A 110,397-nucleotide genomic window follows, 5' to 3' on the forward strand; every position below is an offset into this window, starting at 1 on the left:
AAATAAAAAAAGTGAACGTTTCCCTGCACAGGCAGTGAGTTGAGCTGGCTTACCAATCAGCCAGAGGAGACCTTCTTGCAAGGAGGCTGAGGGGTGGCTCCTAGCAGAGTAAGGGTTTTCCTTTAGTGACAATGCACCATTAGATTGCAGCCTTAAATTGCCACTGTTAAGCACACAAAAAGATGCTTGAAAGTAATTTCAGGATGATGGGACCCAGGCACCTTGTGGACATTTATCTGTTCAGATAGATAGCAAGTCATAACGGCACAAGAGACACTAAAAGGCAGACTGCATCTAACTTTCAAGAGATGTCATCTCTGATTTATAAAAAAGTCTAAATCCTGTTAAAGGTTAGTAGGAGTGATAACCTATTTTCTTTCCCGCTACAGTCAAATACCTACTTTTTTTTCACCTGAAACCATAGAAGCCGTTGCTCCAATCATTCACCAGAGTGACAAGCCTGGAGTGGAAGTTGAACAATCTGGTCTGAAGTCAGGAGGGCTGGGAGTTGTCTGGTAGGTAGCGCTGTGCATCTGAGAGGAAGACACAAAAAGCAGCAGGGAGGGAGACAGTTTATGGAAGTTCTTAAACAAAACATTTGGCTTGTGACAGCAGGGGCTATAGATGACAACAGGCCCTCCTGTCCATAAAAGCAACAAAAGCATATGCTAGTGTGTGTGTGTGAATGTTGTCTGTTGGGGGCCTGAAACTCTGAGCATGGAAACTCTCCTGTTTCCTGCTGTGTTCAGAAAAAAAAAAAAAAGGGGGGGGGGGAGGGCGCTATCTATAGTGCTTCAAAGAACCAGGATTTAAATGAGCAAGATTCCTTCAGAGAAGTTGTTGAAGCCATCACCTGGTTCTCCCAGTGGAAACAACCTGCAAAATCAGAAACATTGGCTAAAACTCTAGCATTAAAACAAATATTGTTGTCATTCAACTTACAGTCTACAGGAGCAATAAAGAGAAGAGAAGTGGGATCCTCTCTGGCAAACACAAGTAATTCATTAATAAAATGCTAAGTTGTAAAAGGTAGTAACATTTAAACCTTTCAGAGTTTAACTATTATTAGGAAACCAGGAACGCACTTGCATAGATTTTCATATTTTTCATAATAGCTTTTACTTATACATTTATTTGCTATAGTCTTTTACTTTGTATTTTCAATTTATACACTGCACTACAAAAAAACCACCTTATTCATTTATGCCTCAGGAAAGCAAAACACATAAGAAAAAAAAAGATTTCACTTTAGCAAAAGGTGTAACTACTGTTTTACAAATTGTAGTGTTAATTTCCACGCCATTTTCTAACCTGTATTAGGAAATGATAGAAGAGCCTAAAATACATGTGAACCAATAGAAAAAAAAAAAGGCAATGGTCAACATGATCCATTCATTGAGAAGAGAAAAATATATCTTGTTTATTATCTGCAACAGTCTGAACTATAAAAAGTTCATTTTATGAGAATATCCATGCAGAGTATGCTGTAGTGTACTAGCGGAGATGTGCTAATGTCTGTGTCTCGATATATAATTAGTATAGAGACTAATAGAGACACTATAGAGACACTGTATCTCTATATATAATTAGTAAATGTGATTGTTCAAATGGAGTATGCCATGTTTTAGCACCGGAAAAGGGAGAGAGAATAGATTCTGAGATCGATGTTTTTCTGTCTCCTCTGGGAACAGGCTGTAGCTCTGCTTCTCTGCCCCGTGCCCAGAGACGGGGTATGGTACATCCGCAGGGGTGTAAGAAAAAGAAGAAAACACCACATCATCGTAGCAATTAACCATTATGAGATCACCCACATTTTCCAAATGGATTAAGGCATTAAAGAACAACAGGTAACTTCTCATGCTCCCTCTGATGTCTGACCAGAGGGTAAAAGAGTGCAGGAGCAGCTTGCAGAAATGTAAAAACCTCAATTCGTGGTGGAGTTAGAGGTAAATTTCCCCGTGTTAAAAAGACAGATGCCCTACAGGGATGCTTTCTACGGTCTTATGAGACATTTTATGCCAGGGCAAAGCTGGCCCATGTCACACACCGTTGAAGAGATTCTGGCAGTACTTCTGGCAAGAGAAGCTTGGCTGCCGTAATTCAGACAGGCCATCAACAGACATTTCCTCTGAAATAACTCAGTGTATGGAGTTATTTAAAGTCTCCGTCATCCACAGACTGAGAATCCCGCTACTTGTAGGTACAGCAGAGAACTTCATTTCAAGGCAGCTGTTAGATGCTGAGGCCTGGTCCCACAGAAAAGTGCTCAGACGGATTTTTGTCAGTAACCTACTGGAAACAGGTTCTAAGGGTTTTTTGTATAAGAAATTTATAATTTGTCATCACTTGTCATTATAGCCTTTTGTGGAAAACTAAATACCTTGATCCATATTAGAAAAACATGAGTCATCCTGACAAACTGTTTATCAACTAAAGCAATCTTGACCATTTTCAGCATTAATTTTCTAGTGAAAAGTATGTTAATCCCTATGAGTTCCTAAACTGATCCTTCATAACACTGTTTTTGCATTATATTAGGTATATGGGAAAGTGTGGTAGCTTCATCTTGATCCTGAAGACATCTTACATAAAGAACTCTGCCTTCAAGGAGTCCCAGTAAGTCTGCGTTACGACGCTGGAGCTTTGAAGCTTAATCATGCCCTTATTATACAATGTAAAAATGAACTTTCAGTACATAGAGGTAGTACTTTAAATATTTTGGGACCTCTTTAATGGTCTATTTTAGTAGCCCCCAGAGCAACCTGACACTTACATATTTAGACACTGTATCTCTATATATAATTAGTAAATGTGATTGTTCAAAATTCATCTGTGTCCCACATGCTGCCCCCAGATTTTTGGTGCTGTGGAAAGAAGAGACACACGAAAGGGCTCTGTAACTTCAGTAATGATTTCCAGTTGAACTCTAATACTGGTAGTCATGTGGTGGTATCATCAAAACCTTTTCTTGTTTCTCTAATGCATTCCCTACCAACACAATTTGTATGTGTCAACTGTTAGGTAAATGGTGATACCTACAAATGAAAATAAAAGGTTCAGAAGACCTGTATTAAGACTGTAATTAATCTTCTGTATTACTGTACCTAAAGTATACTATTTAGGCATAAGACAAAATTAACTAAAACAATACAGCATTATTTGTCTTAACTATATTCCTCTGTGAACTAATCCAACCCTGGACATTCTTTACATACGTTAACGGGTACTACTGCATTAGGTGTAGACCAAGTCCTTTGTAGAGGACATTCCTCCTGTTACAACAGGCATTTTTCTGCAATGTGTTGCAATAATCCATACTGGTTTAAAATACATACTTAAACATATTTAACATACTTAAATCAAATAAAACATCATCTTTTATGATAAATGAAGCAAGTAGAGAATAAGTCTGTTTTCCCCTGATGAGCAATATGAATATGCGTTGCCTAAAACAGTGTCTTTAATAATGCCTTCCAAAAGATACTGCAGACTAAGATGTAGAACAAACAAACAAACACAACTTGTGTAGTAAATAACAGTAGATAGTTATGAAAATCTTCCCTCAGGAATTTCCTTCCTGACCCTCACTGGATCACACCCCAGCCTCAGAATCTTTGATCCATTTCAAATGTAGATTTTTGTCTAGAGCCTTGGATTCTTTCCTATTATTTTAATTCCCATTTGTCCTGTTATACATATCAGCCCCTAAACAGTTACTGTTTAAAATACCAGGAAAAAAAAGAATGAAATCACAAATTTAAGAAAAGTTTGGGTTTGAATCAGTAAGACTTGTCTATTGTAACTCTACTGGTAACTGCATATCATAGAAAAGTTAGATGATGGTTTGTCATCTGCTTGTTGGATGAAGTGCTAAATTAATATGATGGATTTCTCAAATCATGCTCTGTAGTTTATCTTTTGGTAATACAATGGCATGTGTTCTGCTTTACTTCGAGGCTTTTACTTAAAGGTTGTAGGTTGTAACCTACACATTTTCTTTGCTCTGCAGTCTGGTAGCTTCCCGTAATAGAAGCCTCTTCTACCATTAGTGCAGATGCATTTGCTCTTGGAAAGGAGAGGACTCAAAGTTGGTAGAAATGGCTCATGGAAGCAACCAGGAAAGATGTGTAATCTCAGTACAGCATTCCTTGAAGCTTTGGAAAATATTCTTTGTGTGTGCCAGGCAGATTTTTAGAATCATAGAATCATAGAATTGCTGAGGTTGGAAGGGACCTTTAAGATCATCAAGTCCAACCATTAATTTACCCTGACAAAAGCCACTTCTAAACCATGTCCCTAAGTGCCCCCTCTACCCTTTTTTTAAACACCTCCAGGGATGGTGAATCCACCACCTCCCTGGGCAGCCTATTCCAATGTTTAATAACCCTTTCAGTGAAAAAACGTTTCCTAATATCCAATCTAAACCTCCCCTGACATAACTTGAACCCGTTCCCTCTCGTCCTATCACTTGTCACCAGGGAGAAGAGGTCAGCCCCCATCTCTCTACAACCTCCTTTCAGGTAGTTGTAGAGGGTGATAAGGTCTCCCCTCAGCCTCATCTTCTCCAGGCTAAACAACCCCAGCTCCCTCAGTCGTTCTTCATAAGGTTTGTCCTCCAGACCCCTCACCAGCTTTGTAGCCCTTCTCTGGACACGCTCCAACACCTCAATGTCCCTCTTGTAGCGAGGGGCCCAAAACTGAACGCAGTACTCGAGGTGGGGCCTCACCAGTGCCGAGTAGAGGGGGATGATCACTTCCCTAGTCCGGCTCACCACACTATTCCTGATACAGGCTAGGATGCTGTTGGCCTTCTTGGCCACCTGGGCACACCGCTGGCTCATATTCAGCCGGCAGTCAACCAACACCCCCAGGTCCTTTTCTGCCGGGCAGATCTCCAGCCACTCTGCCCCAATCCTGTAGCGCTGCATGGGGTTGTTGTGACCCAAGTGCAGGACCCGGCATTTGGCCTTGTTGAACCTCATACCATTGGTCTCAGCCCATCGGTCCAGCCTGTCCAGATCCCTCTGCAGAGCCAACCTACCCTCAAGCAGATCAACACGCCCGCCCAGTTTAGTGTCATCTGCGAACTTACTGAGGGTGCATTCAATCCCTTCATCCAGATCATTGATAAAGATATTAAAGAGAACCGGCCCCAGCACCGAACCCTGGGGGACACCACTTGTGACTGGACACCAACTGGATTTAACTCCGTTTACCACCACTCTCTGGGCATGGCCATCCAGCCAGTTTTTTACCCAGCGAAGGGTACACCTGTCCAGGCCGTGAGCAGCCAGTTTCTCCAGGAGAATGCTGTGGGAAACAGTGTCAAAAGCTTTGCAAAAATCCAAGTAGATAACATCCACAGCTTTTCCCTCATCCACTAAGTGGGTCACCTTATCATAGAAGGATATTAGGTTTGATAGGCATGACCTGCCCTTCACAAACCCATGCTGACTGGGCCTGATCACCCTGTTCTCCTGCATGTGCCGTGTAATGGCACTGAGGAGGATCTGTTCCATGACCTTCCCAGGCACCGAGGTCAGACTGACTGGCCTGTAGTTCCCCGGATCCTCCTTCCGGCCCTTCTTGTGGATGGGTGTCACATTTGCTAACCTCCAGTCAGCTGGGACCTCCCCGGTTGTCCAGGACTGCTCATAAATGATGCAAAGAGGCCTGGCGAGCACCTCCGCCAGCTCTTTCAATACCCTTGGGTGGATCCCATCCGGCCCCATAGATTTGTGCACCTACAGGTGCTGAAGCAGGTCCCTCACCGTTTCCCTTTGGAAGCTTCCCTTTTAGCTACTGTAGATCTAGAAAAATACAGGTATAGGACAGGGACTCAAATGCTATTTAACCAGCGTAACCCTTACAAAGCCACTGAGCTATTAAACTGCACTGTAACTTCTCCAGCTTCTTAAGACTTATCTTACTCATAGACACAAAATCGGTTTAGAAGAGTTCACTGAGGTTATTTTGGTTTTCCTGTTCTGCGCAAAATTTGTCTTGCCGTAGGTAAATAAAACGGACTTTAATTTCTCACATAAGCTGTGCTCGCAAATACACAATTTGCAAATTATAGAAGGCTGCAATTAAACTGTAAATGGAACAAATAACACTGGTTCTGCAATTACGTATAGAAGCATGGAAATTCAGACCCGTGATACATCAAGTCACATATAACAGAGCTAAGTTACAAAGTTCTGTATACAAAATGCATCACAGCCATAGAAATATTTATGCATGATCACAAATTAAAAACATGTAGAGAAAATACAAATATCCTTTTGGGAGGGGAAAATATTACATTATAGTAGAATAGCATCTTACCAGCACGTATAGGTTATGTATTTCTATGTGTTATATTTCATGAAAGAAACAGATAATGACTATTCCAGTGGATAGCTAGTGAATGGATTCGGAATATAAGCTATCTTCTGTACCATCAGATTGCTACTGCAGTGGCAGCGCAGTAAAATCGTGGCTACTGTAACTGCCCGGAGTCAGCCCTCCCTAAATCGCAGCTGTGCTCCCATGGCCATTCTTTGCAGTACAGCAGGTTGCACGATCCCAAACATTTTTAGTCCTCTTGGGTTTTACAGCCTATGCTTACAAAAACAAAAGTAAAATGCTCTTTTCCCAAAAAACTTTCAGTCTCCCTTAGATGTTAGATATCTAGATACTAGATGTAGATATTAGATACATTAGAATGTAATAGAATTTCATATAATTCACCAGATACAAGTATTCATACTAAAAAATCTTCAAGTTTTTTCTTCAGGTTTCTTAAACTTCCTACCTAAGTTTTCCTAAAATCTGGACACATCTGAAAAAAAACAAAACACCGACATTCATTGATGGCTATTTCGACTTACTCTAATAAAGTTTCAATTAGAAGTTAAACTAATCTATTGTTAATAATAAACATTATTTACAGATATTACTGATAACACATTCTTTAATTTCTCAGGGATAGGTCATGACATTCCTGGGAAAAAAGCAAACACTAAGAACTTCCTGGCCAGTTGTTTGCAATTTCCATGGTCTGAGAGAAAGTCAGTGACAGAGGTGGGAATAGACCCTTCTCTGCCTAGACCACATTGTTACTAAGCCCTCAAATACTAAAATAGTTGCTGGCTTTCCACAAAACGAATATGTAAGTAACTTTCACAGAAGATATTTAAGTTAGTGATTTTAAACAATATTTTTTTAGCTAAAACTAAGAGGCATTTGTCTCAACAGGGTATCGCTATGGTTTGTGTTGACTTTTTTTTTCTTTTAATCTGCTTACAGTTTAAGACAGTTGCATACGCTTGGTTTTCACTTGTTACTTTCAAAGTAGATCTTTATATGTGCAACACAAACTTAGTCAGAAAAAGACATCAATTGATACAACATAAATATGAGGGTGGTGAGACACTGGAACTGTTCTGAGGGTGGTGAGGCGCTGGAACAGGTTGCCCAGAGACATTGTGGATGCCCCATCCCTGGAAGTGTTCAAGGCCGGGTTGGCTGCGGCTTTAAGCAGCCTGGTCTAGTGGGAGGTGTCCCTGCCCAGGGCAGGGGGGTTGGAACTAGATGATCTTCAAGGTCCCTTCCAACCCACACCATTCTATGATTCTATGAAATACGTCAAACACAACGTAAAGGAAAAAAACATTAGAGGAAGAACAGGATGCCCACAAACTTTTATCTATGGCCTAATTTCAAGTTAGTAATTGGCAGACTATTTAGGTTCAGGGAGGGGTCAGGAATTAAGAAAGAAAAAGATGATACCACATGCAGCCTTAGGTCACAAAGCCAATGGGTCTTATATTTGCTGTGTAAGAATGAAACTTCCTCAAAGCGGTGAAGTGCGATTATTATGCTCTTGTTCACATGCAGATGCATTAAGGTAATTTCCTATCTGCCACCAATGTTTCCAATTTTGGAGATAAATCAGAGCTTTACTAAGACTATATTATGCATCATACTGAGAATTGTCTTCAAAGATTTTTTGAGAAATCCATGTTAGGAGCAATAAGTAGAGCGATTCCATTTTTGTATGTTGCTTTTAGCATTGTGGATGGCAGTGTTGGAATAAATAAAATAGGAAGCAGTATACTTCAATATGCAGGTGGGAAGTGGGTCACTATCTTAAATTGAGGCTCCCAGTATGGAAGGATTGATTGAATTCCCTCTTCCCTGTTTTCACAGAAGCATACAGTCAGACATGAAAGAGATTTCAGCATGACGCGATTTAAATTGTAAAATTCCAAAATAACTGACAAAGCTAAATAAAATTCCCAAACACACTGAAACAGAACCCTGGTCACTTTAAAGCAGCTTCTTCAGAGAAACCGTTACCTATTAGGTAAAGAAGCATAGTCCTTCTTAGGGCATAATCAGCCCAGATCTGATCAGACCTAAGTTGAACAACTAAGTTACTTCACAGCCTTGGTCTATTGCAAGCCTTGGTCTTCACAGCTTTGGTCTATAGTTTGTCCAGTTTTCTGGAATAATCATAGATAAAAAAGTTCCGCTTTCCCTCCTTGTGCCCTTAATACACATTGTGCCCACAACAGACCTCATGATATAAAATATTGGATATAATTTAAGAAGCTTTGTCAGTATGCTTCATACAAATCAGACTAAGAATACATATTTCCAAGCTACACTCAGGTGGTGCTGCGATTCAGAAATCCTGGATTTCATGTTTTTCAGCTGTCAGAACATGCACTTTTATTTGCCAAGCAGAATGTAAGTAAAATTGCATATCATCAAACAACAAACACTGTAGAAAGCAGGGACTTCCATGTGCATCCCTTTTTTGCTACACTGGAAAGAAGGTGTCACCTTGGATAGGTGGGACACCCAATGTACTTCAGTCATCTCGGCCCCTTAGATCAGGTTTACTGATCATCCAGTCACATGATTTACCTCAGTCCCATCAGTACATGCTTTGGTCACCTCCCAAGACAATAGTAAAGTGCAGGGTAAATTCCATGGAACTGGTGGAAGTTGTACTAAACTTGCTGTTTACAAAGAAACGCTTTGGTCTTTGGACATCTTTATTTGTATTTGTGAGCGTAAATTAATCCTTTAAATTCAATCAACGCTTTTAAAACCAGAATCAGTACTCACTGAAATTTTTTGTAGATACTGATTTACGACAGACACAAATGCAAACAGGAGACAATATTATTTGATATACTATAAACCTAAATCAACTCACCATGTGGATGGGATGCCTCAAGCAAAAAAAAAATAAATAAACAGATTAAGTTTTATGGTATCAAAGCATCAAAAGAAAATGACTGTTCTCTTTGAGGGCACTTCTTCATGGGACGTCTCTGCTGGGTATGGAAAATCTTACTGGAGAATAGCAAATTATCTGGGCTTGCTCGGCAAGTTGAATAACAAGGACCCCAATGAACAGGTACAAAGGTCTAAAGTTACATCAATTTATATGTAGTTAATCCAGCAAAATGGTTGTGGTCACTGCATTTATCAATACGCAACTTGTATTTGTACAATGCTCTCTGTGACAATTTATCATCATAATACAGATCCTCTAGTACAGCTCACATAATTCTTACCTTTCGAGCGGATAAATGTTCTCGTTTTTTTCAGGCCCAAAGGGATGATGTTTGTCTTGGGTGATTCTGGTGTGCCAGCAAACCCAGCCCAGAATGAGTCACCTTTCTGTTCCACTCAGTTTCTTCTGATGGCCGGTTCACCTCCTCCTCCTTGGAGCGGGTACAGTCGTTTCCGTGACTGCTGGACTGAAACGATCTGGGTGCAAAGTGCAACCTCTCACAAACAAACCAGCCAAGCTGGCAGCAATACCAGTGCAAGGTATTCATACTCCTCCTATCATCTGCCTTTTGTTTTTCCTCCTGTGTTCCTGGCAGCTTTTTGTGGGACCAGTTAAACCATCAGTAACTGATATGGCTTAGAAAAACTATGGGACTTCTTTTCTTTATTAAATCAGACCAGCTATCTGGTGTTGTTTGCTCTGAAGAGTTCCTACACCTTTGCTCTGGCAACAGGGATGAACTGAAGCCAGGGTTACAGGAAAGAATGAAGGTGTAAGTACTCTCAACTAGTATTGCCACTGAGAAAAGAGCACAAGGGATTGAAGCCTATGGGTAAAAATGAAGTAAAAATGCACACATAATTGCTATAATTAATTAATTCCAGTACCAGGCTGTCTCGTTCTCAAATATGCTGGCTCCTACTGTGCATTTCCAAGTCAAAGTAACCTGCTAATTGAGATATAACAATCAGATAGGAAAATTAAGGAAGATGACGTCAGGATACCAAGCCACAGTCAATCAGGAGAATTTAAATGTAATGTCTTTGAAATCAATGTCATCTGACAAGGAGCTAGTGACCTGTCTGGGCTGGTGTGTGAGCCTGTAAACATGAGCCTGCTGCATTCTCCATAAACTTCATCCATGTAAGGACTTGACAAAAACTCCTTTAAATAAAGCACTGCAGCCACCTAGCCTTGAAAAGATGCAAGTGTTCAGTAACGCTCTGATCACAGCCTGGAATTAAGCAAAAGCCTTCCATGTATTCATAGATACTTCAGGAGCCAGTAAAAGGTGGATGAGTTGAAACCAAAAACACAGAAACAAACTGAATTAAGTAACTGAACAACCAGAAATCACTGAAAGGCAACAGTGATCTAAATGTCCATCTTTCTTGAGTTTGTCTTTACAAAGTTGCAGGACAGTCATTTTTGCTTGGCTCATAATCAATTCTTGCTAATGCTATGTTCTCTGGTTCTGCCTAACACTGATGAGATAAGGAACAAATGGATCAATGCTCTCATTGTATTTACTGGGAAACCAGTAATCAGGAGAGAGGACTCAATTCCCTGAATCCTAATTATACATAATTATACATTAATTTGCTAGAGTATTCCTTTAGAATGCCATAAATTATGAACAAACAGCCACAAAAATATGATAAAACAGTGTCAGTGGTACAAAACATAGACAGAATCAAACAAAAACCTATACAGCTGCTGCTGCATAAGGGCACTTCTAATTTTCCTCTGCTGTCATCCTCTGGGTTGTTCCCAGACCGTAAATCACGTAGCGAACCTCACCTGCCCCCTCTCAAAAATTCTCAAGTTGGGCACCCATTACTAAAAAAAGGCTCTTATTTCACTGAGATTACGTGCCCATCTGGACTAATACTCCGACTCCTGCTTTTCTGAATAGTAAAGACAGCTGAGAAACCTTAGTAGTACCTCACAGCAAAAGAAGTTAACGCCAGACATTCCTATTCTCCCTTGTCTAAAGGGAATTTTCAATAGGTCAATCAAACTTTTGATGCTAGCTAACTACCAAAATTGATTTTTGATTTTCCACTCAGCTACAGAAGCAGCTGAGAATGAAAAATGAAGAATGCACAACAGAAAATCAAAACTGGGATGAAAAACTGAAACAAATGATTCAAAGAATGGTCACAAACGTACTTTTTATTTTCCAGGTGCACAGTAGTTTTAGAAATTTCTCTTAGAGGTGTGAAAGGATTAAAAGGAGATCTAGTATGGCAGGCTATGGCACACGTAGATTGTGTGAGTTATAGTACTTTTCTCTGATGGGTTTAATGCTGTCCGCTGTTGAGAACAGGCTGCTGGTATGCATGAACTCTGTTGGATAGTTGGTGTTCTTCTCATGGGCTGTTTTGTTAAAGAGCTGCTTGAGAACCGATTATTTTTTTTTGTTAGTTTTAAATTCCCTGGAAAAATTCAGGCTCCTGGTTCAAGAAAAATGCACCCCATTTGTGACGCTGTAGAAGCTGAATACACACAGTTTTCACGCTTTGAGGAACTGCACATTCATTTTTTAATAATCACGCTTGCAGATACTTTATGTGGAAAAAATAAATCCAAGCTCTTGCTTTCTGGTATTTACATGGTCATATTGGTAAACTACTGACTTATCAAAAGAAATATTTTTTTTAATCTCAGTTCTTCTGCTTGCTACAGTCTAAGAAAGATTCTTCAGAATAAAAATCTTGTACCACTGATGCTTCCTTATACATAAAAAGAACAGCCTTTTGCCATCCTCAGTGACAGGAAGTGACAGGCAGAGCATGACATCACTCTTTATTTTTAACTGACTGACTTCTAGTGAATTTATTTTGCTGGCAGTAAATATTACAGCGGTGTTAAGTCACATTCAGGCTTTGTGGAGACAGAAGCCCTTTGCTGAGTTTTATCCCAGAAGCCAGCAGTTCTTAGCTTTTGAAGGGGGAATCTTTATATCCAAATTTGGCACAACGGCTTGCATCCACGGACAGATTTATAAGAATATGTCTCAGAGAAATGCTAAAATACACATCTACAACCACCAAAGGCATCCATCTGGATTTTACCATTACAGCTGCACCAGACAGGCTCACCACTTACAAAAAGACCAAATCCTGTACTCAAGAACATAGGTTGAGTCAGCAAATAATTGACTACTGACATTTAATTAAACTTGCCAACAGTCTGAGTTCGGCAGCTTTTAACAGCATCCATGTTCCTATTATCACTAATATCATTTATCTGTTTAGTATCACTACACATGCAATGCCTAAAATAAGAGAGGGTAGGTTAAGTTTATTACCAGAGAACATAAATTAAAGACATATTTCTATCCTTCTCCTATAGACAGTGAGAGTCTAAAATGAAGAAGTGGAGAAACTGCACCCTTGGCGTTCCCCAAGAGAGCAGAGCAGCAGCTACCTCGTCTGCGTTGCCTTCGTAAGTCTATTTGGCTTTTCTCATACACCAGCTCGTCTTTTGGCTTCGCTCTAAGAAAAACACTGTCATTCATTACGCAGTATTCGAGCACACAGTAGCCTGAATAACTATCACGTCATGATTGTTGTTACTAAATAATGCTACAAGTAGAAGACCAAGTTCTGAAAACCCAAGTTTTGCATGCCCACAGTAATAAACACTTCTAGATGGGTGCAAGGGCAGAAAATACGTGTTTTCCTCCTAAAAAAAAGAATACAGCAAGAAGTTGGGTCTTGCCTCTGACCTTCATTAACACTCCCGTTCCAAGACACTTCAGGCAACTAATGCTATGCATTAAGAGTCTGCAAACAGCATATACGCAACTTAAAAGCATAGAGCAATTACTTACTGGCTAATTCACACAACAACTGGAATTAATGAGACACTAATCCTTTGGTAAGACACGCTATGTACTCAGGCACTCCATGAGTCTTGGTTGACCCCACAATCAGGCAGAGGTCCATCAGGCTCTACTGCTTCTTGCGATAGAGTCCTTAGTGTTGCTTTTTCTGCCCTCGTTTCTTTAAGAGGAATTTGTATCTTTTCATGCTTATGTTTTTCTTCTTGAATCTTTGAACTGCTGATTCCACCTCAACAATTTTACCTCTGTCTACAATTTTACCTTTCTTACCTTGCGTGGCTCAAGTCTAAGTACTTTCTCACAACTCTTTCTCACAGCTTAGCAATTTTTGCAGAAGTCAGCAGGAAGGTTACTCAGTTGGGCTGACAGAGAGGGGCTGCACCCTGGTAACACTGTGTAGCCCCCAAATTCTGAGCAGTACTGGGGAACTGTCCACATTTCCATGTGAAAATGGAGCCAGCAGTGTGCCCAGGTGGCCAAGAAGGCCAACAGCATTCTGGCTTGTATCAGGAGTAGCGTGGCCAGCAGGAGCAGGGAAGTGATCGTGCCTCTGTACTCGGCACTGGTGAGGCCTCACCTCGACTACTGTGTTCAGTTCTGGGCCCCTCTGTACAAGAGGGACATTGAAGTGCTGGAGCGTGTCCAGAGGAGAGCTACCAGGCTGGTAAGGGGTCTGGAGACCAGGTCATATGAGGAGAGGCTGAGGGAGCTGGGCATGTTTAGTTTGGAGAAGAGGAGGCTGAGGAGAGACCTCATTGCCCTCTACAACTACCTGAAAGGAGGTTGGAGAGAGGTGGGTGTTGGCCTCTTCTCCCAGGTGAATAATGACAGGACCAGAGGAAATGGTATGAAGCTGCGGCAGGGGAGGTTTAGATTAGATATTAGGAAGAATTACTTTACTGAAAGAGTGGTCAGGCACTGGAACAGCCTGCCCAGGGAGGTGGTGGAGTCACCATCCCTAGAGGTATTTAGGAAACGTCTAAATGTGGCACTTCAGGGCATGCTCTAGTGGCAGATTGTAGGTTGTGTTGTGTTTTGGTTTGTTGGTTGGGTTTTTTTTGTGTGTATGGTTGGCCTCGATGATCTCAAATGTCCTTTCCAACCATGAAGATTCTATGATTCTATGGAGTGTGTCTTCTAGACGATGTCTACTTGTAAGATTAATTTTCCATCACTGAATAAACCAGGGAGGTGCTGTCCTGGTTTGAGGTAATACAGAGGACAGGTGCCTAGGAGGAAACGTTATAGACGTTAGTGAGAGACTAAGAGGCACAGCATCCCTAAATACTTCCACATTACCGTTATCCACGCAAAAACTCGGGAAGATTTCAGACAAGGGTGAGAGATGTCTCTCACCGCCCCCCCCCCCCCCTTCTTGATTTTTCGCTTGTTTGTGTTTTTTCGGTTGTTCGTTTTTTCCCGCTGCCGCCGCAGCGCAGGACGGAACCGTCCCGGCCCCTTTCCGCGCCGCCGCCCCTCTGCGCAGGCGCCGCCGCTCGGCGCAGGCGCGGCGCGGGTGGCGGCGGCGGCGGCAGCGGCGATGGGCGGGCGGCTGACCCGCGTGTTCCGGACTTTCAACTTGGAGAGCCGGGCCCGCCGCGAGATCAGCAAGGAGAAGCCCACGCCCGCCCCGCGCCACCCCACCTCCCGCCTGGACGAGCTGGCCGGTGCGTGCCGGGCCGCGGGGCGACGCCGGAGGGGCTTGCGGGGGGCGGCGGCGGCTGTGGGCCCGGCGGGGAGGCCGAGCCGCGGGAGGGGGAGAGCGGGTGCTGGAGACGGGCTGCGTGGACGAGGTGCCGGGGCGGCGGCGTCCCCCGGCGTGGCGGCGTCCCCCGGGGTGGCGTGGGGCCGGTGACATTGAGAGCGGGGCGGGCGGCCGCGCAGGGCATGCTGGGAGCCGTAGTCGGCGGCGGTTGCTAGGGGCGGTTGCTACCGGCGGCCTGAGGGCCAGCGGGGAGGCCGGGGCCGCGGCCGGCGGGCTCGGGCTCCTGGGGCCCGGCCGCAGTCGGCCCTCGCCCGGCGGCGGCAGTAGCCGGTCCGCTCCGTGGGCCGCAAGCGAGAGCTTCCCACCCTTGGCGCCGCCGTGTGAAGCGCGTTGTTAGCGCTAGAGCTGGCGGACAACTGAAAACTTGCCCGAGAAAGAAGCGCCGTGTGCGGTGGGAGTCGTGCTGTCCCCTCTGAGGAAGCAGTTAAGCTCTTAGAACTAACAAAAAGCAAACAATTTGACTCAGATCTGTCTTTTCTCCTTTTTTTTTTTTCCCTTCCCTTCTTCTCCCCACTGTCTTTAGACCACCCAGAGATACAGGAAGAGATTTACAGAAAGGACGATAGGCTCCTCACCTTGTTAAAAGATGTTTATGTCGAGTCCAGAGATCCACCTGCGCAGGTGAGCATGGCTCTCTGTAGAAGGCATAGCAGCATCAGCTTTGTGGTTTTCAAACTAAGTGCAAATTCTTTATGAAGAAGAACACTCTCATGGTGCCTAAAAGCGACTATTTTATATATAAAAGTGATAGTTTCATTACTCTTTTATATATCAGTATCACTGACTGTGTTTGACCCTGGGCCTTCAATATTTGACAGATTGTGGTTATACAACCTTTTAAATGCTTACACAGTCTTCCTTTTTAAGACCATGTTGATCTTATTTTGTTTTTCACCTAAATTCTCACTTCAGCTTCCTCAAAGGCAGAAGGACAGCTGTCCAGCCTTTTGCAAGGAGCAGGAGTTTGCCAGAGATCTCTTGTAGAGTGGTTAGAAGAAAAGAGATTGGGACTACTGTGGGAGCATGGATGTGGTAAAGGACAAAGGCATTAACATTTTAGTGGAGTCTTTAACTACTGATATGAATGCAGAGATTTTCCCTTATGTGGCTGAGGAAGGGCCTTAGTTTTTTTTTTCTGCATAACCTTCTGGATTGTCTGGTGATCGTTTCCTCATTGCCAATGGCTGTGGTCTTTCTTTGACTTGGAAAGGAAGGCGTACCACTTCCAGTAGTCTGCAGACTGGGGTTCCGTCTCCTCTTTTCTACCTTGTTGCATTATGGTTTGTGCTTTTTGCCTCTTGCATTATTGGCCCATTTTATTCTAGCTGTTTCGTTCAGTAATAAAAGTTCTATAATCAGTTAGCAATAAAATCCCTAATTCTCTCTGATTTGCCACTTTCATAGTACTTTCTATTCAAAATTAAAAGTATCTTCAAATGCAAACAGATTTCTGCAATCTCTCACTAAAGTTTCCAAGTAATCTTAATTTTCATAAGGGAGGTTAGGACTCTAATGTTGAAGTGCTGGAGGTCTAATTTAGATATCTTTAAACACTTCCATTTGTAATCCTGTCAAGATTGATTTCAGGAAAAGCCAAAAGTGGAACAGACCTTAATGCTCGATTCTGTGCCTACTCTGAGTCTGCTGCCACATTAAGACTTGCTTTTGTGGTGTGTCTACCTGCAGTTGTTAGGAAGAGCGTGATTAGTGTGTTAGCATGGAGGCTTGTGGGCAAAACTTCATCCAAAAGCTTCCTTCCTTTCCTGATGTTAGTCTGAATGCTGTGTGCACTGTGTATGTATACATACCTATACGTATATTTGGTATACCAAATACCACCTACCAGTCTGTGGTAGGTGGAAAAGCACCAACTCTAATTCTTGAAGTGGCAGATACCCAGAGACAGATTGTTTTATGAAGACTTGAAAATTTGTTCATTATCTAAGCACAATTATACCACAAAATAAAAGGAAGAAATGGAGAACTGGTTGCACCATCAGACGTTCTCTGTAGTTCAGAAGCAGTCACACAGTTACAGATGCTGTAGCATCCACATCGGTTTTCTCAGCTTATAAGTTAATATGGTGTCTGTGAGCTAATCGGTGGCTGTGGACTCTAATAACTTTAAAAGTACTTTTTCTTAAACTTAAGAAAGGTTTTCATTGTGTCTCTTTTGCAGTGTTATTCGCTGTTAAATCTTAATAAAAGGCAATATGGGGAAAGCAGAGCTGGTTTGGAAATGACTTGGAAATACGAAGGGACTTGGGAGAAGAGAATTCTGAGTGCTCAGAGTCTGAGCACTGCAGTAGTCATGGGAATTAAACTTCATATGATGCTGCAAAATAGTTTCTTTTTGTCCAGTGAAGCAGACAGAGCAAAAGGGAGATCTTCTAGTTGCAAAACTAAAATCTGAAAATGAAAAGGAGAGACACTATATGAAAAGGATTTCCAGTGGTATCAGAAGAAGGATGCCAATTTGTAGTGTGATTTTTGTTTTTCTTTTTTCCCACCATGACATGAATCAGTACCAAAGGCTAGGTTATCTCCATTTACATTTGGCTACCAAAATTTGTAGTTGGATTTGTATGAGTCGGTACAACACTTAGAGTTCAATGGATTTGGGCGGGGGCTGACATCATATGCAGAGTGGGTGTGGAACAACTGACAATTTTTGTGATATCAAGAAGCAAGGCTGGCTAAGCATTTTTTAAATTATTAATTTTTTTGCTGTGAAAATGGGGAAAGCTAACAGGAAATGCCATACTTAGGAAAACAAGTTGGCTGCTACAGTATGCATAGTAAACAGAACTGCTGTTAAGCTCTTTTTGTTTTCCTTCCCACAATTAGGTGAAAGTTGGAGGTGGTGAACATCTTCCATGTAAACAGGAGGAAAAGAGACTTACAAAACTAGGCAACTTGGGAGATCTAGATGTTAAGAAAGTTCCCAAAGGCAAAATTTCCATTGTGGAGGCTCTGACGCTTCTTAATAATCATAAACTTCATCCTCAAATATGGACTGCAGAGAAAATAGCAGTGGAATACAGTCTGGAACTGAAGGAGGTCAACTCTCTTCTGGAATTCTTCATTCCTTTTGCTGTGCAGGAATTTCCTAAAGAAACCAAAAAAGCTATAAAACCGACATAAAAATAATTACCAAAACCTTGTGTGATCTTACTCGTGTCTTAATTTTACTCTTGTGTATATTCAGTGTCTGAAAAGAGCTGGTAACGTGTCATCCAACAAGGCTGCTTCCTTATACCTGCAGGATGTATTCAAGCGATCACATTCTGTATCGGATGGCTTCAGTTAAAAGCAGCAATTACAGGATACAGCTTGTAAACCAGACTGTAACTACTAAGTTCAGCGTGTCACATGATTTTCATTATCCCACTCGTATGTTATGGGCTCAGTTAAAACATGTAAGTTCAGATTACCTTTCTTAGCAGAGACTTCCTGGCCTTCAGCTAAATCAGTGCTCTGTCTGTATTAGCTCTGCAGTTTCATGTCACAGTGTTCTTTCAAGGACTTGCTGTTGAGGTCTGTGTATATACAATCAGCTGTTTTTCTTTTGTATAAAAATGGAATAGTATTTATACTTTGTAAAGAAGGTTAACCACAAGAAGATTTGGGGAATTCAGCTGCATCAAAATAAAAAGAAGGTGAATAGCAAGAAGGCCTCTTTCTGATGCTGGAATGGTAATGGCTGATGTATAGCTCCTCTTCCACTCTGTTCTGATTTAGCTTAAGTATCTGTAGCTCCCCAGGTACTGTCTGTCAGTGGGTGAATTTGTAAAGAGCGATGATATTCTAGCATCAATCTCTTGCAGCAGTCTCTGGCACCTGTAGGAAAAATAATGGTTCGTATTATAATGAATAAGTAGCTGTCAAATGCAACTGGATCTACTAATTGGACCCATGAGTAGGTCTTCTGTCAATGCCTGCCTGTCCTATTACAGTAGCCATTTTTCCCTGTGGAGGCCTTGTCTGCCTTATGCAAATGTGGGCTTAGATCGGGTCATGTTCATTGACAGCAAGTTGTCCACAAGCTACCAGGTTGAAGATGAACAGCATCCTTTCCCATTGTTAGTAAAAGATGTTGGAAACTCTGAGGAGGTACTCGCAGTAACTACTGAATTGTAACCTTACTACCGAATTGTAACCTTCCTGACGCTGTCACTGTTCAGGTCTGTGTAAGGAAGGTAAGGAAGAAGTTTTGCACTGATGATTAATACTGTTGTGAAAATGTTGTAACAGGAATACTTTATTGTTTGAGTACTGTTCATTCTAATGTAATATTTAAGGTAATATCCAGAAAACAGCTGCGGAATGCATTTGGTACAGATAATGTTGTTGTTATTATTGGAGACACTGTGATTTCCTTCCTTAAAAATGAGTCTTTAATTTGATATTGGAATTTATTAAAAACTCACTTCACAATCAGCAGCAGAGACCAGCTTAACCATGCCCCTGGACTAACTTGGTTTCTATTTTGGCTTCTTTTGTCTGCCTTTGTGAACTGTGTTGTGACGTGTCTACACCATGACAGTACCCTGTCCCAAGAGGCTTTATGGTTTACTGCTGCTTTGCTTACACTCTTCAAGGGACACATGCTTTGGGACATCTGGTGTTCATCAGGTTCAATGCTCCACCCATACCTTCAGGACAAAATCCTTACAATGAATGATTGCAAAACTATCCCCAGTTTCTCTGGAGCCAGGATGTTGTCCCCAGAATATACGGCCCACAGTGGGGAAGGAGGCAGGTCCTACAGTACAGAGGTGGGTCAGGGATGCATCTTCCTGGAAGAAGGTGAACTCCTGATGGCCCAGAAGGGAGCAGGGAAGTTCACCACAGCACGTTCGTTCACTTCACAAAAATTAGATGTGATGCAGTTTGCTGTGGAGATGCAGATTCTTCTGCTGGTCACCTGCCCCACCTGCTGGGCAATGTCAAACCAGCATTATAAAGGCATTGCTGATGGGATGGGATCATGAAAAATCTGTACCTTTATCTATCCAAATTATCCATAGTCTGAATGTTTAGCTTTCGCTTGCCCAAAGCTCACAGGAAGATCCAGGAGTATGGATGTTTTTGCTCTGATGGGAAAGCCTGTCCCTGATCAAGCACTCTCAATGCTACCATCTTGTCCTGTGTAGGCCACAGCCACAGCCAGCCATGAGGTCCTTGGCAAGTGTGTGTTTAAGCTGTGTTCAAGTCAGTACATGTTTGAAGGTAATTCTGCCTTTAGGCTTGGTGCCCGGGAGAAGACAATTCTCACTGTTGCATCTAGATCTGTTTATTTCCTTTCTTCTATTTCAAGGGACTCTTTACTCATCAGTTATCTTGCCTGCTTGCCAGTTTCTGGTTTTGATGCAATTTCTCATCGGAAGAATAGCGGTATGTTCTTTGCAGTTTTACCTTGCTTACGTCTATATCCCTTTTCCGTAGCTGTGTGGCTGGCAGCTTAAGGAAAAGGTACTCTTCAAGCAACTGTTTTGAAGAGGTAGTTATGGGAAATTCATGGGAACTCGCAATTCAGTTTTCCGTGACTCTTATGTGGAGAATTTTTCATGTTTCATTGCCTTGTATGTGGTGCACCAAATTTAGCTCAGATGTTTTCGGCCACCATAGAAAAATCATTGCATTTGGTAGGGAACAACCTGCCTCACTCAAACTGCTTTGTTCTTGCCGAATTAATGTAAACTGTGTAGCAAGTATAAGCTTTGTGAGTCTGTAAGGGAGTTGTTTCATTTCTAGTGTAAGTGACACACAGTTAACAAACTTCTTTGTATGTGGCATTACTACACCACTTTTTCAAACGCCACTGAATAAAGCCAGGGCCACCTTGGGCACTCAGACTGAGTGCACAGGGCAGGCTGAGCCTCATTTGGAAATGAGCGTTATATTCCTGGTGAGACATAAAATTTAATTTCTTCAGGGGAGTTCCAGCAGGTATTCTGGAATGCCTGGCTTGAATTTTTCCAAAAATGTCTCTTTAGGGGGAGTCCAGTAGCTCACTTACCCACGTTTTCTGGGACATAGTGCCGTTCCTTTAGCCTCGTTCTGTCATGAGGTCTGTTCCCAGCCTTCTCCAGGCAGTCTCCTCTGCTATGAAAACTTCATGCAGCTGCACTCTTTGCTCTTTACTGGCTCACATGCAAACGTTGGTTGTATTCTGCCCTTTCGGTATCAACAACCTGTTTTAGTTCTGCAGAGCTTTCTTGCCTTGTAGGAGTAGGACATCTGCTGAGGTAAAGATGAGAGAACTGAGCAAATGTTTTGTTCTGCAGAACTTATGAATAGGACAGATTTTCAAAAGGGATGTAGCTTTTCATACATCTTCAAAAGCTGCTCTTTTGGGATATGTGAAACCAAGTAATCTTGTGCTGTCTCGCCATGTATTAATCGTAGCTAGGTTCTTGCAGTCTGATGCCGAGACAGCAAGATTGGAGCTGTGAGGCAGGAGTTCTAACTCTGCTTTCTGTGCAGGTTAGTCAAAGGGAAATTCAGTACAAAAAGCGATCTTTCTGTAGCCTTCCAGCATGTGGAACTTGTCTTTTAAGCTACCTGTTTTTACTCAAGGAGAAAAGAAAATGATGTTTATATGTGAGAGGTGTGTACTAAACTTACAAAATGGAATTATCTTATTTCTGTATTGAAAAATTGAGTAAAACCTCAAGTAGTCGTAACAGGATCGAAAGGCAAAAATTTAAAAAGGAGGCTGTCTCACCTTGTTTCACATGAGCATCATGCTTTCATCTTTGAGATCCCATGAAGCTCCACATTTCACAGCTCTGTTCTGGAGCCCCTTTCTAAACAGGGGTTTTCTGGTCCTTAATCAGGTGGCACCAGTGTTGAACTGGCAGCAGGGGAGGCCTGACCAGTGCAGGTGAGCTTCGGGCGCAAACGGATTTTGGCACTTGAGACTCTGGAAGCTGTATGCTGGCTGACATGCTATTAACAATCAAAACACTGTATCGGTGCCTGTCATTATTAAATCTGTTTCCAGCAATACACAAGTCTAATGAATTCTGTAACCTTTCGCGGTTTATGTACTGCTGTGTTGTTATCAGAGCTAAGTGTTTTCTGATGAAAAAAAAACCCACCCAAAACATGGATTAATTTCTCTTAGAAACTTAACATGAGTTTCCTTGGTCTGAAAGAGAGGCTTAGATTGACATGAGGTGACACCATCGTTAGGTAACAGCACCACATCTCCTGCAGCATGCTGGAGGGAGTGCACTGCGGGAGCTCCTGCACCTCTGTTTGATGTGGGTTTGATGTGTCCGCTGCCAGAAAGAGAATTTAAAAAATAAATCTGACAAGGTGGTTCTTCTACGACTACTGTGCAAGACCCCCTTAGGGTGTGGGTTACTTCCATTGGTGAAGCTCTGGTCTTTCAGATGTTTTGGCCTCCTGATGGGAGTAGGGCAGGACAGACCCCATAATCATCTCCCATAAGGATTCCTTGTATGGGAATGGAAAACGCATGGTGTCTTCTAGGACTGAGGCTCTCAGACCACTACTTTTTAGAAAACTGAAGGAGGTGATGGTGTGGCTGGAGGAATCCTTACCTTTGAAATAGTCGCCCAGCAGCAGCCACACCTGTGAGCTGTGTTCACCCAGGGAATAAGGGATCCCATTGCTGATGAGCTGCAAATGATGCTGGTGAAAGCTAGGCTCGCTCCTGCTAGGGGCTGCTGTAACTGGAAGCCTGAATGTAAAGTCGCAGCCGGGAGCTCTGCTTCTGTGAGAGGTCCAGGCTCTGCAGAAAGGACAACAGCGCTGGCAGCTTGGGTGCAGCTGGGAGTCCAGAGCTGGTAATAATTCCCTGTTTTGGCAGAGCGAAAAAAGAGATAAAGGTGGAGTCTTTGGAGCGTTTTCTCTGAACGGACGGGTCTGTTAGGAGTTGTACATTGCATGCATGTCACACCTGATTGCCTTCTGTCTCAGGCTCTGGTGTTTGCAGCACAGCACTGTAGCATAAAGCATGCCACAGGCTTGATGGTTAGGTCTCTCCTCTTAAAGTGGGGATGTGGATTCGCATCCCCCTTAAGGTGAAGTGGAAATTGTGTTAGATAGGAGTCTAGCTTAGCTGTCTCCATGCCCCCCAAAAGCTGGAAACTATGGATCTTATTTTAGGTATTTAATTCCTTCACACCATGTATTTCCTCCATGAACCACTTTAATTCACCAATGTGACAGAAACCAAATCATAACAGGTATATTTAAAACTGAGAAGGAGAAACAGTCTTTACCATGGTCAGCATCAGCGGGTACCCTTTGGTTGGAGCCAGCATATATGCAGCTTACTTCTATTATTAGCCATGTCCACTGGAGGAAACAAGTTATTAAAACTGGGTATGTTTTTTGTGCACAATTTATAGGCAAAAAGTCGAATGTGTGGAGGTACCAAAATGCCTCTGAATTTTCGAAATACATTATTCCCAAGTGATTTGATTTGGCGTGGGAAAAGTGTATTCTAAAACCTATTTTTTACATTGTAATAAAATATTTTGGCATGGTGGTATGAGATGACATTTACTTCGAAGAACAGTTCAAACTGAATGCAAAACATTTTGTTCAGACACCAAAGATATCCCTTGCTTTGCTAAATAATGGAGAATTTGTTTGTTTGTTTGTTTAGCTTTGGTTGATCTCAAAAAGTTTGTTCCATCCTAGTTACCACCATTCCCATCCTTACCTAATTCCAGTCCTCCCACTCCCCTCGCTACTTTGTTGATGAGCATCAGTAGTCAAGTTTCTCGTCCTGTTTCATAAGATCGGCAATTAACTGTGTACAATGAGTGAGGCTGATTTACTGTCTACCTAAAGCTACAGTGAAACTGGAATAAATAGAAAGTAAGTAAGTGCATTGAATAGCAATGAATCAAAGCAAAGCAGGCTACTGAAGATGTCTTTAGGAAGAAATAATGCCACTCTACTGGCTTTGCTCCTCCACAGAGGAAGAAAGTGGGAATAAATTTCATACTGTGTTCTGCCTTTCTCAATTAGCTGTCACCAGTTAAAGATTTCCTGTGTGGGAATGAATTCACAGTTGTCGTCACTTAACACAGATAAATTCTATCAGCTCACTTCTGTACATGCAATACTTCAATATTAAACTCTTTTTATATTGCAAAGTTCCCATTAATGTAGCAATTTGAGAAATGGAGCCATTTTTTTGGTGACTCTCTTAATAGATTGACATTTACTCATGGTTTCTTAACCCTTTTGAAAGAGATGTACTATTTTATACATTCTGAATATAAGTTATTTGAATTTTATCATGAACACAAAGCTGTGATTAAAAGCTGAGACGATACTACTAAAAGAAAGTCTGCTCTTTCAACAAATAACATAAATACCTGTTTGTGATGTACAGGCCCCATGACATGTAATTCTCTAGCCTTCGGAAAGTGGTGAAACTGCAATGTTTCGGAGATACCCTGAGGAGAAACCATAGTTTTACTGACAGGGTACTAGAAGAAACCCTTGTTAGATTTTTATCCTCAAAATTTTGTGTTTTCCGTAATTCTGCTCCTGTGGAACTTGTTGCAGAATTCACCCCTTGCTGCAACATCATGTTTTAGAATATAACATTTAATTTTGCCAAAAATGTGTCATTAGTTCCCAGCCAAGAACAAAAGCTTGAGCTGAGTGTGACCCACGCTACTCAAATCCCCTTGAGTTTGCTGCAACCAAAAATAATATTTTTGAGAAATACGAACTGCTCCCTCTGTCTTAGCTGCTAGACACTTCTGAAAACGAAAGATGAAAATCTAAATGTAGTTAAAAGTCAAAATGCAGAACATTATATTAATATAAATTACACAGGGCTTTTGATGTCCTAGTGCTCCTTTCCGTCTTGAATTTAACCCAGACTTTGACAATTTCCCTTATTTTTATTTATTTTTTAAATTTTTTAACAATACGAAAGGCCTTTGCTAAAGTAATGTTTTGTCCTTGATGAAATGAGAGCACCTCCTTCACCTTCCCCTGCACAGATCATCTCGGCTTCCCGAATGGGGGAGGAAAACAGCAGACAAATAGATTCAAATGTCAGGTTGAAAAATGTGTCATGATGGATTTTCAAATGCTTCATCTTTTTTACACCAGGCACTAGACACAGATACGTTGCATTTGTGCAGCCTCGATCAAAGGTTTGTTTCAAGTGGAAGACAACCTGAATCTGAACTAACTTCACATGCTGCTAGTTTCAAGTTATTTCCATGATAAGGAAAAGTGATTGCTTGAGAGATAAAAATCCAGTGTGCATTCCAATTGGTCAAACTGTTTCTATGGTTGCAGAGTGGCATCGAAAGATTCAGCTGAAAAAACGTGGCTTAAAGATGAGAGAACAGCTTATCTGTTGCATCCCTTCACTACAGAGATATGCTAGACAAAAATGGAGTTCCAGGCTGTGGAGGAGATATAGGCAGATGGTTTTGTTGCTGAATCCTTGCAAATAACCTCTCTCCCCAAATAAAACTTTTCTGAAAGCCCTGCCAAGTCCATATATGCTGCAGGTGGCCTCTTATGTTGTTAGCTAGCAAAGCTTTTAAGTGCCCCCCGAGATTTATCAGAATATCATGAGATTTATGCCAGGGAGGCTCAGGGGACCCAACTGCATCGTTTAAGAAGGTACTTACCAGTATGCACCTAAATGTAAACTAGGAAAACAAGAATATTATTTGTTTTGGCTGTGTTGTGCAAGGACCCTTCACCCCATAGGTTTTAGAGAAGTCATCACACAAAGCATTACTTAATTTACTGCTATGTTTTTCTCTGGTTTACCATTAGGAACAATATTGTCTTATTTTTTTCTGAAGTCTGCTAGGAATAAAAAATTTATAGGTACGAGAAATTAATCTTGACTTTTCCTAGGCATGCTTTTTTACATATGCGTCTCTTGCCACGCTAGAATAATATTTCTATTTCACTTTTTAATTTTACTTATAAAATTGCAGACCATTAGCAGCATCTATAATTTCTGTAATACTTTCACAGCTTGTCCTTAGTCCGTTAAGGTTATACAAAGGCAATCGCACTGAAGTAATGAGTATTGGAGTCTTATTGACCTGCAGGAGCTGGAAGACAGTTTTAACAGGGGCTGGGCAACCTCTGTGGAAGTCAAGGCATCTAGGCATTTGGGATCTAATGTTTATAGGGGCGAGGAATGATCTCAGTGGAAGAAGAACTGAGCATTTCATTTGGGAAAGAGGCAGACAGACCACTTCCTACATCAAAACATTGTGCGCCATGTTGTAAACAGTTTTGAGTTCATAGAATCACAGAATAACTTAGATTTTAAGGGAATAATTTACCTTGTGCAGTTGAGCTTTGACTACTTGCAAGGCTGGCAACTCCATAACTTGGACAACCCATTCCAGTGCTTAACTGTCTTCATGGGAAAAGTAATTTCTTTACAGCTAGGCAAAATTTCCCATTGCAACTTGTGACTGTTACCCCTTGTGGTTCTGCTGCACGCCTCTGGGAAGCGTGACTCCATATTGCCTACGCCCCACCAAATGCTCCTCAGCATCACCAGAACATTAAAAATTATGGGGAAAGAAACTTGATTCCATCCATCTATGCTTTACTCCTTTTCTTAGAATGTCATCCTTCTGGTTCCTGTTCCTACTGGGAGCTAACTCTGCCACCTTATCTATAAGACACGAATTAATCTTGCAATAGTAATGTCATCATTCTTCCTGCAGCTTGCATGTTTTCTCTGTCTATGCTTAGTACCAGGCAAGGCATTCATCTCTGGAAAGCAGCAGCCAAGGCTCTGGGTGGGAGAACAGGGAAACGAGAGCGAAAATCCAAACAAAATTTATCCCTGTTTTTTCTCTGTGGTTTACTAATGGAAATAATATTGCCTTATTTTATTTAATGAACAGTAATGTAGAAAAATTATATGTAAGCTCACAACTGCTCCTCTTCTCTTAGCAATTCCTCTGTAGTAACATTTTCCGGTAATAAGGTTACAGGATCCACATTACAGTCAGAGCACTTTACGAAAAGGATTGTTTCCTTTTATTGCATGCTTAAAAGATCCATAGTTGTTACTCATTTTCTAGGGCCCCAGACTTTACAAAATAGTTGGAAACAAGTCTTATAGATCAGCTTTATAATTTATGATGCTTTTGATTCTTTGTTTTGGTAGTATTGATACATAGGCACAACGAGTTGACATTTTACTTTCAAGTCTCCCACATTTTCACAAAGATACCACACACAAAAAACGCACACGGCATCTTCATGCCTCAGGTCTGCATCAGACATCAGATGAAGGAATCTGGGTCTCGTGCCTGACACCTATATTTTTCCAATCATTGCATTAGTGGCATAGACCAAATAGTTGTCATTTATGTATAATGACATAAATCACTCCAGGAAGGCTCTCTGATGGTTCTATGGCATATACACATTTGTCTTTCTGGTAGGTGTTCATCTTAAGTTCAAGTCAGTGATAAAAGAAAGCTGAAAAATTCTGAACTGCCACAAGAAGACAGTGGAAGAATCGGTGAAGCTGAGCCTGTGCCAGTGCAGGGGGGCACCATCATCCTCATCAAGGGAATGGAATGGGATAGACCCTCAAGTCCTCATCCTGCAGCTTAGATATGTGCATATTTATTTACATAAATGGTCAGGTTTCCACCAACAGAAATGATGCACGGGATCGGAAGTAGGCACAATTAGGTCTTCAGATTTCCTCAGAAGCTTCTGTAAATTTCTCAGAAATAAGGCTAGTTCAGTTAAAATTCTGTTGTTCACTTTTTTTTCTGAGGGATGAAAAACATTGAAATATACTCTTCTATGAAAGTGTGAAGTGGCACCCTGTGAGGATTTCCGAATAGTAAAGAGCATGACAGTGCTCTAATCATGTGCTATTGATCTGACCATGTGAGAACACGGTTAAAGTATAGATGATATTAATAAAGTCATTTAGTCTAACACCCTAGAGACTTCCTTTTAACACACACTGATATTGCATTATGCTACCTCACAAAATCTGACACGGTGCATCCTGAGTCAGTAAATGACAATGAACTTTAAAAAGAGCAAAAAAAGGTATGTTGCCTACAGACCATTATGATTTATTTCTGCACAACGGAGGAAGACATGTATACACACACACAATGTTATCATTCTAGTGTTAGTGCAATAGCTTATATTTTAGGACCAGTCTAAGCTTACTCAAGTGTGCTAAGTTACATTAGGAAAGACATAACATTCCTGTTCTTTTTTACAGTCTCCCAAGAGAGAGACTGTAGAATCTCTGGATCACGAACTTGTGCTCTGTTAGATGCTGTGGGTCAGGTAGTTAGATCCCAGGTAAGTATAAAGGCATTTCACCTGCCTCTACTGAGGAAACCATCTGCACGCAAGATGAAAAAGAAGCAGGTCAAGGCAGGTGATTCTGCCCCTCTACTCCAATCTCATGAGACTCCACCTGGAGTACTGTGTCCAGCTCTTGGGCCCCCAACATAAGAAAGACACAGACCTGCTGGAGCAAGTCCAGAGGAGGGACACAAAGATGATCAGAGGAATGGAGCACCTCTGCTATGAGGACAGGCTGAGAGAGTTGGGGCTGTTCAGCCTGGAGAAAAGGCGGCTCCATGGAGACCTTACTGCAGCCTTCGAGTACTTAAAGGGGGCTTATAAGAAAGATGGGGACAAACTTTTTAGTGGGGCCTGTTGCAATAGGACAAGGGGCAATGGCTTTACAGTAAAAGAGGGAAGACTTAGACTAGATAGAAGGAAGACCTTTTTTACAATAAGGGTGATGAAACACTGGAACAGGTTGACCAGAGAAGTTGTGGATGCCCCATCCCTGGAAACGTTCAAGGTCAGGTTGGACTGGGCTCTGAGCAACCTCATCTAGTTGAAGATGTCCCTGCTCATTGCAGGGGGGTTGGACTAGATGACCTTTAAAGGTCCCTTCCAACCCAAACTATTCTAATGATTCTGAAAGTCATCCTATTTAACATGTACCATCAATGACTAGAAACCAGCAATACTTCATCTCTTCACTTGTCATTATAAATAAATTGGATCCTCATCCAGATTTGCCACATAGGTTAGGTATCAAAGATTTGTATAATATTGTTTAGTGTTTAGAAAATATTTAATCATCACTGTAGAGTAGAATTTGCATTATTCCCATTTTTCATGCCAACATGATTTGTATGGCAGCCAATGGATGCTAATTAGAGAATTTCCCTAATTAATTTTTGTCAGTGTGCTGCCCTAACATGACTTAAAATGTACAGCTTAATGTATTAAATGTATGAAAATTGCTTCTATTTCCCATTGTATAGCAGGGAGTGATTTGCTATTAGCAGCAAGTGTTTACGACCATCTTTGGATGCACATATTCTAATTAAAGTGAACATCCAACATGTTGGCCAAGGATGAGTCATACTTCACAACAGCTCTGCAGGGAAGGAGATCTGAGTTGTGTATTCTTCTAAAGCAATGGCCAACAAGAATAAAGCGTTTTCTTTTGTGTGAAATGTATTTTGTACTGCTCATTGCACACCTAAAGGATAAATTAGTGAACATGAAAGTATGAAAACTGGGCGTATGTACTGCATGGGACAAGGATGGCAGCTGCAATGGAGGGCTGGAGGGAAGGGCTATTTGAAAACTTGGTTGATTAAGTTTTGTTGCTAAGCACAAAGCCTACTCTGTGTGCATTTTTATCACTCAGGAACAAGGTACCAGCACATGCCATCCTAGTTACCATGGTTTCCATTCAGCCACAGTGCCCTCTCAGAAAAGAAACAACTTTAGTTTTACATTCATTACATATGTTCCTTAGATATCTCAAAACCAGAATTGCAACTTAAATTATCTATGGACAGATCATCATGATTTGGTTCTTGAACACGATACGTACTTTCCCAGACCTAAAAGCATCTCCTCTCACCCCAGAGAGGTTTGAAAATAAACACCCTCATAAAGACGCCTTTTGCCAAAGAGCACTGAACCTTTTGAACATGGTAGGTTATGATGCACCCTGACAGTGAATGGACTGTGCAATTCCAATTCAGTGCCAGATGGTACCATCATGTCACAAGCAGGCGGTGATGGACTGAAGGCCTGGAAGAGGCTGCTGGGAACCTCCAGGAGCCACCACTGGCATCCTGCGCTGCTGCCAGGAGGGCATGCTTCACCACTGCGATGGTCAGGGTGGGGAAAAAATCTGCACTGTGGCGGCAATCCCCTCCCAAAGGAGCCGTCGCTTGTATTCCCGCAAGAGAAGAAGGAAGGCGTTTTGAACACAGTGTGTATTCTGAAGGTGTCAGCCTCAATCAACAGCTTCTGATCTCTGCACCTTTCAACAGCTCCAGGAAGTGCAATGCACAGTGACCTGCTCTCTAGCAAGGCCCCTTGCAGTCTCTAGCTCCATTTAAATCAGACAACATTCAGTGCAATACTTTCCTAGGAGAATCTACAACAATTTAGAATACATGCAAAGAAGCAAAATATGAAAGGAATACAGTAGACAATGTTCTCACTTTTTTTTTTCTGAATTTTCACCTTTCCGCGCAGCCATGGTGTTCTTGGCACATGAGGAACAAAGATAGCAGAAGCTGGTCTTTAGGCAGCAAATTGCATGTGAAATGTCATACGAAATACGCTAAAAGAGATGGGATAATCTCATTTTTAAATGTATCTGTTGAAACAACAGAGTGAAATAATTGGTAAAACAAAAGCTAATTTCAGTAGGCTTCAGAGTCAGATCACAATCACCGAACAAACTTCTTTGTGATTTTCTGACCCATCACCATTTCCAGCTTCCTATGTATTCTAAAATACCTGTGAAATGAGGCTCCAGTTACACTTGTCACTAGAAAACTGCAAGGAAAGACAGTCCTTATCCTAATTGTCCTTCTTTTTCCCACCTCTGTACTGATTAGAGCCATGGTAAATCTGCAGTAAATAACGGCTGGAAAATGTTGACAAGTTAATTGGGCTCATAACTGCGAAGGCAATGAGACATTTCTGCAACTGTTTAGATCAGCTTTGTCAAAAATAAGTCAGTTACAACGGCGACACATTTAATTCTACAAAGAACACATGGAGAATAAATCAACTTTCAGGCTTGAATTACAGTGCAGGAGGGATAATTACCGTAGCGGAACATGTACTTAGAAACAAAAACCTTTTGTAGTGCACAAACACCTGGAACAGAATTACACTGAAAATTAATGTTGAGTATCCAAAAAATATAAAATAGGAATACTGAATAAAACAATTATACCGTTTTGAGCTATGGGAATTTACATTCTCAGCAGGGATGGAGAAGGGTAGCTCTGAACAGACTTCCAAAGCCAATGAACAACTCTGGAGCTGCTTGCATCTATTGTTCCACAGTCCCCATATGCCTGGTAGGTGGATTATGTGCATGTGCAGTCTGGAAGGCCTGCTTCAGTTAGAAATGTATGTAAATCAGAGCCACTTATAACGATTATAAAACATATAAAAACATAAGGTGAGCTTTGAGATCCGGACAGATACTGCTGAGCTCTTTTACATAACTGCCCTGTAGCAAATTTTGTCAGTTTTGTGTTCAGCTAAGTACTAACTGGCAATTTCTTCTTCCTGCTGCGGACATTGTCATATATTATAAACCTGTACCTGGTTTAAAACCTAGCCATAGTATATAGTGCGCTAATTAAAATGTGTATGACATTTCAAGTCTGTCTAGGTAAAATAAACTCAGGCAGGTGATGTGATGATTTACTGAGTTTTACAAAATTTTACCTGTTACAAAAGCTTGGTTTCCCTGTTCAGCATGCCACTGAATGTTCCCATTAATCGAGGGCACTTTAGAACAAAGGACATAAATTTGAAAAAAAAAAATTAACATCTTCATTTTGGAGTCACCTAATCTGTGTCAGTTTGCTGGAGTTTTCTTGGAATGCAGAGTGAGGCTCTAACACAATCCAAGTTATTTCTCATCTACAACAAACAGCTACAAAGAGGTAGGAATTAGAGTATTATCAGCCCCAAGCACAGAAAAGTCTTGTGTCCCAGTTGCCAAGAATCTTATTACTACCCTCAGGCATCAGGGAATTTTAAATGAAATATGGGGTTCATGGGGTTTATTTGATTTACAATTATTGAACCTTTGCTGCAGACTTTTAATCTTTTCTCTACAATCATAAGGCTTAGAAACTTCCATTTAAAAAAGAGGGAAATAAAGCTTTTCATCCACTAGCAGGACTGAAGGAATTAAAACTTCTTGAGAGAAAAAAAAAAGGTAACGTATTTTTTCTCTCTGAGAAAAAAAAACAGGTGAGTTAATGTAAAATCCATGATATCTTAATCACATATTGAGGATTGGTTTGAAGGGAGGTTTTTCTGCTTAGACATTTTCTTCATCGTTTGTTTCTTATCATTTTCTCAAAAGAGGAAAATAGACAGTAGCTCATATATTCTGCCTATGGATGGAATGATACCCCTGGTATCCTGAAACCACACAGCTGACCCAAAATACAGTGTATTATTGTTGACAGAGAATAATAAAAAGTTTTCTACTCAAGAAGAGATTGATTTTTAGAGATGCATGAAATAATCCCATATACCATCTGTATACCACTTTGGATCACCGCTAAATAAAAGTATTATATAAATCTGCAGTGACGGCATTTGTTAGGAAAAGCCCTCAGTAGATTACCAGAGGAGTTTTTGTTTAAACTAACTGATCTTTATTTCCTCTGAATTATTCCAGAGAAAATTACGTCTTTCAATAGTTTGTGGGTATTCTGAGCTCTTCCTTTATCCTTATTTTCATACTTTATATAATCTTAGACATGACCACCGCGATGATCTAATGTGATCCAAAATATAGCGATGTAATGCTTCCCTAAATTCCTACTTCTTTGAAATAGAAAACAAACTTTAGGGAGAAAAAAAGAAACCCAGAAAAAAAGAAATTGATCAAACAACTTCAGGTGAGAGACAATCCTGCATAATCCTTAGAAAATTACCACAGTGATTTACCACTATCATCGTTTAAGACTGAGCTCTAATTCTAGACTGATGGTTTGTGGTAAGCTTTCAACCATTTATTGCCTCTTCTTTAACCAATGTTTATGGTACCGAAAACCAACTGTATTCCCCATGAAGATACTTACAAACTGTGATTTAGTAATATAACAGTCATCTCTGTAATGCATATATGAACAAATGCACACAGTGTTAGCCTAGCAACTGTTGAAGAAGGATAGGAAATAGCTGTAGAACTACAATTGTCAGGAAAATGACAGCCCTACTCAAAATATCAACTATTCCAAAAGAGATGCATCTGTAATGCATATATGAACAAATGCACGCAGTATTAGTCTAGCAACTGTTGAAGAAGGACAGGAAATAGCTGTAGAACTACAATTGTCAGGAAAATGACAGGCCTATTCAAAATATCAACTGTTCCAAAAGAGATGCTCACAGTGGCTCTAACACGAATCCTGCCCTGTTCGTTCTGTTGAGGAAAAACACCCTGGAGGCTGTAAAAGTCGTTTTGTCTTCACACCCTGCAGACTGTTCTGAGACCTGCTGTATCCCTTAAGTACACTGATGTTATCATGTCAAGCTGTGATTGAAACATTTTCTATTAAGGCTGGAGCTAACACTGTGATATAATGGATCTTTTCCATTTCTAGCTTCTGTATGTGTCCCTGTAGGCTGGAACTTTGCAATGAGGGCACTAAAACGGCAAACAGGCCTTGACGAACACGTAGCTACTGTGCATTGTCAGTCCTGCAAGCCGTTCCTTCTTTCAATGTATAATTAAATTGTGGAACTCATTGCCATGAGATGTTATGAAGGTCAAAAGTATAAGTAGATTAAAAAAAGAAGTAAAAAAAAAAACAAACCAAAAAACACTGACGTGAAAGTCCACATGTGGCTTTGAAACACAGCAGTTGGGATGTAACATCGAGGAAGAACAAGTGATTTAGGAAGTCCATAAGTCTCACTGACTGCTCGAAACCAGACATAATAATCATTTGGTACATAGCCTGTTTCTTATGCTGTTCCTGTAAGCGTCTACTGATCACCCTTAAGAAGAATACACTGGGCTAACACATGCCAGCGTGAGTGCCACACAAAAGCTGTGTGGTAGCTTTTTGGTTAACTCGCCAGAATGAGACATTCATTGGTTATGGTTGTCGAACACCCTTTCACCAACACTTCAGAACTTGCAAGGACCGGCAGTGTGGTACAGAGGCATCCAAACAGGCCAAGAAACAGTCCTCAGGGCAACGTGAAAGGAAGCACAGCAGTTTTTGAGTTAGACCCACAATTCCGTATTGTCAGTTAATTTTTCCTGCCATCTATCAGGCATTTCTCAGTGTGCCACAGGAAAACATCTGAGAATGCACACATCTGGAAGTAAAGTGTTTTCACCCTGTCCAGAAACGTTGCAAGCTTAATATTTCAAAGGTCCTCACTGGACAGAGACTATCATTCAGATTGCAGCAGAAATAACTGGTTGCATAGATACAGCTACTGGGCTGTGTCAGAGAGTCACCACAGAAATGGCAGAAGCTGTTGCTGTCCTTTCTTTCAGAATTCACTTGCCTCTGGAGCTCAGCTATGGAACTGCCTCTGCGGGCACTCCTCAGCTACTTCTGCACAAAGTTGGCTGGCATCGTTTAACCTATTGCTTAATGTATTTTGAGCTAATCTTGGCTGACCTTTTGCTGAAGCAAATAAGAAACACTTGCACAAGCCTTTCTGCCGGCTCAGCTCTGATGACAGTGCCCTCCAGCAGAAAAGCAGTCATATCTAAAACTTCCACAGATTCTTTCACAAAAGTTATTTAACACAACTCCACAGCTCAGTAAGAGCTCACTCCCTGCACAGGCAAGGTGTAGCAGAGCAGAATGTGGATGTTCTTTTAATCCCTGAGACAGAGCTGTAGCTCTGTACCCACATAGACAGGAGGATGCTGAGACTGTGGAATTCAGGGGTTTTTTTGGTTGTTCTGCGCACAAAAGACAGACTACAGCCTCTGATTAAATTGGCAGAGCCAGAAATCACAGATGTCATCTTTGTACTGAAAAGAGTTCATCCCACCGTGACTTCTGCTGAAAAGCTGTTCCAGAACCTGATTCTTCTTCTGATTAGAAATGTTCTGAATTTCAAGCCTAAATTTATTCATAGCTCTTCTCGCTCCTTGGTGATTGCCATCTCACTGCCTGTGTATTTATAGGCATCAATCATAATATTAGAAAGGACTTTATAGAGAGCAATCAGGAGAAATATGCTTCAGTAAACATGATCTGAAACTGAAAAAAGGATGGTTTTATTTTTCCAAGTTTGTGGGTTATAATACATCTTTGCTGTAACCACCTCCTCCCTGCACTAAAAAAAAAAAAAAAAATCAGAGCTGGCATCAGCTGGTCTATTTGAAGACAAAAAGGGAAAGGAGTATGCTAATCATTAGCAAAAGGCTGATTCTTCAAACATGTTTACTTTTAGTAAAACAGTCGCTTTAAAAGAACATAGAGCTTTCACATTAACAATCCTTTTCTCCCCAGTAATCAGCATTCATAAGAACAAAATAGTGTCGAATTACTAACTTTAAAATGGATATTTTACTTATTCTTTGGATATTTTACAATCTTTTTGCCTAAAAACCCAACAGGTAGCACCTTCTTTTATTTGCTAGAAAACTGATTTAAATGTTCAGATTTTTAAAATACAAGACGAAAACAGCGAGGAGCTTTATGAAAGAATAGCCTGCTGTCTGTTTGTGTGAATGTCTTTACAGGTGCACTACATTATTGTTTCATGTGGCTACAGAATAGACAAGAAATAATATGCCAAGCAAAATGTAACATGCAAAATGTCTGATCACTAGAAAGCCTTTACTTACTCTAAGTGACATGGAGAAGAAAAAAATTATTTCTTCAGCCTGTATCTCTTTGAACTCTAGTGAAAGGCCTTCAAGTCAAAGGGTGCATCATATAAGGGGTGTATGCACACATACACACACAAACAGCTCAACGTCATAAAGTCTCTGATAACGACCTCCTAATTGCTCACTTTTGTCATTTGTGCATCTAAAAATTAGAAATTACATTAAGAAAAGAAATAAAAACCTATGAAGATCACAATAATGTTTAAGACGCACCCGTTCCTCTCCTCCTTATCTACTCAGCATGGACATCACCAGCCACAAAGGAAGAAGGTGACTTTTCTATCGCAGGACTCAGGTACTGCTCCAAGGGTAACTCTAATTTGCTCTCTCTGCTCTCTTCCTATCTAGGATCTACGCCTACAGCGTTTTCAACTCATCTGCCTCATATCAAAGATATGTTTGAGCTTATTTAAATAAGAATTCCACTTCACTTAAGGTAGACCTGTTCCTTTGGAAGACCTACAACATTGGGACCAACAGACATATTACTACATTATACAAGAAATTGTAAAAGTAATCATTCACGGGATTCAGAATGAAATTCTGAACCTGAATAGGTTAACAGCACTTCTAAAAATTAACACCACTATTTAAATGAGTTGGCTTTCTGTGAAGCGCACAGATTGTCACATAGCACTGCCAGATCTAACAAGATACAACTCTGAAAAAGAACAGTTAGAGTTACTGAGGCCGAAGTTCTCTGCCATCACTGGGTGAATTTGTAGTAGCATTCAAACAAAAGGCAAAAAAGGTGTTTGGCATCATCTGAAATGGTAGTGAGAGAGCATCATTTTGCCTAGCTCTAGTGTAACTCTATTGTATCCACATTTTGAATGCTCCATACAGTTCTGGTCTTGGTATCTGGAAAAGGGCATGGTAGAGTTAGGGAAGATACAGAGAAGACAACTGAAATTATTAAAGGGATTAAAGGGAGTACCTGCCTTATGAGATCAGACTAAAAAATCTGAGACACTTCAACCGGGAAAGAAAGTGCTGTGGTGAGACTTGTTCAAGGTTTATGAAATCACGAAGGTGGCTGAAAAGATGAGTATGAAACCATTTTTCAGCAAATTGCAGAGTTCGGCTCATTTGTTGAAATTAGTTTAAAACAGATAAAAAGAACACATTACTTTACACAGTGGCTAGTGAATTTCTGGACTTGTTGCCAAAAGAGGTCATAGAAGCAGATCCCAACAGCAGCTTCAAACAGTAACTGGACAAGTTCATGTATAATACGTCCAAAGAATGGATAGTAAAAGGGCTAGGCAAGGATTTACCTTCCTAACAGCCATGGAAGCCAGGGGAGTAGAAGGAAAAAGGCCTGAAGAAGGTGGCCAAGTTTGTGTGCACTCTATAAGTAGTTTTTCCTACTACTGCTGTTTCTATTTGCTTTTCTGTTTAGGTACATATTAGTAAAACCTTGAAGCTCCCTTAGGGAGGGATAGGGTTAAAGGTAATGAAAACACGAGAAAAAACGAACTACAATGAACAACATATGAAAGAAAGAGAAGAGTTACAGGATTGAAAATACAGAGATAGGGAACTGGAAGAGGGCATGAAGCAGAGAAACCCTGACATCACACACCACTTCTTGAAGGTTAACCGAGGAGCAGGTGGATGCTGCCGAGTGATGCTCTGCCCGGAGATATGGGAGGATGATGGAATGAATGGACACAGGTCCCACAGTCACCAGAATTCCCCCATCAAGCTTCCTTCTTCTGGTGACATGAATAACCGACAGGGACAGGGTCTGGAAAAGCCTGATGAGGAGGTCCTGCAGCTCAGAAGGGCCTTGGTTAGGGAGCGTATAAAGAGAGGAAAAAGTGCAGCTAGAACTTCAATGAAAATTTCTGGAGGAGAGACTGCAAGCCTGCCTCATTTGATGTACACTCAAAGTATGTGATGTGCACCAGGGTCTCTTGCCACTGTCAGAGAAAAAATGGTTCCCCAGTCCAACACAGTGGGGCATTTCCTGTGTTCATGTATGTTCCTAGACATCCTCTTTCTCTCTAAGGAGTACGAGCTGAAAAAGCCTCCACAGGTGAAAGTTACTGTTAAATTACTAGTGCTGTTCTAAAACATGGTAAGGCATATTTAGGACAAAGGGAACTTAAAAAGAAATTGAAAAATCAGCTAATCCCAGGTTTAATTAAAAAAAAGGTAGTATCTTTTTTTCAAAAAGAGAACTGAAAACTATGTGCAACACCACAGCCAAATTTTTATATTCTTATTAAATCCATTGAACACAAAATTTTGTTTTAAACTCACTATTTCATGTTCATTCTTTGCTGAAGTTGATGAAGGATTTAAGTTACAGCCCAGCCACTTCAGGGTCTCAAGGTGGGAAGTTGAATGCTGAATTTTCCCAAAACATTTTTTTCATGGCAATGTGGATGGTGCACAGATGCAATAGAGCTTTGGTTTATCTTGCTTCAAAGGCAAACAGTAGCAACTGAAGCAGCAAATGGCCTTTGAGAGGAAGGTGAATTTATGAGGTTTGTTGACCATCTTTTCATTTTTGCTATGAGAAATAAAAGAAGAACGACTTCAATAGCAGTCAGATGGCCAAAAGAGAAGACTCTTAAGAGACACTGAATGCGTGGCGATACCTGAAATTACATAATAAATGGTCTCATATTTGCTCAGCAATGACACAAATTTTGCTCAAGTGCTTTCTCTTTCTCCCTCTCTGAATGAAAACAGGATAAAAAACAAAGTACTGAAGCTGTGAGGAAACGACTAGTTGGTATTTGCTCCACTTTGCTGCAAAAGCAGCTCTAGAGGACCTCATTTTTCTAGAGAAAGGTGTGAAAGCATTTTCATGCTACATTTCAAACTCAGCTCCACTTCACAAGCCTTCTGCATCAATTCTCAGATAAATGTCATAAATTTCCATTTCAAAATAGCAGTCTGTTTTTTCACTATAATCCTTAGTCACCCAGTCTTTCTTCACTCACTCCAGTTACTGTGGTGAGCTTGCTCGCATTCCACATATGGGCAGAACAAAATACTTGTGTAACTTCAAGCACATGAATAACCCCACCAAGGTCAGACTTCGGTACTTCGTTGTTACACTATGCTGTGTTTTTTCATGTCTTCAAATTCATCCTATTACAAAGAAAAAGCAGGCAAAAGGGATGGTAAGTTTTTTATGTTGGATATAGCAGAAACCACATTTTGAAGTCTTCCTTTTCTTCAGGGCGCAGAGTTCAGGCAGCCTGAAACTCAACAATCTCTTGGTGTTGTATACAACTAACCACTTAATAAAATAAGTGCAAATACAAAATCTCTGAACGTTTGATCTTTTTTTCCGTTTATCCACATGATTTCTTGCTACTGTTAGGGAAAAAAAATAGTCTAACTACATCATTTTATCACCCATGTTCAATGTTTCTAAAAAGCACACCTTTTCTTCCCTGCCACCCCTGCCCCAGCATTACTCTTTGGCCTGTTCTATAAGAAAAAAAACCAACACCATGAGGCTGAATTTTAGTAAAAACTGAAGAGCAGTCATGTTATGTCCTGATTTCCCTTCAAACAATACTAATGGGTTCACAAAAAGACCATTTGCTCTGAGTTTTCACATACTATATGGAAAATCACCACTGAACAGAGTTAAATATTGTAAATATGAATAGAATGATCAGCAAAAGTCTAAATAATGCTGAGATGCTCATGTAGGGTGTTTTCATCCTACAACCGTTTCAAGAATTCTGACAGTTGTGCACAAAGTGAATTAGCATAACGATTATGTTACATATATATTGTAATAATAATAACAACAACAATTTAATGCAATCAGTGCAGTGATGAAGTGATGAGTCATTGCTCTAGGAAAATGATCACGAGTCTGGAAAAGGCTAACAAAAACCGTAGTCGACAGAAATTCCCTGGCCCTAGTGTTATCTCAGAAATTAATGAGACCTGTCCTCACTGTTATAATAGCAGACAGAAAGAGACACTCCACCTTCAAGGCCGTGTTTGCACTGAGGCGTTACTTAAAACAGATCAATGCTACCTTACTGGACTTAGCACAGTTTGGAGCAGTAAAGCATTCCAGCGATCAGCAAGTTCACCACCGTGTTGACCAAGCCCCTCCCTGGTAAACAAAACCAAAAAGGTCAGTGCTTCATTCAGCCTTGCTATTCCACGCCGCATCACAGGGAGAGGCATGTACATTACTGCTACTGCAAGAGACAAGGGAATTCTGGGGAAAGAAAATAAAAAATAATAATAAAAAAAAGCACAGTTCACATCTGCCAATGAAATTTAGCCTCCTTGGGGAACCTGCTTCTGGGGTGAGGTAATTCACAGGATCCTCGTTTGTACAACAGAATTTTCTCCTAACTTCTTCCTGCGCAAGACCTGTTTTTTCCCTGCTTTTTTGGGTCTGAATGACTAAGCTTTTCTCAGTCTTTTCTCAAGTAAACCTTTTTCCTTCCGTCCAAGGAACAGTTGGAATAACTAGCCCTTTGTATTTTAAGTTATTCATTAAAGTTAAATGGCTTTCTCTTCAAGCTTGTCCTAGGGCAACTATTATAAGGTTAACCTTTCTATAGCTGTGAATCCAGATAAGTTGCTCAATTTTCTCTGCACCCGGCCAGACACAAATACGTATGACTATGCTTTTGCTATGGTTCATAGCTGTCGCCTCAATACCTATTGCGATTTCCCAAAGCAGCACTGAACATCAAGGGGGAAAAGGTCACAAGCCATGAAAGGCAGTTTCAGAAGGGCAGAGAGAACCTCATCATTTGGGTTTTTTTGGTAAGACAGAGAGTGATCGTCAGTACAGCGTCCGAGACACAGCCAGATTACTGTACTTACCGTAGGGGTAAGAACAAAAAAACACCCAACACTGAACCAGCCAGTTCCCTACAGAGCAATCCTGCTTAGCAGAGTCTTTACCCCAGCCACACGGATCACCACCCCTGCTCCACCTGACTGCTTCTTCAGCCTCGTGACAACTCTCCCAAATCTGGGGTGCTCCTTGGCAACCTCACCTAGAAAGCAGGTTCCTTTCTGCTTTAGCTTCTCTTTTCAAATTAGACTCTTCGAATGCTTTCCTAATTAGACTCTTTGAATGCTTTCCTAAAGCTGCTTTCCAAAATGAAGGAGGAGACATAAAGCTCCTACCAAAAGCCAAGGGACTTTTACACAAATCCATTGGGTACAATTAGGCAGACTGAGAATTAAACAAGTTCTTGTATCCACTGCTATATGTAGTTCCTTGCTTTGGCAGTAAGAACCAGACATTGTTAGGTTTAATTACTCAAAAAACCCACTATAGGATCATTTCTAAATGTGTTGTTGCCTCTTCCACGAGATGGAGTGCAGTGATAGTATCTGAGGATTTTCAAATTGAATCAATATATCATGTCTCCCCTATGCTAGAACAAGCCGTTAAAGACTTTAGCCAACCACAATAAAACAAATCAGAAGCCCCGGTAGGGCAGTTTCTCACTGGTTAATTATGCTTTCAGATGGGAGGAGTTCAGGGTGCATCCCTGTTTTTTTTTCTTTCTATGCTCAAAATCAGCAGTAGAACTTAACAGTTATTTTCCTCTGATGGGAAATTACAACAAAAAAGTGCTCACACCCATTTCTTAAAGTAGGTGTAAGAATAAAAGAAATAATTTTACTTGGTCAAGAATTTTCAAAGCATCTAGACAGAATTGTTTCCTCTCTGGATTTGCCTTGAGGTTCTCAACCATAAACTTGAGGGTGCAGGGCAGCTGAACTCAATCGAGAGTTGCACTTCTCAAAAGTCAAAGCAGTATCAATGAATGGAGCTGCTAATGTTCTGCTGGCATCCCATCAGCTTCATGCTTAAGAGATCCATTTGGGGGAACGAGAAGCTTACTAATTCTCCTCTCTCCTGTCTGAATTCACTGCGAGCAGTTGAGATCTGATGTAGAGACCTGTTAGCTGGCAATCAGGTAAATGCAGTTTGAATATGAAAGGGATTGTGGAAGACTCTTCCTGGTTCAGACATCAAGTTCTGTAATATAATATGTAGTTTTCATATCAACTTACACCCATTTAATATGGCATAGTGAGTCTTGCCAATAATACATATTTTAATTATGAAAATAAAAAGACTAGCTAAAACCACAGTAAGCCACCCTGAACCACGTAGCCTTTGGCCTGAAATTGCGATCTATTGCCTCGCACTTCTCAGCATCGGTAGCCACCCCATCCCAGTCTGGAGGTGGTATGGCTGCCAAATGCCACGTATTGCGTGACCTTAGCGTTGCAACTATATCCTATTTGGCAAATCTTCCTCCTTACCGAGTTAGCTATGTGGGCAATAAGGAGACAGAAAGGCATGTCTTAGTCCTTCAAAATCAGCTGGCACACCTTTATAGAATCGAGATGGCGACTCTTAAGAGATATTTTACGTTAATTTTTCCTTTATGGACGCACACACTGCAATACCACTGAGCGCCTATCGTATTTGCGTCCCTGCCTGGCAGGAGGCTTGGAGCTCCCCTGAATTTGCTAATCCCGCTTTCAGCATCTCTTTTTACCTGCATTTTTTAAAAGAGGCGTCTCCAACTTTACCGGAACAGCCTCCTCGACGGTGAGAAACGAAGAGGGGGATGGGGGGGAAGGCCTTGCAGAGCGGCGAAGCCCAGCCCACGCCAGCGCCCCTCGGCCCGCAGGTGCGGCGCAGGGTGGCTCGGTGCCCGGCCGGCCGGGGCCGCGGGGTCCGCCCCGCCGCGGAGCCCCCTCGGGGGGCCGGGGGGAGCCGCTGGGCCGCAGCCTGCGCGCGCCCCCGGGAGGCGGAGCCGCGGCGGGGGCGGGAGCGTGGGCGGGGCTGGGCTCGGCGCTGCGGCGAGCGGGACGGGCGGCCGCGGGGAGCGGGTGTCGGCGGGGAGGGAGGGAAAGAAGGAAGGAGGTGCTGGCTCGCCTGCCTGCCGGCTCCTCGGTCCGGAGGTTCCGCGGCAGAGCCGCCGCCGAAGCAAATGGGGAGGCGGCGCTGAGCGGGCTGCCCGCCGGGGGGTCGGCAGCCGAGGGCAGCGGCGCGGCGGGCGAGCGATGCCCCTCACTTCTCTGCTTGCGCTGCCCTTCCTCCTCCCGCTCCCGGCTTTGAAGCTTTTGTTTTTCCCGGCCGCTGCGATGGCAGGAAACTTCCCGGAGGGATGGGCTCAGGCCGGGCTTGTGCTGCGCTGGGCTCCGCAGGGCACCGGCCACGCCGTGAGGTGAGGCGAGGCGAGGCGTTAACGCCGCGGCCGGCGCTGTGTCCGCCGGCGGCGGTTCCGCGGGGCTGGGCTGGCTGTCGGTCCGAGGGGAGCGGTGGGCTGGGCGGCGGAGGAGGGGGTAGAGTTGCGGCGGCGACTGCCGAGAGCCCCCCGCACCGGTTGTGCCGGTTCCCTCAAAGGGGGTGCCGCGCTCCGACCCCGCAGGTCCGTGTCCGTGGGCTAGGCCGGTTCGGGGGGAGGCTGCGCGGCCCAGGGCGGCCGGGCGCCCCCTCTCCCGGCGCTGCCGCCGGAGCCGTTGGCGGGCAACGGTCGCCGGCGGCTGAGGGGAGGCGGCGGGCGGGCGGGCGCTGGCCGGGGGGCAGAGCGGGACGGGAGGGCGGAGTGCTGCCAGCCCCGAGTGGGCGCTCCCGGGCAGGCACGGCCGCCCCTCGGGCCGCGGAGTGTGTGTGGGGGTGGTGGGTTCCTCCGGCGGCGGGGGCCGGGTGCGGAGGCGGCGTGTGGGGGCCGCGCTTCCGGCTTGGGTTTCATGCCGGTGAGTTGTCCCCCGCTTCTCTAAGGCTTCCAGCCGAATGCCGCCTCGCAGGACACGGAGGGGCCGAGGCGCCCCTTCCTCCCTCAGGCGGGACGCTTCGTTAAGGGGGGGGGGGGGGGTACAGGGGGGCGGCTGGCCGCTTTCTGTCACCTGCTCTTCAGACTCTTGGCTGTGCAAAACTCGTGGTCGGGGGGGACCTGCTGGTGTCCGTTGCGGTGTACGTGTTGCTCACGGTGTGGGGAGTCACTCCTGGAAAAAAAAAAAGTGGTGGTTCACTTGGAAAAAAAAACAACAAACAATTGTTTTTCGTCTGCCTAAACGGGTATGTAATTTTTATTTGAGTGTTCCACAGGGTTTTCTTCATACTTGATTTTTAAAAGTCAGATGATACAGTGCAGGCTAATATATATATAATATATAAAAAAATAACCCATGTTACAAAGTTTTCCTTGTAAATCAATAAAAACACTTTTGCAAGAAAACGGTGGATTTGCATAAAGATCCAGGTAGCATACACGTAAGATACAGGTAACAGCCAGAAGGCTGTTTTCTGATGACATTTTAAATGGTCAGACCTAGGTACAGCTGGTAAGTTAGATCTGTGCCCAAGAGGGTTGTTAAAATTGTATGTCCTTACTGAAAACATAAATGCTTGAACAGTGGCAAATGGGCTTTGCACAACACATTTTCTTTGGGACATCTTATACATTGTGACATTAGAGCAAAGGCAGCACAGACATCAGATTATGAAAGGGACAGTTTTAAATAGACCGTTTCTAGATATCTGAAACTGTAAAGAGATTTCAAAGAGTATTGACAACACAGAATAGCTGTGTCTTGTCGGTTCTCAAATATGTTTTTACGGTTGATTTGGGCAGTTATCTGTTGTGAAAATGTATTTGACAACGTCGCTGTAGCTATGTTTCCAGGATACACAATAGATTCACTAGTAATTATATTTTTAGTCTTACAGAAGCAGATTTGGTAATGACTAGTAATTAGAAGAATAATTTCTAAATAACTTTCATTTGAAATATTTGCTGCCAAATGATCAGCCCTCAGAAACCCAGCTTCTTACGCTATTTTGCATGACTCATTAGAGAGTGGCCTTACTGTAAGAGTGCGTGTTAAATGTATAGAACTTTTATTTTTTTTTTTAAATGGGAAAACAAAAGAGACTCTGGGTATTAGTAGATTATATGCAAGGTCTGTCTGCTCAGAGGAAACAGGCAGAGGCCAAGATAAGCTCTGCTGATTTCTGATTTTCTTCATGTGTACTACAATGTGTAGATGACTTTTGTCAGGTGGTGCTGATCAGGCTGTGCTCGTATACTTCGTTGCATGTGCCACTTTTAAAGTCTTCCTCTAAGAATAATAGTGGACAAAGCCTGGAGAGGCTATGACCACTTCTCTACCAGGTAATTAAACGTACCCAAGAGTGTTCTCTGGTCCTGAAGCCAACTGGCATGGATTAGCCCTTAACAATGCTGGTAAACTCTCCTGCTTTTCAGAATGGGTTAGCTGAATATAAGCTACTGGTTGGAACTGGCTCCTGGCCTATGTTAAATCTGAAATCATGCCCAAGGGTTGCGTGGGGGAGCTGTAAGTAGCCTGAGTTAGAAGGATGCTGCGGTCTGTAGCAGTTCGGCGTTCTGCGTGACTGAGTGAGTTCCATTTCCTGGGAATGGTCCCTAGCATTGCTTGATTTACTAGTGTGGACGTAGTCTATCAGTAACACTGTAAGTAGCCTCTCTTAACTCTTCTCAGTCATAGTGATCTTATTTCCCTGCATTGAGGATATCTGGCAATGTAAAATCCTGCTTTTCATAGTCAGCTGCTTAGAACTGTCAGGGCTGCTTTCTTCTCCACTTGTGCAGGTGGAGAAGAGCGAGTAGGTGAAGGCTTGGTGGCTTTCCCACTTGCTCGTAAGGGAGAGGTGAACAGGATCAGGGAAAGGCTTACATGACTTGTTCTGATTGTTTGGGAATGTAGTCACGGAGCAGTGTGTATCCATAAGCAATCCTGATGACTTAGATGTGAACAGGTCCATGGCCTGCATTCTCATGCTATTTTGCTACTTTCCTGATTATTTGTCTATGAGTAGCAAGTTGGGCAGAGGAAGTATTTTTTTTTTTTCAAATGCTCTGAAGAATATTTACTTCTAGATGTCTGGAGAGATTACTAGTTTATTAAAATCATTAGACTAGATGTTTAAAATCAATCATTGTGGACTCTCACCATGCTTGCTGTCTTTTTTGTCACTGAAATTTATGAAGTAACCGGCTTTGTTTGTACATTTCTGCAAGCATGTGTTTTTGTTCACATTTTTGCAGTATTTCACGGTTTGGTTCAATAATGAAATGGTGCTTGTGCATTGAATTTTACCCTGTGCTTGCTTTTTCAGTGTTGATATGTGTAGTTCATCTCATATAATAGTCTCGTAAATAACTTTCAAAGTAACTCTAAAGGATGTCAGACTTAATTGTTGTAAATGAGGAAAGTGAGGCAAGAGGAAGTTTAACTATCTAAGGAACCCTAGTCATAGAAACCAGAAGTAGAATCTCAGATTGAAAACTGATCTGCCAGGTCACACTGCCTCTCATAGACATATAAAAATACTTCAATAGAACACTGTATTTTTCTCTATATATATGCTGGCAGCCATTAGTTTGCTAAACTAGCTAGTAGTACAGTTTGAACTTAAGAAGGAAAATTGTTTAGTTGCCTCATTTCTAGTTGAGGATAATGTTAACCTAAACCTTACATATGTGATGGGACTTGGTAAGTGCTTTAAAGTACTTTCCTGAACAGACAGCTTGTCTAAGTGAAATTCCAGTTGATTTCATTTGAATGAAACCTCATAAAATACAAATCTTAATGTTGAGGCATTTCAATGTGTACTTTAGGAGAAAGGTTGAGCTATCCTTTATCTTCTGCCTCTATGTGAAAACACCAATTCAGTAAGGTATTTACACTTAGGCACATGTTGAAGTGTCTGAGGAGTCCCACTGGTTTGAATGGTACTTAGAGAAATCTCTTGCATAACTGTAACCTAATTTACCTCAATCTAGATGTATATTATACACAAGCTGTGTTTAAAAGAATATTGTTAAGACAACATAAGCGCAGAAGTGTTTGGAAATTTAAAGCTTTGAAGTGGTAATGATACAGCCTTTGGGAGCTCTGCTTTATACTATCTAGGATCTGATTTTTCTCAGAGCACTTAGGATCTCAAATTGGGCAACAAAAATTAGTGTATGGTTATGATTTTTGCATCTCTTCCCTGATTTTCTCCTCCTTGGAGTTACTAAAGCAAGGTTTGAATTGTTGATTAAATATGACATGGTGACACACAGTAATTGTGGAAGAAGCAAGGTTTTGAACAGTTGTTTGTTTTAGTGAGCCTTCTAAAGAAAGCTGAATTCTGTGTGGATAAGTAGTATTTAGTCACGTAGTTAAAGCCTGAAGTAGTGTTTAATTGGAGTTCCATAACTGTTACTTCTCAAATCTTCAGAGCTTGACTTTGAAACCTTAATAGCATTTATTTTTTAGCATTGTTTTTGGATGTGTAGTTTTCCCCATGGGTTTTTTCTTTTATTATCCCTGAAGCAAAAGGGAGTACTTTTTTCCAGGGTATCTTTGATCACTTCCTATGTCCTTAGCAGAGTTAGAACCTTTAAATGTCAGCTCAGGTTGTAACTGTCTGAGCTGCAGCAGTAGGTTGTGATCCGTATGTGGATTCACAATGAAGGGAAATAGCATGCTTTATACGTGGATTATGAAATGTCCCATGTTATCTCACAATTTTTATGTAGCATAATACAACTGACTTAGGAAGGATGGTGAAACTTTGGGGCTTAGCTTCCATTCGGTTGTCCACAGGGTAATGCTGTCTGGTGACTTTACTGTTGTTTTCTCTGCAATATTTTACTCTGACCTGTTTCTTTTGGCCCATCTTGTTGCCCAGCAGCTTCCTGCATTTTTCTGCCAGATACTTCTCTTGGTTGATTTCATATATAATTTCTAGTTGCTAGTTACTTTAGTTGGCCAGACAGAATATTTTATCCTAATCTACTTTGCAGCCCTCTGGTCGCATGGGTCAGGTCAGCTGGCCAAGCAGATCAGGTCAAGAAAGCAAGGACGAAACAGGCTTTCAGATCCGGTGCTCAGATTTAACAGGCTGTGGTGAAGGAATAATTGCTGTTATAGCCTAAGTGGGCTCAAGCTGGAGCATAGAAGTACAGAGTAATTGATTTTGGAAGAGACCTCAGGAGGTCATGCGGGCCAGTCCCCTGCTCAGCACTGAGCCAGTTTGAAAGTTAGATGAGGTTGCTCAGGATCATGGCCAGTTTTGAATATCCCCAAGGATGGCGGTTCTACCGCCTCTGTGAGTAACCTGTTCCAGTGTTTGACCATTCTCACCATGATTTTTTTTTTCCCTAAGGCATAATTGAAGTTACTCCTACTGTAGCTTGTGTGCATTGTCCATCATCCTTTGCTGTGAACCTCCAAGAAGAATCTATTTCTCATGCTTATTAAAAATGACAGTTTTTTTCAGATGCTTAATAACACACTTTCTGTCAGGAATATATATAAAACTCTTGCCAAACACTTGAAAAATAATCCTCTTCCAGCCAGTCTTGCAGACCTTATTCAATAGCATGCTGATCAAATCAGTTGAATTACTGATTTGATGGTAAAAATCTTTTGCTAGCCTTACTTCTTGAAACAGATGAGATGTTTGAAATCTCTCCTTTCTTTCTCCCATGTGATCATGCGTTGCATTTTCCAGCAGGTTCCTGCCTCATTGTCTGCAACAAGTGGATGCTGGTGGTTTAGGAGGTAAATCGAAGTCTTCAGTCTGAGCTCCTGAAAGCTAGCTATGTTGTCCTGTGATTTATTTATTTTTTTTTTTTCAACCTCATTAAGTGCATGGAATCCTGCATAGCAAACGTAAACCCCACTGACCATAGGCAACCTTTTGGGGATCTGTTAGAAATAATCTGCAGAGGACTATGAGGTAGGACAAGAGGACATTGAGGTAGTCTCAGCTATCCTTCCAGGCACTGGTACAGTCAATGGGGAAAATAAGCTTGTCCAGGAAGAGTTTTATGCCACCTGTGGCCGAATTACTTGCTCAGTGTCTTTCTGCTTTGTATCATGAGAGTCTCAATGACTCTTTTATAGAATCGTAGAATAGCTTGGGTTGGAAGGGACCTTGAAAGTCCAGCCCCCCTGCAATGAGCAGGGACATCTTCAACTAGATCAGGTTGCACAGAGCCCCGTCCAACCTGACCATGAATGTTTCCAGGGATGGGGCATCTGCCACCTCTCTGGTCAACCTGTTCCAGTGTTTCACCATCTTTATTGTAAAAAATGTCTTCCTTCTATCTAGTCTAAATCTTCCCTCTTTTAGTTTAAAACCATTACCCCTTGTTCTGTCGCAACAGGCCTGGCTAAAAAGTTTGTCTCCATCTTCCTTATAAGTGCCCTTTAAGTACTGAAGGGTTGCCCTGACCCAGGTGTGGGACCCTGCACTTGGCCTTGTTGAACCTCGAGGTTTACATGGGCTCACTTCTTGAGTTTGTCCAGGTCCCTCTGGATGACATCCTGTCTCTCAGGCCTGATCAACTGCACCACTCAGCTTGGTGTTGTCCACAAAGTTGCTGAGCGTGCACTCGATCCCACTGTTGATCCCATGTGTTTTTGCTATACAGCTTTTAGGACAGCTACATTTAGGTAAGGTTAATCCTTAGTGAGCACCTTTGCAGTCCTTTATTTTCTTGTCATTATTTAATATATGGCCACATGCCTTATTTACAACCCATTCTGAATGCTTAATAATTAACTTTAATGTGTGTTTCTTCCGTCGTGCTGTTCATCCCTGTAATATCTCTGTTCTTCAGGAACATTAAATTATCTTCATTACCTCACTATCCTGTGCAAGCGATCTCCTCATTTTAAAAACAGGAAAAGGGAAAAAAGTGATAGAAAAAAGTTCATAAACAAGAGGTGTTCAGTTTGGTTTGCTTTGAGCACAAGGGGAAAGCCTTGCAACAAAGCAGGAGAAAAAGCGTATTTTTAATGCAAATTACGAAATAATAATCCTGTCTTTCTAAAGCTGTCTCAGAACTTCAAAACCTGATTCTACTTAAAGTGGTTATTGCTACAAGTTTTCTGCATCAGTAGTGTAATTCACAAAATTATCCCTTTCAAAGGATTGTACAAGGTTCATTGTGTATAATGATAGAAAAGAGAGTATGATATCTTATGAAAAATAGAGACAACTTTTTTGTCAAAGACTTAAAAAGTAATTTGAAAACACATGATATTTTATGTTGATTAAATTCTTCAGTAGATAATACTCCAACAAGCCTTTTATTATTTGATCATTTTGATTTAAACTCTTCTGTCAGTTGTCACTGAATTTTCTCGAGACATTTTTTGGAGTCTTACACAATATTTGTGGATGTGTTTAGAAATACGTGCACATAATGTATTTGTGATATTTTGATTCCTGTATCACTAACTGTATGTGTATATGCTTTTGCACATATATACTCCAAAGTGCAGATATTCAAATTGTATTTGTATCCAGCGTTCCTGTGCTTCGTCTTACTACCAAAATGATTTTAAGAAATAAAGTAAAAAATCTCCAAACCAAATTCCAAACTTCCCACATCTAGCCACAGACGTGCCATGAAACATTGAAGGAATATATATGTGTTATGTTTGCACTTCTGTTCTCTCAAAAATGCACGCTGGTACGCCAGACCTTTGTATGCTTGTATTGAGTTCGCCGGAAAAATTTCTGTGTGGCTGGAGAGGAACTACCTGTTTATTTTTGGAGCAAAATCAACTGGGTAGCGGAGGGGTCTCCCAACTCTTGCCTTATTTCTGTTCGTGAGTTGGTAGAGCTGAGAAGTTAATTCCATTCTTCATGCTACTGAATTCTTTTGGCATGTCTGCTCAGGCTCCAAGTGTGTCATTTATGATAAGGAGGTAACATGTGAAAGAAATATGGCAATACTTAATACTGACTCACAAAGGCATGTTCAGAGTATTTATAACAGGGAGAGGTTATACTGTGCCTCACTGGTATCGGGACATCTGCATCTGCCATAAGAAGTTTTCATCGCATTTATTATGAGGATAGGGAAGGGGCTGAGTGCATTTGATAACTTTTAAGTGCCTTTTCCCTCCCAATTCCCTTCATCTTGATAAGATAAGGCAAGTTTTGACTGCATTCATTTTTTTCGGAAATACCAACTCAAAGCATGAAATCTCAGGTAATAGCACTTCTGCTGTTAATCTGCTGTGTCCAAATGAACTGGATTAAATGTGTGTTTTCAAGGCCACCACAAATGATAGACTTCAAAAAATGTCTACATGGTACAGCGGCAATATGGTGATACACTTTGAGCTATTATCAGCAAGGCTGAAAATGTAATAGCCCCTGTATATTTGCTCTTGTTTCCCTACTGTTTTCACAGTCAATCTCTGTTCCTGGGTATGCAGCTACTTGAATAATTAATTGGATTCTTCATTTCTTGATGCCAATATAAATGAATACAAATTAGGCATTGGCTCAGGGACTGACCAGTCACTTTGGTGGTCTTCCAAGATTTTGCGCTTCTAAAACAACGAGGAAGATGGATGATCTTGATTCCATTATAGTGTTTCATGGGCTCCAGGCAAGCTCCAGAGCACAGAGGATCCCAGCATCCTAACGGCAGGAATCACAGAATCACAGAAACTTCAGAGTTGGAAGGGACCTCTAGAGATCATCTAGTCCAACTCCCCTGCTAAAGCAGGATTGCCTAGAGCACATTACTCAGGACTGCATCCACGCAAGTCTTGAAAATCTCCAGAGAAGGGGACTCCACAGCCTCCCCGGGCAGCCTGTTCCAGTGCTCTGTCACCCTCACCGTAAAGAAGTTTTTCCGTGTATTTGATCGGAACTTCCTATGTTCTAACTTGTGCCCGTTGCCCCTCGTCCTGTCACTGGGAACCACTGAAAAGAGTCTGGCACCATCCTCCTTCAACCCACCCTTTAGATACTTGTATGCCATAATAAGGTCTCCCCTCAGCCTTCTCTTCTCCAGCCTAAAGAGTCCCAGCTCTCTCAGCCTTTCCTCATAAGGAAGATGCTCCAGTCCCTCAGTCATCTTAGTTGTCCTACGCTGGACCCACTCCAGTAGTTCCCTGTCCCTCTTGAACTGGGGAGCCCAAAACTGGATGCAATATTCCAGTTCTGGCCTCACCAGTGCAGAGTAGAGGGGGAGAATGACCTCCTTCGACCTACTGGACACACTCTTCCCTATACAGCCCAGGATTCCATTGGCCTTTTTGGCAACAAGGGCACATTGTTGGCTCATGGATAATTTACTGTCTACCAGGACCCCCAGATCCTTCTCCTCAGAGCTACTTCCCAGCAGGTCCACCCCTAACCTATACTGGTGCTTAGCGTTCTTCCTCCCCAGGTGGAGGACCTTGCACTTGCTTTTGTTGAACCTCATTAGGTTCTTCTCTGCCCAGCTCTCCAGCCTGTCCAGGTCACGCTGGATGGCAGCACGGCCCTCCGGAGTGTCAGCCACCCCTCCCAGTTTGGTATCATCAGCGCACTTGCTGAGGATACACTCTGTTCCGTCATCCAAGTCATTAATGAATATATTGAACAAAATTGGACCGAGTATTGACCCCTGGGGGACACCACTGGTTACAGGCCTCCAACTAGACACTATGCCGCTGATCACAACCCTCTGAGTTCTGTCACACAGCCAGCTCTCGATCCACCTCACCGTCGCCTCATCTAGCCCATACTTCTTCAGCTTCCTAATGAGGATGTTATGGGAGACAGTGTCAAAAGCCTTGCTAAAGTCAAGGTAGATGACATCTACGGCTCTCCCCTCATCCAGCCAACCAGTTATAACATCATAGAAAGCTATCAGATTGGTCAAGCATGATTTGCCCTTGGTAAATCCATGTTGACCACTTCCAATGACTTCCTGTTCCTCAACATGTTTGGAGATGACATCCAGAATGAGTCGCTCCATTACCTTCCCAGGGACAGAGGTGAGACTAACCGGTCTGTAGTTCCCTGGGTCCTCCTTCTTACCTTTTTTAAAGATTGGAGTGATGTCAGCCTTCCTCCGGTCTTCAGGCACCTCTCCTGTTCCCCATGACCTTTCAAAGACGATGGAGAGTGGTCTAGCAATAACATCTGCCAGCTCTCTCAGCACTCGCGGGTGCATCCCATCAGGGCCCATGGACTTACGAATGTCCAGATTGGCCAAGTGGTCTCTGACCCGGTCCTCCTCAACTGAAGGAAAATCTTCCTCTCTCCAGACCTTCCCCCTTGCCTCTCAGGAAGGAGGGGACCTGGTGAATCACTCTTGGGATAGGCTGGTATCAATTGTCAACAGGGCAATTTTTGTAGTTTTCTGAAACTACAGAATCATAGAATGCATTATGCAACCCTTACATTGAAGCATACATTTGAATCAGTTGTTCAGGCAGTACAGATGTATGCAGACTGATGTAAATACATAGAGGTGTAGTGTTCATACACAGTACTGTTAAGAAACAAGGTAATTAAAATAGATACCTGAAATCATTTAGATGAATTTGCTTTCCAGAAATGCATGTTCTGTCTGACTGCTGACTAAGCTTGTGTTACTACCTCAAAGCTTGTTGAAATTAGGTGAGATCAGTCTCAGCCCTAGTAGGAAGAAAGTGTGTGTAAAACCAGATGCTAATAAGGAAACAGAGTTCCCTAAGGTCTTAAGTTGGGGCTTCACATTGCTGAGCACTTACTGAAGTTGCCAGACACTGCCAAAAGGTCTACCCAGTTCACTACTCAGCCAGTCAGGGGAGTGCAACACCACTGTGTTTTAAGTATTTCAAAGAGCTGTCATGTACGTTGTGAAAAAGATTAAACTCATTCTTTGAGAATGTTTTCCAAAATACATGTAATCAGCTGTATGTATCAGTTGATTAACAGCCTGTTTCCTGAGAACTTGCTGTGGTAACTCATATAACATATTTATGATAGAACATATAAGTGATTTTAGACTAGTGTTTGTGAATTTGCCCCATTTCTTCCCTAACTTGGGAGAAAGGACATGAAGGACTGTCATTGCTTCTGTCTGATATAGTCAGACTGCTTCTTTATTGGAACCAGTCACCACCATCTAAGAAATGTTGGTTGTAGTCAACAGTCAGGTAGGACTTGAGGGAAGCATCAGGTGTCTAGAGTAAATGCTGCTGTATTAAGTACTTCCTAGAGGGATGCTAGCCACTGAATAGCAGTGAGAAACACCGCTCAGTTCCTCGCCTGCGGAGATGCCTGATTTATGAAAGCTCACATCTCTCTTCAGTCATTATCAGCAGGTCAGGCTTGTGTGTTATCCAGTTTCATCTTAGCTTGGCTATGGCATTGGGGAATTACTAGTTATCCAACAGTCTCTGAGTTGCCTTTCCTGAATAATTTGGATTTGCAGCTTTTATGCTCTTGATAATGTTGGGGGACTGGATTTTTATTTTAGATTGTACAGACACTATTTATAGTTTTAGATGCAAAAACATGAAGAGCAAGTATTTTTAAGAGAAGTGGCTCCACTTTGTGAGTAACTTTCATGGGTTTTTTTGGCTTCCATTAATAGCATTGCATCCCAGGTCTTTCAAATTACTTCTCTTAGAAAAGTCTTAAGAGAACAGATTGACCTTGTGCAGTTCCAAAGGCTCCTTCAGCTAGGCATGGTAGAACAAAGATGAGAGAAATGTTCTTATTTCTGAAACTCTTGGTGGAAGATGATATACAAGATCTCGCTGTCTCAGAGCCAGGACTTAGGTCTTCACCAGCTTTGCTTAGGACTACAGTGTCAGGAAAGAGATGCTATTGTAACACCTAGAAGTTGAAAGACACTGCTATTCTCAGTATGTGAATCACTTATTCAAGCTAGAGCAGGGAGAGCGTGTGTGTGTGCGCGCATGTGTGTTTGTGTGTTAAGAGCATTATTGCCTTTCCAGATTCGTTTATACACTCACTAATCATGATGACTGTATGCTGTTTAAAATATAAATGTTTTTTAGCCTATTTCCGGTGTACAGGAGGATATGGTTTGGGAATTTAGCTTTCTGCAGCCAGATGGATTATAGTGTTGCTAAGGAAACAGACTATAAATGAAGTGGCAGCTGAGTGTCCCTAGAACATCAGTCTGCTCAAAGCTGGTATTTTAAAGTCATTTAGGTGGGTAGATAAATTGATGATGCAATGAGAAGTTAATTTCCCGTATTTTATGGTTTGTTAACTTTCATTGCTTTGTTAGTATTTACAAAAGGTACCTTAACTTCTCACTCAGACCACCTGGTGCGTGGGTCACTGGACAAATTGCTATTAAAATTAGAAGATGGACAAAAGCTGTACAGTAAAACAGACCCTAAAATAATCATTAACATAATCATTAAAACTACTGCTCTGTGGATAGATAATGGTGTAACAACGACCTGGCAGCAGTATGGCCCTACTGAAAAACTGGGACTAGAAAGTACGATGAGATCATTCAAAGTATGTGGGAAAGAATAGAGCTTCTACGGACTTGGTGAAGTTACAGATTTTGAACTTCATGTATAAGCTGTTTAACATCTATATTATACCTATTTGATTTACATACGTGAAGTTGCTCAGAGCAAGTGAATTGAATTACATTCTTGATAGTTGCTCTGCCCAAGAAGAGAGCTTGGCTCTTTTTTCTAAACCAGAGTTATTGACTGCTACAACAGGATTTTTTTTTTTCCTTCCCACAGAGAAGGGCAAGCATAGCTGAGCCATTCTAGATGAACAGGTGGCTACAGGGATAAAGACTTGGCTTAAGTAGGCTGAGGACAGACAGCAACTGCTGCTGCTGGTAAGGTGGACTGACTGGACAAAGAGAAGGCAGGAAGAGTTTTGAACAGCCAGAAATACCTGCAAACCTCAGACTTCTAAAAGGGTATAGATAGGATGTGGATCTTACCCTCACGCTTCCTCAGGTCTCCAATGTTAGAGGTAAAGTAATATGCTTATTTCATGTTGCTTTCTTTACTCCTAAGTGTGTTGTGTTCCTGCAGTTAAAGTCCCTTCTTTGCAGCTTGATGGGCTTGGAAACTCTGAAATACTAGAGAAGGTAATGGTATCCATGTTCTCAGCATTGTGTGAGTTGTGGTTTAATATAAAAGGAATGACTAGACTGTATATAGATAAGGTATATTTAGAATGGTACACACTTCCAAAAAAATAATGGTGATAGCAGTTAGATGGATAGGGAAGGGCAGCACAAAAACCTAAAGCAAGAGTCTGCTCTGCTGCCTTGAAGTTGTATCCCATACATACGAGGGTGTAAATTCAAGCACATGAGCAAGTGGTTATAACTTTATTCAGACATATTATTTATGGGGCATATCTACTAAAAATGAGACTATCATGGACTGAATATGCGTGAGTTTCACAGGCTATGTTTGCTTAAGAAGAAAAGGAATAAAAGCAAGGCGGGAGGAGAACAGGCAATGGTTGAGTCTGTAGAGCTTCAGAAACTTGCCTTAGCTACTTCTGTACCAAAAAGAGGAGATCTGAAAAGGCCTTTGTAGACTGAAAATTTTAAGAACTTGCCAAACAAAGATAGTTTGTGAGCTAAATACGAAATGGAAGGCCAACAAAGGATTTAAAGTATATAGAGGTGGTTGGTGGAATTGCCATTCTGTGTTTTCTGAATTGAAATGAAACTGTTTTCAATAAAACGCATTCTGGAAAATGTATCAGTACTCCAGCAGTGTTAAAGCTCTTCAACCTGCAGCATTTAAACTGTTATTTAGAGTATACTGGAAAGAACTCTTTCTGGTCTTTTCAGCCAGGTAGGCAACAGAGGTCATTGTGGAGATGACATTAAGTGCACTGTAATCTTTCCCTTCATGTTTGTCATATATCTGGATTTATTGCATTGATATGAGTACTGTTGGTCTACGTATGGATCAGGATCTGCCTGTCTTACCACTGGAAACAGTAGCCAGGAGCAGACTACAGCTGTCACAGTATGTAAACCATTACTTTTCCTCTTTAATTGCCCCTTTGCGGAGGGACTTGAGGAATGAGCCAATTTAATTGTCCTGGTGGCTCCCTGAAAGACACCTTGCACTTTTCCTGAAAGTCTCTTTCTCGTCTTCCGACAAACTATGTGCCTGTTGGTTGATGGAAGAAGCTGTGGGACCCATGAGAAAGCTGGTGACAAAGAGCTTGCTATGGGTCAGGTTAACTGTTGCTGCAAAGTGCCTATATGAAAGGGATAGTAGAAAGAAGACTGCAAGACAGATGAAAATGTTCTGAATTGTGGCTCTTGGAGTGTTGGTTGAACCTGAATGAGAAAAATTTTGAGGGAACTCTAAAGTAAATGTACTATATTGTAGCCGGGTGTGCTGGAATAAGTTTTGTTAAAGTGGATCGTTTTTATAACGATGTATAAACAAACAGGTTTTGCTTTTATTTGAGAAATTTTGTAGAAATATGTTAAATTCACGAGGATTTTCAATGGAAAAAACAATAATGATTTGATAGGCAAAAAATTCTATAGAAGTTATTTTCCTCAGCTCTGTGAATGTAAAGGAGCTGCTACCAGAAGCTTGACTATTCATTCTGGAATATGAAAGTGGTTTTGATAGAAATAAAATAATCAGTAGATTAGACAAAAATACTGAACTTTAAATCAGTCCAAGAGAAAGGCAGAAAAATTATATTTTTATTGACAGTCATGATACCTTCTGTAGAATCTTGATACGGAATCCTTTAAAATGATCTGCAAACCTTCCCCAGTAGTTTAAAATATTTTTTTTGCCTTTTTTTTTTCTCCTGTCTTAGAAATATGGGAGAAGCTCACTAGTGATTTTGTATGTGTTCTTTTTGATGTCTTGTACCGAGTAATGTTATTTTCAACATTAACCATATTTTAGGGTTTATAAAGAGATTTGTAGAGAGCACAGGGGCAAGGGTTTCATTTTCTGATCTCTTATGGTAGATGTCATTACACTTGTTTTCCTATAAATCTTGCCCATAACTTTGAGTTGTAACTAACTTTTGTGTGTTTCAGTGTTTTTGAAAAATTGATACAAGTCTCTTGGTCTGAATTTTTCAGCAGTTGCTGAGTAGTTGCAATCAAATTGGAAATTGTATGTTACATTTATTATTCTGTTTAGAGTTATGCTGCATGCAAGACGATAAATTCCATGTAATATTTTCTCAGGATCTGTTTCATATTGAAATTGAGACCAAATAAACTTCTCTGTAACTGAAGAAACCCTTCAATATTATTTGCAAAATGAGTTAATGGAGCATACTTCAGCAGCTTTTGATTAAATAGGGAAATACAATCTTGAGCTACAACATGAGTTAATGGGTGACTTCCTAGTAAAGTTATGCTTCTCTTTGTAGGTTTGGGGTTTTTATGGGTTGTGTTTTGGGAGTTTTGGGGGTGTTTTTTGGTGTTGTGGTTTTTTTTTTGTTTGTTTTTTTTTTTTTTCAGGGGTGTGTGTGGGTTTTGTTTGCTTGTTTTTTGATGTTAATTACTTAAAAAATAGTGTGAAAATCTCTCACTTTTATTACGGAAGGAGCTTTTCCATGGAAACAAGCCTTTCTTAAATAGGAGGTTTGTGAACTGGGAACTGCTGTAACTATCCATGCAAGACATTTGATTTGGCCTACTGTTTAACAGGTCCCAAGTAGCACCCAACCACTGAGTAGTGCAAAATCCCTTCAATTAACTGTCAATTATTTGTGACAGGGAATTATAATGTACTTAAAAAGATTGTTCCTACAAAGGATTTGAATCCTTCAGTTGATATGCATATTTCTTTGCTTTGCATTGTTATAAAAAAAACCCAAAAAACTGAAATAGTGATCTCTTGTATTACAATAAAACAAAAGCGTGCTTTAAAAATTGCCAGATTGACTCATTTAAATATTTTCGGCTGTAAATTTAATAATTTTTTTTAATTTGTTCGTGTTGCGTGTTCCAAGCCCTTCTTATCACATCTGTACAGAAATTGTTAGTGCTTGTACTGCATAGGATTTGAACGTCTGTAATGTGTCATCTCACCCGGAGAGTGGCCCAAATGAGAACTCTCAATTTAACTGTCTTTTTCAATCTCTGGTATGAATAGATTTCTAACTAGGATTGTTTCTCACAAACAATTGGTGTCTTGAAAGTGTCATTCCAGTTGGCTGGCATGAGACAAAAATAACTCAGAAGCTATTAAAACTATTAGATTACATGGATAACTATTAAGAACTAGTTAGTTTATTTAGTCTCTGTTTCTATATTATCAAAAATAAGTTGTTATTACTGTAACACAGCTGATTTTTAATAGGCTGATTTAGACTAGCAACAAAGTATAGGGTAAATCTGCGGGGGGGGCGGGGAATCAAAGCAGCACAAACAATGGTTAGAGTATTTTGTTGCATTAAGCATTTTATTTTTGGTTTTGGCCAAATGCAGACGCTAATAAGTATTGAAAATATACACACATATAAACACGCATGCACATGGGTGTATATTTGCAAGAAGAAAAGTGTATAATATAAATACATAAATATGCATATAAATTAATTCTGTGTTTAGTTCTTAGCTAGATCTTACCCTTGCAGCCTTTTAAGTGCTCTCTGAGCAGGGTGCTGCAAGCAGCAGCATTTCTGTTGCTGAAATACAGTCACCTCATTGAACTTCCTACCAGCACACCTCTTCTCTGTGAAACAAGTGCCAAGAAGTAGTATCCATAACATCTGTGTTACAGCAGCAAGACTCTTGGGTATCAGTGGAATTTGGCTTCAACGTGAGCTGAATCCCTGTGGGAAAAACAGAATCAGGGCTGATCCCTTTGCTCTGGGAACTAAACCAAATCCCAGGAACCTATTGTGGGCAGCACACAGTGTGAAACGAGTACAAATTTGGTCATTCTAATCACTTTTCTGTTAGCATCCCTGCATCTTTTTATAAAAGGATGAATTTTTGTTAAAATCAATTTTGTTTCAAAAAACAGGTATGTTTTTGTGGGAAAGGCAGCTTAATAAATTCCATCAGTATAGAATGCTGTTGATGATGTGGTTACTATTTTTATAAGATTAATTTTGTTAGCCTTTGCATTTTGGTAGGACATAGCATGCTAATGGCTGTTGTCAAAACTACTAACAAATAAGAAAATCCATCTTCCCGTGTTTTTATCAGAAAGCAGTGCAATAGTTGTATGTAGTGGGTGTATGTCAGGTACACTGGGCACGACAAAGAAGGTAAGAGTGATGTAATAAAAGGAGACTTTAGATCTTCACCTTATAGTATGTGAAGATGAAACATCTTCACAGAACTCAGTCTTCCGTTCAGAGAACATACTGGTCAAGTTGGTCTAGTTGGAAAGCCAAAGTAGCCTTAGGACAACTCTGTTAAAACTTTCTGACTTGAAGCAGGCTTTTTTTACTGCCGATTATCTTCTGATAGACTGACTTTTTGGTGAAGAAAGGAAACTTTCAGTATTTCAGTTTATTTTTGCCCATGGCATGACTTAATATCCCAAGAAAATGTTAAGAAAACTTGCTAAAAAATTGCCGTGGACTAGGTGCAAGAGAGATGCAGAGAACTGTCAGTAAAGTACTTAACAAAAGTTATGACTCATTTCAAAAGTGATGGTATACTGAAAACATTTCATAATATTTTTGAGATCTTCTCTAGCCTGTTGCTAAGCCTTTAACGTAATCTGAATGCTTGTGGGAAACATTTTTAAGTTTAATGGTGTTTAAGATCTCTGTGATGTTCTGTTATTTCAGTTCTTTGGAAATGACAGCTCCTGGTTCGGGGAACAGAAATAGACCTAATAAGATACATATTCCTCTAAAATCATCAGTAATTACAAGTTTTGCACCATCCATGCTTATGGCATAGTACTGTCCTGAATGTAAATACCTCTTAGTGTAGAGAAACCAAATCTAGATCTTATGCCTTGATCTGCATACCCCAGCTTCTCACAGCCTAAGGCCAGAAATGTGAAGTTTTTAAATGTACATGCCAGGGTCTGTTTTAGTCCAGATCAATCTTCTTGCTTTGGGATTGGGGAGCTGGGTCCAGGAATGAGTGAGTGAATGAGGAAGAGGTCAGGACTACCCTTTCAGTAGCTCTTCCAGCTCTAAATGCTGCTATCATCAAGGTTGTAATTCCACAGATAGAGCTCTTTGCAGGTACAGTAATCCTTGCATCCAAGTTTCATTGCAGGATCGCGAAGGGTTACAGAGCTTTTCCCCTCTGTTCTTACAAAAAAGCCTGACTAATCATTTATAATGGGGGGAAAAGAGGAATGTAATTTGGAAATAGCGTTAACCCCTGACTGCCAACAGAAAACTACCCAAGCAGTCTTACCCAGTTAAGAGCAAGCTCTGCAAGGTACTCAAATTTAGTAAAATTTTCCATATTTACTTTGAAAAATTGCTTTTATTTTTTCCTTTCTTGGAGGCTTGAAGAGGAAGGACTTTCTAGTTTATGGTGATGTTTTGGATGCTTTTCTAAATTGGCTTTAAAGATATTTTTTAATGAAAGTTGGAAATACTTTCTATAAACACTTAAGTAGAGAGAAGAAATGGTTCTTATGTCTGAGAATGCTAAGTCTGGTGGGAAGATCTGACAGGTTGTTGCTGCATTTAATCTGTCCAAGTTCCTGGCAGCGCTTTCTGTGTGCTTGCAAACCTGTTCGCTTCTTTGACAATTCAGAAACTCAAAGAGGGAAGATTAACACTTTATAACACTTATCTCACTAAAGAGGGAACAAACCAAGTGGTGAAAGTCTATGATAATCTAATGTCTAGATTTTATCTATTTCGTCCATAACTAAATTTCAGACTTGTGTTTTTCCTTCCTATCTTGTTGCATGGAATAAATCTAAAGATCAAATTTTTGTGCTGATAGAAAACAATTTGTATTAACAGATTATCAGAAAACTCTTTCAGACACTGACTTCCATTGTGGCTAGATAATGGGTTTGTACTGCAGAAGGCAGATTTTTCAGCAGGCACCAGTCTGGCAAATCAAGCCTTACGTTTTGGGTATTTAAAGTCTGTTTTAAGTTGATTGCAGGTACAGAAACTCAGAACTTGAATGCTTGGAGGAAACAGAAGATTATGAATGGTTTTAAAGTACAGTTTGTTCTTATTCTTTCACTTATAGTAGGTCATTGTAAACTCATTGGCTGGTTAGTCCTCCAGTCTCCATGTACAGCATTTCTTTAGAAACTTGTTCCTGAAGGATCCTGACATCTTTTGCTCCGGTGTGGAGGCGACTTACCTGCCAAAAGCTTCTTCTGGCAGAAATTAAAGTTGTGTAGCCTTTTAAAAAACACCATGTGGAAGTGTCTGTGTCCCACATCTTTGTTCTCTTGATTGTTATATATGAACAATATTTATAAATAAATCAGGTCACTGGGATCTTTCAATGTGACATAAACTCTGGCTTCCTTCTGGGAGCATATGGAAAAGCTACATTGAAAATTTATGCTCTCAGTTAACAACAGGTATGTTATGATGGAATATACAGCTTTTTAGCTATGTTAGGCCCAGTTTACAGAAATAACTTTAACTACTTGAGACATAATAACATTGTGCTGATGATTGATTGGTACGAAAGCGTGTAAGAGAAATGCTAAGATTCTGCATTGGAACTTTCACGGTTTGTTCTTCCTCTGTAGACCTGTTTTCTTGTCCTTTGTTTTCCCAATACTGTTACACTGATATCTTTGTCATTTGGGCAAAATTTATTCAGCTTCTTTATGATGCTCAGTATCACCCTGTGGATTTAAATGATGCTTTTTCTGAGAGGGTTTGGGGGTGTCAAGGTCAGAATCCTGCTGTTTAAGACTAAGGGTGTATTTTGATAGATCCCATAGGACTTACGGCAGCTAACTGCTGTGTGCTTGTCTACAAGTTAAATAAATGCATCTGAATGAGATCTATAAGAACATGCTACTTCAGTCCTGGCAAATGTTAGTATTAAATGGTGAGGTTCTTATGTTCCATTTGTGAGATAGCTGAGGATCTCTTTGGCTTGATGAAACTTAGATGCCGTAGTCCTGCCTAAGGTCTATACCTTCTGCAAGAAAGGAGCATGTCATCTGCCTTTTGTCAGGGGACACGGCGTATTCTGCCTCTCCCAATAAAAATAAAGCTTTATTACTGGAAAACCTTTTGCTGTTCTGATCTCGTCCTGCCTTGTGCGTAAATATGTCACTGGCTTCTTTTTTTTTTTTTTGACAGGTTATTTGGAAAGAGAATACTTTGCTGAACAGAACAGCACAAGATGACTTATGATTCCTTCTCTTCATGGGAGCCTGTCTGGATTGGTATGCTTTTTTTTTTTTAAATAAAATCTGTCAAACTGATGTGTACTGATTGCATGTATAATGCAAAGGTCCACTTAAAATTTAGGAAGCCAAGCATTTAGAAAGCTTCCAACTTGTTAATTGTATGTTAATAACTAGGCAGAGACTATGAATTCAGAGTATGTTTTCAATAATATTTTCAATGTTTGTTGTTCTTCTAGGCACTACAGTATTCAGTTAGCTCATCAACATGAATATGGTTAATATGACCATTGAACTAGTGGGAAAGTTAGAAGTCAGGGGGAATATTGTGACAGTACTAGAAATGAACCTAGCACTATGTAAGACCTTTCACGTGATCTACAAATTGAGAGCATGATTTTTCCCAAGAGCTAAGAAAATAGAATTATTCTTTACATTTTGCATATTTGTGGTTTAGAATAGTAATAATGATTCCCATGGCTGACATTTCTTGACAGTTAATGGCTCTCTGAATTAAGGACAGAAAGAAATATCCTCAAGAGGGCAATTAGTTGTACTTAATGACCCAAAGCAGAGGTGGCTGTTTCCCACAATACTTTCCTATGAAAATTGCCACAGTAGTGTTTACAGAGTGGAAAAAAGGAAAATTTCGTAAATTAAACTAATGCCTCTTGTGAATAGTTTTATGGGTCATCTACTCATGCAGTGTAGTTGATTAGTTTCAATTTAGGATATGTAAATAGGTATTAAAACTGAAAACTGCTAGTTTCTGTTAGGAGGAACAGTTAAGTGAGTAAGAACATTGTCCCTGCTGATTTGTGCTCTGACTCATACTTTGCACTGGCTTTAGCAGAAAGGATTCCACTGCAGTATGTTCCTGCCTCTTGCCATTTATGTCCCAGGCTGCTTTGTACAATAATGGGGTGTCAGAGAGCACGTAGTTCAGTATTTTTTATCAACACATACATTTTTTTGAAAACAAAAGAAGCCCACGGCCTTCATGTTTATTGTTGACTTTATCTTTTTTCCCCTAGGAATATTTTGCTTTTTTAATGTTTTTTTTATGTTGCAAAAATTGTTTTTGCCAAAGTTTACCTTCAAAATAAAACCACTGGTAGTAGCTATTAAGCATGCAGAAGCCTCCCATTTGTGACCACTTAAAACATACCCAAGAAATAGGATCATTGTACCAGGCATTGCTAACTTCAGGTTTTTGAAGACTGATTTCTGTGTGCTGGACCAAATCTTGGTGCTGGGCAGTACTGAAAATATGCTTACTTTTAGCAGATAAGTTTAATAAATCATTGAACATTTTGGCAGCTGTTCATAGCGTGTTCTGATCTGCATTAAACATAACTGTTATTATGGTACTGTTCCCTATTTTGTCTGTGTTGGAGCTACTGGTTTTGACTGATGTTGGCTTTGCATATAAGATATAATCTCTTATTTCTGGGTGAGCATGCTATCCAAATTTTGAATGGAAACCTTTTAGTCAAAAGCTGTTAAAAACAGACGCCATAGTTCTAGCAATAATTATATTTGATGAATGAAATTTGTGTGGTATTTAGCTTTAAGTGTGTACTTCATTGAAATAATTGTGTCTATTATGTTCCATAAAAAGCAAGTTGCATATGAGTGAGAACCTTGCTTGAGGGAAAATGTGCATACCCAGTAATTTTCAGCACTGAAATGGAGAAGAGTGAGTGTGTGAAGCTTTTTTGCATCTGAAAAGAATCAGTGAAAGTACATGTTCCAAAAGTGAGAATGCTGTGACAAAAAGGTATCTGCCTCCTGCATGAGGACTTTGACCATCAATAAACTTACCTATTTAAACTGCCAAAGCATGGTCATCTTTTACAAACTATGTGATTATCATTCAGCAATGAGTCTGGCTTTGAATTTACAGGATCTGTCTTTCTCAAAAAGCGTGTGAGGATTGAAATTAAATTGCTGTGAAGTTTGTCTTATTGGTCCCTTTCTTTTAGCCTTTCAGCTTGAAATTTCTACCTTTATGTAATTTTGGGAAAGTTGGAAGGGTAGAAAGAGGGATGGAGGCTCATGATTAATAATCATGTGGGTGCTTATGGTAGAAGCCCTTTAAGTAGCAAAAAAAAAAAAAAAAAAAGAAAAAAAAGAAAAATTTATATATGACTGCATGACTGCACAAAAGGGATCCTCTTGAATTTATTGGCTGAGAAGCCAGTCGCTTTTATGATGGATGATAGCCAAGAAAGAGCATAACTAACTTGCCTGGAGGTTAGGTAAGCGTAACTCCAGAACACATTTAAGCATGCAGATTCAGTATGCAGCGCACGGAGAGATTTCGTACCTCAGAGTGATAAACAGTACAGAGAAGGCTGCTGTGTGGAAACCATCAATCGGGAAGCAACAAGCACAGGAGCAACACTTAAGTTTCTTTCTACCTGGGATCCAAAGCCTGCAGTCCTCTTACTAGGTTAGGTGTCTTCTTTGCAACAGCTGATCACTGCTTACTCTTTCATGCTTCTGGAAAAGAAGATATGGCTGATGACTTATGCAACAGCCAAATGGATAATGTGTGCTTCCCACTTTAAGCACTTGACTAAGTCCAAGCAGCAGCTTGCATGAGGTCATTCTCCGCCTCTTAACACTGTACAGAAAAGCATACAAGCTTTACACTGAGGGGAGAAAGCAAAAAATAGGAGGTAGCTATTTGCTTAGAGAGCTGGGATGGTGGAAGAGCATACATGAGGTTATTTTTTAGTCACTTTTTCTGGGTTTGTTAGGAATGTTCTGTAAACACCTATGAGTTGTTTGTCCTTTGCTGTATACTGGATGTGACTGGCTTGAGAAATGCAGGGTTGCACAATCTTTTTGACTAAATTAAGGGTGCAGAACACTTTTCCTCCTGCTCTCCTTGTCTGGTTACTTCTGTTTAGAAAGACAATTTGCGATAAAGCAGTATTATCTAAAACTTTGATTCTTTATCTTGGAATGTTTGCGGGTTTGTTTTTTTTTTGTTTTTCTCTTTAGAGCTTTTGTGGTACATATTATCATCTAAGCTCTGCTGAACTTCATAATTCAGAGTGTAAAGTTGTGGCATAAATATGTTTAGAGAGCTGTAAACTTTACCTAAGTGAGAAAATTCTGTTGTATATGTTTAAAGTTAGTGAAGTAGCTGTGTGTATGTGCTAAAAAATCAGATGGCCATGTACCCTTTGCAGTCAGCAGAGGGAGATAGGTGCTTCATGAGGGTGATTCACCTCTTCCTGACATGGACATCTGTATAAAGATCATGTGAAATACATTCTAAATTGCCTTCTAAATCCACAGAAGCTCTATGGCATCTACAGCATCCTGTGGCAAGTATTTTCACGATTATTTGTGAAATAATAATTTCCAGTTCTGGGCTCCTCAGTTCAAGGGAGACATGGACATGCTGTAGAGAATCTAGTGAAGGGCTGCAAACACAACGAAGACAGTGGAGCGTCATTTCTGTGAGAAAAGGTTGAGAGAGCTGGTACTGTTCAGCCTGGAGCAGAGAGGGCTCAGGGGATCTTACCAATGTATATAAATACCTGTAGGGAGAGTGCAAAGAGGACAGAGGACAGGCTTTTTTCAGTGGTGCCCAGAGACAGGATCAGAGGCGATAGGCACAGACTGAAACACAGGAGGGTCCCTCTGAACATCAGGAGACATTTTTTTCCACTGTGAGGGTGACTGAGCAATGGCACAGGTTGCCAGAGGGGTTGGAGGGTCTCCATCCTTGGATACTCAAAAGCCATCTAGACATGGTCCTAGGCAACTGACTCTAGGTGGCCCTGCTCGAGCAGATGTGTTGGGCAAGATAACTTCCAGAGGTCCCTTCCAACCTCAACCATTCTGGGATTTTGTGATTCCTTTGGCTTTTCCTATTCTGTTATGAGAGAGAGCAATCATTCACTTTCACTGTGCCGCTAATAATTCTGTAGACTTCTATGGTACCTTTTTTCAATCACTGTTGAACGCATATCAGGTGGAGCAGAACTTAACGTAGTACTGAAGATAAGAGGTGCCATGGATGTGTATTGTAGCAGGTAGTGTATATAAATATACAGTGTATGTAGATAGCTCCTGGTTTTGTTCCGTGTTTCATTGCTAACAATTTGGAACACTTGGCTGATGTTTTCATAGAGCAGACTATGAAAACTTGAAGACCTGTTCTTTTTCTTGATGGTAATTGTTGTTCTAATGTCTGTTACTGTGCAGATAACTTTTTTTTTCTATACGTGCATAACTTTACCTCTAGCAACACTGAATTTTATCTGACAGTCTATTAGCTTGTCACTAACTGTGACAAGCTAATACCCTCTATACCCCTTTATAGTTGACCTTTGTTTTTGTTAAATTGCTCTGAAAAACAATTAATGTTCATCAGCAGCAGATATCATGGTTTCACATTTACCTTCTCTCCCCTATAAGTTGGAGAGCTTGAATGCCAGTATAGATTTTCTTTGTAGGATCAATCTGGCGACCTTTTGTCACTGCAAAATGTCTCCTCCTTCTGTTTCCTGTTTTAGACTGATCATTGTCTGTGAAAGGGCTTTACGTTTATCCAATGGTGGGTTAGTTTCTTTTAGAGCCTTAGTGGAGAGACCTTGTCAAAAACAATCAGAAATGCAAAAGTTAACTTTGCTGGCTTACTGCTTACAGAGCTCTAAAAGATACTGCCCTGGAGATCTAATTTTCTGTACTCCATTTTAAATCCAGAATTATTTGTTAAATTTATGCTTTTTTGCAGTCCCTGCAGAACGCTACAGCTTCCTTCCCTCTTCAGTATTCTTGGTTTATGGAGTCATAAACCCCAGTGGAACTTTGGGTGAGATTTTCATGTTTATTGCTAAAATCCTTGCTTATTTATCCTGGAAAGCTGTGTTAACCTTTCTGCTGTTGATTACAGATTTTATTCTAAAAAATATGTTAAAGATGACTGGTAAAGGAAAAGTTTATAAAGACCAAAGAAAGAAGAGTTTTGGCTACTATATATGCTTTAGCCTGTAAATAATATTGAGGCTTTCTCTAGAAGAGTTACTGTAAAATAAAAATGAACGGGAGAGAAAAGGAAAATCTAGAATAAAGTTATTAGAATTTGGCATTGTTGCAAAATGTCAATGTACCTAACTTAGTATACTCTTGCGGAGTTTAACAATCTTTGAAATATAATAGGATAAAGTAGAAAATTATGACATTCCCTCCCATTCAAGCAGGAAGACCTCTAGAAAGTGGACTAGGTATGACTCAATGAAATTAGGATGTTTGCAATATTTCTTCAAGATATCATTGAAAATTAAAGGAGACAGAGAGGTTAATCATTTGTCTTAGAAGAAATAATGAAGGCTGTCTGGCCCTGGAAATCGTTTAGTGATATTGAGCTTGCAGGTAGGAAGGGAATAGCTTTGTTATGGAATGAGAGGAGCAGGTCATAGTGCTGATGTTCCTTGGTGAATCCTTGGCAGGAGCCTGAGCAGGTTTGCATTCAGATCATTAGAAGCCCAAGCTGGGGGAACGTAGGTTAGACCTTGTTGGCTCACAGTTCATTTCTTTGTTGGCGAAGTAGTATCCAGGGAAGAGTGAACTTTTGATCCTCCAAGAAGCACGTGGTTCTTGTGTAAATTCATAAAAGTGTTCCTTCCTCCCTTCACTTTTGCCAGATGCTGATACCAAACAGAACATGCATAAATACTACAGGCAGGATTTGTGTAACCACACGTAAGCTTCTTGAGTTAGTAGCACAAGCTTGTCACTGTGTACAGAGGTGGAGGAGATGGATTGCCCTCTGAAGATGCCTATATCCCTCCTCTGACTGAAAACATGAAAACAGATTGATGTGACTATTAGAGTCATCCAGAATGAATGAGGTGAATCCTACTTTGTGTTTCTGGCTATGGTGATCTGTTTTTTAAAAGGGCATAGAATCCTTCCAGTTTCCAGCTTGATCAGATGCTAGAGTACTCTGGGAGCGTTTAATTTAATAGCCCAAGATAGAGGGGAGGAGCTCTATGAAGAACTAGCACTGAAAAGGGGAGACAACTATCAACTCCTTTGCATTTTATTTGTCTGTAAGAACAGTACACTTAATAATACGATACATGTAATAATAGTACAACAAGACAGTACTTGTAAACTATAAAAGGAACTGTTGCATTGTGTCAGCATAACGATGGGGGAGAGAGTTCAGCAGAATTTCTAAGGATTAGATTTACAGGGAAAAAGAGGGTGCACACAGTTAAATTATGTGGGATACCAAGACGAATTAAAAAAGACGTGTCTAGACCAGTAAAAGCAGGAAAGCTTGCTGCAGGGGGAAGGGTTGTAGTGACTGAAGAAGAGTTAGTTTCCTGTGCCTTGGTATGAGTCAGTCACTAAATGAAACAAATTGAGAGATACTTTAATCCTGTGGATAAGTTATTTAATAATTAATAATAGGTTAGGATGTTTTACAGGTTTTTCCTGAGGCATCTGCTGTTGCTGACTGATGTGGAACCAAGGATTCTGTATTATGTAGGATAGCTCAGATAGGTAGGCTTTTCAGTGCTTAACAAATAGGCAGATAAGCGATACTGATATTATTTAAGCTATTTGGAAGTGTTATTAAAGTTTTCAGCTGTAGGCAATTTCAAAACAAAATCATGAAGTTAGTTTAAAAATTACGAGGTTTAAATAAAGATACTGATTTCATTTATTAATTCTTAACCAGTAAAGTTTGTTTTCAAACACGAAAGTTTTGCAGTCCTGGTTGTAGTAGAAAAAAGCCTGGTGATTTGGGAGTATTGTACAGTATCAGCAAGACTACAGGAGCAGGATCTATAAGAAAAAGACCAAATATTACAGGACTCCTGTGACTGGTGCTTAAATAAATTGTGTCCACCCGAAGTGTAAATATGTATTAAGGATCCTTTTGTCATTAAGGAAAGTGGAGCAATCATTTGGTTCCCATTGGTTTTAGAGAGTCTTACTTTGTTTCTTTAAATTTCTTTCTTTTTCAGGTGGAAATACTGACATGACTTTAAGAACTTTGACACTTTCAGACATTGAATTTTGATTTGTTAAATGACCAGGAATAAGATACTGCCTGAGCAAGATGAAATGCCTTGAAGACCTTTGTTTCTGCTTTCATTTCTCCTGAAGCAATGGTTTTCTCAGCAATGTTGACGCTGGCCCACTCTGGGACCTCAAATGCTACTTTTATTGTTTATGAAAATGCCTATACGAATTTTACCACTCCACAGTTCTTGCTTCGTAGTGGCACAACACAGCCATTGAGGTATAGTTCAGGTGCCGTGCTCACCACTGAGAGAAGTACTTTTCTGGTAAACACCACAGCTATCCTGCCATCGCAAGAAGTTTTCAGGAGCTTGAGTTTGCCACTCCAGATCATTCTTTCTGCTGCTATGATATTTATCCTATTGGTTTCTTTCCTTGGAAACTTTGTTGTCTGCCTCATGGTCTACCAGAAGGCGGCTATGCGATCTGCAATTAACATCCTCTTAGCAAGCCTGGCTTTTGCAGACATGCTGCTGGCAGTGCTGAACATGCCTTTTGCTCTAATAACAATCATTACCACTCAGTGGATTTTTGGGGATATATTCTGCAGAGTCTCCGCCATGTTCTTCTGGCTTTTTGTCATAGAGGGGGTAGCCATTCTTCTTATTATTAGCATTGACCGATTTCTTATCATAGTTCAGAGGCAAGATAAACTGAACCCTTACCGTGCAAAGATTCTCATTGTGATTTCCTGGGCGGCATCCTTTGTTGTTGCTTTTCCGTTATCGGTAGGGAATCCTAATCTGCAGATACCCTCGAGAGCACCTCAGTGTGTTTTTGGCTACTCTACAAGCCCAGGTTACCGAGCCTACGTGATAATTATCTTGCTAATTTCTTTTTTTATTCCATTCCTGGTAATGCTGTATTCTTTTATGGGCATACTCAACACCGTCCGCCACAATGCAGTTCGTATCCATAGCCACCCTGATAGCATCTGCCTCAGCCAGGCCAGCAAACTTGGTCTCATGAGCTTACAGAGACCTTTTCAGATGAATATTGATATGAGCTTTAAAACTCGTGCCTTCACAACCATCTTGATTTTGTTCCTTGTCTTCATAGTCTGTTGGGCGCCCTTCACCACTTACAGCCTTATTGCCACATTCAACAGCCACTTCTACTACAAGCACAACTTTTTTGAGATAAGCACTTGGCTCCTTTGGCTCTGCTACCTCAAGTCTGCACTGAACCCACTGATTTACTACTGGAGGATTAAGAAGTTTCACGATGCATGCTTGGACTTGATGCCCAAATACTTCAAGTTTTTGCCACAGCTACCTGGTCATACGAGGCGGCGCATTCGACCCAGTGCCATCTATGTGTGTGGGGAGCATCGGTCGGTAGTGTGAAGCTGCGGTTGCTTGACAATGATTGTTATTTTCTGGGGTTATTTGTTTTTAGGCTTTAGGTTGAACTTTGTTTTGTTTAATATGGCTTCTTCAGTGTGGCCATATCTTATAACTTGATTAAATTATCCAGTACTCTGTGCAATTTTATGAGGAAAGATAAAGGGAGGGAAAGCAATTGGTTATAGATGGGTTTACTACCAGAATACAATGTAAACAAAACAAATGTTACCTCTAGGATTCCATGGAAATCCATTCTTTTAAATGAAAACTACATTTGTAACATTTTGTCAGGTTTATGCTTACTAGGCCTGCAATTTAATTGTAGGGACTTTTTATGCTGCTAAGATACAGTATATTTAGTTGGTGTAATTTTTCTGAAAAATGTTGCTGCTGTCTGCCAATATATTAGAGCCAAAAAGTCTCATTAGATTACTTCTATTTAATTTAAACAATATATCAGATGTTTTCATGGTGACACTAGAAAACTTTTTTCTTTTTTTTTAGTATTTCCATTAATATTTTTGTGCACTTTACAAAATTTACTATGGAATTTGTTCATTGGAATACTTTGTTCTGTATCGAAGGGGTATTATTATTATTATGATTATTTGTTGTATTGGTGAATTTCAATGAAAGACCCACGTAAGCTCTAGGAGGGCAATTTATGTTGATATAGCTACACATACAATCATAGATTTGCTGTTTTTCTAACAATTGATCAAAAGCAACATTACCTGCTTGGTTATCAGGGAAATTGTAAGGAGAAAATGGAGGAATGAAAGGGAAAGAAAGCAATGAAAATAGTGTCCTCAGGTTTAGGCTAACAGAAGATACAGAAAAATAAGAGTTCATGTTCAAATTGTTTCGGGGGAAAGGGTGGCTGTAGGTTTTACATTAGGCTGTTACAAGCTATCCAAACCTGATGCTGTGCCTGAAAATCTCCCTGGAATTGTGACTTCGGGCCTACAATTTACACTGGCTTGGTATAATGCTGTTTCTGCTTGGAGCTCATATAAGGCTAGGTGTGCTCTACGCTGCTGAAACCATACTGTCAGGCGTTCGTTGGGATAGAATTAGAAATAGTAGGATAAACCAGCAAACAAATAGCGCATGAATCGTAATTGAGGCTAGGATTAGTCTACATGGTAATGACTGGGAAAAAAAAAAATCCTCAACTTGCTTGTTTTCCTGTTTAAGTATTAGACTGAATCCATAAACCAATAATAATAAATAACAGTTGGCCAGCAGAGTTTGCTGGGGGGGATGCAAGTTAAATTCCCCTTTTCCCTCCAGCGCTACTTTACATTGATTTTCCATTGCCCCTTTTCCCCTGTAGCGCCTGCTGCCTCAGGGGTTTACTCTGCTGTTCTCATCTATTGAGCATCAGTTCTCTCCCTGAAATGCCAAACCACCTTTCTGATTAATGTCAGGCTGTCTTGGTACCCACCTAGAAAGCAGAAAAGCAAAGGTTTTCCTTGATGATAGCAATGTAGACTGGGATATCTTATTATTTTTTTTTAATCAGCTAAATAAATATTTAATGTAAGTAAAGTAAGACTTAGGTTTGGGCTTTGAAGTGAGATCCCCAATTGCTCTGAAGTTTCCATCTCTCTTTCAGTACCCCAGAGCATGGGGGCTTCATTTTCCTTGCACCCCGAGGACAAGATAATAGCAATTTTATCTATTTCTGCATAAATATTGAACTGAGGGTATGAAGGAAGTGCCCTGTACTGTGTGGATGTCCAGGGACTGCTTCCTTCTCAAGGCCAAGTAAACATTCACACCCCAGATTTTATTTAGGTCTTCAGTGAAGAACTAATTTAACAGTTATCTCTGTTCTTCTCATTGACACATATTGGTAAAAGTGATGGCAATATTTAAATTTCAGGAGTCTAAAAGGAACAATTGTGAATTTAGTAATTTCATTTTTAAAAAAAAAGCTGATAGCTGAGGTTGTGAGTTACATGTAAAGGCACCCAGGCAGTGGTGATGTTATTGATGTGCGTGCTTTCCATTCCTTGTCAACTTCGCTGCTGACGGTGTGGATTTTTCTGATCAAAATGACAGGCAGTAAAGGAGTTCCCCTGTAAAACAGAGTGGTTTAGTGTGTCTTTGCAGTATAGCTTTTATTTCTCAATTACATTTACATTGATAGCGGAAGTTTATGACCTGGTTAGTATGGATTTTCTGTTCCTGAGCTGTCATGCCTGTTTATCTCTGAAAGCAGCAAAAATTGTGTTTAGAGTTAATGTAATGGACTGAGAGCATACACTGTCTAAGATGGCAGGAACAGGTATTTTTGCTGTCTTCCAGAGCTATAATGTAAGTGGTTTGAATGAGTGTCGTAAAACATAGTAATTCAAGAAGGAAAGAAGATGAGTAATACAGGAAAGTCAGTGAAATTGCTTTCTTGAAGAGGGAGGGGAAAACATTTTGTGGGGATTTCATAAGCCCTGTAAGTACTGGCTGTGAAGTAGAAATTGCAAACATCAAAGAAAGTTAATTTGTCTTGATAATTTATTGTTTGTTTACATCAACTAACAGAGTTTCTGCTTAGAGCTGCATGATACTTGGAGGAAAAAAACCCACAAATTGTGTGTCCCAAGTTCAGAAGTGACTTCCATGGTGATACAGTATTCACACTCAGCAGGTTTTGGAGTTGATCAGGGCATACAGTGAACAAAAGGGTGTTCAAAAAAAGAAAACAGGTGGCATAGAAATATCCCCAGGGTAATGATGTGTTTACACAACCATTTGGCCTATTGTGTCTAATATACTGTCTTTAGAGCAGTGCCTTGATAATTACAGCTGAAGTCCTAGGACCAAGTTGAAGACCACTAAACTGCTCAGTCTTGCTGTCTGTGATCCTGCCAAGATGAGCATAACCTTGATAATATTTGTAACGTTAAAACACACATGTCTTGGCAGGATTGGGGTGCTGAGGCATTTTAGTGGGCTTGTCCTTGACCCAAGACCAGGGATTTTAAAAACTGGAATTGATTTGTCTTCATTCTGCTGGGGAATTATAATCTTCTTCCTATCCAGAAATGATACTTGTCACTACAGTGTGTTCCCTCATGTTACATTTTCAGAAATCTTTGGTATGGAGGATTGAAATGAATGTATTTTGAATTATGTTGCAGTTTAATTCATTCTGTCAAAGCATGCTGCTTACACAAATCTCATTTGTACAAATCTATTGCTAAAACAATTCTTTTGTGCTCAGTTGTGTATTTTTGATATTTCTTGTTACTCATGTAAAAATATTTGTGTATATAGAGAAGAAAATGGTTTTGTCTCTTACTGCTTTCTGTTACTATTTTTTTTCACTTGTATGCTTAAAGCTTTCATATTTTCTTTTATTTGGGCACATGCATAAACAACTGCCAGATTTCAGTGGTCTTTCTGCAGCCATTTGAGATTTTTTAATTCTCAAATCATTCAACAATGCCCTCCTTGAAAGAGATTTTGATTTATTTTTATGTGAAAAATAAAATTTCAGAGCACAAGTTTGTTGCAGCTGGAATGGTGAGGAATTTCTTAAGTCAAATTTTCCAGGAGCCACTACTTTGCCATTATGAACTTGTTTGATCTTTTTTTGAGGAATAGTGATATTCTGATGTGGAGAAACTTTGAATGACTGTTTAAAAAAAAAAAAAAAGCTGTTAAGTAGAATGGCATTGTCTTTTCTGTACATATTATACCTGTGAAAAATACCTGAGAAACAAACAAAAAACAAACAATCAAAAAAAATAAACATGAACATTCTCCAAAAATGTGATGAAAGTCTATAGAATGGCTCTATCTTTGTTCTTTGCATTTAATGCCCACCTCAATAGTTTGCAACACTTTATTTATTTTATCTGTATATTAAATAACAAAGAGTGTTTGCCTGATTTAGATGGTTTTCTTTAAGCCAAAATGTTTCTTGTATAAAGAATGCACAGAATGCTCTCCTCTGAGATGTCGGGGTAAAGATATGTCAATATATCCAAAACAAGTGAAATACTATGCAGGGAAAGAGAGAGAAGGCCTAAAAAGAAAATAACTTTCCTAAAAATACTACCTGAACTGGGTGTACTACCTTTTAGTTAGGACTGAGTAATTAAGATCATCTTATTGTGCCAGAAATAAAACAAGCAGTGGTACTGCATGGCATGATTCATTTCAACACAAGACAGTGACCTTTCTGATTCAAGTGCTGCTTGTTTGTATGTGACAGATTATTTCCCATATTAGTAGAATGAAAAACGTCCAGCATCTTGGCTGTTTTGGGGGATGTTTTTCAGCTTGCTAATGATTTAGCAGAAATTCTGCTGGAGTAGTTTCTCTAGCTGATAAAGAGTCAAGGCGTGTCCCTAGAGAATGCCTGGGAGGGGCTGGTATTTCTAGTTGCTTGGCTGCCCACATGCCTAATTTTGAGACTCCTTCTTTGTACCTCCACAGCAACCACTTCTTCCTCCCTTCTCCTCCCCTGGTCCCCTCCTGTCTTGCAGCAGGTGTGGTGGTGGCAGGAGGAGCTGGGGGTGCCTGGGGAAGCTGTGGGGCCAGCAAGCCTCTTGCATCTAGTGCTGCTGCCTCCTGTCTTGACCACAGTTTAGACCATCTGTGACAGGCTGAGGGTGAGTTATAAGAGAAGAGCTGTTACAGGAGCGTGTATGTACAAGCATCATGTACAGGAGCATGCCACTGGTGCAGGATTCTGGGGTTTTTTTTTCCCCAGTAGGTTACAGGTTTTATTCCACCCCTGTCTCGGCTACTGAGCTACAACAATCTATGGCCAATTCATGGCTGAATAAGAATCCCTTCGCTGACCTGTGTCTCTGTAAGTGCCCTGGGCACAAGACCTGCTGGTAAGAATGCATCAGAACAAAAGTTCCTACAACTTGCCCTCAAACAAAAATGGCATTCACGAAGGCAATCACAACTCTTCTCAGATACAAGGGGGAAAAGAGCTGTAAGTCTGTGACTGTAGAGTGTCATGAAGGAAAATGTGAGTTGTAATGGGTGTTACTTCTTAAGTGCCCCTTAACAGAGCTAGTTTTGGTTTTAAAATAGAAGTTACAGATACTTTATGCCCAGAATATCGCGTTGTCTTATACTTTATTGTGCGACAGTGAATACAGCTTGGTATCAAATCACTAACAGTGCTGCAGATAAGTGCATAGTATTCATAAATATCCAAGCAGAACTTGTTCCTGTTTTATTTTATTATCCTGTCTAGATAACCAGCTTTGCTGGTGTGTGGGTGCAGAACATAGCAATAATGAGACGTATTCCTTGTTTAATTGGTGCTCTACCTTAAATAGATTACTGCAGTTCAAACCTCTGTGGTTGACCTGAAATAAAATTAAGCCTGTTCACCAATGTAAGTAGGAATTCCACTAACACTGCCCTGTCGAAAGAAAAGGTCTAGTCGAATAAATGGCAATAATTCCTCAAAGACTGATCTCCAAAGGGGATGTAATCACTGTTGGGGTAAATTTAACACTTTCTCCTTTTGATTTACCAGGCTTAGGCTCTGTGTAAAAGACGATGGGGAGATTTTGGTGGCTGAGAGCTGTTCCTAGCCATCTGGGATGGCAAGAAGCAGCCAAGTTTACAGGAAAATAGCAGTGCTAGAATATAATTTAAGCCCTTTTGTTCTTTGGGGGGGGGGGGGGGATGTTAGTGCTGTCTTTTTCTGAAGAAGTCATCCCTTTCAAAGGAAGGGAGATGAAGTGGCATCTCTTTCATCGTTTCTTGCTTCTTTATTAACAATTGGGTTAATATCTGTGAGAAGAATTATTTTGAATTTGCTTCCCTGGACTTGGATTTCCTTCCCTTCCTCCCTGGAGGAGATCTGAAGTTATTGTGTATCAGCCCGTATGCTGTGGTGTGTTCTAGAGGAGGTGGGAGACGCTCAGTCCGCCTCCTGTGGACTCTTTCACGCTGAGTAACTTAATACTCCTTGGGCCAGAGAGAAAGGGTGAGTGTACGCGCAAGAAAGTGGGAGGCTGCGCTCCAGCCACCATTTGATACGAGGTTGTGTAAAGTTTCACAGTTAGATTTTTGGGAGAGCAGCAGTGGAACCCAGTTGCTCCGTCATCACTGCTGCATGCAGGAACTGCCCCAGCCCACGTGTCTCTCTCTTGCAGTGAATAATGTTCTGTTCAAAGCGGAACGGCTTTTACAGGAGGCAGTGAGAGTGCCCTTTCTGTTCTTACCTCAGATTAGGTAATAATCCACTGATTAAAGCATCAAGGAGAGATAGAAGCAGTGGTTTAAAATCCTCTGGGATCCTGAGAGGAACTGAAATCATATCTCCTTCCTAAATGTATTCACCACAGAATTATTAGGTTAAGGGAGTGGTCTGCCAAGACTTTTGGCTTACTTTATGGGGCTTTTGCAGCCTTAGCTATTGGACGAACTCTGAAAAAGCCTATGAATGGACTTTCACATGCGACGTAGGTAACATAAAGCTTATTTTGTAAATTCTAGTTTGAGATGGGCATTGCATTGTTCGCTGCTGCAGCACTTCTGGACGTATGCAGAAGCAGATGTATATGATGGGACACATCTATGATCTTTTAGCTATCTGTAGCACAGGCAGCTCCACCGATCATTTGAAGCTTATTTGCAGTCAGTGGAAATGTTTTCAGGTATGATTTATAGGAGCTATTTTGGAAGTTTCCCTTCCGAAAGCAGTGAGAGAAACAGCCTGGAAAAGCCAGTGTCTCTCCACTGACTGGTAAGGAAGCGTGGAGATACATGTTCATGGTCAGGTTAATCTCACCCCAAATCGTTTAAGGAATTATAATGTGGGAAACTTAGGCACCTATGAACATCAGGGTCAAATGTGGATGAACAGGGCTTTAAGGCTCTACCTTTTGACTTTCTAAAGTGTCTACCTATAATCATTTTTGTGATTTCTGGGGATAAATGCACTTGAAAAAAAGATTGTGCATTTTAAAACTTGATTCACTTCCTCCAGTGCTTCTTTGTAGACACGAGACACAGGATACCTGCACCTTTAACCATGGTGTGGATTTTCTCCTGAAAAAGTAAATTGGCCTCAGTTGGTCCAATTTGTCTGAAGGAATTAGACCACTTCACTTCTGTGTGAGAGCATCTACACCAACGTCTAGCATTGTTCAACTAGAATGCATTACTGTTGTACCTGTAATTACTTGGTCCTTGATTTCTCATGTTCAGGTGTAGACAAGTCTTTATAAAGTCACTTCTAAAATTACCCAGCCTTCTAACTTTTTAAGTTCTGGTAATTATTCCTTTTCTGTTATTTCAAATTTAGAAATCCAGAAGGTATCATTGCATAGACTGAGCTGCTCTCTTAGCTATTTTGTTGGACTAAATGGAGGGAGAAATGTGAGATTTTTAAGACTAAATGGAAAGTAAAGGGACTTACTTGAGAGGGCCTGACTTTGCAGCCTGCTAATTTGAGCGAGTTGGAAACCCCAGAGACAGTCCTAACTGCCTAGCTGATTTTGGGGTTCGTTCGGTGATTACCTGATGTGAAATGCATCAGCAATCCCCTAAATGGGGGTGGGAGTTGAGGCTTCAAGCATCCTGGTCTCCAGGCACCAGCATCTCACTCATTGCTGTGCACTCTTCTTCTGGCCCACAAAGCTTGCGCTGCTTCTTGCACTGTGTTGTGGGAGAGGCAACCAGAACTCACTTTGCCTCTTCAGCAGCACGTGCTAGCCATAAGGCTGAGAGATTAGTCCGTTTTCCACGTGGCCGGGTTTTAAAGGAGATGAGTTCTTTCTAGTTAGTTACCTGCCTTCCTCCAAATGGGATGGAGAAGTAGGATTTCGGGTGGGTGCAGTGGGGGATGGAAGCCAGGACTTCAGCAGGAAGGTGTCAGTCCTGCCAGACTTTCCTTCTGAGCAGCTCTGTGCAGCTGCTTTCCTGGGGTGTGGATGACCTGAGGCAGCCCACAGAGGCGGATGACTTTCTCCGCTCACAGCGCAGAGGATGCAGGTACCTGTTTCTGACCCTCTGAATGGGAGTCTGTAGCTCTTCTGGTACCTCTCTGGTCCTTAACCCCTCTTCCTTACCATGCAACAGGAGTTCTTTTTATTAAAGCAGGTCTCCAAGGGAAGAAGAAAAATTCAAAAAGCACTTAATATTTGAGATATTTTGTTTTAAGAGGTGCTTTTGTTCGGACAATAATTAATTCATGTAACTTATATTACACAGGAGGCCAGAGTACATGACTGCAGTAATTCTTTCCGGCCTTATTCTGTATGGGAGCGTGATTCCGCTTACGTAAAACTTCACTTGATTAGTGCCATTGCCAAGGTAAGGCTGGCTATCGGTAGAAAGAATTTTGGACATAATTTAAGGGGTACAAAGAAACAGCCCTTTCCAAGAGCATTACTAACCTTTGTAATTCATCTTAGGTCAACATTGGTGGCACTTGATTCTGGAAGGCTGGCTTTTCTAATCAACTTTCTCAGAGGAATTCATTATCTGAAAACCTGTGACTAATGAAAGATGTTTTGTTCTTTTGAAGTTCAAGTTAATTTCCATGAAGGTTACTATTACTAAGCAACAGATTCTGTGGAGTGTCTCTTGAGGGACTGAAACTACAATATGTACAAAAGTAAAGCAAAACACGGTGAAAAAATGATGAAATGTCCCCAGAAAGAGAGGCCACGAATAGAGACATATGAGGCCTGTTTTAGAGCTTTCTTCCTTGAAAGCTGTTGTTTGACCAATGGAAAAACTCCCACAGGAGCTAAAAATCAGTATAAACCATATCACCGCCTACAGTGAACATAAAGATTCAGCCTCTCCTCGAATGTAGAGATACATTACGGCAGGCCCAAGGGAAAAAAAAATGTCCCAAATACAATTCAGCATACTCAATTCTTCTGAGAAAAGCAATCGGCTGTAATATATGTTAGTAATCAGCTGCAATACGTTGGCCATATTAGAAGAAGAATGGTTCTAGTTGGGAGGACAGAGTGACATGAAATGCAGGAGTGCTCTCTTAAGTCACAAAAGATGATGTCATCTTTTCTCCTATGCAGCTTTGGTTATGAGTAGAAATAGATATTTGCAGATTGTTTAAGTATAAAACCACACCTGGATACTCAGCTGAGATTTCACTCTGTCCTCTTACTTTGTGTTTATCCATTTGCTTTGCCAAATACGAGGTACAAATGATAGAGGATAAAGGAAAAAAAAACCCAACAAAAACAAACCACAAACCCCACAATTACTTTCAATAATTTTTTGAATGTTTGAGGAATTTCCTTTGGTCTTGTCCTTTTTCTTTTTGTATTCGATTTGTGTAGCTTTTCAAGTGATGCAGTTTTCTAGCATAAAATTTACGTGAGGTGAATTTCAATATTTGTTCAAAAGAGTTTATAAACTTTACAGTAATAAAAATATCAGTATCGTATAACTTAACTGACTAATCATGGTATGTGTAGGATATGTACAATCTGGAAATAAGTAAAATGGTAATTTTTGGGTTAATTTTTGGCTCAATTTTACCTCAAATATTTGAGTTAAATAATAAATATATCCGGTCATGAATGTCAGACACCCAAAGGTGAGGATGGAATACCCCAAATCATTGCTGTCATAGAAATCACTCTAATCGTTCCAGTCACAGTTTCTTTTTAGCACAGTTTTGTTGGTTTGGTTTGGTATGGGTTTTTTTTCCAAATATACATATCTTCTGACACTGCAAAGGAAAGACGTGTTATTATCCAAATCTTTATAAAGTGAGAAATGAGGCACAAGAGACATTAATTAAAAAAAAAAAAAAAATAAGTAAACAGAATCTCTAGTCAGATGCTTCACTGTCCCTGGAGGTACTGAGGGTTGGCAGATGTCTACAGTTCCCACACTGCATGAGGTCTATTCTTCGGGCACGTCCAGAAGCAGCTGTGTCCTCACCTTGTTGTGCTGGAGATGCCTTGATCACACCAAAGTGTCCAGGCATTTAACAGCTTTTGCCTGCAGAGCTAATACAGTAATCTCATGCCCACCCTTTTCCTCAAGAACCCAGGACTTTAATAAAACACATGTATCCATTAAACAAGGACTTGAATTCAGGTGTCTCCTGCTCTGGAGACATGCCCCTGCTGCCATCGTATCTGGTAGTGATAACTGGTTTTGGACTAGTGAGTATCTTCGTGCCGTGTAGTGAATATGTTGGCGCTGCCCAGGACTGCCCCAGGCATTCTCTGCAAGCTGATGGTTGGGAGGTTGTTCTGGGAGATGCCCTAGCACGTGAGAAACATGGTGCCACAGAATCACAGAATGGCAGGGGTTGGAAGGGACCTCTGGAGATCATCCAGTCCAACACCCCTGCCAAAACAGCATCACCTACAGCAGGTTGCACAGGAATGCATCCAGGCGGGTCTTGAATGTCTCCAGAGATGGAGACTCCACCACCTCTCTGGGCAGCCTGTTCCAGTGCTCTGCCACCCTCAAAGTAAAGAAGCTCCACCTCATGTTTAGGTGGAACTTCCTATGTTCAAGTTTGTGCTCGTTACCTCTTGTCCTGTCACTGGGCACCACTGAAAAGAGCCTGGCCCCATCCTCCTGACACCCCCCCCTTTCAGTATTTATAAGCATTGACAAGTTCCCCCCACCTCAGTCTTCTTTTTTCCAGACTGAAGAGACCCAAATCCCTCAGCCTTTCTTCATAAGAGAGATGTTTCAGTCCCCTAATCATCTTGGTAGCCCTTTGCTGTACCCTCTCCAGCAGTTCCCTGTCCTTGAACCAGGGAGCCCAGAACTGGACACAGTACTCCAACAGAGCAGTACGCCACAGAGCAGTATCTCTATCTCATCTTTTGCTGCAACAGTAGTGGTAAAGTTGAGATGACGGGACTCTGATCCACATGACACAGGGTAAAGCACAAGCACTGCCTTTAGGTAGCTGCTTGGACTGAGAAGTATAAATACTCAAACTGATAAAAAATTTAAATACAGAACCGGACTGGCCTGGAATTGCAGGTAAGAATTATGTTCAACTTCAGATCTATACTCAGTTCAGACCTAAAGTGGCTCAGCCCTTTTCCAGCCTATATGATATCTTGAACATAAATTGTGTATGATGGCCTTTTTTGCAGGTGACTGATTCTGAGTGTTAAACTTTAACCAGTTTAAAGGGATCTAGCTTTTAGGGAGGCTAAAGACCCATTTTTAAGAATCAGTTTCTCCCTGACTTCTCAGCCAGGTTAAATGAAGTAAAAATAGTGGGGAAAGAAATGCCTGAGAATCTGAACCCCTCATATCTCTCCCATCCAGAGCTGTGTAGGAACTTTGCAGCTCAATTTAAAGATCACCACTGTCTCTGATGGATCTGCTTACATTACATGTATCATGTCATGGGATGGCTTTTAAAAATGTGCCGTTAGAAATAGGTTCTCTTCTTTAATTATATCATCATTTTATGTTGCAAGCTCCAAATCACTTCAAGCAGGGGCCTGGAATAAATAAGTTGCAGGAAGTCTGATGAATTGATTACAGAAAGTATTGCTTTCACTCTTACAGCAATTAGGATTTCACGGTGTTGCCATAGGTCAATTACATATCTGGATCGATGCTTCTACTTCAGGGATTTGAGTCATAAACCTTCAGAAAATTACTGTGTTTTCAAATGTTGATACTAGCACTACTTTAAAATATTGTGTTAGATTGACATAGAGCAGTTACTGTTTGTGCTGGCTTCGGTACATTTTGTTACATCCCAAACTATATGGAACAAAGACATGTTGAACAGAGAGAGATACCTGATTGTTGTGGGAGATGGTGTATGTAGATATGTCTTCTGTAAACTGGGAAACCAGGGTTCCTTGGTTCTGCTACCGGTGGAGTAATTAGTATTGTTCTGAAGAATAATTTGGCATGGAAAATTTCAGGTTATGTTTCTGCAGTAGTAGATCTGAGCAAGCAGAGCTCTGCAATTGGGTGCGACAAGGTGAAGATGTCAGAAAAATCTAGAGAAAAATCTGAGTCAAAAACTTCAGATCCCATATGTGAAACTCTTGTATTGGGCTGAGGTGGATTGAAATTGTTCAGAGGTGGAGCTTGTCAAAGCCTAGATTTCCTTTCTGTGGGAAATGACAGCAGTTTGAGAGCATTTAATTTTGATTCAAAAGGCAAGTCAGAGCTTTCAAAATTCTCTCACCAAAGAAACAATTCATTTTGAAAAGCAGAAGACTTCTATTTTGATATTTCTTCAACAAAATGCTGCCTTGTATCTCTTTTCCAGAGGCTCCCGGACTATGCGGGATCCCTGGCAACCTCCAGAGAGTCAGAGCAGGGTGTGGAGATGTCTCATTGTGCGCAGGAGCATCAGGAGGCTTAAACTCTTAAACTACCAACTCCCTAAATGCTTGTAGGATCTCTGCTGCAAAGCCCTAGCCAAGCAGTCAAATCCCAGGTAAGCCGTCCAGAGATGTGAAGCTTTTTACCTGTGTATCGGGGAAGTCAGAGACCCAATATCCTTAGCCTCACGGCGCCTTGCATCAGGGACACCTAAAGCTGCAGACCCTGGTCACCTTAGGTCACCTAGCCCTGGAGATGGTGAGGGAGCTGTGGAGTTCAGGCTGCGAGACAACGTCTGCACTGCTAAATGGGCCAGGGCAGGGTTGAGACAACACGGTTGAACGCAATACTTACTGTTAAATATTTAACATACTTATTTTTTGCCGAGCCAATAAGCCTTCTCGCAGGTTAGTACAGGGCAGAGTCCACGCCATTTAACAATTCAGGTATAGAGATTATATTTTAAAGGGAGACCGTAAGTGGATGAATACGTGCTGAGCCATGCCGTTTGGTGCGAGAGAGAAATCCCTGGCTTGTTTCATGCGCTTGTTTCATTCCTGATGTAAGCAGGGATTTAGGAATTCCTATTAATGTCCACCAACTAGGGCAAGTTCTCACCTGCCAGTCCTTGAAACAGAGGGAAGCATTTCAATTTTTCATCCACTTACTGATCTGTTTGCAGCTTATCCATCAACACTTGAAGACATGATATGCAGAATTTATGTTTTTTTTAAAAAAAACCCATGTACATAACATAGTTATTTTCCCCTAAGGAATCATAGAGCATTTGAAAAACTACCTTTTCTCTAAGGTATTATATACCCGTCCTGTGTTTTAATACAGAACTAAATGTATTTAGAAAGGATGACTTGGAAACTTGATTAGAAAAGATACTCATCTCGCTTATGTCTTTAAATCATTCATTACAGGTCATTCTATAGTACCACAGTCAATTTTTATATGCTACTGGTGTTACATGAAAAACATCTTGGAAATGTTTCAGAAGTTTAAAATTTTTCGGACTCACCCATATCTTCGCCTCCAAGGCTGAGCCAGCTTCATTGCAGGGGGCCAATTTTTGCTCTCATTACGGCAATTGTAAATGTGAAATAAATCCATTCATTTCAATACAGTTGCTCACAAGAGACTTTGTAATACAATCCTGCAGTATTTGGCTCTACCAGATCAGTGCAGAACAGATCTCTGAAGGAGAAAGATAATGAATTTAAAGGCTATTTAAAACTAATATTAAAATTGCATGATTTGTGTCATTTGTTCCAAGTGCTCTCACTTTGAAGTCTGAGGTAGAACCAAATTCTGTGCGTTCAGTGGAAGAGCGGGTATGCGTTAGGTTTTTTTCTGGGCTTTTGCAGACATCAATATTAAAGGTATGAAACTTTCCTTTGTCCAGAATTAAATTTTTTTTTTGATGAGTGTACTTTTGGGAGGGATTTATCATGTGTGTATGCGTGCTTACATGTCATTGTCATCATTGTCATCACCATTATCATCATCCATGTATGCTTACAGACCTGTCCACACAAAGCTCCATATAATGAGCGGTGCAGTTTGGAATCGGTCTTCAAAGATCGATACAACCACAGCAGCAAAGGGAAGGCTCTGCTGCTACACATTTCTTACTGCATTTCAGATGTGTAAGAATAATGACGACGGGATGGCTGTAGCCCTTTGTGCTGGCCTTCCTCCCTGTTGGAGGGGTGAATGACAAACCTGTCATTTGTGGTGCTGGAGAATGTGTATCTTGTCCCAGACAAGGTGGTACCATTTTCAAATGACCTGTTTTGCAAAACTGTAGTTGTTATTGGGGTTGAGGGTGAAGCAGTCTTAATCGTCATACCATAGCAATCATTAACATATAATATCATGATACAGGCACTGCTCTTTGAGACCTAGAGCCAGTCTCCTGAGTAAATATATAAACCTGGGCATATACTTCAGACAAGGAAATATAATGGCCCTTGTAGAGCACCAAGCCCTGGTATTTGCAATGCATTGATGACCTGTATGTAATTTTTCTTATCCAGAATCTATTCAAATTGCTGAGCGAGCAAGTCTTGAGAAATCAAATTTTGACATTTTTTTCCAATGAACTTATCCAAGCCAGTCATATTTTAATTTAGCTTATTTCCAGTCAGGGTTATTTAATCAAAGTCCGTGCTTCAAATGATGATACCCTGCTGAGCTCATAGTGCTATAGAAAACTTTGGTTTACTTGACTCAAAACACGTTTGTGCGTGTGCGTAGTAAAATCTGGCTTTATATTGCTTCTCTGACCCTTTCATTCAATATTAGTAATGCAATCAATCACTGAAATGCAGAGGAAGTGCAATTATGGCTTACGCCGCAACGTGCTTAAATCTCTGAAGAAAGAAACTATTTTCTAAATGTGCTTGTCAGGGCATGCAGTTGCTCAGAGTTTCGTGCTATTCCCTAATATTCCGCTGTGTCTGGGGAATTAGTTTAAATGTGTTTGCCATGAATTGGGATTATTCTCTTTCGAGGTAATATTAGAAATAACAAAGGTGCGAGTTTTTTACCTGGCTGATCTCTCCTTACCAGGACGAGCACAGCACGAGGACTGTGGCAGTCTCTCGCTGGCTGTTTGTTCGCTCCTGCCCCACTGAGAGAGTTGCATGGCTACGTGGCCTGAAACCTCTTCCAGCTGAAGAAATAATCGGAGACATAATATTGCGATGAAATATCCTCATCACAGAGGATGCTTCGTTTTGAGAACAGTAGCCTATTACTTCCCGTTTCTAGATATTATACCCTGAGATGTTTTAGAGAACAGGCAGTCTAGCTCCAGTATGGATTAGGGGCTGGGAAGCATCCACCGTTGTGCCACCTGCAGGAGCTATATCTGGTTCCGCTACGCTGAAACACCCATTTAACAAAGCAGTGAATTGAGCTTGGGGTTGCTTGTTTGTTTGTTTGTCTGGTTTTGTGTCCAGTCAATACAGGTTGGCGGGTTTTAAAGGAAAAAAGCTGGGTGTTTCTTGATGTTTCTTAATGTTCCTGGTGTCAGCGTTGCGGATCAGTGTGATTTTGTGGGTTTTTTTCATGTCTTATAGTGAAACGCACATTGCTTTAACAGGTTTGTATTTGAAAGGTAATAATGGAACCCATTATGGTTGCCTGAACGTAACTACACTTCAAGATCCCTGCGTGTCTCCTTTCTGTAATAGTAATGTGAGAAACAAAAGGAACAGTAAAATGGTACTCTGTTACTGCACTTACCTGCCTGGTACGTGTCTTCTAATGGCATTTGCTTCGAATTCTGCCAAGAATAAGCTGTAACTATTTGTCGGCTTTTCAACAGCGACCCTAGCAGAGTGAGGCAAATTCACGCACCCTCAGTTGTAACTTTTTTATGGATTCTAAGAAATATCAGGTAGCTACTGTATGGGAGATTGATTTTACCTACCTTCCAGCACCAATAAATTAGGCGTCTAATCTAAACTACTCCCATGTGCTCTCTAGGTAACTTCAGGTGGTGAATCATCCCTTCTATCCAAGAAACTTATTTCGGGAGGATGAGTCATTCTCCAGAAATGCCCACCTGCTTCCAGTGACTCTAGAAGAGGGCAAGCTTAGACTGGGGGGCTAACTTTTGCATCTCTGGAGTGTGGTAAGATGAAGCTCATTTTTAACTTCCCTTCCCAGATGTGACTTGTTTATTGCCATGGTCATGTTTGTTTTAAAAAGAGAGCGGCACAGAATTACACCACAATTGTTCCATGGCACTTATTCTATAGTTTTATTGAATCAAATCCTATGTGGGCAGGGAAACGAGGTATCTCACAGGGCATTCCCACTGTGTTTCGAATGTGTGCAACAGTCCTCTCTACTCACAAGTATAAAGAGGCAGTAGGTTACTTTCGTTCAAATTTTGCCTGGCCAGTGTTGTCTCATCTTGCTTCTTTCTTGCTTGTGGTTAAGTGTGTGATCAACAGAAAGAACGACCACCTTGTTCCCCTCCTGTATGACATTACTTAAAGCTTGCAGGTGACCCCAAGATTTTTAGGTGACAGTTCTCAGACTCTCCAGTGTGATTCTTACGGAATGCTTTGCAGGCACCCACCTTCACCCTTTTATCAGGACTCATCACATTTTACTTTTTTCCAGTAACTCACTCCATTAATTTTGCCTGTAGCTAACTTAATGCATTTTTGCATCATTACCATAAGATTTTGACTTTCAAATGTTAAAAAAATAAGTCAAAGCTTTTGTTAAGGCAGATATTCCAGTCTGATTATTATTATTAATGTCGCTACCACCAAATTCTGAATGTACTACTCGTATTGTTAATATTATTTATTTACTATTAGACTGTTTTATACCACTCCCTGGTATGTTATGTGTGTATATTACTTTGGCTATTTAAAAAAAAATTAATAGTACAAAATGCAGCAGGGAGAAAAGCTTATCTAAAGGTTTTTCTCTTAGCTGCAAGCTGCGTCCAGCAGCATTTCTCTGTTTCATCCGTCCTCTCCGAGGATATTTTTAATACGTTCAGTAAATCAGCCTTTCAATTCCACCTACAGAGAATTGTCCTCACAGTCTGGGACCTAAATATAGGTACAGCACAGCATGTAATGTACTGTGGTACATGATTACTGTAATAGTTACTGTAATGCACTATGGGACTGTGGTACACAGTCCAGGTTACTTTAACCTAGTGCTGCGTTAAAATAGGCAGAAGAAATACTGTCAAATGTCACAGCATACGGTGTTCTTCCCAGCAAGTCCGTGGGCTAGGCGAGATGAATTGCTAACAGCTCTTTACAAGCTTCAACAAGCTGCCATCAACACTGGTGCTAATCAGCAGTCATGTTTGCAGTCTCATCAGAAGGGGTTTCTGCAAGGTCTGTCCAGGCACCCAACTAGTTCCTCCTCTGTTGATTACAGGTCAAAATGGGAGTTGCTAACGAGGCAGAAACTTCTTCCTTGCTAGAGACGCTAAAGGGCTAACCTTCCTTAGCCTGTGCAAGAACTGGTAAATTTGTTTGAAAACTGTTGGAGCTCCAAAAAGACAATTTTTTGGAAAACCGCTGTGCATAACGAGGCGGTTTCTGATCTGTCAAAGTAGCTTTGTTGTCTGAGCAAAGGTAAAGGTGAAAGGGGACAGAAACACAGACGAATATTCTGTTATCCTGTTATATGGGAGAAACACAGTAGAAAAGATTACTGTGTTTCAGTGCACACGATCATATTAATGAGTGTCAGCCATGGGAACGTGTAGACAAACCCATTTGTGCTCAGATATTTCTGCATAACTCCCACTAAAGCCAAAAAAGCCATACCGCTAAATTATACCCCCACTGCAGGAATGCAGCGAGGAGAGATTTGCTAAATCCCTAACTGAGCTCTTACACCTGAATAAGATCCTCACCAGCACCACATCCAGGGGCTACTGTACGTCCAGGAGGAAGAGAAAAAAATAAGGGCATCTGCGGTAAATCAGCAGACCGGGTCAACGAAGAGTCATTGCCCGCGGCAGGCCCTGGGAGCCAGGCTGGGCTGGGCTCCAGGCAGGAAGCTCACCCCAGAAACAGCAAAAAGGCAAGCCAAGGAGAGAGAGCTCTTTCCATGTATTCCATTTCTTCATAAGGCCATCTTTCTGTCTTTCATAAGGTAGGGCCGATGGCTTGTTTGCAAATTTCTTCAACAGCTATTTCTTTTCCTGGGCCGTGACATGCGTTTCCATTGGTAATAGTTTCAGCAGTGAATGTCGACTGTGCTTCTGTATGCTTGTGACACTCAGGCTTAAAAGACTTTAATACTTTTTAAGTGAATTTGGGTGGATGTGTTTCATGGTTTCAAAGCAGATTTCTGAAGTTATCAAATAACGGGTGGTTCTTCAAAACTTAACATCAATCCATTTTTGATATTCATCTCATATATTGCTTCTATAGCCAAGTAGAAAATACTCTTGCGAACCTGAGGTGCACTCATTTACTACAAATGCAGGAGTTTTATTTTTAATATTTAAAAATGTCATTGCCTTTAAGAAATCCCAAAAGTTACACAAGTGAATCATAACTCTAATTAGGATTATAGATTTGAAGCCATACTGATCATTTAGTTTAGAGGTGTCAAAGTCCAAAATTAGGAGGGCCTTCAGAAACCACTAATGTTCTCAGAAATTGATAGTAAGATCCAACTACTGTTAGAAAAATCCTCATATGGAGTTTTCCTAGGGTTTTTCTCAGGACTTGATGTGGGCAACAGAATCAACTTAGACTGTTACCACCCCTTAATATGTTTCTACTAAGTGACACACTTACCACAGGCTTTGCCTGGAGAGTGTGAATGATCTTCTAAAGTTAAGAATGAGATTCTTTAGCTGTACCATAAGGTTTCTCAACATTATTGCATTCGCTGTCTCCATTGAGCATAAGAGGTGCAGAGCTTTCCATATCCTGCCACCTAGGCAGAACATAGAATCATAGAATCATTTAGGTTGGAAAAGACCCTTGGGATCATCGAGTCCAACCATCAACCCCACTCTACAAAGTTCTCCCCTACACCATATCCCCCAACACCACATCCTCCAACACCACATCTAAATATCATCATTTGACATCTTGCCTTTGGAATTCTTGTGTAACAGGGAGGGAGGGAAGAGTTTGGACTAAAATTTGGTATCTTTCACTGTGTTGTATCATTCCTTGCCTTTAGTTAACATTTGTTCAAATTGAGAACAGAGCTGCACATTACTGTACTAGGATTGTGCTGGGCCACCTTTAAGATGGGAATAAAGGAAATTTTGAAAAAAAAGCGGAGGTGGACAGGCAAAATATTGTCCTTAGGCTTTATGCAGGAAACAACCACCGTTCTTTCAAAATGTCCAGGCAAATTTATCGTAATGTCATCACCTGAATCAAAGCACTAGCTGACAGTATGGGGGAAGGTAGCAAGCTCACTCCAGATATTCTCAGAAGATGGGTGAAAACAAGTTTTCTTAAGCATTTCTGCTTGATAAAATCTGATGTGTGGTGCAAGGCTGATGTGGGGTTTCATGTGCTTATGAATCCAGTTGAGACAAAAGGTGGATTGATTTGAAGTGAAGAAGAAGGGTTTTTAGAAAATCTGTCAAGGTTTGTGCTTCAGGGAAAATATTCAGTCAACGTGCCATGAGGACACTGAATATGCAGGTTCACAAGACCGATGTAACCTTCACCCTGCGTAGCTTTGCTTCATGTAGGGTGAAGCTGCGTGTTTGAAGAAAAAACATTCAAAACTTCCTGTAATATATCCCACAGACGTTATAATTTCTAATTAGAGAGCCAGATATTAAAGGAAGTCCATAATTTTTTTCTACATATTGAATAGACTGGCCTTGTATGATGGTTTTCTAAATTATGATACCTTAAAGCAGACAGAGTGTTTACTCTTGTCTGCCAAAAACTAACTTAAACACTGCTGTAGATAAGGAGCACTATTTTTTTCAGAAGTATTAGGTAGGGCTCCAGGGAGAGTTTCTAGTCTTTCTGAGAACTGCCAAACAGGAACCAAATTTTATTCTATATTAAACCTGGAGTGAATACATTCCTGTCAAAGCAGTTATTACTGGTTTACCTCGGTGTACTTCTGAGCAGAAATTGGCACTATAGATTCTGTCTGGGTGGGTGCTAAAGATGAACAGATGGATGCTTTTTGCCACATTTTTTCTTAAGCATTGAATAAAATGGTAATGACGTATTTGACTATGGCAATTTCTGTAACTGGAAGTCTCAGAAACAAAAAATGTTAAATCTGCATATCTCTTCCTAATTTATAAGCTATTCTGGTTTGCCTCTTGATGAATGAACTTTTCTGCTTTACATGCAACTCTAAATTTACTTGTTATGAATATCACCACCTAGACTAGACTTGGAAAGGACTAATTATTCCTCTGCTTGAAACCACAGGCAATGTTTGGCATTATACTGGAGTGATTTATCTCCCTCAGATTAAATTGCGTGCTTTGGCTGAACACTGGATTGTCACCAGCATCCCAATCAAATAAGAAGCGGTAACGCTGTCTTGAAATTTGGGGGTTTTTTTGTGGTTGTTTTTTGTGGTTTTTTTTTCTTTTTTAATAGCAAGTGAGAGTGCAGAACTCCCCCATGCAGGAATGAGAAAAGCCAATGCTGCTTTCATAGGGAAACATTAAGCAAAATTTGCAGGAAGGCTGAGCAACTTTTAAAGTGGATGAAACTTTTCTCAGTTAAGAATGTTATGCATAAAAGATTTTCTAATGCCTCATTTGCTTATTTTATTATTGCGCTTTTTTTAATAAAGCAAATTAATTGTAAAATAAAACTGTACAAATTCTCAGTCTGTTACAGTTTTTCCTTAAAATTGAGTTCATTATTAAGTATGGCTGCCATCAGTCTCTAATGATGTCTGTTAATGTAATCTTTTGCAATAATATTTGTGACACAGCCTTTACTGGTTTGTTTCCTGGATTGCCAGTACAGTCTCTGTATACACTGTGTGTCAAAGTGTCAGACAGATGATACAGATGATGCAAATTGTGCAAAAACTGTGAAGCTACAAAATTAGCTAACCTCTGCTCTGGATATTTTTGTCTTCCATGTGTCGCATTTTTTAAAGAGGTTACTAGTCTTGCTAGAATTGGCAATGACAGAGGCTGACACCATCGCTGAAAGAGAGGTGGTGAAAAATGCCTGCTTATTTTAGGTATCTGACTGTGTGTTTTTTCTCTTGCGGTCCATCTGCTACCGTTGGCTCAGAAATCTGCTTTAGATGCACCGCAATGCCCTTCCATCCCAGAAACTGCATAAATGCAGTACTGAATCACAATCTTAGATCTAAGTGGGTGGAAAGCTCATTTCATTACACTACAGGTTGAATTCTTCAATTTCCTTTCCCTTCCTTCTGGGAAGCTTGAGTGCTTTGCTATTCTAGCAGTGGGATTAGACATAAACCTTAAAAAGCCCTCTTTCATTGAAGGGGGCGCTATGGGTTGCCTGGCTTTCGCTTGGGTCCCCACTTGCTTTAGACATGGCCATTCATCTCCAGCTTGCTTCGGTTGAGTGCAAAACTTGGCAGAAGTAAATTCCATCTCGCTGTTTCATTGGCGTTTCGTGTCTCACCAGCGTTGGTTTCTCTGCCCACACTTCTCCCCCAGCTTTTCTGCATCACCTCTCTGACACCTCCTGTATCAACTCTGCCTACTCTTGCTGGCGAGGGTTGCAAAATCCTCTTGTCTTTGACACACTGCTCAGTGGGCTGGTACCCAGATACAAGGCAAAAAGGCGGTGGCCGAGCTTGGGTCATCCATTAAACTTCCCAGGAGCCCGCCCTCATTGCCTGGAGCTCAGCATCTATCCCCTCAGGGTAAGGAAAAGAGCCATCAAATAAAGTTTCTGTAGACGAGAAAGGGCCACAGATTCCAGTATAGACCAGTCTCCTCCAGTGTGTGGGTGCCTCAGTTATGCAGCAGAAAATGCTACTATGACAGTGCCACCATGGGAGCTGGGGGAACATCAGGATCAGCTTGCTTATGAGCACTAGCATCGCTTGGCCAAAAACGAGTCCCATCTTTGCCGATTCAGTGCCAGACTAATGACCTTTTCCTAGTAGCTCTGATGCCTCCCTGCCTGGGTATCAGCTCCTCAGTTTGGAATATGCATTTGGATGCTTACCTGCAGTTAGGTGGATTTTCCCTAATGTTCTGAATGCCTGGATGCCCTGAACATCACATGGGCTGCTACAGAACCAGCTCACAGGCACAGGGCACCCTGTAGGACCAGTGAGGGCCCATGAGGGTCCTTTGTATCACCCAAGGGCAAGATTACTCTCTTGTCATTGGTCCCAAAATTGGTACTGGACTTTATCACGGACAGTGGTACCCTGAGGCAGCCTCTTCACCTTTTTGCTCCCTGCCTTCCACATATGCCCACAGAAATGTCATTTCAGAGCTATGGTCTGGGCCACAGCAGAAGTCTGTGCAAGAGGGCTAGTAGAAATAAGCTCCTAAATATAATCTTCTTGCTGGGTGCCTTTTATGAATTTCAGGTCTGGCTGGGGGGAGGGAGCTTTGCTGGTGTCCAGAGGGACTGCAGTAACCAAAACTTGTCTCTCCAGCGAGAGTTTTAAAGGGATCTTGTATCTGAGAGAAGTAGGTTTCCTGACAGAGACTTCTCATAGAGATTTCATTGGGAGGGTAGATGCGGTGTGCAGCCTCAGAATGGGAAATGTAATCCTAGCCCTTGAGATAGGAGGTATTGATTTTTTTATGACTTAAAGCTCCTTTGTCGCTCTGTCCTGGTGTGCCCTACCTGGATTTATCCCAGACGTGACCTCATACTGCTCTCCAGACACTTTCTGAGAAAAAAAAAAAAAAAAGGTGTTCTTGATGGTTTCCTTGTTGGCAACTGGTATAGTACTGGAAAATAAATGAATGTTACTCTGTGGCTCTCCTCAAGCAGCAGGGAGCTGGGACCAAGCACATGCGAAACCATGAAGCTCGCTGGAACCAGCTCAAGCCTTTTGGGTGCTAAAGCCTCCCCTTTATTTGAAATGTTGGGTCTAAATGCCAACTAGAACATACCCTGGAAAAGGTAGAGCTGTGCATGGGCTGGTTGGGCAGATGGCTTCTACCAGCCCGTAAAACATATTACATCTGAGCTCTCCTGGCCCTCTTTTCAGTGGGGTCTTCTTTATCTGGGTGTCTCTCTAGCATATCTCAATGATTTGCAGTCTAATTTGAGAGCTTCTTCCTAAAAAAAACTTCAAATGGTGAATATAATCTGACAGATCGTGTAACAGATTTTCTGAAATAAAATGCTGATGCTGACTAAATCCAGTCTAATCCTTCCCAGTGTAAGTATTATTAACAAGGCTTACCCCAAATAAATGGTGCTTGACTAGTTGCTCTTTCAGGTCAGGCAGCTAACTGGTTTCTGTAGAAACCAAAAGATAGCAGAAAGAAAAAAAGATTGGCAAATGAAAGCCTGTATCATTTAAAAACACTGAAACAACACCTTTGTGATTGGAAATGAAAATAAACATGGCTTCTTCATGGGCAAAGTCCACTAGAGACATGACCTGTCTGAAGGATTAGTCAATTAGGGTTTGAAAGCAACTGGGACAATCTTTTAACTACATGCCTCAGTTAGTCTAGCCTCTCTGAGAAGTAGGAGACAGCGACTGTGGCAAAAGGCCACCAAACCTGTTATTTGCATTTCCCCGGGTTCTGCTGAAAGTCAGAGCCATGTGCACATGGCCTCCTTCAACTTCTCTCCAGCCCAGTCTTTCGTACTTTTTTCTGCTCCTCACTTTCTTGCAAAATGAGAGCAGGTGAAATTGCAGATGCCATATGGTAAGTCCAAAGATAAAATGCGAATCACTTTCTGTTGTAAGTTTAATTCTGGCTTCTTCATCCCCCATCTAATCAACAAATGATTGCCTTTTTATTTTTGTTTTTTCTTTTTAAAAGTCTTTTCCATCTGAAATTGGCAGGTTAGAGCAGAGCTGTAGCCAGAGGTACATTTTTCTGGAAAAGTTTCAAGATAATTGGACAATGTCTATTTTGCAGACAAGGGACTCAAAACCCCTAGGTGTTTCATTTTTTTTAAATGCCTTGTGATATTTTCTATAAAAATCTTATCTCGGAACCAGCTTGACCTAGAAATGTCAGTATATTGGAGATCCTTGCTAGTGTGGATTTTGGCAGTCCAGAGTGTCTCGGCAGGCTTTAACAACGTTGCCAGAAGTCCTGTGGAGAAAATTAATCTCTAGCAGAGCCAAGTGGCTTCAGAAAATAAACTGGGGGTTTAGATGCTTTGCCATGGTGAAGCATCTTCAGCAATTATAAATAACCTGCCTTGCTCCCTCTTTCACGCCTTTCTGGCTGTGCACTTGGCTCAAAATCATGTCCGATGTCTGGAAACCACCATCACGTCTCTTGTATGGCATGGGCAGGTGGCTGGAGGTAAGACCATGAAGATTTTTGGTTAATCTAGGACAGATTTTGCTAAGAAATGTTACAGAACTGGACAGACAGCTTTTAGCATTTTGTTAACTTGCAACAGTGAAACGGAAAAGAAGAAATTTAGGTCCCATTTGGCGCTGGTGAGCTTAGGGAGAAAGGTTGAGCGAGTCCGTAGTAAATAAATGGGGTATGTGGCAAGGCAACAGGTGGCTGTATCAGCAAGAATATACATGACCTTCTGTTGGTCCTCCAAGCTTCTGTTTCACGGATAGCTCTAATCATTTTGGGTAAATAGAGCTATAAGCTACAGATAGACAAAAAGGCGTAAGAAGGAAATTATTCATCAGGCAGAGAAAGCAAGCCTGCTCTTTTCAGCTTTTTTTCCATCTGTTGGTCTCCATTGAGAAACTGAAAAGGCAGCCGCTGGGGAGTCCTGATCTGCTGGCAATCCAAACTGATTATTTGATTTGCTTTCACACAGTTGCAGTCCCGAATCTCTGTGTTCCAGCAGGAGCTGGGTTTATTATTTCAAGGCTTTTTTAGCCTTCACAGCCATTGGTTTTCTCCTAAGGCTTTAGTTTTCAAAATACGCTGTAATCTGACATAGTGTAAATCTAAAGATTATCTGAATTTAGAGAACTTTAAGCTTCGGTGGGGGAGGAGAATGATACGGCAGTTTGCAGTTCATGCTAGTTTCTTGTAGCTTTGAGTTGCAGAAATAATAACAGTGTTTAAAGGAGTCAGCCAGGGGCTGCATTAAGAAGAATGCCTTTCATGGCTGTGAACACGCTGTCCATGTTGTATTGTGTGTCATTCATTCGGATGCACCATGTGAGGCATTTTTTTTTTATTATATTTGTTACAGTTTGCGACTGTTCTTTGTGTCAGAGAAATCCACATATTTACTTTTCCTGAGGCCCTCATTTCTGTGGAACTCCAATACTGAGTCGAAGCTGAGCAGACTGATCTGACGGATGATAATTTGAACTTTCTCTGTTTCTTATGCCACGATAGTTACAGCACAACCTCTCCGCACATGCCCAGCAAAGATGTATTAAAGAGAGACACATAGAAGGAAAATATTGCCTTCCTCTCCAAAGGAAATCTTATCTCCCAGATTTATACTCCTAAAAATCAAAATCAGAAGAGAAGCAAGTATCGGCCTCATTTTCACTAATAATATGTGCAAGTCCCCAGAATTCATACTGGAGGCCATGGATGTTTTGAGGGACCTCCCAAACAAACTAACGCAAAAATCTCAAGCCTCGCTATTTTCTGAAGACTTTTCGAGGTACATTTGAGTGCCACAGTACCTACCTGATCCTGCCTCTGTCTGTCCTCCCGATACCTGAACTTGAAGTCAATATGCAGAATGTCCAACACATGGAATGAGCTTTCAACGGATCATCATGGCATTAAGGCAACGACTGACCAGCACAATCCAAGGCAACTGGCAATAACTATAATGCCGGGCTGTTGTTCATACAGGCCTTTTGAAGATGAGCAAAGAGGAGAATAGAAACTTGAGAATTAGGTAAAAAAAGGGGGAAAAAAGCCAAGGAAATGATTGTTGCAAACACACGCAGTAGAGGATTTCCAGGTCAGCAGGTCATTCCTCTTAGAATCCAGACACTCTGCCAAACAAGCTGTAAAAAAAAACAACGGAGTCGTCACCCAACAGATGTTTAACAATTGCAACAGCATGTATAGTATAAATTTTGAATAGCACAAAATAGGGATATCACTTATGGACCAAAGATTCCTCCTCTTCCATATTTTCCTTATGGTCCGGATATTGAAAACAGTGCTTCAGCTAACTGTATTGTCTTTTTTTTAGACAAATATGAGGAGAAAGCAATGTGAAAAATACATAAAGGAAAATATCAGGCTTTTCCTCTGAAAGTGGAAATTTGTGTTTTTCTGAATATACATTGCTATATTGTGAAAGGAATCAATGGTTAAGAAGCAAGGGGTCAGAAATGTTTTTCTTTTCATGTTTGAAATGGAAGAAGATTAAAAATTCTCCATCCCTTTCTGAGTTGTGAAGTTCTGCTATATTTGACAATCTTCTAAGAAATTCAGGTTGAAATTCCATGACAAATTTCAGTTATGAGGAATAAAGTGAGAAAAATGATGGATGGCTCTGCTATTAAGGTCTGGGATACTGGAAGCGGAGAAGAACACAGAATAGCTCCTGGCAGTGCTAGCAATAACATCCTCTAGACTCACAGCGCCTGAAGGGGAGCCTCGTGTTACGCGGCGGGCTGTGTAACGGGTTCACTCTTTGCATGTGCAGAGTCTTTTTGGCTGAACTCAAGTTGCGTGTGGAGATGCTGACCCGGGACTTTGAAAATCACAGGCAGCCGACTTGAGATATCTACTCAAAGTGACCAAGGTCTTCTCGTGAAGGGCAGGCAGCGCTGAATTTTGCGGTCTCCTGGCCAAGGACAAAATAACTTGTCACTTTCTGACGGTATGGTGTTGGTGAAGATTTTTAGTGAGAAGGGAGGTACTTTTCTTAACGATGCCAGGTGTGCCAGGGCAGCCTGTGCCTAAAACCAGCCTTGAGGTGCCTAAATTAGAAGCTTAGTCACACAGCCTGCCAATTTAATTGGCGTAGAAAGACATACGCCTCCAGAGAATGGTATAAATCTTAGCGCAGGAGCATCCTAAAAATAGTTGTGAGGAATCCACACCTGAGCCTGCTGCATGTAAGAGTGGTTTTCCTGAACTGGGCAGAGGAAATCGAGTGAGGAATTTAAAAACACATGACAAGAAATTTCTGCATATGCTGGGAACAAGTTAATAGCATATTCAGAACCCCTCCTTCCTCTTCACCTTTTTCTGCCTTAAGTAAACACACAGATGCATAATAATTAGTAAATTTAAATAAAATAGTAAATAATAATAACAACACAGAATTATATATTCACATAGAATAAATGCAAACAAATCAATAAATACACAGACCAGAGCAAAAGAAGAGTAATTTACTTTATTTTGAATTTAAGAAGTAATGAAGCATGGCAGCTATACTAGAAATGGATGAACACCAGAGAAAAAAAGGATGTACATACAGCAATGATAAGCCCGTGTGTGGGTATATGCATGTGTGTGAATTTACCATCGGTTTTACCTATTCCCTCATGAGATAATAAAGCAATGAGATAACTTTGAATAGGAAAACATACCTAGAGGAAGGCAGAATATAGTTGTACATGTGGCTGGAGAGTCTTGTAATCTTATGGTCGTATTTCAGATACTATCTCTACGAGAAGTGATTCTTTGCAGTCATAAGCTTTGAGTTTCAAGATAAGGTTTGAATGTATTTTTTTTTATATAAAGCGCTTAGTCTTTAGCACATTTTTCTTCTATTAAATATACATGAATATTTTTATGTGCTCGTAGTGGTGGTTGCAGACATGCCAAGACACATAAAAGGGAATGACAGCAAAGTGCAAGGAGCCTCAGGAAATCAGTGGTTTCATGTACACAATTTTTGTGTTCTTGCAGCATTTGCATCTCATCTCTGCTGTTTCCAGCCTTGGATTTCTTTCGCGTTATGCCAATTAATAAGCTGCTGTCAATCTATTACCTCTGTGCACCCTTCAAAAGTAATGTTTTAAATTAGAGTAGGGAAGCAGGGAAGATATAAATGGCAACCGGCAGTGTAAATCTGGTGACGTGAAAGTCCTGCTAATACATGGAATCTTTTCAACTAAGAGAAGCATACTACTTCGATGGTTTTATTTTGAGTGCGGTTGTCAAGTCTGTGACTGACAATAATATACCAAGTTTCTTAATGCTTATGTGGGCTTCATAGTATCCAGGGAGTTATGAAAGAAGAAAAAATTACCCTGTAATTAATGACACATCTGACATTTGTTTATGCATTCCTATGTCCAGTCTGCATGCAGCTAAGCTCAGTACTCACTCAATAGCTCTTTGTCTTATTGCCACTATTTACATAGAGGCAATTTTAATGACATATACATACATATCTTATACACTTTTATTTTACACTAAAAAATTCTGTAAATTTCTCTTACAAGTTTTATAAATACTTAAGATTATAACACCTGAAGGAATTGAATAAAGCTGGCTGGAGCTGTCCTATTTCTGCTGCGTGTTTATGTTTTGCACCTGAACTCCTTAAACCCCAGGATAACCGAGGAAACCTTAGAAAGTCAGAAGGAAGAACGCCAGCTTGCTTTCCCCCCACATTAAGATTTTACAGCTTTTTTTAATGTGATACTGGTCTTCAAAATGAGAACTGATACTTCAAAATAAAAACTGATTGAACTGCAGCAGGACTTTATTTCTGCACCAGGAAGACGGGGATGAGGCAGAACAAATACCATTGCTCTGGAAAAGCACTTTCAGGAGATAAAAAATGAGCACACCCTAAAGCCAGACGCGGTTCTGGTGAGAGCGTAGAGGAGGGAATCCAGCTGTATTTGGGGTACGAGGTGAGCCTGGCCAACCCCTGTAAAGCCCTGCCCACTGGTGCACAGCTGGCACCTGGCTCTTGCTCAGTGTCCCTCCTGTGAAAGGTTCAGCCTGCTGTCACAGCCATCGGCTGTTGTTGTATGGTCCTTACAAGGAGAAGCCACTCAGCGGGTTCCTTGCCCGGGCATGTGTTACCCCCCAAGACACGTGAAGCCTTTCCACCTCCTCCAGCACAAGAAAGGCACAAGACAAGGGAGGAGCAAAGGCAGGGCCAAGCTTTGGTGATGCTGAATGGTGTTTCCATTTCCTGCCGGCACTCTGTTGGGTTTGTGCCTGTCTTCAGTTCTCAGCCCTAAACTTGATAATGTTGCTCTCAAAAGCATTGGAGCTTTCTTGCACTCACACAGGAACTGGCTTTTTAAACCCACTTGCCTGCCAGCCGCCATAGGAGAACATGTCCTTCACCCCAAGATGAGAAGGTTGCCAGAGGTTAACAAAGTCCCACTCCAAGAACAAAGATATTGACCTCAAAATCTTATCTTCTTTCACCCATTTTTACCATGAAAAATCCACTGTGTAGAGCTCTTCTGCCCGTAGGCAGAGGGGATGAAGAGGGGATGATCTAGGGGATGAAGGACAGCATAGATGCCATCTTGCCATCACTGTAGCAGCCAAATGTCACACTCAGAAAGCAATCTCAGCTGCTAGAAGGACCATAAGGGAAGGAGGGTATGGTGTGAGCATAGTGGTCTTTAGGATGAAGTTGTTTCAGGATGACTAGAATAGAAATCAGTAACACAGGGCAGGAAAACATCTCCTGAGCTGTTAAGTCCAGTCCTCTGCTGTCCCAGTTCACCATCACATATAGTTTCCTTCAGAAATGCAAGAGTGTATAGCTGATTTATCTTAAGAAGATAAACCAGAAAATCTTAGGGTTAATGTTCTCACAAAAAAATGGCATGGCAAGGCCTGCACTGCTAATCTGAAAATGGAAAACAACAGGACTGCTAAACTCAGAGGAAAGCAAGCTATCCTGTGTGGAAAATGTGCGAGAAAGCAGAAGGTTTTGATGAATGTTATGCAACTCCAGCAGTTTCATTCATTGTATGAATTTAGCCATAGCTGCGGTATACGAGAGGTGTGTACCACCTGCAGAGGGATGTATTTTAAATACTTGTGGCTGGAAAAACCCCAAGCATTTTTCACAAAGCTATCTCATTTAATCCAGCAGGTCACATCGCTGAAACTGCCTGCAGAGAAGCAAATACCACCCTGCAAACTTCCAGAAACAGCACCAACTGAAATCATAGTAACTTCAGTACATCCTGGTTTTTAAAGCAACACCTTCAGGAGGAATTTTCTTCACGGGGGAGTTCGGGTGGTGGACTGTCTGTTGAACTTGACTGAGCTTAAAGCATGAATCCTTTCTGAAGGAAAGGAGGCAAGAAAGAGTAGATGAGAGCTCTCTAACCTCAAACTGACAGGATTTTCATCATCTCTGGATTAGTTCCTCTGTCTGCAAAGTGAAGAAAATTATACTGATGTTGAATTGTATCCAGACTTGATCTTCCAGGTCTGTTTTCCATTTGTGGTAAAGACTACTCCATGTGCCTGAAGCTGGCGTGTTTGTCATTCGATTCCTCTGGCAGGAGCGGTATCACAAATGGAGGACACTGTCTCTTGCTAAAATCTCATAGGACATAAACTTTGCTCTGTCAAACCAGCTGTTAGGGTTCTCTGTTTCTACACAGATCAGCCTGCGTTTCCTCCTTTAAGCTTACATTTCCTAGCTGGGGAGCTTTTCTTCATGAAAAGTGTAAATCAGAGAGTGTGTGTGAAGTGATCCTTCCTGTTTATATTCCCCCAGCTGTTGGTACCAGCCATTGACAGACCACCCGCGTTGGAGGCTACACCTGAAACATGGCCTTCGGTATCGCTAGATGTACCTAATTTAACCACTCAGTGTGAACAAGCACTCCCTTCATCCCTTCACAGAGTTTGCTTAATATTTTCAGGGAGCGCCCTCCGTATTCTGGATCACGGGGTGCAGTGAATAATTGTTTCTGATTCACCCACTCTGTCTTAAAGGATATTCATTTGTATCCTCTCTCAGTTGTGCCCTTTCAACCAAAGTGTCTTAATTTAGTCAGTATTTCCTTGTCAGGAATCTATTCCAAAGCTCTTAGGCAACCATTTCCTATCTTCCATCATCTTTGACATCCTTTCCTGCACCCTTTCCTATTATTTTCGTGATGAAGTGACAAAAACCATATGCAGTATTCAGGAGGAATTTACCAGTTTTTTTTCTTTTCTTCTCAATTCTTTCTAGAATAATCCCTAACAACCTGTTTTCCAAATGCTGCATTGCTTTTAGGAACCTATCTGAAATGATTGCTAGATTTCTCTGATTAGCAATAGCAACTTATTAGAGCTCATCACTGTTTATTTATAGTTACTATTACAGAGAAACCACTCCATCCTAAACGCGTTTTTGTCACCTGTAGCAGTCATGTAGATCCCTTCCAACCATGGTCTTTATTGTTTAAACCGATCTCTACTTGGCTGAAGACATGGATTAAAATATTAGATGTACGTTATCATTGGACAGATCCATTCATTCTGTAGTAAGGTTATAAGGTAGGATCATCAGAATGCTAATACTTCTCCAGTATCCTTTAGTAGTTCCGCAGAAAAAGGAAGACAAAATTCACAGTCCTTGAAAAACCAGTCCAGAGCATCTTAATACCCAGAACCAATGTCTAATCCCTCAGACTCTCATTTGTTAATGCAGAAAAAAAAAAAAAGGGGACACAGTTATTAGGCAGGACTTTGCAATAAGCATCTATGTGGGCTAAGTTGAATGCTTTGATTTGTGGCCAAATACAGACCCTGCAATTTAACAACTCAGCCCATTAAAGGGTATTTTAAGCAGCCTCAGCAGCTCTCTAGACGTCATTCAGTGAATGCCTGGCATCTTTAAATTTTTTTTTGAGAATTTCAGTCTGGATGTACGTATCTCAGTGATCTGTCATTTGCAAGCCATTAACATCATCAAATTATATGGGCCTTTTTTTTTTTTTGAGGAAGGAGTTGTTTTTCTCTTTTTAGGACTTACTTGGGGCTTACTTTGGCTTTATCCAGAGCTCTCCTGTTTGCCTAGCAATGGTGCCTTTAAATTGAGAACTGAGCATTGCTTTGAACATGGGCTTGCCTCTTGCCTTTGATTTTACGATAAAGTTGGAAACTTTTAAAGTGCAGTAAGGTTTGGGCTACAGAATCACATGAAGGGCTCTCCAGAGCATCCCCACAATTCACGTATCAGCCCAGAGCTCTGTTTTCAGGCTTTCCAATCTCTAATGTTTTTTTCCTGAACCACAGGAAGGTTTTGTGTATCTCATTCAGCCTCTTACTGCCTGTGAACCACTTGGCTCTATGGCAGTCAGTCCACTTCATGAGCAGGCACCGAGCTGCGGCATTGGTGGCGCAGGGAGCTGACTGGAGCAACGTTATCAGTAAGGGCTTGATATTGACAGACCTATGGGAGCTACTCATTTTAGGAAGCTGTTTCAGAGAATGCAGGTGAACGACCCAAGCACCATGAAGAATCATATAACGAAATGCTGCGAACATCAATTCAATTCAGTCGAAGTTTCATAACCTTTGAAAATCAAAGACTTGGTTAACCACTCTGAAAAATAAAAATGGAGGACTTTTTAATATTTAAACCCTCCTGCTGCTCCAAATCTATCACCCTACCGTACAGTGATACTATTCTCAACCCTATTGCCCCTACTGTGTGGTTTTCTGCTTTTCTGGGAATATGAGTACATACATTTATTTCCGTATTACATTTTTGCAGTTCTTCTTTGGCATCTCGTGCTAAAAATGTATTAGATAGATAGCAAAACTTAATAGATTCTGACACAGGGAAAGTCCACTATTAAAGGCCACTGTAGGTAGTATCTAATAGATTTAATTTTTTTCTCTTCAAGGTGTGAAGGATCAGAAGCACTCACCATATAAGGGGAGGCTGGAAGAGTGAATGAAACCTACGCAGGGATCTGAAAGTCTAAACCAGTTGTAGTCACAACTAGAGAAACATAAGAATTTGGTCCAGACAAATATATCAAAGCAGAGAAATTCATTTATTTCACCTGAAATTTCAGCACTACAGTATTTCACCTGAAATTTGTACTATGTGAAGAATGTTTCCTTGGGATATAATAACATTTTGCAGGGATGTAGAGCATACTATTTAGTTTATTGCTTTTCTTGTGCACCCACAAAATCTATGATTTGGAGGAAATTATATGGTCAAAATTGTGAGACAAGAGTTATTTTTTTAAATAAATATTCATCTAAAGCCATTAAAACAGAATCTGTGTTTATGTGCAAATTTTTGCTTTGAAAAGCGGGAGTGGATTTACGTCAACATAGGTGCTTTACATTCTCTTGCAAACTTGTTTTGAAAATGTCGTGTGGTTTTATTAATGACTTTAAAAGAAAATTGCTTGGTCGAAGACATTATCTATCATAATATTTACAGGCAATACCTCTGCCTCTTGAAAGATAATCTTTGTCTGTTGGTGGTCTATGACCTGCAAACACTGAGGCAGGCTGTTGCAAAGATTTGTTTTCTAGCTTGAAAAAGACGTTTCTGCAGTATAGCTTCTTACAGCAACAATCCAGATACCCGGATCTGGAAAAAGCAGCTAAAAACAAATATCAGATGGACAATTTCAAAGTTAAGGCATCAGAGAAAACTGGGCATGCTGATACCCATGGTGGCTTTGTGCTTTGTGTAAAGAGGTCGCAGGAATTTTTACAGCGATCTCGTGAAGCATGCTCTGAGGATTTCCTCCGTGCAAGTCCCTGGGGGAGGATCCTGAACTCTCATTATCGCAGGTGCATCAGTGCAGTAGATACCAACGCTGCAGTTGTGTCACCCTCCAGATGGGAAGAAGAGCAGGGCATCAGTCTGGCACATCGGGACAAGTTTTATAGGCATTTATGTGGCAATAGATGCAGACAGGCACCTGCCATGATGGTTAGGAGGAGTCAGGCACTTAACGCCTTGACTTAAAAAAAACAGATTTAGGCATATCTGAAAGGGTCTGTAGGTGCCTAGCTCTACATCTTTGGAACTTTTTAAACCTTTAAAATACAGCCCTTGGTCTGTGTGTTTCTTCCCTCCCTCTCCACCTCAGAAGAGGGCCTTTAGAGTGGCCTTTTCAGTCTTTAAGCTGGATAAAGAGTGAAGCATGGCATTGCAATACAATATCAGCTGTTACATGTGTCTGACCACAGCAAGATTTTCTCAAGGTCTGTTTCTTTTACTGAGATTTGTGAGCAATCACTGGAATTTAATTGAAACTGCGGCTATGAAGCTTGTGAGATTTTTCGCAATCTAAAGTAACGTTTTCCTTTGTACTTTATGTAAATATACCCACATCTCTTCTGGCAGCTAAGCACAATTTCCCTTATGAAAACATTTTAGAAGATGGAAATGAGAACTGTGCCAGTTTTATGCCCCAGAAACATGGACTCTTCTTCTTCTCACTAGATGGAGGTCCAGTGCCATGAAAACTGTGGCTTTCTTGATTCTTCCTGTTAGTGATGAAACTGAAATGATTGCCACAGTGATCTAGATAAAGCTTAACAGTGTATCTGTGTTCTCAGTAGAGGATACAGATAAAAGAATGCATATTTGTAAATCTGTTAAATGCTATAAAACCCTCTGGTAATAAAACATTTAGAAAAGGGAATGTGAAAAATGCCACAAAGTTGTTAAGATTTAGACGCAGATGTTTGGATGCAATGAAGATTTTATAAAATCCATTTGTACTGAATGAATTTCTTTTGGCAAAAGCAGAGCTATTTAATAGATCACATCTGCTTGGCTGATGCTGCATTAATGCTGACACTAAATTGCTGTAACTAATCTGTTTTAATTAGGGAGAGTAAGGACTCCTATTTGTTTTGCTTTTCAGTTTTTTTCAGTAATCATCCTGCAGTGCCAGTGCATTTAACACTCGTCAGTCCTGGTACCAGAATTAAAGGAGGTAAGACCTTTCTTGAGCGGTACTTTCCAATTGCACAAACGAGTGCTCTTCGACCTCCCCTAGCCTTGCAGTGCCTTTGCCTTTTGCTTCCCAGAAGGGCTGCATCCCCTTCGGCCTCGTTTAACCTATTTTGTTATTTTATTGCCATGTTAGACTTCTCTGAGAATCATTTCTAGGTCAGAAGATATAAAAACAGAATAAACAATCAAGCAAATAGGGACTGAGTTGGAGTTGTTATGTCATTAGTTCGCAAGCCGATTAAGGGTGCTGTTAGGTGTTGATGGGTCAGTGCTTTAGGTGATGGGCGAAAGGGGTCCAGTTTCTCCCTGTCCTCCAGACTATAAGAGAGGTCAAATAATTTCAGCCCAAGCATACCTAGGCTGTTAGTGCCTAAAATACCACTTAGGTCTGGTATTTAAGCAGCCAAGTTCAAAATGTAGATCTTGAACATCAGATGTTTCTTAGCCTGGCAGTGACTGTAACGTCTTACACAATTCTTCGTGTCTACAACTCTCAGTGCTGGCAGTATTTTCCTGGTGAATGCTAGGTGGAACACGTGCAGTTCATTCCCAAACCCTCAAAGATTTTGCAAATTTGGGGTCCTTCAGTATTATGTCTAATGCTCCTGCCTATTCTGGACTTGTTCATTTTTTTAAGATGTTTCAATCTCATCTATGCAGAGAGTTGTGGTTATCGTGAATTCTCTTGTAATTCATCAATAGCGGGATTTAGATATATAAACACAGGTGCTTAGTGCCACTGGAGAGGCCCTTGGTCACCAAATCATCAACGGGGAGGAGGCAGATACAACACAGTACATTTGCAGATGTGTGTTTTCCTGGAGTGGCATCTGGAGGCAAGATGGGATACCATCAGACATCTAGAACAGCACCGTGTACCTATGCTTGGGCACCTACGCTGGTTTTTTTTTTGCACAATAAAGGAAATCAAGGACCTGACGACGAATCACGTGTTTGTCCTAGGAGCCTGGCATCTGAAAATTTACTGCAACAGTGCTAAATGCTTTTTCAGTCACCTCCCTTGATGGAAGTAACTTTAGGAGTTACCTTATGTGTAAACTAGGGGCCTCCATACTTCACAGAGACAAAAATAAATAACTCGCAGTTTATGAGGTGCTGAGCTACTGAGGAAATATTGGCTGAGGAAATATTGTCACTAAAACAATCCAGGTAGGCAGCTCCACATCTCTGTGCGGGACGTTTCAGCCCTGCTGAATCCCGTGGAACTTGCAGCAGACGCAGCCCTCGCTCCCTGCAAGGTCAGGGCTCGAGTCATGAGCTGTAAAAAATTGTTCACTTTGGAAATTAGTGAACGTTTCATTTTGCTGAGTTTGGGATGGGTAAAAAAGTATTTAATAGCAAAAAGGAGCACGGATGCTTCAATTTACAATCCATTTAGGTCTGAATTTCTAAAAACAAAAAAATATTGTTGTATAATTTTCACATTGGTCCCTTTGCCAAGTCCCTTCCCCCCTTATTTTTGATGCTAGCTAATTTTAACCAGGTTTGAAAAAAGGTAGAGTACTCAAGGATGTTTATGTTCCTACTAGTCTAATGGAAATAAATATCAGGATAAAGAAGAAATTTATGTCCCCTCTGAGGGAAGCGCAGCTCAGTCATTGTAATTCTCTTTCCTAACAACCTCCTGGCTAATAAGGCGTGCACACAACAGGTTGGCCTATCCACATGGACCCAGCTCCAGATGAGTCATAGTCACTGATTTCTTTTTCCCAGTGGGTGTATTATAAGTGCATGTGGTCAAGCTGGGGTGAGAAGCAGGACAGGGGAAAGAGACACAGTATAAATTCATGTTTCCAGCCCTCTTCGGTTTCTCTGCTCATGGAACATTTTATTTTGTTATTGCTTCAGCCAATTACTCTCACGTTTACTCAAAAACTTTCTCTCTTGTTGATTATACCATATTTACTTATAAACAGTGGATATTTTCCATGATTTAAAATGTAAGACTACTATCAAAAATGCAGATCATGCAGGAGCTACTTGACTATGAAGGCAGGCTTAGTTTTTCTAGGTAATAGGATGGCTATTCTTAGTGCTATATGAATTATCTTTGGCACAACACATACCACACATATGCCTATAAAAGAGAAAACTTTTGAGGTTTTTCAGAGACAGTCAAGGTCTCTTAGTTTTTATGACCCATCTCCAGTCACTAAGATTATATTTTTCAAAATTATCCTGAACCCATTATGTCTTTTCCCAGATTTATACTTTAGCCAATGAATGTGAATTATAGCATTATACTTATCAAATAAATTAGTCATACCTTGCCAGTTATGAATTACAAAAGAATAAAAATTCGTGAAAAGAAACGTCTTCATCATTTTGGACTCTGCTTAACAAAGCACTTGCTCAAATATGAGAGCTGTGAAGTGGGGTAGCACATTATCAGGATTAGCATTAAAAGAATCACCTTAAACAACAGTGAAAAAGTTTTTTCTACACAGGGGAGCAAATGCTGATGACCTGAAACATGAGATTACAGGATTACTAATTTTAAAGATAATTTTTCAAAATCCCTTTAAAATATACTCCTAGTCTGAGCTGCCTGAAAATTGTTAGAACTATCCCAAAACTCAAATAAAATGTATCATTAAAAATGGGAATTATTTCACCAAAGGTTCATCTGAGATAAATAAACCTACCTCCACAAAGCATTGTCTGTATAAAGTGCTAATAACCTTAAAAGGCTTTTTTTTTTTTTTTTTACACAAGACGGAGTCATTGTACCGGACCCATGTGGAGCTTACATCACCATCTTCTCCTGCTGAGTCCAACACAAAACCCCAAGCACCTGGCTCACATTGCTGGAAAGCAGTTGGACTTCATTTCTGGTTTTTACGGCGTGGTTCACCAGACTATTACAAAGATAGAGGGAATTACCAGAACAGCGAGTGGAATTCAGTGCTGAAATAATACTACAGCAATAATGGGGAAAAATGAGATGTTTTTCTTCCGACAGTGCAATTTCTTGGCATATTCACATAAAGGGGAAATTCAGGGACTGGTCCCTAGTCCCAGGCGGTTTTGGAGTACCAGATATTGGGATACTCCTTAGCACACTCTTTGACAGACTAAATTATCTTAATTGAACACAGTACATTTAGGTGTATAAAAGAAGGAAAGAAGAAAAAGTTAATGGGAATTTAGCATACAGAAATCATTCTGCAAGTAAAGTAGCACTCTATATCCTGTGCTTCTTCAAACACTTACCAGGGAAAAGTTAAAGCTGGAAAACGAGAAAAAGTCAGTGTTCAGGTGTCCCTTGTGCCCCTTAAAATGCTGTGAGAGTTACAGTAAAAAAACCCCTATGAAATGCCTCACTAAGAAAAAGTTATATGACTTATACTCAAAGAATGTTTTCATTATACATTCTGTCATGCTGCTTCCTACTCTTCTTCAGTTCACTTCAGGCCAGAAAGCTTTAATTTTCTCTGTTGACACAGAAAGTGAGCGAGCCTGTCAATGACTATGCAAGGTGAGTCTCCAGGGAAGGAAAAGCAGTTGTGTTGACTAACATTGTTTTACTTTATTTGTTGTAAATATAAAGGCTTCTGATGTCAAAGGACTGCAGTGTAGTTGCATAAAGATTGAGTATGAATGATTAAAGAAAAATAGAAAATATAGCTGGGGTATATACTGAGCCTCTGTTTTTCCCAGTTGCTATAGTAATGTTTGGCACCTTTGTGAGTTATTCCAGCAAGCTCTCTCGCACCATGTCCCTGGGAGATTTGTCAGTTCAGGAAGACTGAGAACAATGAGCCTGCCTCGGATCTGGAGATAGACCTCATTAGTTTGGAGGACTAGATACAATACCCAGCATAGACATGGGCAATCAGCATACAAGCGTGGAGACGAATCCCAGGATGCTTTTAATGCAGCCACCCAGCCTGGATATTGGATTGCTCTTCGGCACTACAAAGGCTGTAAAGCTGGTGGGTGACCCTAGTGAAACTGCAATCACGTTTAAGCCTAGACTGAACCAGCTCAAAGGCTTCTACAACTTTGGGGGCGCTGCACTGATATTCAGAGGATGACAAAAAAAAATATGTAAGTACCAAAAGGTTGCTTTTTGCTACCAAGTCAAGCCTTTGGACTATTTTTGCTCTCAGAAGTCCAACTTCCAGAGGACTTAAACAGGAGCAGCTCTTTGCAGGTCTTGGTCCTTTCCTTTTTTGTCTTTCCACTGTCGACTAAATCATCAGTGTTTCTCTGCTGCTCTGGG

The 110,397-nt window shown here is 40.9% G+C and overlaps 3 protein-coding genes across 4 annotated transcripts; 2 read left to right on the forward strand and 1 right to left on the reverse strand.

Annotated features, from left to right (window-relative positions):
* The first annotated feature begins 14,641 nt into the window (after positions 1 to 14,641).
* NDUFAF4 (NADH:ubiquinone oxidoreductase complex assembly factor 4) lies at positions 14,642 to 19,369 on the forward strand. Its single transcript, XM_063329936.1, has 3 exons — positions 14,642 to 14,812; positions 15,434 to 15,531; positions 17,758 to 19,369. The coding sequence occupies exons 1-3, from the start codon at positions 14,686 to 14,688 to the stop codon at positions 18,052 to 18,054; spliced, it is 522 nt and encodes a 173-aa protein (XP_063186006.1). The 5' UTR covers positions 14,642 to 14,685; the 3' UTR covers positions 18,055 to 19,369.
* LOC134513751 (basic proline-rich protein-like) lies at positions 18,612 to 45,641 on the reverse strand. The gene is made up of 8 exons (XM_063330914.1): positions 45,554 to 45,641; positions 42,989 to 43,686; positions 42,385 to 42,845; positions 24,279 to 24,359; positions 22,485 to 22,741; positions 21,641 to 21,864; positions 20,933 to 21,153; positions 18,612 to 18,750 (listed from the first exon to the last, which is right to left on the reverse strand). Exons 1-6 carry the CDS (start codon positions 45,639 to 45,641, stop codon positions 21,749 to 21,751), a joined length of 1,701 nt encoding a protein of 566 aa, XP_063186984.1. The 3' UTR covers positions 18,612 to 18,750; positions 20,933 to 21,153; positions 21,641 to 21,748.
* On the forward strand, positions 42,685 to 75,251 carry GPR63 (G protein-coupled receptor 63). 2 transcript variants are annotated; one of them, XM_063329935.1, is made up of 5 exons: positions 42,685 to 43,059; positions 55,400 to 55,640; positions 62,901 to 62,986; positions 67,707 to 67,784; positions 69,952 to 75,251. In XM_063329935.1, the coding sequence occupies exon 5, from the start codon at positions 70,096 to 70,098 to the stop codon at positions 71,353 to 71,355; it is 1,260 nt and encodes a 419-aa protein (XP_063186005.1). In that variant the 5' UTR covers positions 42,685 to 43,059; positions 55,400 to 55,640; positions 62,901 to 62,986; positions 67,707 to 67,784; positions 69,952 to 70,095; the 3' UTR covers positions 71,356 to 75,251. The 2 variants fall into 2 exon arrangements, with proteins under 2 accessions (XP_063186005.1, XP_063186003.1); XM_063329933.1 differs by lacking the exon at positions 55,400 to 55,640.
* The last annotated feature ends 35,146 nt before the right edge of the window (positions 75,252 to 110,397 follow it).

Source organism: Chroicocephalus ridibundus, chromosome 3 (genome assembly GCF_963924245.1).
Source record: "Chroicocephalus ridibundus chromosome 3, bChrRid1.1, whole genome shotgun sequence".
NCBI lineage: Eukaryota > Metazoa > Chordata > Aves > Charadriiformes > Laridae > Chroicocephalus > Chroicocephalus ridibundus.

Excerpts from the sequence above, each read along its gene's own strand:
- LOC134513751 (XM_063330914.1), bottom strand. The coding sequence starts at position 45,641 with ATGGACCTGTTCACATCTAAGTCATCAGGATTGCTTATGGATACACAC. Across the intron at positions 42,846-42,988 it reads TGAGCCCATCCCTCCGGGAA|CCCGCTCAGCGCCGCCTCCC; the intron begins GTTTCCTGCCAT and ends CCCGGCGGGCAG. Across the intron at positions 24,360-42,384 it reads GCCTCTTTTAAAAAATGCAG|GGTATCTCCGAAACATTGCA; the intron begins GTAAAAAGAGAT and ends GTTTCTCCTCAG.
- NDUFAF4 (XM_063329936.1), top strand. The coding sequence starts at position 14,686 with ATGGGCGGGCGGCTGACCCGCGTGTTCCGGACTTTCAACTTGGAGAGC. Across the intron at positions 14,813-15,433 it reads CCGCCTGGACGAGCTGGCCG|ACCACCCAGAGATACAGGAA; the intron begins GTGCGTGCCGGG and ends CACTGTCTTTAG. Across the intron at positions 15,532-17,757 it reads CCAGAGATCCACCTGCGCAG|GTGAAAGTTGGAGGTGGTGA; the intron begins GTGAGCATGGCT and ends TCCCACAATTAG.
- GPR63 (XM_063329935.1), top strand. The coding sequence starts at position 70,096 with ATGGTTTTCTCAGCAATGTTGACGCTGGCCCACTCTGGGACCTCAAAT.